Here is a 142,468-nt window from a genome sequence, read left to right as displayed (position 1 = left end):
CAGAGTCGAATTACTAGTGAGGTTAACGTTAGTCTTAAACATCGTTCAGGTTAATTTTTAATTTTTAAAATTTTCAGATTTCTCGATAATATTACAAATATATTATTACATGTGGAATATTAAAAAGCAAATTAATAAAAAAATTATGTAAAAATTGAAATTTTAAATTTTAAAAAATATAAAAATTTATCATGATTTAGTTAAAGAATGTAAACTAAATCTAAAATATACACATAATGTAAGACTAGTTTAATATTTTTTTATTAATGTACTTATATATTTTTTGTTAATATAATATTTATATTTAACAAAAATTATATCATTTATATAAAAATAATTACCCATCAAATCCTTAATTAAACTACCCACGGTAACTTCTCACCATTGGAAAAACTATTCACATTTTAAAAATATTTTCAAAATATAAAATTTATTGCCAAGAACACTGGAAACTGTAATATGTAAATTGTAATATTACAGTGTGGATACGACCAGGGTTTAGGCTGTGTAATAATATACATTACTGGATATTATGTCTATAATCAGCCTAGATGGGCTTTTTTGTTTGAGGTTTTATGGCTCAAATTAGATGACCAGGCAAAAATCTAAAAATACCCAATAGAGGACTGAACCTTTATAAGTATTATAAACTTAGACTGCCCAGTAAAGGAACCAAGACATTCCATTAAACCTGTACACAACACTGATTGAATCATCAAGTGAAAAATACCTAAAAATAACAGTTACCCAGAATGGGACAAACAGTAAACAACAAATTATATATATACAATACTATGGTTTAGCTTTATGTGTGCAAAATGAAAGCACAATGATTACCAAATGGAAGACTATAATCGCTAAGAATTTACCCATATAAAGTGAAAAAAGAAAAATAGTAATTTACAATGTGTTTCACCATTTTTCAATACACCCATGGTGCACTCTCGAGTTTCATCAACAGGCATCCCCATATACCATAAGTCAAAAGTCGTCTACCAACAAAGTTGTTTTTTTGATGTTGTTCAACTAATAGAAAACAAGAAGGAGACCAACCCTGTTTTTTCAAGCTTAGAAAGCCCTAAAAGCAGAATCATTCTTCCATCCAATATCAAGTCTAAACAACCTTTGAATCAAAGTTCTCGCCAATCCGATTGCACCAACACAAATAAGGTTTGTCTAAATGACCTTTAGATCAACGTTTTCCCCAATCCAATTGCACCAACAAAGGAAAAAAACATGTTTTCAATATCAAATCTCGACAACACTTGAAGCAGACTCAATCCTCTAAGATGAAGTTGGATTCAAGCTATCTTCAAACATATTTGCAAGATAAAGTATCGACAACCATTAAAGTAAATATCATGTAACACCCCTATATCCGACCTGACTACTAAGTCGAATATAGGAATGACACATTTGAGCACTGAAGTAATTCTGGCTAAATTCAATTATTTGAACCCTTTTCTGGTCATATTTTAACCCTACAAACATGTTTGTAACATATTTTCAGTGTAAAACTTAAATCCAAGTGAAGCTTTTCATATATTTACAATTTAATCATTGTTTTAAATTAATTTATCACAACATACTTCTTAATTCAATTTTTTTTCTTGGTATCACTCAACCTTTCTTTTATCATTTTCTCACTTTACCAGAAAAATCAATTATACATCATTCAGTTTAATACTACTTTTATATTATATTGATTGGGAAAAGATTGTATGAAACAGTGACGCCACGTCATCTGTATCCCTTTCCAATAGTTTTATGCCACATCAGTACTCTTATCCTGAATTTCAGGATTTTATCCTGAAAAAAATCAAATTCAAATTAAAATACTAAAATTCAGGATAAAATTCTAAAATTCAGGATAAGAATACTAATATGGCATAAAACTATTGGAAAGGGATACAGATGACGTGGCGTCACTGTTTCATACAATCCTTTTAGGGGTGTTACACGTCATCGATTCAAGATCAAGTCTAGAATACCCTTGAATCCAAATCAAATCAAATTCTCAAGCGAGCATCTCTCCAAATCCAGTTTCAAGATTAAATCTTGACAACCCTTGACGCAAACTACATCTTTTTAAATCAATTCTAGACGATCCTTAAATCAAAGCACTTTTAAAAAAAATAATGAAAAGAGTTTTTTTTTATAATCAATAAATCTAGACATTGTAACTTCTTTTCAAAATTTATAAATAAATTAGATGTAAATTTTTGTTTAAGTAAATAATCCACTTGAAATTGGTAAGTGCATATACTTTTTACTTTACAATATTTTTAGATTACTATAAACTCTTTTTAACAAGATAAAAATTTTCAAAAGCAACAGTAATAACCTAGGACTCCTATGAATTCAAGCCCGTTAACTTATATATCTCCGTTTTGACCCCTGTTTGATTTGGAGGGCATAGCTGATTCATCTCCCACACTGTTAACATTGGTTGCTTCGAATCCAACCAAAGAGTAAGTCAAAATTGAAATGATTATAAATACAAAAGTGGTGGTGGATTGAATTAAAACATGGTTTAGTGGGTGCAACTGTATATTGAACCATAATTGCCTTTGCTGTTATTGACAGTTAAATGTCAAGACTGGATAATCTGCTGAGGCATTTCCACGTTGTATCATAGAAAACTATACAATAAAACTTTGAAAAGCTGTTGTGTTTGTACTTTGCAGTCAACTGGTGGTCATATTATTACATTGCGCTCTCACACGTTTACACGTTTTTCGTGATAAACGTTGTTTCAACTAATTATCTTTTAATCACTTTTAATCCCCCAATTAAAACCCAATTTAACTCTTCAAAAGATAACATTATATTTTTTTATATTTTTTTTGTCCGTTTTACTGTACATAAATAACATTAGTTGAAAGTTAATTATAATTAACTTCACTTTTATGTTTGGAAAGATTAAATATATAATCAACCCTTGAATGAAAATAATAAAGGGAATTTTTTTTTTAGGAAGGCATGAATAATAGATTTTTTTTTTTGGTTTGATGTAGTAATGGTCAAATTTTAGTTTTGGTATTTAAATTTGAAATTTTATTTTTAAATTTAATTTTTATACTATAATTTTTGACATATTTTAATATCTTAAATTTTGTAATGTTATTAGTTAATCCAAATATTTTATACTTACTAACATGAATTTTTAAAATTGTTAACATTTATTTTTTTATACAATACCTATAACTATTTATAATTAGGGTTGCAATTGAGTTGAGTTGTGCCCGAATACTACCAAGCTTAAGCTCAAGCTTGACTTGAAATTTGGAGCTTGATAAGTTTGTTTACCAATTTTTGTGCTCAAGCTCAACTCAATAATTAAGCTTAGTGTTAATAATATATTAAAGAAAATAACATGATTTAATAATATAAAAATAAGAAAAGTTTAATAACGTTGCGTGTTGTTCAAGTCAAGTATTATTAAGCTTGAATTTGACTCGATCAATAGCTCAATAATTATCGAATTGAGTTCAAATTTTTTTAGACGAACTTGAGTAGCTTGTGAGCATCAGTGTCTCATTTTCATTTTTATTCATAACCTCTATCCAATCCTTACGTCAATTTTTTGTTACATAATTATCAAATGAGTTTTTTTATTAATTATGATAATGCATTTAACAAAAATATTTAAAGTTGTTAAAATTTTGACTTAAATTTTAAATTAATTAAAGAGATTAAATTCTTGAAAAATAAAGAAAATAGGTATTAAAATAAAATGTAAAAAATATAAAAATTTAAATTTTTACGAGAAAAAATAATTATCCCAACATAAAAGTGAGTCGAGGACCACTCTAATGTGTGTGGATATATATATATATATGCATTAATATTTCTTGAAAAACTATATTTTAATATTACAAGAATGTTTGACAAATTTGATAAGTATTTATGTTATTTGACAAATGGTAATTAAAGCTTGGAGAAGTCAACGGGCAATAACTTGAATGTTGAAACTTGCATGGCCACTATTATTAAGGGTTTTTTTTTAAATGTGGAGAATATAGGTTACGAAATTAAGAAATTATAAGTTTAAAATATAAAAAAAGAAGACTTATAAATTTATTGAATTTTCATCTCTTAAAAATAATTAAGTTAAACTTCAAATTTATTGAGACTTTTAATTAAAACACCACATCGTAGAATAAAGTTGAAAATTTTAGCTAGGTTATGTTAATAAAGAGATTGAAATTATGATGAAATTTAATCATCTATTTATATATTAATAATAAAATTCCATTTCTCAGTTCGTGATGGTTACTCTTTCTTATTGTGATTATCCTTTTACATTCAATTTCTACAATCATTACATCATCAAGAGATTTTGTAAGCTCAGCTTGCCGTCATTTAAATGGAATTATAGTTAATTAATTACTTAAATTAGCAGTGAATCCGCAAAGTAATGTTTAATTGATATACCTTTCATTTCTGTTTTATAATTTATAAAAATTAAATTTTTTCCAGATTTACAATTATTTCTTTCAATAATATCATCTTAAAAACAGAAGCAACATATTATATTATTAAATCAATTAAATATAAATTCTAGCTTTATGACAGACTTTTTGAAATAAGATGTAAGAAATTCTAAGATTTTGGAATAGGAAAGTTGTGGTTATCATTTAGAATTAAACAAATAAAAAGTAAACAATAAACTTGACTTTCCCATACGCTAAAGGTCAAGGTCGGCCGAAACCTAGTAAAAGGCCAAGGTCGTATATTCTTCAAGGTCGGTCAAACCCTAGAAAAGGTCGAGGTCGTGTTTGGGAACATACATATAAGTCCTTAATCACAACCCAAAATAGCATTTTTAATTGTAATTATAAAGCACCATTGAGAATAAATTTATTATTCCAAACATTTTGTATTTTAAATGTAAACTCTATCTACAAGATGAGGTTTGATTCTTGGATAATCTCTACTATTTTTTTTTCTTATTATGTAAAAGGGATAAATTTATCACCATATTATAGGTGAATAATGAAATTTATCACTATATTTTATTTTAAATGATACTTGCTATTATACTTTGAGGATTAGTTAAATTTATCACTACATTATATGCGTGTTCAAGTTTGTAAACTTAGTCAACATAGGTCATGCAATCTAAATGTGTCGATGCACATGCCACGATTGCATGTGCGCATGGATAACGAAGTGCTTGAAATCTCCTACAGTGGTAGGGAATTTGTCTCAAGTCTTTGCGATATGCTCCATCGATAACTCCACAGTCGGCTCTATAGGACTGCTTCACTTGGAATACTCCATCTATATCTCCAGGTAATTTGTCTCAACTCATTGAGTTCGCAATTTCTACATTTTCCCCAATATCTTTCAGCATCGACGTGCGCCAAATGTGGCTACCCTTTATATGTCCTATGTATGTCTGAACCCGCTTTGAAAACAAGCTTGCTAATCGAAAATACGTTTCCTTAACCACCGAGGTTACCGGCAAATGATGCGTCCCCTTCAGTATAGAATTAATGCATTCCTCTGGGTTCGTGGTCATGTGTTTTTATCGTAGTCCTCCATCATACGACTGTGTCCACTACTCTTTCGGTACCCCATTGAAGTACTCCGTACCCAATCAGTTTACAACCCGTAGTCTCTCAAACATTTCATGGAATCGATGTTGGACGAGCTCGTACCCTATCGATGACAAACATTATTGCATTCAAGAAAAGTGTCCCAAATGTGAAAATAGAACGTCGATAATGTCAATAAATTGCAAAGAAAAAGAGAAAAATAGAACACTCTAAATTTTAAGTGGAAACTCTTTCAGGAAAAAACCACGGGTAGAAGACAAGAAAATTCACTATGTCAAATTTGAATGATACAAAAGGAGAGAAAATTACGTCTATTTATAGGTTAGAAAATCTTATTCTAATAAAAGTCAAATAGATGTAATGCAGTAATATTAAAACACCTTATTCTAATCAACATCAAATAGAAGAAGTAAACTTCTATACGGATCTTACCTCTTAGATTCTCTTATCTTGTCACTTGTATTTGTTTTATCAGGAATTTGAGTTATACAACTTCTAATACCAAATGTGTATGTTAAACTATTATACATGAAAGAAATACTATGCACAATGTACTCATGTTATGCTGTTAAAGGATGAAGCATAACTGGGGCCGTAGTTGATGCCACTAATGCGGACATGACAACGAGTTTCTCCTCGATAGAGTAGCATGCTTTATAAAACCCATACATAAATGTGAGGAAGGAAAATGCAAGGAGATTTCCATTATAATCAAGTAATTCATGTTGTCCATCTCCACCGAAGGCGGTGACCTTGTTAGTATAACCTGTTACACCCCAATTCTATCACATATTATAATAATGGGGTCATCACCTTCAGTGGTAATAGATAAGACACATTACTTGATTATACTGAAACATCATAGTGTTTTTCATCCTCCTATTTGTGTATGAGTTGTACAAAAAATACTCTTCTGATGAGAAGAAATCGTTGTTGTGTCTGCATAACCTTGAAAACATAGCCTTTGTAAACTTAAAGCTCTAGTTACAATTCAACCTGATACCGTATACTCATATGGCAAATGAAATTTGTAGGTCACCTAGCTCCATGGCACCACCGTAAATTCAAACATTCCTTAAAACTATAATCATGTTCATCTAAAACACAGACAAAAATAAATCTACAAACTTCTAATTTTCAATCACAAGAAAAAATAATAATTTTTATCTAAGTGAAAGCGTACCCTATATGACACTTTTTCCTTTCTTTCTCCAAAAACAACATAAATTAATAAATTTTAAAATTTTCAACTTACTTTCTCAATTGTTTTTTTTAGCATATTTATAAAAATTAACTATATATATATTTCATTATGATAAGAAAGATCACTTTAAAAAAATGGCAAATATTTTTCCAATCAAAGCCGTAGTGCACAAAATGTTACATCATCTTACAAGATTAAGGGATGAAGATAATGACGTTGCTAAGGCTATTTATGGTTGGTGGAAGATGTGGGTAAATCTTGTTATATTCATTCATTCAAGAAATTAACATTTATAAATGGAAGCCACGAGTGTTTCCACATCTCTAAGGTATTTAATTTGTTTTCATTCATTGAGGGCGTCTGGTGGTTTCTTATTGCATCTTTTAAGGAAATTTTATGCTGTCCCATTTTTCTCCAAAATAATTTTGTATTTTCAGTTGAAATATACTTAATTTTTAATTATTTAATATTGATTGTAATTAAAGGAAAGTAAGATTTTTGGTATTTAAATGCGAGAAAAATATCCACTTTGTTGAAGGTTGGAGTTTTATATTTTAACTGTGTTGAGAATTCTACCACTTGAAGTCTAGTAATAATATTTTCACTCATTAATAATGATGGAGCATCTATTACAACTACATTCAATTTTGCATAGATTTGGGTTAAACTTCCCCAGTTAATTGAGCTAGAAAATTTGTTTTACACCAAAATCTGAATAAAATATAATGAAAATCGCACTAAATGGATAGGATTCCAGTATATAATTCTAGATGGCATAATTGTTTACCTTTAAAAGCAATTAAATTATAATATCATTAAGATTAGACAATAATTAAACTCGTTGGCACTCACACGCTTGTACAGTAAAAACAAGCAAATTAAAAAATGTCACCTCAAGCGGCAGTAAATGTGGCTCAACTCCACCCAGCTTGAAAAAAGGAAATTATAATCTACTCCACAATATTGCATTCTCAAATAATAAATGTGTCTGCTACAATATTGTTCAATAAATATATATATATAAATTCCTGGAAAACTCTGGGAAAATTCTAAGAAACCAGAAAAATGGGTAATGGGAGATGAATCATGCATGAGAACGCACTCAAATTTCGCTTTCTCCTCTTTATATTTGTTGTTTAATGTGTTTCCATTTGAATTGGGGGAGGCAACGAGCAATGATTGAGGCATTTGAAATGATAGTTGAAAAATGAATGTTTGAAAGAGTAAAAAAGAGCATATACACCAAACTCATCTACTTTTTTAAATTAAAATGAAGCTTGAGTTTGAAGGTTGGAGGTGTAGAATGTAAGACTTTATTCTCTCTCCAATGTCCATTCATGTGTTGCACAATATCACTCATCTGAAGCAGGTGAAGCCTTGTGCCATTGATAACTGAGGGAGGTCTCATATGGAAAAGTTTATTATGTGGAGGCGAGGCTCCGATTTATATTTTTTCATTTATGTCCTCCTTTGTTTAGCATGTAAATCCTTTTAGTGTTGATGCAATTAATTAATAAAATAATTAAAAGAATATTTGGCATGTGTGGAGTTTTTTTCATTGAATAATAACTAAAAAAAAAACATTAATTTCAATATAATTACAAAATCTGTTAGTAAGATAAGACAAAAAATCTTTCCTTCTCAAAATAAATCGGATCCTACCACTTTACATGTTAAATAAACAATTTAAAGTGGGTTGTTCTTGAATTATTATAATCACGTATGAGGAATTAATCAGATTAAGTTTTGTCTAGTTGGGAAATCAAACAAAACCCTTGTCCTTCGATATATATGTTTTTAACAGTAATGTCCATTTCGGTTGGCTAATGAATTTCAATAAATGGATGCTGTTTGTAAATGTAGTATTGAGAGATGAAAAAAAATCCCGAGTTTTGTTTATGTGTTTCTGGGGTTAAAATATTATTTAAGGAAGATGAAATAGGTTTTAATGTTTTTCTCAACAAAATTTATTATTAGTTTACGTCGATGGCTTGTAGTAGTTAATTTTGATACAATGTTTATTTCTACTCATAATTTTTTTCCAAATTTTTGTATTGAATAAATCTTGTTAATTACACAACTTTCTACTTCCCTTCCCGACTCATTACCATCCTTAGAAAACTTCAAATTTGAATTGACATAATCTATATCATCTATATATATACAGACAATCTAGCAAAGCCAGCAACTATAACTTTAGTTAGCATCTCATTGTCCAGTGATTAGCAAATTGAATGATGGAACTCCATCTAAAAGACTCCTCATTAAACAAGGAATTGGATGTTTTGGAAGTTATTGGAAATGATTCACTTTCATAAATCTTGATTAAACATGGATAGACATGTCGAGTGACTGAGTGAGATGATGAAGTTGGGTTCTTAAAAGAAAAAGATTGTTTGAAAAAAAATGAAATTGTCATTGGATCAAATATTCGGATGTAAAATATGATACCGTTGGTGCATGAATGATTTTTTATATTTATGTTTCTGTTTTTTATCCTACTTCACCAAATCTTGCATTGTCTAAATTTTGTAGCCCAATTGATCGAATTTCCTCATTTACAAATTTAATTCCTATATATAAAATAAACCAATTAATATATTTGAAGATCAAATTTATCATATATTAAAATCATTTAAAACAAATGTAGTTTTATTTAGGTAAAATATAATCACAATGTAAATTTAACCCTTAATGTTTATATCTTTTGTCAATTAGACCTTTATTCTTTTTTTTAGCTGTATTTGATCATTAGTCTTTTAAAAAAAGTCAAATCGCATTTTATAAATATCTGTTTGAATAGCACGGAGCAATTAAATGAAAATGCAATTACTCTCCTATTAATTATACTCTCTCATAATTATAAAGAATTATAATTTCTTATATGTGTTTGGCTGACAAAATGTAATCACATTGTAATTTCTTATGTTATGTTTAGTAGTACAAATTGTAATTACACAATTATATAATTTATATTTTTAAAAATATTAATTACAATAAAAATTATTAGCACAATAAAAAAAATCATCATATGCATTATGATTGTCCAACAAAGTAGTTGATAATACGATTAATAATAAAAATAAACATCATATAAAATTTTGTCTAATTGTTCTAGTGTTTCATATTTGTTGCGTTATTCCCTTTTTAATGTTTAATATAAACTCTTTTTCATCAAATGTTGGTCCTTGATTGATTTCATCATTATTTGATTTTTAACCTGTATCATTAAGATTATTAATATCTTTTTTCTTCCATGTACTCTTCGAAGTATGGATAATCCCAAATCTACCTATGAATGAAGTTATGAAGTATGTAGTACGATCCAACCTTTTTCTATGTTATACTAAGATGGTGTTATTAATATGGGAAATATTTTTTTATAACAACAAATTTCATCTGAACTATATTTCAAATATTTAAATGTCTCTAGTACTTGTGTCTAGCTCAATTCTTTCAAATAGTATTATACCTCACAATATGATGAAAAAAAAATTTTGTATTTGCATAATTAACATCTACCATATAATATTTGAGTTTACGGTTTATAACTTTAATCATAGAAATTTATATAAAATTAATTTGAAAAATTATACTATGTTATAACCCTTTTTGCAAAAAATAAATTAATTAAAAGATAATATAAAATTTATAATATATATATAACCTTTATAAAAAAGTTTTATAAAGTGTTGAATAACTTTCATAACATTTCTTATGAATAATATAATTTTTTTTCATAACTTTATAAAGTTATTCTTTCTACCAATAAGTTATGATAAAAAACATAACATTTTTTTTTTACGAATCAGTATATTATTTTTTATAATATATAGCATAGACACATTAATAAGTTATGTCCGTACTTTTTTGTCATAACTTTTTATAAATAAATATATTATAACAACATGTAACTAATATTTTATAATAAACTTTGGGTTATAACTTTAAAAATTTAAGATTTAAATAATATTTTTTATTAGAATTTTATAAAGTACATATAAATAATTGTTTTAATATTTTTTAAAGATTTATAATATAATAAATCTTTGGTCATAAAAATCCAGCACTCATATGTGTTTAGGTTTGTAATATAAAAAAAATTATAACTTAAACTTGTATAAAAAATATTTTTTTTAAAATTAAATTTGAGTGTAATTACATGTTTTCATGTTCTAATTGAACATTTTCCCTTTTTTATTGTTCTCAAAAGAGATTTTTTTTATCAAACATTTACGGATCTATTCACACGATCTTATAAAAAGAACAAGAGAACTTTCTCGACCAATCCCTTTATCCCTCGTTCTTTGAGAATTTGAAAGATCCTTTCCAAGTTTGAATTTGTTTATTCTGTAATTGGGTTATTCTAATTTATTTATTTATTTATTATTTTTATTATTTCGTAATTATTTCAATGCTCACCTCCTAAGAATTAGAAAGTGTAATTCAATGGGACCCATCAATTAAGATAGATATCCAAACATGCCATCCTTAAGTAAATAAAAACAATTACTAAGTGACTTTGCAAACATTACTTAAACGAAAATATAGGCTAAAATATTCTTTTAATGATGTTGGCATAGCAACCTTCGTGGCATGCCACATGTATATCTTATTAACATGACATTATTTATCTTAAATTCTATATTATTATAGTAATATTGGATAATATATTAATAAAATAAAGAGTTTGGTTTTAATACACTAGTAAATAAAAAAAAATTAATTATCACGCATTCCACCTCTGTTTAGTTTGTGGAGTAAAATTTTCCAAATAAGTTGTTTATATTTTAACAAATTAGCCAATTAAATAGGATAAAGAATCTAAATTAAAGATAAAAATTTGTAATTAAGGAAAGTAGTAATCAGATAAACTATAACCAAAGAGAGAGAGGAGTGTTATCAGCTTTGAAGTTTAATTCATATAAGACGACTATACTCGAAAGACGTCCCCTCAATAAAGTCTTTTATCCAAAGCTTTTTATTTCGTCAAATTTGCGTCGCTGATCTCCACTAGGTTGCCACAATTTTGTTTGGAAGCTTAGATTACTTGTATATAAAGGCAACCACCCCATTTCTCTTTTTCCCTTATCCCACATTCTCTTAGCCCTTGCTTCTTGATTAGATATGGCGAATCCCAGTCGGCAGGCGGTGAATTTCGCAGCCCCAAGAGGGTTTGCCACTGCTTTCAAAGCTGATTGTAAAGAAACTTTCTTCCCCGATGATCCTTTCCATGAGATGAAACATGAAAAACCTTTGAATAAACTCAAGAAAACAATCCAATACTTTATCCCATTGTTTGAATGGTTGCCTAATTATAATCTACGTTTGTTTAGATATGATTTGCTCGCTGGTATTACCATTACCAGTCTTGCAATCCCTCAAGGGATTAGCTATGCTAAACTCGCCAATATTCCTCCAATTTACGGCCTCTGTAAGCATAAATATTACTACTATTTTCTTTCTCAGTTTCATTAGAAAAAAAGCTTGGTTTATTGGTTATTAATGGTGCAGATTCAAGCTTTATACCGCCTTTTGTTTACGCCATTTTCGGGAGTTCAAAACACCTTGCTGTAGGAACAGTGGCGGCATGTTCATTGCTTCTATCAGAAACCGTTGGAGCTAAAGCATCACCCCAAGACGATCCCACATTGTATCTGCACTTAATTTTCACTGCCACTTTCTTCACTGGAATTTTCCAGACTGCTTTGGGTTTCTTAAGGTTAAATGATGATCATAAACAGTAGTATTTGATTTGATTTATTTTAATTTCTTCTCCATTTTTAACCTTTTTTCATGGGGTTGTTTCAGGCTGGGAATTTTGGTTGATTTCTTATCACATTCTACCATCACTGGTTTCATGGGAGGGACTGCGATAATCATCTGCCTACAACAATTGAAAGGAATATTTGGTTTAGTACATTTCACTACTCATACTGATGTGGTTTCGGTCCTTGGTGCAGTTTTCCGCCGTAGGAACGAGGTCCGTGATCTGGGAAAACATTAACTTACTCAGCAACTAATTACAGCATTATTTACTGCTTAAAATTCTGATTTTATAAACTGATAAATGAGCAGTGGAGGTGGGAAAGTGCTGTTGTTGGTATTATCTTCCTTGCTTTCCTCCAATTCACTCGATACCTGGTAAGGAAAATTATTCGATATAGTTGTTTCCTTTTTTGTATTTCACTAATATGGAAAAATATACTGATAAAATCTCTTAGATAATCACATCATTAATGCTATATCATAAACCATTAATAGGAAATCGGTAACCTTCATGCCAACCGTATTTCCTATTAAAATGCGTAATATCATAATCTGAAGAAAGAATATCGGTTCGTAATCTTATTATCTTATCCATTCCCTAATAAATTATTTATTTATTTTAAATGCGTTCCAAATGAATTCACAAAACAAATAATTATTTAAGCTAATAATCTCCTTTACATCAATAATAATCCATATTGATTTAAAAACAAAAACTACCCTCCTTCCTTACTTTCTTTCTTCTTTTAGCTCCCTCTGCCTATTGCTAAAGATGTTGACATGTATTTTCAGAGACAAAAAAGGCCAAAACTATTCTGGGTGTCAGCTATTGCTCCCATGGTCGTTGTTGTGGTTGGTTGTCTTTTTGCATTCTTTGCCCATGCAGAGAAACATGGAATCCAAATCGTAAGCTCATTTGTAATAATTAGTTTTATTTTGTTAACCACGGTTTGATCTTTCTAATTATAGGGTAATCATTTATGTTTGGGGTTTCAGGTTGGTGAGTTGAAGAAGGGATTAAATCCCCCCTCAATTCAATATTTGAACTTCGATCCCCAATATCTTCCTGTAACTGTGCGTGCTGGTCTTATCACAGGACTTATTGCAATGGCTGTAAGAATCCCAACCCTTTTGTTATCATTTTTCTTTTATATATATAGGTGTGAAAATCATATAATGAAAATGAAACTTCCAGGAAGGGATAGCAATAGGACGAAGCTTTGCCATCATGAAAAGTGAACAGACTGATGGGAACAAGGAAATGATAGCTTTTGGTTTCATGAATATTATCGGATCTTTCACTTCATGCTACTTGACAACAGGTATATATATATACTTCTTCATGCTACTATTTATGAAGAATATTCTGATATATTCTTTTTAATATTTGAATTTGCAGGACCATTTTCAAAAACGGCAGTGAATTTCAATGCTGGGTGTAGGACAGCAATGTCCAATGTCGTAATGGGATTTTGCATGATGTTAACACTCCTTTTCTTAGCTCCTCTCTTCAGATACACACCTCTGGTTGCTTTATCCGCCATTATCATGTCTGCAATGCTTGGATTAATCAATTATGATGAAATGATTCACCTCTTTAAAGTCGATAAATTCGACTTCGTCATCTGCATGGCTGCTTTCCTTGGTGTCAGCTTCATCAGTATGGATGTCGGCCTCATGCTTTCGGTAAAAAATTCCCTCCAAAAAAATATATACAGTCATGTTCTTTTAACTGTGTCTGAAATAGTATTGTATTATTTTATTTTCAGGTAGGACTTGCTTTACTCAGAGCATTATTGTACGTGGCAAGGCCAGCAGCCTGCAAACTTGGCAAAATCCCAAACTCAAGTTTATATCGTGACGCAGAGCAGTACCCTGGCTCAACTCCCATACAAGGAGCCCTAGTTCTTCAACTTGGTTCTCCTATTTATTTTGCAAACTCCACCTACATAAGAGAAAGGTTCACATTTATTTATCTTCATTGAAAAAAAAAATGATAAATTCCATCAAAACCCAGAAAAAAAAATGGTAAATTTCTTTTTTGAACAGGGTTCTTAGGTACATAAAGGAGGAACAGGGTGTTTCAGATTCTAAAACTGATATCATTGAGCATCTTTTATTAGATCTGTCAGGTAATTAATAATCATGTTTTTCCTCACGACCAAAATAATTAATAATATATGTAAAAACAAAATCTAGGTATCAGATATCAGTAACCATCAATCATATCCATGTTTTTATCAGTAACCATTTTGTTTTTTTTGCAGGAGTTTCATCCATTGACATGACAGGCATTGAAACATTTCTTGAGTTACGTAGAATTCTGGACTCGAAGGGTATCAAGGTAAAAAACTTAAAACATGCTTACGTAATGGTTTTTAGACGTATGAAAGAAAATTAAAAGGAAATCTGTGTGTGGTTATTGCAGTTAAGCATTGTGAACCCTAGGATTGAAGTTCTGGAGAAAATGACGTTAGCGAAATTCACAGACGCCATTGGAAAAGAATCTTTCTACTTGTCTATTGAAGATGCAGTGCAAAATTGTCGGTTTTCACTTCATTCTAGCAAAACGACGATGGAAGAATCCTTAAACGACCAAAATGTTGTTTAAAAGATACTGGTTAGTATTTAATATATATTATATGTAACTAAAAGGTGCTAATGTGGTTATCTATGTTGTTAGATTATATAGAAGGGTAGGATGTCCATGAGATAATCCTTCATATGTTGGATAAATGTTATCGATTTTGTATCACCCTTCTCTTCAGCTTGTAATTTTATCGTAATTTTGAATTGGAGGATGAAGCTCATGTGCCTGTACCAAGCCCAAACATTACCCAGTTTTTCGTTTTCCTTTTTTAAATAATCATAGTTAACGATATTATTATGCCATTAAAATAATGGGATTTTTCAATTTGAGAGAATTTATCAAAGGTTTCATCTGTCACCGTCGATGGTGGTTAAATTAATAAATGTAATTAGATATATTAAATTTGTTATATGATTAGATTAAGATATATTATTTTTAAAATGCTATTTATGAATATTATATGAATATATAGTATTAATAATATATTTTGTAATAATATATTTTTGGAAATAGAAGGATTTCTATTTCGTTAAAATTGAAATATTTTTAAATTTTAAAAAAATAATTAAATGAAATGAGATGAAATAAATTTTCTATAGGATCTAATAAGAATATGATCGAATCTTAGTATGTCCAATTACGTTTATTATGAAAGAATTTTATGGATAAACTTACATGGAATTATAAATTGTTGAGGATAAGATAACAATTTGCCCATCACCTCGCGTGCAAGCCATGGTGTTTGAACAGCTAGAATAAGAATAGCTATTAATATCAGAAGATCAGGAAACTAAGAAGACATACATGTGCATATATATTTATTTATTAATTCCTAACTCACTCACTCGAGGAGAACACTCTGAGCTGAAGATATATTTACTAGCAGCAATATGTGGAAATGGAGAATTTGATAAAGGAACACTGAACCATGCAAGAGGGAGGACGAAGGATATGACTGTCATGTCAAAATGGAAGCTCTTTACAAATCCAGACAAGTGAGGAATTCATCAGGTGTGGTTGTAAAAAAACTTGGGTCTGCGTTGGAGGACATCAATAGGAGAACGCAACACAATATTGAATGTTGAACCGCTTAAAAGGGACAAGAACATAATTTTCAGTGTCTAAGTATAAATTGTCTCAATTTGTGTAGTGTTTAGTATCATTTATTACTGCTTAAGAAGATGAGGGGAAAAAATGATGATATCTTGAACTAAATTCAGACAAATCCTTGGAAAAGATCGAAGCTGATCAGAAATTAGTGATGTAATTAATTAACATGGTTATTAATTACCTTAGAAAGCCAAGTGTTGAAAAAACTTTTCTACTTACTACGGAGCTTGTAAAATCAAATATTATTTCCTATGAAGGCTGGTTTTAGTGATTATCAAATATGATGGACGACTAATGTTTCTGTTTGAAAACTCTGATGATACAAGTTACCAATGAAAAAGAGAAAGTGATGGAGGTGAGTATCGATTTGTCTTAGTTTGGCGGAGAGAAGATGAAGGGAAGGAGCAAGGATGCTGTGTGAGAGAATTAGGAGAAGTAGAAGGAAATGATGGAGGAATGAGAGATCCTCATACTCTAATGCATCCAGGCTAATATAGTGGATTACCCCTTATCTTATAGTACTATGCAATATATAGCACAAAGATCTACATGGTTGTAAAAACTAATTAGATGTCGATGTGGATGTCATTACAGGTTAATTGTCGCCATGGTGTGAATTATATTGTCTTATTAGTGTCATAAGTTGTTTTACTCTGATACTTTTATTTTTAAGATTGTACTAAATAATTAAATTTAAATGACTCTAACAAGAGATACACCATGGACAGCTGACATACTAATCCGATAAAAAATCCCTAAACTTATGAAAGTAAATTACAAACCGTACTCGAACTTACTATGTGTCCTATCTTATTAGGGGTATAACAATCCATATATGTCACAGATTTCATTGAAATTGTAAGAGATTAGTCTCCATAAAGTTCACTAAGCACGTTTATGTTGAGGCAATATTGCCAGGCCCAAGATGTGATGACTACCATTCAATTGAAACCCATATTAGCGTTAAGGCCCAAAAGGTTCATCTACATATCAGTTAGCCATGCCCCACAAATAAAACACATGAGGTAAGTCAAAAACAGTAGATTATTTTCCATTAATTTTTTTTTACTCCGAGTTAAGCATTCAAGCGTGGTCCGAGCAAATGTATCGACACCAAATTATGTTAATTAAGCCATTCATGCAAAAATAAATAAAAAGATGCTAAAGCCCTATTGTTGTTAAACACCCATCAATCATGATCAAGTTGTCAATGGCCAAAATAGTAACACAAAGAACATGGCAGGGAGCTACACTTTCATGACACATCCTGAAAACCCTGCAATTTGGACCATTTCACAAGGTTTATAAAAAGACAGACACAAAAGAAAACCCCTCTAGTATCTATCTATCTGTATGAAATTTATTTATTCCATTTTGAGAATTGGGTTAGGAAACGTGTTTGGTTTCGAGTTTTGATTAAACGACTCGAGAAGAAACTACACACCCTGTCAGCCTCCTACTTCCAAATATAAATTATATAAAAAAACTTTTAAAGCTGATATGGCAATGACTTGTATCTGCCACATCACCAACTAATCCAACGGAATATTCCAGTTGTCATGCACTAATTTTCATAGGCCACCAACAAAAAAAAAGTATTCTAAAACTTTCTAAAATTTAATTGCCTCAAGCCCATAATTTAGCTGCTTCACTTGAATCACATGAATTCCAAGTTACTAATGTTTTCACATGTTGAATCATGCGTTACAACCGACCGATGTCACCTAAAAATCGATATTATATTTGTGGTTGGTAGATGGGTTGAACTTATGGTTCATCGCTAATCTAAATACTATATTTTGATATTTAGATAATTGGTCCCTTTGTAGTGGACAGTGGAGCCATGATCTGGTGACCCAATTCTGATCAACGTCCATATGAAAACTAACACACACACATATATATATGTGTATATATATAAAGAAAGCTGACCTACTTTACAGCATGCTCGACCTGAAAATTCTTAACTGGTGCCATGAGAGCCCTGTGCCCTCTTCTAGGTGGGACCTATATCCACTGTGTCAGCTTATTATCATGTAGCTTTCTATTAACATCTTACAAATTGACTTCACATTTAGGTTTGGTTCGAGCCTTTTCCTTTCATGTTTGTTGTTCTTTATTTATATGTTATTCATGAGTGTAGGTTGTGATAAATACGTACATGCATGTTCCTTAATTCCCTTTTCTTTTGACAATATTGTGATAAACAACTGTTTTTAGTGAAGCAATTATCTTCAAAAAAAAAAAAGTTGCCAATCATGACTAATCATTTGATATTCTCTTTGTTAAGCATGATTTGAATAAAGAACGAAACAATGACCGAAAATAAGTGTATAAGATAAAATATTTCAATCACAAGAATTTTTTAACATCTTTTTTCATGTTGTTTCAAGATAAATATTGTGTTATTACACCAGTGACTTGATTGAGGACTATTAATACATTTAAAAACATTGCGGGTTATGATTGCGAAGTTTGCAGGTGCTGGTTTAACTGCGAATCTAACTTTTTGTAATGGTTAGGTTGAACCTTGAATGGTAGAGGACTTTTTGTTCTCACTTGCCGACAGCTTTACAGATAAATATAGGGAAAAACAAACAGTTTTCAGTTTCTGCGAAACTTATTTTCTTCCCTCTCAAAATTCATGCTTCTATTCCAATTGTCATTCATAAATATTAATAGCATCTTTTCGAATATAACCCATTATATATATATTGTTCAACGTTGTATTTTGGGTGAAATTTAGCCAATGCCATCAAAGTTTAGCAAGTTAAACCTACATTATGAACATAAAAACTTTAAGAAAATATTAGTGTGGTGAAAATAACATATCGAGCAAGCACTGTAAATACTGTTTAAGTGCATTGATGTTATATCTTTTTTTTTTTTGGGGGGGGTGATATTGAAAGATTGGAGCCCTTATCTTCCTACCATCCGAACAGAGTTTTGGTGAGATAATATTTTGATTCATGGATGGTCACATATATGCTGTGAGATCTGATGATATTTTCGTTGTAGGGACTTCAAAATATTTTATGGTTGATTCATTGATAGTATCAAAATCAATACAACCACTGGTTATATCATCCACCAATCACCTAAATTAGATGGGTATTTGTTAGACATGGTAGTAGGTTGAGCCGAATTGAATCAATGTAAAATTTTAGATTTATTTTCTAGATTTGGATATGGTATGTTCATATTAAATTTTTTATATAAAAATAAATTTAAAATATATAATACATCAAATATACTAAAAATATTAAAATAAATATTCCTAGCAAATCGAAAATACATCAAAATTTTTTTATACTTATATAGCACTAAAATAGTTACAATTTAGCAATCAAACGTCTCTAAAATAGTAGCAAAACTAATAATAAAACAATAGTTATACAATATCAAACAATAACAACCATATAATAGCAAAATAATAGCAAAATGTCAGCAAAACAACGGTAAACAATAGTGAAAATTTTAGGCAAATTTGGGTCAGGGTAAAAAATCTTACCGATACTCGACCCATTTAGAAAACAAGTCTTATTTTTGTCCAAGCTCATTTTTTACTCTATATTTTTGGCCAAACCCTACTACTTTTTGGATAGGCCTTTAAGCCTAGATAGGTAGCCCGACCAATGATCAGGTAGTCTTTGCCTCCTCCTCAGTAACAATATAATGAAGTCTCCTATACTATGAATCAGATTGCATTTTATTTCCCTATTCAAAAAAATGGACAAATTAACCCCTATACATTAGATTTAAGAGAAAACTGATTTTTTTGTTAAAATTTTCATCTATTTTTGCTGTTAAAAACTGATCCGTGTATGTCAGAATGAGGTGCACATCATATGTCACTATCTAATTATTTCATTAATCACACCAATTTTTAACGATACTTATAGAAAAAATTTTAGCAGAAAAAATTAATTTGATTTTCAATCTAATATACAAAAACTAATTTACCCTTTTTAACTTACAAGGACAAAATACAATTCGATTTTTAATACAATACTTTCAAATTACATTTACTTTTCTTTTCTCTAATTTAAAAAATAAAGCCATACAATAATTGGTAGATAAATACAAAGGACTAAAACATAGGGTTTAATAATTTTATTTAATCTACTCAGATTATGTTTGGAAAACGTTGATAATATTTGAAATCGTCCAACGGTCAGTGACAACATTTGTATCTAATATCAGTTTGATTATTACATAAAAAGGAGGGAAGGGGGCAATTATGTAGATCCAATGGTTACCAAGTTGTTATCGATAAGATGAGAGAAAGCAAAGAGATGGTGATGGGGATTTGGGATGAAGTTATTGGTTTCAACGGGACCACATGGGAGGCTCGCTGTCTTATGTCTGCCTTATGATTGGGTAATCAATACTTTCGATTTCTGTTTTCCAATTAATAAACCTAATTTATTTTCATAAATAATGTCATAATCCAATAAAATTAACCAAACTTAATAAGAGATATTTAGGATTTTTTTTATTGAAATAATATTTACTCAAATAACAACAAAATTATAAAATTTAATAAAACTAGATGACTAACGTTGTTGGACTTCGATTGTAAATATCTTTAACTTAAGTTATAATCAAAATACTAAAATTTTACACTTTTATTAAAATTTCAAATCGTCATTTTTTTAATTATTCCCTAAATTAATAATAAATATCATAATTTAAGAGGAAATATTATAAATAAATATAAAAATTAGGCACTTATCAACTCATAGTGTGATTTAAAAATAATTCATATAACAAATTTATAAAAGTTAAAATAAACATCAAATGTGGCTTAAGTTCAAGTGATAAATATTAAATTTATGCATGAATATTGGTTCAAATTGTAATTTGATACAATTATACACTTAAAACTTTAGTTGTTTTTTGAATCGTACACATTTAAAAAAATAAATACAAACATTCATTTTTTATATTAAATTAATATAATTGTTTTTGTACGTAATATATGAATATAAAATTGTGCTAATTTAATAATGTTGTTAATAATTTTTAAAAATTAAACTAAATTAAAAAATTATATATAAAATCGCACAAAATCAAAATTCATGTATAACATTACTCATTAGAATAAAATTTTAAATTCAATTTATATTATACATATGTATTTATTTATATGAAAATATAAAAAAAATACTACCCACCAAATAATATTTATTACTCTTTAAAAATAAAAAATCATAATTAAATCAGTATAAATATATAGATGATGGAAAAAAAATACAACTTAACCGCATTTTCACGGCACTGATGCGAGGAAGCCTCATTGTCAAATTTGTCGTAAGTTTAGGTTAATTGGTACACGTGTGTGATAGGCCCACCACAAAGAGAATGTATTCCCTATTTATTTATTTTGCTCATTTTTCCCCTTTTTTTATTTAAAATAATTATTTTGCTACCGACAAAATGTAAATTAACAACAAAAGATGTAATAAATGATAAATTAAAGCAGAATTTGACTCCGGATTTTGCGTGCATATTCTTAACCTTAATTAATTAACTAAAGTACCCCTCTATTTTCTTTGTTCTATATTGACTTTTGACTATTTATTTGTTTAGTGTTGATTTGTAGTTGCTTCTCTCTCTCTCTCTCTTCTTCATTGCAACTTTGTCAAGTCAAGGTCTTCTTTCTTTTTACCTAATTTTACGCATATTAATTCATTAAAAAAAAAGAAGAAGAAGATTAATGTTGTTGCAAAACATGTCCTTTACGTTACATGCCTTGAGCTAGAAAACAAACAAATAGAGAAGGGCTTTAATCAAAGTTGAGTTTAATTTTCTAGCTTCACTGTAAAATTCCACCTTGCCAGCTATTGTTTTCTTATGCACTTGTCAATTTTGTTTTCAAAAATTTCAATTTTCGTATAGATAATGAGTAATTAGGGTTAATTTAACTATTAGGATTCGCTAAAACTTTAATCACTCATCCTTTTCATGAAATTATCATGTGGATAATCAAGAGTATTCAATGTTTTATCACACATTCATAATGTGGAAAAAAAAGAAAAAAAAATGTATGTAAAAAATATAGATTCATTTTAAAGGAGTATATTAAAATAAATTGTAAATTTTTAAAAGGAATTAAAAAAATGATAGATTTTTTTTTGTTATATATAATGACTATTTTTATCTAAAACCTTCAATATTCATTGAATTCACATCCTCTTAATTTTTACAATAATAATAATAGTTTTTTCAATAAGATAATATATTTTTATGGTATAATCATAAATATTAAAATTATACATGAATTTTTGTCCAATTTGTAATATTAATTGTATATAAAATTTGATTTTGTGTAATTTTATACATGAAATCTTAATTTAATTTTTACAAAACTACTAATAACATTATCAGCAGAGCAGTATCTTACATTCATATATTGCATACACAAATTTCAATATGAAAATAAATTGATGTATTTATATAATTGGGCACAATACAATTGAATCAAAATTAAATTTTTATGTGTATATCTAAATTAAAATTTCACGTGACAAATTACATAAATTAAAGTTTGTATATCAAATTACACATTAAACTTTAATGTGTAATTTTTATATTTATTCCTTTTCTTAATTAAAGTGGTTATTTCAAGTTGTGATTTAAGTTTTTTATATGAAACATGAAAAAGATGAAACACCTTAACAACATTTACATTTGTTGTTTTTTTTAATATTTTATAATTTATTAACATCGACTAACTCCTCATATCACTTCACTACAATAAATTTTTAACGTCATAATTGTACACTACAAAACGTAATTTTGAAAGAAAAATACTATTTATGTAATATACATTATATCGTTGAACGAAAATATATTATATTAATAAATATATACACTTATTTCAATAAATGATTATTTGAAGTGATAATATAGATTTCTATTTAAATTTGTTGGTTTACATTCAACCTCAAATAATGTGTTTTTAAGGTGATTTTCAAATAATATTTTTCATTGTTTTATTTAAAATATTACATAAATATATCAAAAGACTAACATTTTTAATATTAATATTAATTACTTTTTTTAGTCAAAAACATTAATTATTAAAGTAAACATATTTTAATAATTTTACAACTAATTTGATATCAAGTTAATTTATTGACACCAACTCAATTAACCATTTTATATTTAGTATAGATAAGTCATATATCAACTATAGAGTATCGTTTTGGTACCGCATGTACTAGCTAGAGTGCTCCTTTCCAGTAGTAAATAGGAACAATAAACTTTAAGTTCCATTTCGATGCAAATTTTGGCCAGAACTGGCTATACCAATGCATATTGATTAATTTCTTCTTTACCACTTTAACCAAAATTATATTTTTTATATTTAATTTTATTATTTGATATTTGTAAATATTTTTTTAAACACATATATCAAGTGTTTTTTAAAATATCAATAATCCTAAAACGACATATTAAAATAATTAATTTCGATATTTATCAATACGAGTAAAACAATGATACGACCACCAATATAATATTAACTATTTTTGCAAATATAATCACGAAGTAAAAGCATTATTGTCCAAGTAAAAATCCTTGACATAACAAAGTGGCCTTCACACGACACGTGTTGTATTATTAAGAAGAATAGGTAAAGCATTGCCGGCTGGCATTTGTAACGGTCTATAGGGGTTTCGCTATCTTACGTGTCAATAAAGAGTCCCACACGGTCTTCTGCTAACCTGTACCAGCCGTTTATATGCTCAAGTTGTTATTATTCTCCTGGCTTTGATAATTATACTGTTTTAGAACAAAAAGATGGAATTGACTGTTTCTTTCCTCCTTTAAATAAAAATAAAGAAAAATTTAAAAAAATTCGGAGGAAAATGAAAGAGAACAATACTACAAAAAGAAAAAAAAAACAGAAAGAAAGATAACGATCGGGAACTTCTGCTTTTGTTTATAGTCACCAAATACAATTTGACTTTTCTTTTCTTTTTTTCTCCGGTGATTATTTTAATAAGAATCAAATAAGTATAATTCAATGTTGGCAACCCCATCAATGAATTGCAAACACGATGCGTTATTTATTTTTTGAGTATTTAATAATTTCTATATTATTTTTTTATATTTTTAAAATGAATTATAAATTCTATTATTGCAGTTTCGTATTTTATTTCTTTTATTATGTTTTGTTGTTTTTCTGTATTACTTGTATTTTAAATTCTACCTATTCCTACCAAAATGATTGCTTCTCAGTTCTCACTTCCCACTGACTTTTAATAAGTTAGAAAAACATGTTTGATTCTAATGCTTTTATTATTATTTTTTTTATGAATTTGATGTTCTGTTGCCGCTAATTAAAAAAAGTTTAAAGAAAAAATCAAAAAGCATTTGAGGTTGGATGTAGTGTTAAGTATAATGAAAAGATGTATTGTATTTTTAGAGAAAGAAATCCAAATTAATATTATTGAAAATAATAATTGTAGACCTTAAAATTATTAATTTTTATAAATTACAACGAAAAAAATATTTTAATTATAAAAAAATTCTACATAATTCGAAAAGACAATTTAAAAACATGATTTATACTTAAATATTCAATTGAAACTGTAAATAACTTTTATGGTTTGCTTTTTATATAAAAATTATATATAAGTTTTGAGTTATTATATACCCATAGTTTGTGAAATAACACATAAAACCGAAAGAAGAAGAGAAACTTTTTATGTCTTTTAAACATTATTGTGATATACAATTGTTAAAAACAAAATGTGTAAAATCCAGAATTCTTTTTCCCCTTAAGTTATCATGTTTTCCCGGTAGATGTTTATGAAGCCGGCCAGATAATTAGAAAACAAAAACTATATATTTGAGATAAAGATTGCTAAAAGTTACTAATTGTCTTATATAATAAACAAAATAAATCATGTTAGTAGTGAACTAGTTATAAAAAAATTATAAAATAGTCATTGTTAATTAATTTCTTTAGGTTATTTAATTATGAAAATTTACAAAGGTCTCTTAATTATTTAATTTTATTTGTTTTAATTATTTAAATTATACAATGCGTAAATAATGAGAGTTGAAATTTTTAGAATCAATATTAAATTGATACAATATATAAATGTTGAGAGTCAAATTTATTATTGTGTCAATTTTAAAAACTGTCACCATTATCTAATTATTTATAAAAAATTAAATTAACAAAAACAATTACGAGTGAGTAATATAAAACTAATATGAAAGAAGACCCTTTGGGGGGGGGGATTTGGGCAAACGATGGGCTCAAACAATCTAAAAAATGTGCGTATATGTTTTGTTTTTGAAATTCGAAGTTTCTACAAGCAACCGCGGTTTAGACAAATTACTAGTCGACGGCCAGCGGCAAATGTCCTAATTGGTGGAAGCGATTGGTGTTGATGCGAGGTAATCCGATACCAAGTAAATAAATTAATAAAGGCGATCATGCGGTAGCGTGTGCTGTGCAACTGCATACGCGGGAACGCGGGGAAAAGGGGGGACCCTCATATATCTCTTTCGAGCCCGCGCTGCAAAACGTGACGCGTGGGTCCCTTATAAGGGCCAAGCCGCTCCCTTTGATTGATGTCGTTTTCTTTTGCGTTGAGACACTTGATGTGGGCTTAAAATGGGGGGGACCACGTAAAAAGAAGGGGTAGTTTTGTAACTTTATGGTCATCATCATCAAGCATGATGGGGACGAGTAACATGCATAGATCTTTCCATTAAGTTTCTAAACACATCATAAAACATCGTTAAAAAGAGGTGCTTTATGTCTTGTAATCAATTCTAGTATGAATGTTAACGAATGTCATAAATTATTTGCTTACTCTTAATGCATTTCATTGTTCATTGTCTTTAATACCCTTCTCCTACCATTTCTTTTTCATTATTACAAAAACTAAAAGCAAACAATAAAGTCATATTACCATTTGCCCAATAAAGAAAAATTATTCTGTCCTACAATGATTTAGCATTCGTTAAATTATTTTTAAATCGTATTAAAATATTATTTGATTTTTTTTATTTCCTTTAAAAAAAGTAAACTTTTCTATCCATACTTTAATTTCTAACAATTTTCAATAAGAAAAGAAAGAGGAACTGAAATTATTTTAATCACCAACAAAATATTATTTAGTATACTTCCCATCATCTTCCCCCTATTCTAAGTTAAAAAGTGTTAAAGCCACCGAATACTGGCGGGCTGGAGAAACTGAACCAACATAAAGTCTAAATTTATTGCTCATGAAAAGTGAAAAAGTCACCAAACGATAATATATTAAAATTTGCATAATTAAAAATATTTTATTCCACACTTGTTATGTGTGTGAACTTTTTGTATGTAAAAAAACAATTGAAGTTTTGTCTCATATAGTGAAGTTGAGTTTTGAAAATTATGGCATTTTAGGTTTAAGTTTATTTTTATTGATTTACGTGAAAAGATAAAAAAATATTATTATATTTGTTATTTTGTAAAAAAATCAATTTTTTATTTTTTTTAGTTGAATTTGTATTTGATTGATTGGTGACATAAATTTGATCAACACTTAAATATAGTATATATTATTATTGGTAAAAAACTCCTCCAATTCTTTTTAATTTTGAAATTTAGTAAATTTATTAAAAAAAAGTTGGATGGATTTGATTCCTGTCAATCTCAAAAGTAAACACTTAAGGATAATTAATTATGGCGTTAATATTTTCCGTTATTTGTACATGATTATAATTAGTATAATAATAAATTTAGCCTTTGATGTTTGCATATTATTATACCAATAAAAAACATATACAGTTGATTGGGGAAACATTAATGCTTTAATTAATTGTTCTTAGTTACCGTGAATCCATGTGAAGTTGGTAGGTGCCCTGGCTCCTTTAAAATGAAAAATTTTCATTTAGGTCCTTTAAAATTTTAAATTTATAATGGTAAATTATACTTTGATCCCTCTAAAAATGATAAAAATTTGATTTAATTATTTAAAAATTATAAAGATATAGACTATTAAAATGATAAATTTAAATTTTTACTATCATAAAAATATATAATTTAATTTTGATCCCCTCAAAAATTTTCTAGTTTCGTCCTTAATTACTCACTTTAAAAATTGAGAATAATTAAATTGCTTTGATTATTTTGATAGCGACAAAATTATTTGTTTTTGAAATTGAAAGAGATTGAAAAAATATTTAGATGTTAATTATTTTATAAAAAATAGGAAGAGATAATTTTTAAAAAATGAAATAGAAATAAATATAAACAAAGGTAATTTGATGGAGCGTTAGTGGTATTTAATTTAGTGCGTGAGTTGACAACATAAAAGAAGCAAAACAACCCCATCACCAAGCTTAAAAACTTGGATTGAAACCATTGATTTCCCACCACCAAAATTTATGTTCCCAATCACTCGTGATATTTTCACTTTAATCTTGTGATATCAACAACCCACCCCACCCCACCCCATGTCTCTCTGGTCAACCTTTCGTCGGAACTTTGGCTCCTTCATCGACACGCTTTTGCGTTTTGGGTAAAATTTGCCTTAAATTAATTGTACGAGTTTATTCTTTTAATTTAAGCTTATTAGAGCTTGAAATGGAGTATGGGCTTTAATTAAGAATAAAGTCAGCCTTGCAAACGAGTTAATAAGAACGAAAATTAGGGGGATGATAATGACAGAATTTGGTGGGCTTTGAGCTGTGATTTAGTTGTCTTTTTGGTGAATTATTATTTCTTTTTTTCTTCTCCTCCTTTTTATTATTGTTTTTTTCCTTTCTCTTACACAAGCACATGCCCTACAATTCCTACTAGAAAAACACCCTTTCATCCCTTTGTCTCTTTTTCTTCTCCTTTTTATTATTGTTATTTTCATTTCTCTCACACAAGCACATGCCCTACAATTCCTACTAGAAAAACACCCTTTCATCCCCTTGTCTCTCTCCTCAAACCCCCCAAAATCCATATCTCTTCCCTTGGATCTCAAAGTGAACCCACATTTTTCACTCAAAGCTTTTTTGAAGCTTTTAGAGGGTGAGAATTCTAGAGCCAAAACCAAACAAAACACACAAAAAAAAGTGGCATTTTTTGAATCAAATGTCTCATGTGAGATGAAGAAGAAGAGTAATATCATCAACTTCCATTCTTTTCATCTCTCACTTCTCTTTTTGTTCGCCCTCTTCTGTTCGTCGGAGCAGCATTCCATTACTAGTCATGGAGGTCTTACGGACAAGGAAGTTTCATACATCAAGCAACGCCAGCTCCTCTATTACAGAGATGAGTTCGGCGATAGAGGCGAAAAGGTCACTGTCGACCCATCTCTTGTGTTTGAAAACCCAAGGCAGAGAAATGCTTACATAGCTTTACAAGCTTTGAAACAAGCAATACTATCCGACCCTTACAATCTCACTGGTGACTGGGTTGGATCTAGTGTTTGTAATTACACTGGGGTGTTCTGTGCTCGTGCACTTGATAACAAGAGAATCAATACTGTTGCTGGCATTGATCTAAACCATGGTGATATTGCTGGGTACTTGCCGGAAGAGCTTGGTTTACTTACTGATCTTGCATTGTTCCACATCAACTCTAATCGTTTTTGTGGTACTGTTCCACACAAGTTTATCAAGCTCAAGAGACTGTTCGAGTTGGATCTTAGCAACAACAGGTTTGCTGGTAAGTTCCCTGAAGTGGTTCTCAAGCTGCCTTCACTTAAATTCTTGGATTTGAGGTTCAATGAGTTTGAAGGGACCGTACCAAAAGAACTGTTCGACAAGGACTTGGATGCCATTTTCATCAACCACAATCGCTTCAGGTTTAACCTTCCGGACAACTTTGGTAACTCTCCAGTTTCTGTTATTGTGTTGGCTAACAACAAGTTCCATGGATGTGTGCCGTCGAGTCTTGGTAACATGACGGGTCTTGAAGAAATCATTATGATGAACAATGGGTTGAGATCTTGTTTGCCTGAAGAAGTGGGTAATCTTAAGAACTTGACTGTTTTTGATGTTAGCTTTAATGAGTTGATGGGTCCTTTGCCGGACCAAATTGGGGAACTGGTGAGCCTTGAGCAGCTGAATGTGGCTCATAATATGTTGTCTGGAAAAATTCCGGCCAGTGTTTGTCAATTACCCAAGTTGCAGAACTTCACATTCTCGTACAATTTCTTCACTGGAGAGCCGCCGGTTTGCTTGAACTTACGTGCATTTGATGATAGAAGAAATTGCTTGCCTGCAAGACCTTTACAAAGAAGCGCGGCGCAGTGTAAGTCTTTCTTGTCTAGGCCAGTGGACTGCAATTCATTTAAATGTGCTCCTTTTGTTCCTTCTTTGCCTTCCCCTCCTCCGCCGTCTCCGCCAATTCCGGTCCCTTCTCCCCCTGTTGCTTTGCCACCACCATCACTACCACCATCTCCACCCCTTGTATCCTCTCCGCCTCCCCTCCTTCACTCCCACCACCCGTTTATTCTCCCCCTCCCCCTCCACCACCAGTTTATTCACCTCCCCCACCACCTCTCTCGCCTCCTCCTCCTTCGCCTCCGCCACCACCACCGCCTATTTACTCTCCACCTCCTCCACCACCATCACCTCCACCGCCCTCACCACCACCTCCTTCACCCCCACCCCACCCCCTACATATCCATCACCTCCACCTCCTTCACCCCCACCCCTACATATCCATCACCTCCACCGCCTTCACCCCCGCCACCTACTTATCCGTTACCACCGCCCCTTCACCCTCACCACCTGCGCCAATATATTGTGTGAGGTCCCCACCTCCACCACCAAATTCACCACCTCCACCCCCTCTATTGTTCTCCCCGCCGCCACCAGTTCCTTACTACTATAACTCTCCTCCACCACCACATCATTCACCCCCACCGCCACATCATTCACCCCCACCCCCACCACATTCTCCACCACCGCCTCCCCACTCCCCTCCACCAATTTATCCATATTTATCACCACCGTCGCCGCCACCCCCTGTTTATTACCCACCTCCTTCGGTTCACTCTCCACCTCCACCTTCACCTCCACCATGTATAGAACTTCCTCCACCGCCACCACCACCATGCGTAGAGTATTCGCCACCACCACCATCCCCATCGCCACCTCCCCCAATTCATTACAAGCCGCCCCCATCACCTTCACCACCGCCACCCTTTGTAACATATTCCTCACCACCACCACCACCACCGCCTCCAGTTATTTACCATTCGCCTCCACCACCACCCGTTGTAACATATTCCTCACCACCACCACCACCACCTTCAGTTATTTACCATTCACCTCCACCACCACCCGTTGTAACATATTCCTCACCACCACCACCACCACCTTCAGTTATTTACCATTCACCTCCACCACCACCACTGTCACCCCCTCCAGCTCCTGTGTATGAGGGACCATTGCCACCAATAATTGGAGTGTCATACGCTTCACCTCCTCCGCCACCTTTCTATTGATTCTTTTGAGAAATTTCCTCCTCTCATAACCTTCTTCACAAACCACAAAAGGCAAAAAAAAAAAATGTTCACAAAATTGTATTTGGCTATCATCACGGCTTCTTTTTCTTATTCTTTGCATTTCATTATCTCCAAAAAAAACAACTCTTCTTTCTTCTTGGGGAGCAATTCTCATCGCTCATTGAAGAGATTCTAACCAAAAAAAAAAAAAGTCTACCATAGGTTTGACCGCTTCAATGAATGTTATTGAAGATGGTGGAAAGAAGAGAGAGAGAGTTTGAAAGAGGAGAATTCTATATTTAGTAGAAAATTGTTATGGGTATTTGGAGTTGTGAAATAAAAATGGCATGGACAAAGAGATTAGGTTGCAGAGAATGTTGTATGTATAGAGATGAAAATTTCAGAACCATAATTTTCCAGGCTTACAATGGCAGCCGCCGGCGCCGCTGCTACTGCTGCTAGTTTGTGGCTTTTTATTGTTATTATTCTCTTCTATTTTCTTTTTCTGTTTTACTATCATACTTTTGTTTTTTTTTGGGGGGGTATAATTCGATGAACTTGTATTTGATTATTTTCCAGAATTCAGTCATTCCTTTATGTTCACCATTTATTCTTCATTGTATTTGATTGTTTTGGTTTATCATTTCCCCTCGATGGCATCTTACTTAACATGTTTGTTAGTGGATTCTGAGTTTAAGATTAGAATCTTAATTTTGAAGAAACCCTTTCCTGTTTCTTGGAAACACTTTATAATTTCCAGCATTTTAGCATTATCATAAGTAGATACAGCAATCCTGGTAAAAATATTGGGAAATTTCATGGGAGGCGGCAGGTGGTAACTAAGATCTTTCGTAGGACTGCAATGGGGCCTAGCCATTGAAGTTGCCCCCACCTACTCTACTTTAATTTGGGTGGTGGGATTCAATCCGTGATCAACTTTTTTATGATTTGATTAATATTTGTTGGGATTTAGTCCCATGTGCACCCCCCTAATGGTGGGTTTGATTTGAAATTTGGAGTTTCAAAACCAGATTTCTTCACGCTCACACTTTTCTCTTTTTAACAACCCATCGGAACATGGAAAAAATTGAAATTGTTCAACACTCCCGATATGCCATGATTGGTGCCTGGTGCTGTGTTGACTGTTAGTCCATCTTGTTCTTCTCTGGATTTTACTAGAAAAAACATTTTCAACCATCCCCACTATGTATTGCCTTATCTTCCTTAGACCCCATTGTTGTATGGTTGAGCTGAGTCCCCATGGAATGCGAGCACCATGAAGTTCAATGATATACCAATCAAAATAATTGTCAAACGCATTTTTTCCAACCAGTTTGCTTCAACCATGGCCATCATTGCCATTTTGTCAAGCCCAACATTAGCACAAACACCAGTTACATTGCCAAAGTCCCTTTCTGCATGTTTGGGCAGCAAAAAGAAAGCGTTTTGTTTCCATTCTTATCAAAGTCTTTTTCTTTGGAAGAAAAAAACAACATTGCTAAACTGCTGTCTGGCACTGACAAGACTTGGGAGCATGTGATATATATGAATCACCGTAACTGTTTATTTTCTTTTGTCACCCTTTTTAAGATAAAGAGAGGGTGGTGTTGGCCCTGTATTAGTCTAATTAAAACCAACACAAACACAACTCTACGCCGCTCTAACTCGGAATTTTGGCTTTTTTGTTTTCAAATTTCAACCGCTAAAACAAACCCCATTTAATAAAGAAAGATGCCCACTTTTTCAACCTTTCACTACTGCTGTTTGACCTCGCATCTGTATATTATATTAGACTAAATTATACCTTACAAGCAGTTAATCCAAACTGAAATAAGAAGTGAGATGATACACACATGGAATGATTTAAATCATAATACCGGAGCATAATGGAGACTTAGGGGTTATAGTTCCCTCTAAAATGAAGGGGAAATTTTGTACCTGCTACTGGAATAAAATTAAAAAAAGAGGGAATGGAATATTTCAACAAAGAAGAGCCGGCTGTTGGATAATAGCATGATTAAGTACATCATAACATGACTATACTAAAATAATAAAACCAGCTTAATCTTCCACATATTGACACAAAGACAAAAAAATAATTAAAACACAACGTGAAATGAAAAAAAAATATACAAAATTAAATGCTTGAACATTTATATGAATGTAATTGGCATTCAAAATTTCTTGAGGCAGCCAATTTTTAAGCTTAAATTATAGAAATTTAAAAGGTAAGGCAACAAAGGTAATTGGCATTGAATGATAAGGATGCAAGTATATCCAACCAATAATAGTAATAACTGGGTCCTATTAAAGTTGATAGTCACATGGGGCACAACAGAAAGCTAATGTAAAACTTGAATGCCTCCAAAATATTAATTCTCAAAAAAAATTGGACACTAATTATCATTTAATTGGGGGGAGGACAGGCTGTTATTAGCTCACATATATTAATGACAAAAGATTATAGAAGTCAATGTTATTTGCTTATGAAAAAAATAACCAACACCCCCAATGATAAGTTTTGTTAGAAACAAACCAATACATAACTAGATGCCACTTAAGAAATGCAGATAATTAAAGAGGATTTATATCCCTGTGAGAATCTAGAATATTAGTTGATTATTGTGACCTCAACCCCTTTCATGTGGGGATTTCACACGCAATGGTTTTTTTAGTATTAAATTGATGTGATTATTGATTGGATTGGGTTGCTGCCTTTTTAATGCAACCTTAATCATATAATTTGATTGTCATTTGTACATTTACGTGGCATATGAATTATTATAACACATTCATGTTAATGGTGAGGACATTTAGCTTTGGGTGTTAGGTAGCCATTGATGAATGAAACCATTGTCAATAATTTCCATCACTGAGCGTTAGGTGGTAATAACTACGCAGTGTCTTCTCTGCCATTAAATGTCGATAATGGAATACAATCCTATGTATAATGCGCTAATTCGTATTTTAAGTGAATTTTGGAGGAGTAAAGTCAAATCATTCGAATTTCGTTAATAATTAAATTATGTATTTTTATTAGGGTAAAATTATAAATTTTTTTATGTTAATAGTTTATATCTTTATAAATTTTAAAAAATTAAATCAATTCTTTATTATTTTTGAGACGGTCAAAATATAATATTATCTTTACTAATTTAAAATTTTATAAATTATAAAGAACATAAATTAAAAATTTTTCATTTTAAGAGTGTCCGGCCCAGCCCATACATCCTCCCTTGTATATATATTCCTTTCAAAATGTATATTAATCAATTAATTTGAGAATAAATTTTATATAATATTTAAAAAGTAAATATATCATCATATTAATATTTGATACATTAATAATGTATTTTTTATTCCACAAGTAATCTGAAAAATATTGTTATGTATTTTTTTTAAACAATTCTCTTATAAGATACTTGTTAACCGCTTGACCCTGTTTATGAAATCCAAAACTTCAATCACAATGTACTAAATAATATTCCATTGATATTTATTACTTTAAAAGAATTTCATATTATTGGGGTTTAGATCAACTGGCATTATTGTAAATTGTAATAACCAGCTTAATTCTAATTTGAGGGTCATGGGCAATAGAAAAAAATTGTATTGAATTTTTTATTTATTAATGGGCATAGATCATAAAAGCCTAAGATATCCACTTGGACATACAAAATGTTCTGATTTGGGCCCAAAAACTTATTTAGGAGTTGAGCTCAACTATTCAGCCCAATTTTAATGAAAAGGTTCAGGTTTTAAAGCTTCTTTTATTCAGTCAAAAGCAAAACCAGGCTACTCGGACAGGAGAACATGCATGACTTTTGATCTTTTAATTAAAATAAAAAAAGAAATTGCATTTTATCTCTTTCATTAATATAAAATTGGCTTTAGTTTTAAAATAATTTATAATTTTATTTCAAAAGTTTATCGTAAAAAATTATTATCTGAGGCCCAAAAAGTAAATTAACAATTAACTTATTACTTTCACTCTTAAAAAATTTAATATTTAACAAATATAAAATTTGAATATCAATATTTATAATTATTTCCTCTATCCCAAACTGAAAATTTTGATGAGATCCAACACGCTGGATTAAATTCATGATTTCAGTCTCGGGAATTCCATGCTCTTCGATCCCTGCTTTCTTTGTACATCTATCATTTGGTTCTCTCTCTCTCTATATATGAAAAACACACTAATTATGAGCAATAATTACAGATTTCATGAATAAGAAAGAAAAAAAAAAAGTGTTATTAGCCTTCAATTTTAAGCTGCAACGCCTCCTTGATTGACGTTATTTTAGTAACATTTAAACCCTCTTTCTTCCTTTCTATTAATTTGTTTTACTTTACTTCTCATTTTTTGGGGGGTTTAAGTGATTTTATTAATTGACAATTCGAAATTTATATTTAAACAAATGAAATTTAAATAAAAAATACTGGAAAAAAGAAAACATATAAATGCAAAAATTTATGAAATTATTCGATGCTTTTGTGAATTGAAATATTTCAAAATATTAAATCTTATCTTTTTTATTCTCTTTTATCTCTATCTCTATTCTCGACCATCGTCACCACATAAAATTTGGCTTTGTTTTTGACAGAATCTTAATTAATTTTCATATTGCTCTTTTAATTTCTTTTTGTCCATGCTATTATTAAAATTATTATTATTTAATTTGGTAGTTGAATTTTAATTCTTTTACATGCTATTTTGAGATTGTATCATATTATCATTTAAAATTTTTATTTTTAATTTTAGTAAAAATATATATTTTTTTTAAATTTTAGGTGGTAATGACATGACACAATTTCAGAGTGTCATACTATCATTCTTTAATTAAATTCAAGTTCAAGGCAAGGTTTTAGAATTAAATTGGTGGTTAAAAAGTGATCAGACTCGGATCATCAATTTTTGGTTCGACTGATGCTGTCCCATTCAATTGAATAAATTATTGAAAAAATTAAATTTTAAGAGAATTGATTCAAATTAGTCCAACTGATTGGACGATCAATTCATAGGTCAACTGAACCAAACCCCTTGTTTCAAACTTATACCTCAACCAGTTTTGGATCCAGTAGATTCAAATAACCAATAATACCGGATTAACAAACAATAATTCGATAATTAAATTGAGAAAATATCAAATTTCAAAATTAATAATAAGTATAACTTTACCCTAAGTTATGTAAATAAAAAATAAAAAATCTCTACAACAAATGAAATCTAAATCAAAACATAAAAGAACAGGACAAGCCTCGAATACTTAAAAGCAGCTGATCCGATAAAAAGAAAATAGCCAAGCATTTTTCTACGACATTCATTAATACTTGCGTACAAAACATAAGAGTTGACAAAGTGAATGTTATGGACAACATTAATTGTTTTGTCTCGTTGCACTTTTCGCATATAAGCCAGCTTCGTCTAAATCCATAATATTTTTTCTTTTTTTTTTTTAAAGGAAAAAGAATGTTCTTTTACATTCTGTTAGGTGTTATAGGGACGGTTCAATTTTGTATGGTCCAAAAATGAACTTCATGTGAGTGCAAATTTAATAAGGAAGATACTCTTTGAAACTGAAATAAAAAAGTTTTTATAAAAAAAGAACCCTATTCGAAGAATCTTTCATATTGCCGTATCATGAAGGATCCATGAAAACTATTTAATCTTTTTTTTAATTTGCTTTATTATTGCATATTGGACTATTGCTACTTTTTTCTTTCTTTTATTAAAAATCTAAATTATATTTATTTAATATATAATTTCGGTCCTTGAAAATATCATTAATAGCCTTCGAAACTAACACCCCCCCAAATCGTGTATTTTATTGCAGGAAGAAAGGATTCCATTAATTTGTACAAATCCCTAATTCATAAAAGATTTGTACGATACAAATATCTACATGCACTAAAAAGGTGGGTTGGACTTTAAAATTAGTTGAGTTTATAAATTGAATGCTATTCAATAAGTAGCATCATGTAGTTAATATAAGGGTCTTAGTATACGTATGATAATACCCAACTTATTTTTGTTAGTTTTCCAATATATAGGTTAAAAAAAAAAACCATCTTAACCTACTTCATGTGCTTCTGCTTTTTGTATATTTAATTTTTTATTTTTAAATATAAAAATGTAAATTTTATTGTTAATATAGTTAATTTTTTTTATAAGATTGAGATTCAGTGGATTTTTTTTTAAATTTTAAAATGTTACTGTAGCTACTTTAATAGTTAAACTTTACTGTGTTAACAAATTGATTTAAAATATAAAATGTAAAAACTAAAATGATTAAATTCCTAAAAATAAAAATAAAGGGACTAAATTTAAAATGTATGAAGAGTATATTCTAACATTTTTTAATACTTTCATAGAGAGGTAGTTGTATTTTATTAAATTCAATTATTTTTTTAGAATAATTTCAGTTATATTCTAAATGCAAAATAACTTTTAATATATTAGTATATAAATAACTACTAGTAGTGAATCGAGGAAAAAAACTCCACAAACGGATTTTAATCGATGTCATTTACTTTTTAGAGTATAATGAATCAATAATTAAATAATTAAAAGGACACTTACATCATTTTAAACTTATTTATGGGACTTTTTTTACTTCACTAACGAGTGGACAAATAATTACTCAATAAATAATCAATTAATTTAAGTGAGAAACCCTATAATTGTCCTAAATGAAAAAAAAAACTCTTTTTTTTTTAAAAATTAGGATATTTATACATAACCCAACGTGCAAATTTGTGAAAAAAAATCTAATAATTGCCATTTAAACAAGTTGGTGAAGAAGTAGTTACCTTCATAAATCTTATTAATTCTCTTATCTTTGATTATTATGTTCATGTACACCTAATTATGAATTCTTACATAGAGAAACAGTACAATGAAAATATTTATTGATACCTTCTCTTTTCTTTAGCTTGTTTTTTTTTTCTTTTAATGAGAAAATTATTATTAATCACGAGAAATTTCTCTTTATACGTTCATTAATATTTTTCTCTTTACGATAATTATAGATACTATTTAGATTTGACACCTTGACATCATTAAATAGTTATTTTTTTATTATTTTAAATCGTGTCTCAAAACATTCGTTATAATAAAATCTAGAAACACATTCATTAATTAAAAAAAAATTTGATTGACAATAGGTTCAATCATTACTTGCGGTGGGTGTCCGAAAAAATTATCATAAAAGTTACAAGACATGCTTCTCTAAAAGCTGATAAATATTTTATATATATATAAAAATATATTGAAAGTTGGTCATTCTTATTCAATGCTTCTCTAAAATTAATAAATCATTTTAATTGAATAAAATTTAGTCGAGGTTTATAACCAATAAAATCCACCTAATTTCTTTACTCGAAATAAACTAATCCCTTTGAATTACCCTTTTTCTCACCAAAGCAATAAGTTTTATAGATTTTTGTAAATTAATTAGATTTAAAGATTTCCTTTTTTTGTTTAAAATATGTGCAATAAAAATGGGCACAAAATTCTAGGTTAAGGGGTGTGCCAAATTTATATAGTTTTTCTTCCATTTGGTGTACAATTAAGCAAACAGACAAAAACAGGAAAATAAAAACAAAGATTTACTTGAACCAACAAAATGCCTTGTTCTTAAAGAACAAAGAAGGTTAACAGTTTTTTTCTCACCCAAGTTTTGCTTCTTTTTCTCGACAACCAAACAAAGAGAAATGAGATGGCATTTTTTGCACGATAATCCCCTACAGCATCATTTTATCTTAAGCGTGCATGCAAAATCTTTTGTGCCTTTGGAGTGAAAACATTAATCAATTTTCTTTTGCCATCTGCCCCCACTTTCTCTGCTCATGAGTGCTTCTTAAGCATTAGATCTCAGGCCGAAAGAAACACAGCCTTTGTCATTATTATATTATACACTAAAATTTAAAAAATTATAATATAAATGAAGATTTGATGATTTAGTTAATATAATATAAATTATATTTTTTTGGGTAAATAAAATGAGTGACTTTACAAGCTAGTTTATTTAATATAAAATGCTCTCTAACCATATTTATGATGTAATAAAACATGTGAATACGGAATAGTTAATTAAACAAAATAAATAGACATTTTCATAGTTCTCACAACTTTTTAATAAGTTAAAAAATTAAATTTAAAAAAAAAAGTAATATGTGAAATAAAGGTATGGAATAAGTTGAGGTGGTCAGTGGCATCATGATGTACTAATTAATGAATTTACATATTCCTTTTTTTAAAAATAAATTTACATATGTATTTTTATATTTTATAAAAAATTATAAAAATAAATTTAAAGTCTAAATAATTTCAAAAAAAATAACTAGGTAATTTGAACAGAAACTACACATTTTAAAATAGTAATTTTGTTATTTTAAATTTTAACCAAAATTAAATTAAAATTTCATATTATTTTTTATAAATATATTGTCCCTAATTTTTTTCGGCGTAGCATAATTTAGTATATTTTGAAAATATATAATAAATTTTAATTTCGTTTACATAAAGCTTACGGCGGGAAAAAGAAAAAATAAAAAGGAAAAAGGAAGCAAAAACTGGTAAAGCAATCCTCCCCCTCTCTCTCTTTCTTTATAGTTCCCTGAAGAACACACCATTTTAAAAGAGCCAAAAAAAGGGGAAAAAAAAAAGAAATCACAAAATATCTCTCTGTTTGCGTTTGCTTCTTCTTCCTCTGTTTTTTTTGTTTCCGGGAAACAGAGAGAGGAAGAGAGGCCTGCTTTGTTTTTGCTGCAACGATTCCATTTTGGATCTTAATGCTTTGTGCTGAATCGTTTTTGAGGTATACATTCATTTCTTCAAAGATTGCATTGCTCTGTAGTTTATGATTCTTATGTTTTAATGCTAGGTTGGTGTTTGATGAAAAATAAAACGATTTCAAAACACATGCAAATGGGACAATGTTTCAGATTCTGAAAGAAAATTGAGTTCCTTCATTTCATAACAATAATTTTCATTTATTTTCACTTAATATGTTAAACTTTGAGCAGCCTTGGCAGAAAATCATAGTAGTTGTTTTTGTACTTGAACTGGAAAACAAAACAAAACGATCAATACACAAAAACATAAATTGAGTGTTGTTAAATAGAAGATTACATGTTGATATCATTATATCCCTGTTTTAAACTGTTCAAATCAAATCACTTGATTAGGAAGTTTAGAATAGTCTCAAAGGGTCAAAACACTGTTTTTTCTTTCTGTTTCTTACTGCAGTTTTGTTTGAAAAAGGGCTGCTTACAATAGAAGAAAGAAATTCAAAGATTCCTTTACTCATCTGTTAATCCTTGCACGCTTTTTCATGCAGAAAAGAAATAAAAAAAATTGTTTTTGTTCATTTTCAGCAAATTAAAAAGAAAAAAAGTGATTCTTTACTGTTCTTGTGATGCTTGTCCTCATTGTTGCATGAACTCAAATCACTGCCAAAAATAATTTGATCCAATGGGTTTTAATCAAATTCTGATTGAAGAAAAAAAAGGTTCGAAACTTGCCGTGCATTGCACGCAATAATTGAGCTTCTTATTTGTTGTACTTGTAAGAGAAAGTTTGTTGTTTCAGATGAGAAATGGCTTTTCTTCGTGATCAGTTAGTTAGTTAAATTAATAGCTTAATCTTTTTTTATTATTTATTATAATCCTGTTTGCATCAATTTTAGGCTTTATTATAAAATATAAACCCAAATCATCAAAAGCCGAAATCCATTTTTCGTAAGCACAAATTTCGAAATCTTCACTTTTTTGACATTTAGGTGCTGGTAATCATGGATCCACCAAGTAAAAACAATGATTATATTAATGTTACTGTTATTTATTGTTTTTTTTTTGTGGGGGGGGGGTTGTTTCACTGTAGGTAACAAGATTTTCCAGTGAACTGGAATCATCTGCTTTCTGCTTTCTTGGAAACATATGAATCTGTAATGTGATGAAGAGTGGAAAGTTTTTGTGGGTTTGAAAGTGAAAATGGAGAGTGGTTTAGGAAGTAACCGCAACGAGAGGCATTGGATTTTCAAGGATGATTCCTGGTTTAGCCAGTTCAGGAATGGTTCCAATCCTTGGATGGCTAGATATGCCTATGCATTGATCTTCCTGGTTTCAAATTTGCTGGCCTGGGCTGTTCGGGATTATGGCCACAATGCCTTCCCTGAAATGGAAAGTAAGTTGCTTCTTTGCATTGCATCTACGTTGTTTGTTAAAATGATAAATGGATTACAAATACAATAAATGCTTTTTGTATTTACAATAAATGCATTCCATGACTTTCTGTTTTTAAGTTTAGAGCTCTATGATAATAATGTCGATAATGTTAATCAGCATGTATGTGGGAATGTGGTTTGCAGAGCTGAAGAATTGCCAAGGTGGCCGTGGCTGTTTGGGCGCCGAAGGAGTCCTACGTGTGAGCTTGGGATGTTTTGTATCCTCATGTCATAATGATAGATAGATACACACACATACTATTCCTTTGTTGATAATAGTGGCATTTAGAGCTCAACAGTTAGATGTAGAATGTCAAATACTAGAATGCTGAGGCGAAGGGCCTATTGGATTATTCCTTAATTGAATTATAGGCTTTCTGTTTTGTAATGTTTCTTTCAACTGCTGGCAACTCAAGGATGTACAATTGCAGAGATTCATGGCATTCCGGATGGTGGTCTGCAAAGATTGGCCTCTGGATTGCCTTGACAGTTACCTCCTTTTTGGTTCCTACTTTCATCGTACAAATATATGGTTCGTGTTCTTTTCTTCAACCCTCTTTCAATAATCAATCCTAGTACTTTAGCTCCATCTTTCATTTTGCTCTAATCAACATCAATGATCTGATATGTTGTGTTCTTTTCCTCCTTTTTCCTTGTGTTGCTGTTATTGGCAGGGGAGATTGCGCATTTTGGTGCCGGGTATGGGGTATTATAGATTCCTGTTATAAATTCCTCTATATAAACCATGTACAATCTTAATAGAATAGTCTGTTGAGGAAGTTGAAGATGTTTCCTATGTTACACTTCGTTCGATCTTATTTTCTGTTTGTCGTTTTCAGGGTCTTTCTCCTAGTTCAGCTCGTAAGCGTAATCAGTTTCATTACATGGCTGAATGATTGTTGTCAATCTGAGAAAACTGCAGAAAGATGGTAAGCCTCATCCGTTTGATAAACTCTTGGAAATTTGGTAAAATCATCTTACATTTCTTCAATGCTTTTAGAGAGTTGAAACCATTTTCATAACAGTCAAAACAATTTGGTCGTGTATCCCTCTTTGTCTTTGGTGATTAAAGACATTTCATTATTTACTCTTTGGTATGTATTTTGGTTTTAATGCTGCTAAAAATTTTACTTCTTTTCTGCAGCCACATCCATGTGATGTTACTTGCTACTGCTGCATATATTATATGCATATTTGGGATTATCATGATGTACATTTGGTATGCACCAGAACCATCCTGCCTCCTTAACATTTTCTTCATCACATGGACGCTGGTACTTCTGCAACTAATGACTAGTGCTTCCCTCCACCCAAAAGTATGTTCCAGTCACTCGTGTCACGTTCATTTCTTAAATTCTATAACACGTTTTTTTAATCGAATTCATGATTTTTTTTATTATCTTTTTTCCCTGAAACAGATCAATTCTGGCTTCTTAACTCCAGGGCTCATGGGGCTTTATGTGGTATTTATCTGTTGGTGTGCCATTAGAAGGTACGAATTTAAGCTTTTCAGATTTAAATTAATATGTTTTAGAGTGCATTCATTAACATTTCACGGTTACAAACTGCAACCGCTAAAACCGACCATCCCTTCGTATCCAGTCACCATCTTAAGAAAACTGAAAATATAACAGATTAACAATAATGAGATCAACAGTATTCTATCTATCTATTGCTAAGTCGAAGTAGATAAGTTCATAACTTCAACAATCGAATACACTGCTCTTTAAAGTCCTTTCAAGGTTGAGACGATCGCCATCTTTCCCTATCTATTTGATCAAATTTCAACTTTATTACAATTCTGTGATTGCAGTGAACCAGCAGGGGAAAGTTGCAACCGAAAGGCAGAGGCTTCAAACAAGACAGATTGGCTCACCATCATAGTAATATTTCTCTCTTTCAAAATCTATCGAGGGTTTTTGACCGAAGTACTGATGACTACTCATCTAACTTTTGCAGCTTGACCAGTTATGCTACATATAAGACTAATAATAATATCTTGTAAAGTTTACCAGGAGCATGATAATAACTCTCTTAATTCTTTCAGAGCTTTATCGTTGCCTTACTGGCTATGGTTATTGCTACTTTTTCTACCGGTATCGATTCTCAATGTTTTCAGGTTTGTTCTTCTGGATTCATAAATGTTTATTTGTTGTCTTTTTTTCCATGAGAATGTTATCTGACAACAGCTGCAGTTCAGTAAAAAGGAAGCCCGTACTGAAGATGCAGTACCATATGGTTACGGTTTCTTCCATTTCGTTTTTGCCACTGGAGCTATGTACTTCGCAATGCTATTGATTGGCTGGAATACTCATCATACTATTAAAAGGTACGTCTCCTCGTGCATTTGTAGTTTGATTTATATTGAATTTTGAATAAATGTTCACTAGAGCTGCAAATAGATGAATAAATGGGCACATATATATACATATATTCCAGGCAACATACTAAAGCATCGATTGAAAAATGATGTGTGCTCTATTGTACTTTTGCAGATGGACAATTGATGTTGGTTGGACCAGTACTTGGGTGAGAATAGTGAACGAATGGCTAGCCGTCTGTGTTTACTGTAAGTACTTAACTAGAACTAGACTTGTCCGGATTTGAGTATGTGTCATATACGAGTATATTCAACTTCTTTTAAAGTTCCTTTGCATATTTTAAATACCATGCCTTGTACTTGTATCCAAATATGTGTCGAGTAACGTAGATGTTGGCTCGAGTTTTGGATGCTTTAGTGATGATTAAAAGAGTAAGATGAATGTGGTTGCAGTGTGGATGCTGGTGGCTCCTGTTATATTGAAGTGGAGACAAACAAGTGAAAGTGCCTGAAAAAGCTTTTGGAAGGTGGTGTTCAAATGGGACATGACACTATAAAATTGAAGACAGGAAGGAATTGAAGCATATAACAGTAAGCATGGTTTAAAGTGGAGGAAGAGCCTGGGATCTAAATTAATGTCAATTTATTTTGCTCAAGAAATATTTGATGTTCAATTTGGTCCAAAAAGTTGGGGGGGAGGGGGTAGACTATTCAATATTAAAGTGAAAATCTGTTGACAATTGTTATTTGTAAATACGCAACTGATGAAAGATATTAACTTATCTTTCAAAAAAGAAGAAACAAAAAAGCTTCGGGCAATTACATTTTTGATAATGTTGGAAAAGTCAAAAAGCATATTTCCTTTGAATTTATTTTCTTTTAATTCAAAATTTGAGAAAAAGATATTCGTCTTTCTATTTCCATTCAATTTTATAAATAATTAAAATTATATAAAATTTGTAATTAAATTGGTGTAACATCAATTTAATAAAATTTTTAAAATATTAAGTACTCAAAATCATCAAAAATTCCAATTTAAAACATGTTAACCCAAAACATATCTTTCATATTTCATCATCAAACAAAAAAAATCACAAGCTTTCAAAACTGGCATAACTCAAAATATTCACCAAAATAAAAAATTCAAGCATGGGTTTACTAGTACTCGAAGCAACGATCTCAAAAACGTCAAAATTATCAAACTAACATCATATGTTTAACTTTGGTCGAATATACTACACAATTACTCACAAATTCAAACTAACATCATACATATGTTTGTATCACATATCAAATAATCACCTTACCTTATTTTCAAATAGGTAATCAACTATCACATACCTGGTCACTTAGCCCGATTTATACCTTCTTACCCAACTTATCTTTGCCCGTTGAACCATTCAAAATTGGATAGGACACTCGGATATTCACACATATAGTACAATGCCAATGTCTCAGACGTTGGTCGTACATGTAACCACATATTGATGCCACTGTCCCAGACAGGATCTTACTTGCACACATATATCGGAGTCACATATCGATGCCAACGTATAAAATGTGTCTTACTCGCACACATATATCGATGTCATGGTCTTACTCGCACATCACATATCGGAATCCTATGTCATGACATATGTATCCTAGCTATTCCTAAGGTTCATGCGGGACTTTCAGATGTCGTAACTCGATCGAAACGAAGTCGTAAACATAGTTTCCAAGCTTATCAATATTCGAATATTGCATATATAAATTAATATATTTCATTCCAGCATAAATAATTTGCATTTAATTAAAATTAAGTACACCTATTTGCTTATAAACTTACCTCGGACAACGGTAATTGGGACAAGACAACTAGTCGACAACTTTGGTTTTCCCTCGATCCAAATTTGATTTCTACATTTCTTGATCTAATTCAATACAAATTAAACTCATTCAAACATATTTTCATTCAATTTAGTCCAAAAACACATAAATGGGATAATTACCATTTTACCCCTGACATTTTACAGTTGTTACAATTTAGTCCCTATTGCACAAAACACAAAATATGCAAAATTTACACACACTTATGTTAGGCCGAATCTTACCCATATTCACACAAGTCCACATATTTTGTTTATTTCATATATTAGTCCCTCAAATTATTATTTTTGCAATTTAGTTAAACTTTACATTATTACTCATTTTTGTTCCTAAAAACTAACATCGCTACAAAAAATTTGATCAATCAAAATGCACCACATCATTGATAACATATAACAAATTGATTGGTGATGTGGCACATCGTTTTTTTAAGAGAAATTTTAAAAGTACACATAAAATTTGATCATGTAATTTTGTATATAATTTTTTTATCTAATTTGTAATGTTATTATTGATGTAATATCTTTTTAGGTTTAAATATTACATATATAAATAATTATATTTTTCAATGTAAAAATATAAAATGATATGTTTATTAAAATGTATAATTGAATCAAAATTAAAACTTCATGTATATAATTTCACCACATTAAAATCGATGTATCAAATTTTTTTATCTACAATTTTGAGCTTTATCACTTTTTTAACTCAAAAAAGATATTATATATTTTAAAAGCGTATATATAGTAATTTAATAAATTTATATTTGATTTACGGTAATCTAAAATGAATTAGGATTGACCACAGTAATATCACAAAGTAATTTTTTTCCCTCCTTGAAAAGACAAATTTCTCAAAATAATCTCAATATTAACTAATATATTACATTGCAAAAGTTACAAAATTTGACAATGGTTAACCAGGCTCATTCAGATACTGCAACATCATACAAACACTAATGAGGAGAAGGGATAAAAAAAAGCAAAAGGAGAAAAATGTCGCAATTTGTAGGCACGCAAAACACAGATCACTCGACGAAAACTGCAAAACGACATCGTATCTGCACCCAAAAGAAAAAGACCCTAAAAAAACAATCGGATCGCTCACTAGCTAGGTTTCTTTTTCTTTCTGTGTGTGAGCATCAAAAACTAAATCTGTTAAAGGGAACTTTTGGATCATTCGAAATAAAGCCCAAAACTTTACACCCAACAGTTTAATAGGTAGTATATATTGCAACAAGAAGATGCTGGGCTCAACCAGACTTGGGGTCCAGGATGGCATTGCTCGTTAGATTCGGCCGAACGGGTTGCCCCAACCAACAGAAGGGAAAGGCTGTGGGGTAGGTGCTGCTGAGAATCTACCACCCATCTGTTGATCGGTATTTACAAAACCAAACGATGCCTCATTGCCAATGCCCCCATTTTGATGGCTGCAGATACAAAGCAGTGAATATAACTTGAAGACATTGCCAGTAACCAAAGATCCAATAACTGAGAAATGGTATACCTGGAAGGTGGCAAGTTGCTAGGTAATTGTGCTCCTGGGTAAGGTGGCCGTGATGCATAGGGTAAAGACTGAGGTGGCATCCATGCTGACGATGGAGGACTGAGGTTAGAAGTGTGCACTAGACCAGGACGTGGCATAATTGGTAGAGCACCCTGTAAGGATGCCATTGAAGGGAACTGCACCACAACCAACACGAACTAAAAAAAGATAGCGAAAAACAATAAATATGCAAACTCATAGAAACAATAAACCCCCCCCCCCTTTCATTTTTTTTCTCTCTACCTCAATCAAAATTTAGAAATTTAAAATTATATCTCAAACAAACAGCATGCCAGCATTATAAACTCTTATCATGAAGTTACTACAGATTTCTCAAACCCAATAGGACCAACTCAGTCAGTGCCACAACAATGAGATGGTTTAAAAGAAATGAGTCACATACTGTTTGAGTTTGAACAGGAGGTCCTTCGCCACCAAGATCAAATGGGTTTACTGACCTTGATGACTGTGGAAAAGCAGTCATTGGCTGAAACTAAGTACATGCAGAACTGTAAGCGATTAATCAAATAACTAGACATGCAGTTAAAGTACAAAAGAACGAAATATAACGGTACCACTGCAGTATTATATTGCATTGTGAACCCCATCCCACGTGGTGGGCCAGTTTGCCATCCTTGTGCAGCTGCAGGGTAGGAAGGATAGGTTGCAGTAAATAGATCCTGCGAAGATCAAGAAGCCAACACTATAAGTAATCCCCACATCAAAACTACAGTGTCCTTGGTCTTTAATAGAGAAATTACCGCGGGTAATTCTTGTCTTCCACTTGCTTTTGCTTCCGAAGGAGGCTGTGATACAACAGTGGAAGTGACATCCGGGACAACTTTTGAGGCAACTTGAGGTGTTTGCGCAACAGCAGGTGCACTCAAAGGTCCCTGCGTATGCTGGGAAACAGCTAAATTCCATGGCTGCCAGAAAGGCACAACATGGAATTATTGAATTTGGTGAACAAATTGTCAATTATAAATTATTAATCTATAACTAAATAAATAAATAGAAAATACTTCCCACCTGATTGGCTGTAGCTCCAGCACCAAGTGGCACAAACTGATGTGTAGTAGATAGACTGTCAGCTGCAGAGAAAAAAGAAGTCTGTTGCTGCTGCATATTAGGCCATTGTCCAGCGTTATTAACACCATCCTGGGAACCACTGCTGACGGGCATTGTTGGTGTTAATCCAGGGGTAGCTGTAAAAGCACCTGTAGGAGGCACAGTTGAGAAATTGCTAACTACTGCAGTTGCAGGAGCAGTAGTACCAAAGGGTAATGCGTTGATCTGCCCTGTGAAGGCCACATTGGAATTACCACCAAGAGGTGCTACATTCACATTGCCCACAGGAGCAGCTACCTGATCACCAACACCGCTAGATGGTCCTGATAGGTGACCAGGTACAGATGTTGGAACTGACAACTGAGAAAGAACAGATTCCATGGTGTTCACACTTGGAGGAGCCTGAGAAACATTTGTCTGAGGGGCAAAATCAAAAGAGGCCCAATTATTTTCATTGGTAAATCTAGCTGGCTGCACAATGGATTGAGTCATGGTTGTCTGTTGAGTCTGAGGAACTGCAGAAGCTACTGGAGGTTCAGGATCAGCATCAAAGTTGATTAAGCTCCCAGTCGTTTCCAACTTGACTTCTGCTGGGTTCCCGCTGGTAGACCCCAAGCGGCTAGAAGATGCAGTTCTCTGCTAAAGAAAGAAAAAAAAAAGAAAACTACAGCAAGTCCAGTTCCTATTTCTTTACCCGCATAAAAGTTGAAAATAAAAAGAAAGACAGAAAACATCTTTTCTCATGCAATGAAGAGGAAAGGAAATAATTTTAACAAATGGTCCTGCAAAGCCCTAGATGGATGATTCTTTAACAGCAACGAAGTTTATTTATGTCGGTAACAATTGACACCCAAGTTATACCTATATTCCACTTAAATGGTACATTAATTCACACGAGCAAACTGCCACGGTATCATAACCAAATTGACCATAACTCAGAAGTTTGTCATTATCAATCACTAAGTCTAGAATAGTCATTTTCAACATAGGCTACCTATTGGTTATAATGAAAGGTTTCAATTAATGAAAATTAGATAGTATAGATAGAATTCCAACAGGAAAAAGTCAAGTCCACAAAAAGTTGGACAAATACTCCTACAACTATAGAAAGAAAGAAGAAAAAGTGAAGTTAAGAGGAAAAAGGGTGCGAAGTGGTTAATTGTGGTAAAAGAAATCCAGCCAAAAATATAGGGTTTTGCAATGTATTCAAAGGCATCATGCTAAGACATAAACAAATTACTTCTGAGAGAGAAGATGAAAAGCCATCTTTTTGCAGGATCTGAACAGCAGAAAAAACAAAGAAAAGATTTAAACCAAAACAAAACCCCAACCATAATGTTAAACTTTGTTACATAGCACATAGCAAAAACTACCTGTGCCTGAGGGCCATCACCGGTTCTTCCGCCATTTGTGTTCAGAGGGTCATTTATACGAAGGGGTATTACATTCTCACCCAAAATTTCTCTCATGGGACGTACTACTGGGGGACTGGATGACTCTAAATCTTTTTGTCGCTCAGGTGACCTCCCTTCCAACTTTGGATCTCCATTAGATATTTTACGATCTTCAAATTTCCCCCCATTACCAAATCTGTCTTCTCGACGCCAGTCATTCACAATCTCAGGACGAGAAGGACTTCTTACATATTCAGCACATTTTCGATTCTCTGGATTGTATCCAGGACTTTGCCTTTCATCATAACCATATCTGGAATTTCTGTCATCACTTGTTCCCCCCGGACTGGACCTTTCACTGTACCGGCGTTCGTGTGTATCTTCATATTGTGGACTTCTGGACCCTCCCTGATATCCATCTGTCCTCTTATTCTCAAAAAAGTCTTCCTTGTCACCCTGGATAATGCACAAATTCAGAAAATCATGATACAACACTTCTGTTGCAGATTCAATAATATCAGATTATCTAAAAGTTCCCTCCCCAGGAAACAGAACATACCGTATAATTTCATAATCTATCGTATCCCATCTCACAACTTTATAATTGATTCACATTCAATGGAAAATAAGAATATGGAAGGGCATTTTACCGTCTTTCCTCGTGGAGGCTTGTCATTGCTTCTCCCACCACTATACCTTCCATCCACATAGACATGCTTAATGAAGTCCCGAAGCCTCTCAACATTGCTGGTTACAAAATTTTGACTCAGAAACATTGTAACTAATGAAGGCACAGGACCTCAAAAGATTAGATATTTGAGAGATGACCTGCTCTTGGGAGGTGAATTACGCTGCGGATCCCACTCCTTAAAATAAATTTCTTTCGCATGCTGCAAGTATGCAAAAGGAACAAGAAAAGAGTGAAACTAGAACATCACACATGAAATAAATCTTTTCTTTTTTACTTTATCAGGGGAAGGGGTAGCAAGAGAACGCTTATGTCTACCTGATTTCCCCCTTCCTGAAGAGCACTAACTTCTTGAGAAGTAAATTTAGCCATGGATACTGATTTAACTCTGTGTGTGAACTCCCGGCTACAAAAAATTAAAACCAGGAGCCACTTTTAGTAAACCTAATGACTGTGGCTTCAAAGGCAATAAAATCTCAGATATAAACAAATGAGCAGCCAATATCTGAAGAGAACTTAATGTGAGAAAATGTGAACACTTACTGTATTCCACTACAGGTGGTGCAAATAAATGTCCAGAAATTTGTGCAGACATATTGAGGCCCCTGCTCAGCCAACAAGTTAGTAGTGACAAACAGAGAAAGTATATGCACTCCATAATTTACACATTAAAGGACATTACACTCAATTTAGCACAAGAAAGGTGTTGCAAAAAATATATTTCAACTGAGAAATTTCCAGAAGAAACATTTTAGGAGGATATTCAAACAAATAGTTTATGGAACAACCAAAACTTCCCAAAAGTTTTAAGAGTGAAAATTCTAAAAATTATAGAAACTTTAAGCAGGCTTTCACTAATCACAACTCATAAGTACTACTCTAAGCAGAACCTACTTCTGTTATTCCATCTCCTTTTCTTTCCACAAAATTCATGGTTTATTTTTCCATGTAGTAAGATATATATACATAAGTATCAATGATATACTCATCAACATCATTGTCGCAAACTTGTAATCAATTCAAAGCTATAAAAGCAAGTGTATCAAAAAGTAAATCCCAAAACCAGATACTTGATGAACAATTCGCATATAACAACACAATAATCCACCGTTCAAAGCAAGCTTCTCTGACTACAATCATGGAATCAAAACATAAAAAATAAAAATCAATAAAAAGAAGAGAAAAACATACCAAACTGTTGCAATTAATACATCTACGATTCTCAGGTTGTTTGAGAAGACCCCGAATAATTCGCTCATTTTTCTCGTCTTCCTTCACTCGACCCGCCATCACACCCTTTCTACATTTAAAAACAAAAGCAATGAATGAACTAGAAATTAAAAAGAAAAAAAGAGTCGACCGAAAACAAAACTTTCTTAAGTTAACATTCTTACCCTGCCAAGCAAAATTAAACAATCAAAACTCCTTATTCTTCCTTACGAAGCCAACATTTTTCCTGCTAATCAAACAGATTGGAAAAGAAAAAATTACAACGTACAAAAATTCAACTAACCAAAGGCAAAGGTCTGTACCATGAAACAGAGCAAATAGATAAAATACGGACGTCTTTGGAACCTTAGAAAAGTTGACCGAGAAAAAGAAAAAGAAAAGGAAACTTTGTTTGAAACTTTCGTCGAGAGGCCTTTTTTTAATCAATTAAATTCGATCCAACGCCAACAAAATCGTTACATAAGTGATAGGGAAATAAAAAAAAAGATTAAATATATAGAATCAAGAGAGAAAATTGCAGGTCGAGTGTTGATAACTACAGAGAGAAGCTTTGGTACAGCTCAGAAGAACTAAGAGCAAGAACCCAGCTTTTTTATTTTATTTTATTTTTCTTTAAATACGAAGAGAGAGAAACTTTTTCACCCTGTTTTCGGACAAAGAGAGGAGAGAGAAAAGGTTTTGTCCCCGTGCAGTTGCCCTTTTCCTTGACGGTTTTAGTCTACTTTTTGACCGTTAATAAGTTTATTTACTTAACTGCCACTCCCCTAATAAATAACGGAGTTATGATTTTCCTTTTTTTTTAAAAAAAAAATCATTTTATTGTCCACCGAACACATTAAATAGAAGAATACTCATGTTTTTTAAATTTAAAAATTAAGTTAATTAAAATTCAAAGATTATTTTTAATTATTAATAAAACTGATAAGTTACAAAGGTAGAACTTTCACTTTATCATATTTGATGCTTAAAAATCAAAATTGGTTTCTTGCAAATTTAACTAAATTCGGATATATTTCAATTAATTTTTTTATTGTAATTTAGATTTTTTTACACAATGCCTAGAGTTAAGTATAGTCTCTCTCAACTTATAAATTAGAAGATAATGCGTTTTAGTGCACTCAAACTTAGTCGTCTTGCATTAACAATAATACCCATAACAATCGAGCTAAGACTTAATCTGTAGTAAGTTATATTTTATATTGGTAAAATTTTATTTTGTAATTACTTGAATTTATATTTATATATGTAATTATATTGTTGTGTATAGTTGTATTAGTATACATTGTATTTGTAACAGAAAAAACTTAAAATAAAGGACCTGTGGAGAATATTATCAATTCTTAATTTTTATCTTCCCTTCAACGAATAGCTCAAGATTAATCTTTTCCCAAGCTCAGTTTTACTGATTATCGTATACTTGGTTCATCATCTTTGCTTTCTTCCTTGGAAATATCCGCTTGCCCCTAATTCTATTATCTTTGATAATCCCTTTCACGTAGAGCATGTTATCCCTTGAGCGGTTTCTCCTGAAGCTGATATCAAAATCATTATTCGATATCATAATTGATAGGGATAATTTTAAGGGAACAAGTAAAGGACTTGACTCCCTCAAAATGGAAAATTCACTTTTAATCCCTCACTAAAAATAATGAAATTATAAATCATTATAAGCACCAAAAAGTTTCTTGAATTCACTCTGATAATGGAGTTCGATTGTTGGTTCCTATTGGTCACACGACAAAAAACTTTGGGTTTAAAGGTGGTTTATCCCTTGAAAAATAGCTTAATATTTCCCGGCTTTTTGTTGAGCTTGATGCTTCTTCTGTTGTTTATTTCATGAAGAATTTGTACTGTGAAAAATTTGCTGCTTGACCGCAAGACTATATTGAGAAGCTTCCATTCGGATTTGTCTTATATTCCAAGAAATATTAAGGCGTTAGCAAAAATGGACAGCAATATTAGTAATAGTTGTGATTTTGATATTGATGATTGTATTGTTGCTTTTGTATGCCCAGATTGTATGTAATCCTTTGTTGAAGCCGATCTTAGCGGCTCCCCGATATACCATACTATCTTTTAATTTATGAAAACCCCTAAACTTTTCACTTGATTTTCATTCTTTACTACGGTTGGAAAAGAAAATGGTTAGATTCAACAACATTTTGGAGGAATGAATCTAGAAGATTTTTGGCTTTGGTTCTGAAAATGACAAAACTCCGGAGAAGTGAAAACAGAGCAGGAGAGCGAACCGGAGGAGGTAAACAAGCAACGACGATGATGAAATCGCATAAGGAAATAAGATGGCCTTTGCCCAATGCCCAGTGTTGAGAGAATTGGTTACGCTGACGGTTCAACAAATGCAGGTTGACGGTGTATATTAATTAAGCCTCCATTACAAAGTTTTCACTCAGCAGCTTTCTTTGACAGTTAGATCCTACTCCAATGATTAAGTTAAAAAGTAACCTATGAAGAGATTGTAATGTCGAGGCACAGCTCACAATAACATTCTAGTGTATGGAAAGTATATTATCTGTCAAACAAGTTGGCAAGTTGCAGTTTATCTTACAATCTTCATTCATTTTGAGTTTTCCTTCCATTTTACTATGCAACAACAAAAAACAAATTCCCCCCTACAATTCAACTGTCAAAGGTTTTTTTAAACGTACAAACTAGAATCAAATTAATATTAGTAAAAATAGAAATAATTTAAATTAAAACTAACATATCCCTTTAAATATTATATAGATAAATTATCATAAAGACTCTTGAACTAGGAGTCAGATTGTATTTTGCTCTATTTACTAAAAAATGAGCAATTTAATTATTGTACATTAGATAAAGAGCAAACTGATTATTTTGTTAAAAATCCTATCAATTTTACTGTTAAGTGCCAACGTGGTTGATAAAGCAATAAGGTACTGACACTTGGTGTGTTTTGTACCTTATGCTAACATGGAGGTAATTCAAACAAAATGAATGGAAGTTTTAACAAAATAAATGGATGAAATCTTTAATAAAAAGTGAAATGGATGGAACTTTTGACATGGAGAGACTAATTCAAGCAATCAAACAGTAATATGCCATCATTTAGCAATAAAAATGAATTGAATATTTATTAGAATGATTAATTTACTTTTTGATTTGATGTATAAAAATTAATTTACATATTTTTTAAATAAATAAAAACAAAATACAATCTAAATTTTAGTAAAAAATTTTCTATCATACTTTTACCTATATACTGTTATCATAATACAATTTATAATAATATAATAATTCAGAAATTCATTTCTGGACCTCTTATTTTAGTGTCACCCATCTTTTTGTATAATGGGCTTGTAAAGTAGTCATGTAGCCCTTTTTTTTTCAGCCTGTTTTTTTTTTCCTTTTTTTAAAGTAATAGAAATTATCTCCTGGCTTTTAGCAGATTCTTCAACTTATTTTTTGTAAAAAGTTTATAGGAAAAACAAGTAACATGATGAGATAGTTTTCTCTATAAATATAGGTGTGTATTATTGAGCAAATAAGGACCGTAGTATGACATTAGATACTGTGTGGTACGTGCTATACGAACATTGTAAAACATAACAAAATGTATATAACAGGCATCATTCATATTAAGCATACATGTATAACCAATGAAACAAGTTTACAATTATGGGTGGCAACGAATCTATCAAGTGGGTAATATTTAATAATGAATGTCAACCATGTGATAATTATATATATATAGAGAGAGAGAGAGATAGAATTAACTTCTGCTGCTTACTGTCGGTGGTCCTACTGCCTTTTAATTAACTCTTAAAAATGGAAGTAAGTTTTTGATGCACACCTTCGAATCTTGAAAACTTATCAACCGGCAAGTTGGATAATGTTTCATATAGGTGTCTCAATCAAGTATTACTAAATTATTATTGATTTAATTGTTTTTAAACATGCATGACCGTCCATAATATGGACAGTTGTAGAGAATGGGCAACGGAACTATTTAATCACATGGAATTAGGTAACCCTTTATGTATATATTAGCCTTATTAATTATTATATTTCAAGGTTTCTACATATTCAATGTTATTATTCTTTTCGGTTTTGAAGGCAGTGAACTGTTGTGAGCCATGCGCCCATGCTTCTTCTTAAACCTTATATTATGTTTATGTCCCCTTCATCCCACATACAAACTATAATGTCTCACCTTTTTATTATTATTAGGTAATATTGCTAATTTCTATGATGACATTGAAACAAGTTAATGCTTTGTATAAGTTTAGCTGGTAGAAACTGTCTTTAAAATATTTTGTATTTTTAAAAAGGTAAAATTAATTCGAATTTTAAAAACGATATTGTTAAGAAAAATAATCACTAGGGGTGTAGAAGGAGGTAGGTAGTGTCCTTAGCTCTATAAAAATGATAAAATTTACACTTTGACCTTCAAAAATTTATGATTCATCTCTACTCCTAAAATAGATTTTTAAATTTTGTTATTGATAGTCACAAACTTCGAACATACGAATTAAGAGTTATAAAATAAGAATGTTGTTATTGGAGCATAAAGGAAATATAACAATTATCAAATAGGAATGTTTGGCACAAAAGAATCAAGAGGCGATTCTTGCCCTTTAGCTTCGGCTATTAGCCAAGGAAATGGATTACTCCAATTTGCTGGTTGCCTCTTGTTGAATGCCTCCACATGAAAATTTGGTAAATCCAGCTTTGGTTTATTGCATGCCCAAAGGTCATGTGAGACTAACAAACATGAGTATGACTTCACCACTCAAATACTTTTTTATTTTATATAATATTTTTTAAATAATTCATCCCTTTCCTCCCACTAAAAGGAGTCATCATCACATGGACCAACCTGTTAGAGAAGCGTCCCATTAATCTTGTAGAAAATTTAAAATATCTATTGAAATATTCAATCATCCAATAATTCTATTCTCTTCTGAGCTCAGGGGGGCAGCAATAATTCAATGCCACTTGTTCCCATCTTCTCTATATTAATATTGAAAGAATGAAGATCAAGACAAGCTTGCCAACAACTTCAAACTCATTCACTGCTTTTGAATTATTACATCTATCCCATCTCATGTTATATCTTCAACATGAACAGTACTTTGATGGAATTAATTAAACTTGTTTAATGGTTTAATCTAATCAATCTCACCCTTAATCTCTCTCTCTCTCTCTCTCTCTCTACATGTATAAGAAAGGTAGTGAAGTAATATGAAGTAATGAATAGAAAAACTTGATTAGATATCTAGCCTATTCTTCAAATAATGCTTAAGGTAATGTGTCATGATCATCTAGCAAATGTACTTATGTACATTATACTAAAGTTGCTTATATTATCCAATCTTTTGGTTATAAAATTTTCTTCTTGTATATATATTTCTTAGCTACCATCCACATGCCATGCCTGGTTTAGATTGTTCTTAGCAATTTTCTTGAGCTGGTGACTATGACCCATGTTTTATATAGCTTTTCTCTATCCTTTTTTTATATCATGTGAAACTATATATCTTCTTTCAGTGTGTTTTTAAAGTTTCTTTCATGATAAAAAAGCAATAGTTCAAATGAAAGAGTGAAACCAACTCTCAGTTTCAAAAACCAACTGCAAATCTCACATGAACATTCCCTTTTCTTTTCATCCCACTCAATCTTTATGGTGTAGTGTATGTAAATTTTTTTAAGGTGTATGTTTATTGCTGTCTTTATTAGTAGCTCACCACCACATGACACATGCTGCTTGTGGTGATTAAAGATAAAGAGTACCCTTTTTGAGAACCTTTTTGACTAGTGCTATAACTAAACAAAAAAATTGGCACTTGAAGGTTCTTTTCTTCTTCAATAGCTTCATTAGGTTCTGTCTAGCTTTTGTTTTTCCCAAGAAAAATTTGACCTTTAGCTTCCTTCTGTGTCTCTCTCACATATATATTATATAGTGTTGGGGATTGTGAACATAGTTTCTTTTGATTGATTTTGTTCCTATAAGATAGACATTTTGCTTATGTATAACCATGTTTAAGTTCCCTAAGTGAGTGTCTTTGTTGTGTTAGAACATCTGGGAGCAATGGGGAAACTTAGTTTTAGCAAGATGTTGGATTGTTTATATTTGTCTTCAGGCTCTTGTTCTTGTTTCTGTATGAACACATTGGATGATGATGAGTTTGAAAAAACCCCATTGGTAACATCTGAAAAAACCCAGTTGTTGAGATTGAAAGATGTTGTGGCTGGCAATCAGACCTTGGCCTTTCAGCTTAAGCCTAAGGTAATGTGCATATATATACATATATATCTAAATGTTTGCTTTATTTTCTGAAAGAACATATAGTGAATGAAAAGCTTGAATAGCTAACGAGCTACTTTGATCGATTTGACCTTGTAGATGGTGGTACTAAGGGTATCCATGCATTGCCATGGCTGTGCAAGAAAAGTTGAAAAACACATTTCAAAGATGGATGGTAAGCAATCTCTTCTGATATCTCCATTTTCACTAAATATTCAAAAGCATGATAGCCGTATTCATCGACCCTTTTTAATCTTTTTTCCATCAATTTTAAGTATGTTTAGCTGGGAGAGAGCTAATTAGATTCCTTTTGGTTTTGTTTTGTTATTATTTATTATCATTACTGTAATGTAATTCCTGGCTGTACCATAAAAAAACAGGAGTGACCTCATACAAAGTAGATCTGGAAAACAAAAGGGTGGTTGTTATTGGTGATATAATCCCTTTTGAAGTGCTTGAGAGTGTCTCAAAGGTTAAAAATGCAGAGCTTTGGACATCTCCTTCTTGATATGGATGAACAATGAAGAAGAAGAATCTATTTCTGTACTATTGGAAGCCTTTATAACATATAGTACCTTATATTTGATAGACATGTCAAAGCTCTTGTTGGCCTGTGTAGAGCAGAGCAAAAGGAAGAACCCTATGCCATTATTCCTTATGGATATATGGAAATATAGTCCTTTTAATGTAAAAAAGAAAAGTTTAAAATTTGAGAGTATTTGCATCCTATATTCAATCAATATTGTGTAAGTTCATGCAGGTTATGTTTTGCAATTGCATTTTTTTTGCTAGCAGCAAAACAATGTTTGTAATTGTTACTATAATTTTCATGGTTGTATTTTGTGTTACTTTGGCTTTTCGTTTCTGTGTTGGAAAATGGCATGGATATAAACAAATAAAAGTGGGTATATTGCATTGTCCAGTGTTTTGAAATGTGGGTTTGTCCTAGTCATAGCAAGACATGACATGTGATGTTACGGTTGGATTAGTACAAAACCTAAGTTGGACCCATTTCTAATTTGATCCCAAACTTATATTACTCCTGCATGCAAAATTTTGAAAACGACAGCATTTCAACATACTCATTGGAAATTAAAAAACAAAAAAAGAAAGCGTGAACATGATAGGTGATAAAGCAATACTTTCTCATCTCAGATGTTCTGGTTAATGAATTGATGTTGAAGATGGGGGATGGGGTTGGGGTATAGAAGTAGTAAACCCCCACTGATATAATTTTTTAAAGAATTTATTAATGGATCCAAACTTATATCAAAATTTAACTCATTTTAACTTTTTAGGTATTGATAATAGACTTTTCCCAACCTTAAATTAAAAGATTTTAAGCATGATACCAATCAACCAAATTAAGATTTAAATAGGTAATGCTAGTAATGCATGTACTTACACAGATAAACATGATAATAATGTAAGCGTCAAAGCAGGAAATTTCTGTTTGTACTTTGTACTTCCAAAAGGAGGTTTCTATGGGAAAGAGAAATTCAGTGCCCTCTGCACCAAACGGAAAAGAAAAAAAAATCAAGCTCAAGATTATAGAGCTTGGGTATGTAGAAAACCCACGGAGAGGCCAAGGACTGACCTGACCGTCGTACAATAATCAATTTAGAGGTCTTTAATTGCAGCTTCTGCTGAGTGGTGGTGGTGGTGGCCGGACGTCAGTCCCTGTGGACACCCCTACATTATCTGACATAAGTTCTATGCTAATTAAGAGGGGCATGTATGGTTCGACACATCCAATAAGAAGTAGTAGTATATTTACATATTTCTTGGCCAATAAAAACTATTAATTAAAGATGGCTAAATTGCACCTAAGGTCACTAAACTATTAATAAATTCATGTTTTGGTCATTTAGCTTCAAAAGTTACAAAATGATTGTTGAACTATATGAAAGTTTTCATTTAAGTCACTGAGTTATTCCAATGTTTTTATTCAAGTCACTAATTTATTAATTTTTTTTAAAAAAAGTTTGACTAAGGAACTCTAAGTGACAATTCGATAATTGGTACAATGGACCTGTACTCATTGATGAGTAGAATAACATACTTTATATCCAATTCGATTTGACGGTCAATGTCAAATATCAGTGAAGAAAGTTGTTTAGGTTTTGTTTCATAGATTCGTGATATTCAATGGTGTTTTATAAAAAAAAAAGAATTGTAGAATAGAAGTGGAAGGAGAACTTTTGATTGGTGCAACGATTTTAATTGTCTAGTTACTTAAATGAAAACTTTTGAATATACTAATGACCATTTTATAACTTTTTGAAGTCGAGTGACTAAAACGTAAACTATTAGTAAGTTCAATGATATTGGGTGTAGTTTATCCTATAAATTATTAATTAAAGATTTAAACAGAACATTAGCGAGTTATGGGCCTCAAGAAACATGAAATTAGAGAAGATAATATGGGCTAGATTGAAGATCCAGTAATTGAGGAGTACGGCACCGTTTCGCCTTACCTCGTAAACACGACACCAAATTCCTATCTGCTGTCTTCTTCCCCATCGCGTTCTTCCTCTGAACCACAAACTAATACCTCCTTAAACATCATTTTAATACAATAAATATCAAATTAAAATATTTAAAAAAAGTGTGCAAAGCCGCAAAGGAAAACAAAACAAGGGGCGAAACCTTAATTCCATCAAAATAATTCAAAGGAAAATATCTGCAGAATCATAATGGAGAATTATCTCTTTCTGTTCTCGCTTGTTCTTCTCTTTGGTCTTTTACCCTTTTCCTCTCAAACCCCAAACCCTAAAAACCCCAATCCCAAACCTCCGCTCACCCAGGCACACACCGAGCTTATAAACTATGGTTTTCCGATCGGTCTTCTTCCGGCCTCGGTGACGAAGTACACTCTTAACCAAACATCCGGTAACTTCGCCATTGATCTCGGTGGCACGTGCAAGATCACGCTCCCGCCTGACAACTACCTGGCTACTTACTCGAAGCGGGTAACGGGGAAGATTGAAAACGGAAAGATAGCGGAACTCGATGGGATCAGGGTACGGGCTTTGTTCAAATGGTGGTCCATAACCGGGATTCGATCCAGCGGGGATAATTTGGTCTTTGAAGTTGGGATGGTTACGGCTAAATATCCTGCTAAGAACTTTGATGAAAGCCCTCTCTGTGAAGGCCGTCATTCGTCTTCTTAAAAAGCTAAAACCAAAGTGAAAAATAAAGGTTTGATATTTGAGCTTTGAAAGTTTTCCATGTTTCCTTTCTTTTAATTTGTTTGTTGGAAAAGCTTCTTAATAAAGTTTTACATGCTAATTGGTGCTTCTTTCTCAGTGCTATCTTCTTCTTGTTTTTTTTAATAATTTCTTTGAAAACGATATGTGACTGTTTTTAACATAGAAGTTTTTACAATGGGTTATAAGTTCTCTGCCAATTTAAATGGATTAGCTTTAACCTTGGATCATTGGTTTCATTGTCTAATTTGAGATTTGCTTGCTTCATGTTGAATATGTTTAAAATATATGGTATGTAGATGAAGCTTTCTTTAATCTAAGCTGTTGTCTATTGCTAAAATATAGTAATGATTAGACATCAAGAGTTGTTTGCTATGATGATTATTTTAATTTTTCTTTTCTGTCTGGGATTATGTTGTTCTTTGTCTCTTACTGCAACGGCAGTTTCTCATTTGGAAATTATTTTCCCGATCTTCTTAATATGCATAACTTAGTAATCTGAAAACTGTGGTGTACATTGCCTGCATTCTTGTATAGCCTATGTAACTCGGTTACGGGTATGTTGATTTGATTGCATGTTTTTCATGTATTTTGAGGTTAATATCTCCATACCCATCTCTTGATATGCACCCTCTACGGGTGTTGGACACAGGTACCTTTAAGAAAATTGAAGAGTAGATTAACATAGATTGTAGCCCTAGCTGATGCATTTAGATTAAGCGTATTTAGGCTTATAAATGCAAATACGAATATATATCTTGTTCAATAAGATTATCTGAAGTTTAGAATTGGTGTCACTTATTAAACGTCCCCGAAGGAGTACTTTGATTATAAAATGAAAGTGAAATTCGATTGAATTTCCAGTATCATTACTAATATTTTAATCTTAAACTTGACATTTGGGTCTAGTTTGAGACTTTGAAGAAGAGGTTTAGTTTGAGATTGATGTGGAAGTTATTGTGTACTTCTCTGGATCGTATTCAATACAGGACTATCAGCGCACTAACATAAATTAAGTTACATATGATTGTAAAAGGAGATATTTCTTATTTAGTATCCGGGCAGGTTCAAATTTTGATTGTTATGTGGTTGGCATATCTCGTTGGCCGACTTTGTTTGCGCTTCACTTGATTAAGCTTTGTCTTCAAAGATGCTAATATCAAAAAGTTAGATGTTTCAGAGCAAGGAGGATGAAACTATATGGTTTCATCTCTAACATAAGCTTTATCCTTTAAGATATTACCATGACATGCACACTGCACACAATAAAATTTCAATCCATGTTAAGAATCCATGCTTCATAGTGTTTTGCATCAATGTGCTAAAGATATCATCGAATGGATTTTGTTTTATTCGGGCTGATGGTTTGGCATATATATATTTATTTTGGAATTTGGCATGAAGTGCAAAATTACTGGTTTTAGTTACTTTTCAAGTTTTCATAACATACTAGTTTTCTGTTTCTTTCTTTCACAGGGCTTCTCAGTTTGCTGCAAGGATTAAGTTATTACGTACGTATTCTGTAATCGTAAGTATGTTTGTCTCGTCTAAGACTAAACAAGTCCTTTGTGATCTTCAGATGTTTGTTGGATCTAAGACTAAATCAATAGAACAATTAACGTTATCTTCCTGTGCATGTTTTTATTACCACGGATTTATGCACTAGTGCCGATCCCATCATTTACGGTGTCGTGTGGATGTTTCTTAAAGTTAAAACTAGGTCTGCAAAAATTCTCCCTTTCTCCAGCTGTTCATTTTTCTTTGCAACAGCTACCTTGTGCATGGTGTCAATGTGCATAAATATGTTAAAATTAAATTACGTTATGAATTGTGATGTAGCTGGCTGGGTTTTGGCAGCAAAATCAACAAATTCATTAATGTTGAATTTGCATGTCTTAACAAGTTGCCAGGACAAAAAAGGGATGGTAATAATTGATGGATATAAAAATAGATTGGAATGGAAGGGGAAGGGTGGTTGAATAGCTGGAAAGGAATGGATGTTATTTATAGCTGGCATGTGAGAAAAGAGGGTTAGAATCTGGAAATCATTGGTTGGGGAAACCGGTTTTAATAAATATTTACCCTATTTATTTATATATTTAAACTGAAGCATAAATGGAAAAATCTCAACTCCTAAGTTTAACAAATAATTTACCCACCATTCAAACATAAATTTCGAGGCTTGAATTTCTTAAAATTAAGTACAATCGATTGAGGTTAATGTTGAGCTTTATTTGAGATAGATAGTTCCAGAGTTGATTATTAATTAAAAATAAAAATTGGAAATTTCGAAATTAATTAAAAATATAAATTTGATATTTATCGTGGAAATGAAAAAAGAACTTTTGCTTGTAATTGTTGATTCATTACAATAGTTTTATTTTAAATCTTTTTTATGAAAAATGAGAGAATATTATTTTTCTGAAATATTTCTTTTAACTTATTTGATAGCTTGAGTTGGAGTAAATAATAATCAAACTGAATATGATTTTTATTTTTGAATTTGAACTAAAAAATTTATTTATTTTTCCAATCACCTTCGTTCATACTTAGTTTATCTATTCCTCTTTTCATAAAATAGTCGATGCTTTTCATGATGGAAATACTCGTTTTCAAACGTATATTACAAACATTTCTTATAAATACACATTTTTCATCTACTTGCTATAATCATCTCTTTTTTTACTACAAAGTTTTTCTTCAAATATGACAATTAGCATTAAACTCTGTAATCAAGACTCTTAATATAACTAAATTGAATGCAGAGCTACAAACTGTTGTTTACGTAAGTTATTCATTGTTCAACTAAAGTAAAACTGACAAATCACAAGTAGGGCATGTATATACATGTGCAAGTCTCTGTAGTTATTGATTTACTGCTTCTTTAGCAGAGTGGGGTCAGCGGTTTTCTGCTTCTTGTCTTCTTTTCCTTTTTCCCCTTCGGCAAAGCCATTTAGACTGCGAATTTGGGTGTCTATAAATCTAAGAACTTTATGTCTATCAAGATACAGCAAAATACACGCAGCTTAGCTGAAATTGCTGCGCAGTTGGGGGGCTAAGCTATATTGGCTTTTTGAACATTGACGGTCTTGCACACAAACAACACACACTGTAATATAGCAAAACAAACAGGCATGCTATGATTAGATTGTTATTACTTTAGCCATCATCGAATCTTTCATCGGAAATATGACCACAAATCTCCCTCCCCCCCCCCCAAAATATTCTCTTAAAATTTAAATCAATTGGGTTTTTTGAGTAATGCACCGAAATATAAATTCTTGTTGTTGAGGTTAGCAAACTAGAGTTTTCTCTTAAGACCAACAAAAAAGTGTCAATGTTTTTCAACAACATGAAATAAACAGATCCTTAGACTCGGTCTTACTTTGAAACTTCTCGATTCCCAACCACTTTACATTCCAAATAATCGGCGCAGAAAAATTAAAAATAAAGAATACTTTCAGAATCATGCTGTAATTGAGGTGATATTAGTCTAATTTACTGGGCGGGTTAATTAATTATCTGAAGACCTGAATTTTTATATTGAGATCCAAATTTTTCGGTCTTAGTTAATCTTAGATTTTAATAACGGTTATTGTATAAATCAGATAATTGCTCTTAAACTTAGGTATAAATTTTTTTATCCAAGTTAATCTATAAGCTTGACGATTATTCTCACATTAAATATAAATTTTAAAGTTTTAAATATAATATCAAATAAATCGAATGTGAATATAATTACCGAGTACACTTAACCTTTCCATTATTATTGCAAAGGAGCATAATGTTGCAAATAGAGTACTATTCATAGACAATTATCAAATTCATCTCCTATTTGACGTGGCAATTTTTTGTTGACTGATTTTTTTTTCGGCTGCATTGCTTTGAAGATTCCATTGCGACGTGTAGGGTTTTTATTTGCGTTCTAAATCATAGGAAGTTTCATTAAATTCATGATATCCCACTTTTCATAATTTATTTTAAATTTTTTTATCTATAAATTAATTAAGTGCTATACAAAATTTAATAAAAAATAAATTTCAATTTGAATAATTATAAAATTGATCTAAAATAAAACTGTAATATTTATGATCTGATAATCCAAACAGAAGAATCTAACACACGATTTCGAGATTTTACGTTTCCAGGATTCTTTTCTCTGAGCCCTACCGCATAGTATTTAATGGTTCAGTAATTAAAAATCAATTAACATTTAGTCAACAGTTTAATAACAAAATTGGTTAGCCATCATTTGATCCAACGGTCCTAAACGTCCAAAGATTTTTATTTGATCATTAATTTTTTTGCCAACAAACCCTATGAAAAATGCAACCAATCACGCGCCAAGCTGGTAACTGTTAAACCACGCATCAATCAAAAAAAGCAACAGTGTTTTAGCGTACTTTTTCTGCTCAAGCATAAGCCAACACTACTAAATACCAAACGAATAAAACGCGCTTTCTTTCGCGCGTGAATTCCGCTGAACTTTTTTACCTCCAAAGCGTTAGCAACTCGTACAAGCTTCTCTTATCTCTCTTCAAAATCCAACTCACAACGAAGAAGATACTTTCTCTTTCTCTCTGTTTGGATTCAAAGAAAAAAAAAGAGAGCTTTATTTTTTTTTCCTCTTCTATTTTTTTGGTGGGTTTTTTTTTGTTTGGCTTCGTTAAAACCCTAGGTTCCTCCCCATTATACGAAGGTATTAATTTTCCTCTTAAATTTGTTTTTCTCTTTTAATCGTTTTCTTTTTCTTTTTTTTTTGATTTTTTAAATTAAAATATGTTCAGATCCGTCCTTGTTTCATTTTGGCTCTTCTCTTCTTGACTTCCTTTCGGTTCTGTCGAACTACGGTCCTTTTTTTTTCTCGTACATTAACAGCTTGAAATTTACGCTCTTTTCTATATCCTACATTTGATTTTTCTTATTTTTGAATTATTATTCCGTTTTTATTTGTGTGTTTTTTCTTCTTTAGCTTATTCATGTCAAATTCACAGGCATTGGTGTCATTTTGTTTTTTAATAACTTTTTCTGCTTGGTATTTATTATTATTTACTTTTTCTCTCTTTTTTTCTATTAAATATTGCGTGATATAAAGCAATATTTTTTTTCTTTCTTATGTTGAATGGAGCTTGCAAATGTGGTGAAAATGTTTAAATCTTTTTGTTGGGTCTGGAAAGCTGGAAAGGGTTTCTTTTTTAGCACGGATGCTGTTTTAATGGTTAAAAAATGTAATTTTTGTTATTGGTGCGAAGTTTTTAATTGTCGATTTGCTATTTAGTGATGTATTTTCTTTTTCTATTCTTGTTTTCCTTTTGGGTTCATAGTAACCTGCATTGCAGAAACTGGAAAAAGAAGGATAAGATTTAAATAAAAAATGAAAATTTCTTCCACATGCAGACATGAGGAAAGCTTTTATTGCTTTTGTTTTGTTTATTTTTTTTCCTTATTTGGTTTCATTATTGTGGAAGGGTTTAGGGAATTAGTCTAGCATTGATGATAAGTAGTTTATGGTATGCTGAGTTCAACACTTCTAAATTTTGACAGGGGGAAGAGCTAAGCTTTGCGGGTTTCGGCATTTAAATTATGGATTTAGAAGATAAATACCTTGCTAAAGGTATGATCTTCATATTTGCTTTTTGTTCATCTTAATAGCTATCTGCTTTTATTGCTGTGTCTGTTTCTTATTGAATCCTTGATCTTAGAAGTGAATGTTTGTCCACGCAGAATAATGACATAGTTATGTCACTCTAGCTTCATGTTGTAATGGTATTGTTGTTTGAAGTACCGTGAACTTAATCGGGACATTGGGAAAAAAAAAGATACTTTCTATAACTTGGATGATTAGTAGATGGCTATATAACGTGCTTACAGGACTTTAATGAATCAAGGCTGATGAAATGTTTTATTTGCGAGGGAAATAATTCAGAATCATCATTAATATATATATGCAGTTTCCACCGTTCTCCCTGAATTCCTTCTCCTTTTTCATTTCTATTACTAGATCATTTAACATATTCTGCCATGGTTGTATGTTGCAGGTTGAATTATGGCTATGATTAATACACTCTACTCTTACAGTAAAATTAATTACTTAAACGATCAGTTAGAGCATGAACTACCACGTTCCATCATTTAATTATCCTGTTGAACCCTCTTTTTCTTGACATTTTTCTCTCATTAGGTTTTTGGTATATTGTATGATAAATGTACCTGTTCCTTCCATGTTGACTAAATTAATCTTGAACCTTTGTGTTGACAAATGCTTCTACATTCCCAGTAAGTTTCATGCTTTTGAGGGAAAAATATCCTGACTAATTTTAATGCCAAATCAGACTTTTAAATTGCCCTTTAAACAAGATACAGTAATGACATGGGTGGATGAATCAAACCAACCACAGACACATTGGTGATTGCTGGAGTAAGAAGGGTGGGTATAGATTTGGCTACATTTAGGTTCTTGCCACGTTGAGTTGGAGGATTTTCTTCCTGGTAATTCCATGAAAATAACTTACTCACCTTTCTTTTTTATTTAATTTAAAGTTTGAAGGTATGCATTTTTACCAGGACCTTAATGTCGTCACTTGTTTTTACTAGTAATCTGCTTAAATCTTTCTCTATTATTCTATTTTTGGTTGAATGTTCTCAAACCGTTAATTGGGTATATTCGTCATCTATCAGGTTACTAATTCGACTCGATCAATAGTTTGAGCCATTGACATTTTGCATATGGATCTTTATATGACCTGATCCAGTCCAATAAAAACCCAGTCCAAATAGATATTTTTTCTTTGTGGAGTATAAAGACATAAGGGATTCTTTGAAACCCTAACTATTTTGAACAACTTAACTCGTGCTGCGCCGCGAGCCTCTGCTGCAGCCTCTTTGCTGGATACTCTTTCAGTGTTAAGGTTTTATAACTTTTTTCTTTTTCTCATTCCTTCCATAATATAGAAGGATCTGCTGTCTATCAGGTATCTGCTGGTGCCTGATTATTTTCATTTGGATTGAAAATTTTGTATATAATAGAATTAGCTTTTATAGTAACTCTTTTTGTTGTAACAGACCGGTGCATGTTGCTGCCTTTTTTTTTTCAACTTTAAGAGATGTGATTTCTTTTTTTGTTGGATTCTTTTCCTTGATAAGGCACACTTTCTCTTTTCATGATTTTTATTATTTTATACATTATTCTAAATATTACTAAATAGAAGGAACATCTAGCTCACTTGGATGCTATCAAATATTCCTATTTAAAGTTGTTTCTGTTCTTTTTTTTTTCTTTCTTTTGTTGCATTGCAACATCATATGATCTTCGAGATCTGATATGTTCCAGATGCTTGCAGATAATTTTAGTTTGATTTGTAAAATTTGTTCAATAAATATTTTGAGAAGATGGACCAGACAGGATTTTCTTTTTCCTACATCTTCCTTTCTCCCTTAATTTTTGGGTGGAAGTTGGATGCATTGCAAATCATCAACTGATCTTGGATGCTAATCCTTAATGAAAATTGTAGTAACACATGAACGTTCAGCAGCCTAATGTGGGTTGATTCCTTTTTTGTTATTGTTCCTTTCTTTTCTAGCCATTATAGTAGCCTAATTATCAATATTGCACAACATTGTTTAGATATGGTATTCTTTTCTCATTTTTTTTTCCTCAATATTTTTGATGCATCCCTATTAAAATCTTGCAGTTTAATTTCCTTTCAATCAAGATATTTTCCTTTTGAGAACCTATTGGCAGCTATAAATAGTGAATTTAGATAATGAGTTTGGATACCAACTTCTATCGCAACTTTTTCCAATAATTCAGAAGTTCTCTGAAGGGCTGAGTTTTGAGAGATACACATATTGAGGGGTTGAGATAGATTCAAGTAGTATGTGTAGCCAAAATGATTGCCATACATCTCGGACAACTTGGTATTGAGAAAAAGGGCTCATGAATGGGGTTTGCAGGAAGAAAAATGTTATGTTTCATGCCTGTTGGCACAGAACACCGATCCATGACGTGATTTATCCCCAATATTAGTTGACTTTTTGTCCTGAATACTGTCTTTGGAATTTTCAGGATGTAATATCTTTTTTTCCTCATTTTAAATATTTGGTTTTAGTTCTTACCAAGTATCTTGTACCCTACCGAAGAATTTCTCATTTATCTTTTCTCTGTGCAGTTTCTGGCATACAAAGTCTTTCTTCCAGTGTGCAAAGTACTCCAGAGAAAAATGGCCATTCAGATGATGCTTCGAGAAGTCCAGAACTCCTGCAAGAATTCCTGAAATCTGGTCCAAGAAAGGAGCTTCTTCGAACCTGTTTTCATAAAGAGAAGAAAAGTTCAGCTTCTTCAAAGAGCAAAATGTCTGAAGTTGTAAAGTCGGGTAACAAGATCATCAAAAAGCCTGACTTGAGAAAGGTCTCATCCACTGCCAACAGTCAGTCTTCTGCTAGGAAGCAAAACAGAAAGGGGGAGAACCCAATAAGGGTGCTCCCAGCTACTGAGCAGTCTTCAGACCATGGATTTTCTAGCTCATGGATATGTAAAAATTCTGCTTGCAGAGCTATTCTTTCCATAGATGACACATTTTGTAAGAGATGCTCCTGTTGTATCTGTCACTTATTTGATGACAACAAGGACCCAAGTCTTTGGTTGGTATGTTCCTCTGAATCTGGTGAGGGAGATTATTGTGGGTTGTCATGCCATATTGAATGTGCTCTTCAACGTGAGAAGGTGGGGGTTGTTGATCTTGGACAATTGATGCAACTAGATGGTAGCTATTGTTGTGCTTCTTGTGGTAAAGTTTCAGGTATACTCGGGTAAGTAATTGACTTGCAGTTCATGCCTCATTCTGCTTGCTGTTTTGTTCTCTTCCAAACCTTAAAAACTGCTGTTTTTATCTGCCAAAGCTGTTATTTCTCTATATCTGGAAAATGATTGCAATGTGATGAATCAGGTTTCAGAGAAAATTTTAAACTGTTATCTCTCTATATCTGGTTTAGGTTTTTTATCTTTGGCTGATAGAATTGATGTCATTTACTTGCTCCTGGCAGATCTTGGAAGAAGCAGCTAATGATAGCTAGGGAAGCTCGCCGCCTGGATGTACTTTGTTATAGGATATACTTGAGTTACAGGCTCCTATATAAGACTTCTCGCTTTACAGAACTGCACGAGTTTGTGAAAGATGCAAAGGCCAAACTAGAAACAGAAGTGGGGCCTGTAAATGGAGTTTCTGCTAAAATGGCTCGGGGAATAGTGAGCTGGCTTTCTGTTGCTGGTGACATACAGAAACTATGCTCACTTGCAATTGAAAAAGCAAATGAATGGCTGGTGACCATGTCTAATACTAACCCAAAGTGCCAAGGTTAGGATAACAATGACTTCTTTTATTTCTTATTGGTTATTTAAAGTTAGTAAAATGAGAAACTCTTTTTCTCCTTTTTTGGGCAGATTCACGTCCTGCTGCTTGCAGGTTTCTATTTGAAGAATTGACATCATCATCTGTTGTAATTATTCTAATTGAACTGTCCACTGCATCATCTGATGATATTAAGGGCTATAAGCTCTGGTATTTCAAGAGTAGAGATGAGACACATACAAAAGAACCTAGTTCCGTCTTTCCAAGAACTCAGAGAAGGATTTTGATATCTAATTTGCAGCCCTGTACTGAGTACACGTTTCGAATTGTTTCTTACACTGAAGCGGGTGATTTGGGCCATTCTGAGGCTAAATGTTTCACCAAGAGTGTAGAGATAATTTACAAGAATCCTACTTCAGCAGCTGTGATGTGTCAGAAGAATGTGAATCACCTTACTGAAGGAAGTTCGAAGGAGCTCACGGCAGTTGGTTCTTCTGGATTTAAAGTTCGAGACCTTGGGAAAATCCTGCGTCTTGCTTTAGCTCAAGAGCAAGGCTGCTTTGAAGGATTTTGCAGTGCCGATATAGAAAAATGCTGTGGAGCAATAAAAAATATTAAGCCTGAAACTCGAGAAGAGCATCATATGCCATCTGTTTCACGTGGACTTGACTTAAATGTTGTCTCAGTACCTGATCTAAATGAAGAACTAACTCCTCCATTCGAATCCTCGAGGGATGAAGATAATGGTTGCACTTTAGAGCTGGCTGTGGAGGCAGATGACGATGCTGCTTCGCTTGAAATAGAGAAGAACAGGCTAGCAAGATCACATGGTAGTGGAGATTCCCAGACCTGGACTAATGGGGCAACAGGGGAAGTGCCTGCTGTTGATTCCCATACCGAGTTGTGCAGGAAAAGAGCAGCAAACTCAAATGAAGAGACACATGACTGTGATAGTACTCTTATAAATGGCTCGCCATTCCGAATCACCAATGATTCAGGTTCCTTGGATGAGAATTTCGAGTACTGTGTTAAGGTAATCAGATCACTAGAATGCGAGGGTCATATCAACCAGGAATTCAGACTGAAATTACTAACATGGTTTAGCTTGAGGTCAACAGAGCAAGAACGCAGGGTGGTCAACACATTCATTCAAACACTGATTGATGATCCGAGTAGCTTGGCAGGGCAGTTAGTTGACTCATTTTCAGATATCATATCTAGCAAGAGGCCTCGAAATGGATTTTGTAGTAAGCTATGGCACTAAATTAGTGCATGCCATTCTAAAACAAGAATGTCAATTTGCTTCATGATTATTCTTTTCTCTTGCGATACACTTTCCCCCTGATTGTTTCACCAACCTTTTTACAGGCATTTTTCAGTTTTACCTAATCACTTTCTGAAGGTGGGTCTTTGTATTTGGTTCCACAGGGGCCTTGCCCTTGGAGTACGTACGTCAGATTTCATCTTTGTAGAAGGCAACTTTCATTTCCTAAAACATCCTAATTACTTTTGAAGCAGTAGACATTTTAAGCATGGATAAAAATATATATGTATTTATATGGATGCTTTTGATAATGCCTTCTGAAATTCAATGAAGGGTATATGAATTAATCTTGAATTTTATTCAGTTACATATTTGTTCTCCAATTTTATTAGAAATTTGGTTGTTCCTAGTGTATGCTTTGCATCCAAGATGTATATGAGCACCTATCGGGTCTTGATACTTGTGAAAATGCCTCTTTTAAAGGAGGTTTTTTTTGTTCAAACCATGTAAACCACATATCAGGATACCGTTCTTGAGGGGGCTGATGAGTGACCGAATGTAACTCAGCTTTTGGGGTTTCGTAGTTTATTGAAGTCAACGAAAATGATATTGAAGTCAACGAAAATGAATTGAATGCATTAAAGAAAAATACAGGTTTGTCCAAATGTATGTAACTGTGAAGGCCCTTTTATTAACAGTTGAAGTTGCATAAGGATCAGTTTGTTTTTTATTTAGTATACAATTTTTTTTATGTAAAAAATTCTAACTAAACAAAATACCTAAGCCTAAAAATCAGCTAACCTACGGTTCCGATATTTTACTAAATTAATTTTGAGATAAAAAGTAAAATGCAATTCGATTATTCTATCCTACTTTTACCCAAAAAGTAAAACCAGGTGGGCAATCTTTTTCCAAATCTTGTTTCCCAGACCAGTTATGGGCCATGGGGCGTGGGAGTCAACAACTGGAAACGTTGTCGTTTTGGTCCAGAAAGATGAGATTTTGAACCATTAATTTTTATTATCATTCGAACAACTGAAATGTGAGGCTCACAACGGCCGACCATTAACTTCTTATGCTTTCTTTTTGTTAACACTGAAAAAAAGAGAAGTTCCCTTCCCAGTATTTCTCTACAATGCAACTTCTCCACGCTCCATCTTGGCCACATCTCTCCTTTCAAACTTCAGACCGAAATTCAAAAGGAGGTACTTTTTTTTTTCCTTTTTTAAACCATAAGCTTCATGCTGGCAACAACTATCGAAACTAGTTTCAGTTTTTACTTAAAACTCTCTGTTTCTTTATTGTAGGATTGCTTTCACTTGAGAAATGTCTTCAACTGTCAACTGCCAATTGTTCCTTTCAGCCTCAAAAGCTGGAAAGGTCGATATGGGTATCGCATAAAAGAAACTTTTTTAGCTTCTGTGCAACAAAAGCTACCTCAGTTGAAGGTAATGATACTCCGTTTTATTATCCAAAGCTAAACCCAGGAACAGGAAAGCTAAAACTTCCTCCTTTTCCTTTATTATGAAAAAACCTAACATGAATAGTGCATTTCTTTTTAAGCCGGGGGATTCTTCAAGTTGAAAACATTGGCGGGAAGCATGATTATCTATTTGGTTTTTCTTAATTTTTGGAATGACTTTAAAATGGATGATATTGGTTTTTTGCTTAATGTTTTTGTGTTTATATTTCTTATGTTTTGGGTCTTTTTACTATTCGTTTTCTGGAAAATTATACTATATCCTATATTTGTGTTTGTATTTCTTGTAAAGCTTGAATGTCTTCATGCAGGGCATGCTTAATTTGGTCTCTGAATTACAGTGAAATAATTACTTTAATAAATAAAATATTTATGTAAAGCTTTACTCTTATCGGTGTCTACCATCCTTTGCAGTTATATAAACATATCCTATCAGGTTAGGAAATAGGGACTGATCTAGTAATTTTGTTGCAATTTTTGCTGTTATTGCTTGAACAAGGAAACCCTTGCAACCCCTTTTCTTTTATGGTCTAGGACTTGGGAGTAACATTATTGTTTAAGGTGTTCTCTGGATTTTGTTTTAAGTCATCTAAACTTTTATTTGGTTGATGGCAGCTGGTTCTTCAGCAGCATCAAGTGGAACAGCTGAAGGTGATGTATTAAAAGCCTTGTCTCAAATCATTGATCCAGACTTTGGAACAGATATTGTCACCTGTGGTTTTGTGAAAGATCTGCTCATTGATGAAGCTTCAGGAGAGGTCACTTAGAAATATGTTTGAAGATTTCCGTAAAATACCCTAAAAAGACTTGGAAAAAAACACACCTGCTAAAATTAGTTTCAATTTCACATTTCAGGTTTCCTTCCGTTTGGAGCTTACAACACCAGCATGTCCAATCAAGGACATGGTAAATCACATAATCACCACTGTTTGATCAACAACTGACGTATATTTGGAAGGGTAGACTTTTATTTCATATGTTCACTTAAAACTAACTAGTAAAATCTATGGTACTCTTTTGAAACATAAAACTTATTTAGGCTAGGTGGTTGTTGATTTTGGTATTATCCTTTTCTTGCTTGTACATTGTGCATATTGTTCTTTACGGACATGCCTGCAGTGTGCAGACTATTTTTGGGTAATGCATCTTCAATGAACTATGTTGTTATGTCTACCACCACATGCATTTGCAAATGGAAATATATGTCTTTGGGACAGTATTGAAATGGCAAGTCTAACGAGATTTTCATTGCATGACAGTTTGAGCAGCAAGCAAATGAAGTGGTGGCTAGGCTTCCATGGGTGAAGAAGGTCGCTGTGACCATGTCAGCACAACCAGCCAAACCTATTTTTGCCGGAGATCTTCCAGCAGGTTTGCGGAGAATTTCAAATATTGTAGCGGTTTCAAGTTGCAAGGTAAATGTTTCAGAACCATTTGGTTATTGTCTGTCTGAATTTATTGGTATACAAATATGTTTGTATCTGTTGTGACCTTGCTAAAATGAGTAATGTTGAATGCATTGTTTATTTTTCTCATAACTCCTGTTTGTCAAAAACTCTGTAGGGAGGTGTAGGAAAATCAACGGTTGCTGTAAATCTTGCGTATACTTTGGCTGGAATGGGAGCCAGAGTAGGTGTTTTTGATGCTGATGTTTATGGACCAAGTTTACCAACAATGGTCTCCCCTGAAAATCGATTGCTAGAGATGGTAGTTTTCAGAGTTGAAATTTATTTTTCATGCACATAGGTAATATTCTGAAATCTGACTCTTTAAAATCTTACGATAGAACCCAGAAAAGAGAACAATCATCCCAACAGATTATTTAGGAGTCAAGTTGGTATCCTTTGGATTTGCTGGACAAGGTCGTGCAATAATGCGAGGTCCAATGGTTTCAGGGGTCATCGATCAACTTCTGACAACTTCAGAGTGGTATGGTCTATGGTGTTCTATTAAATATGCTATTTGAGATCATTTCGAAGCATTGATGAATCCATAACTTTATGATTGTCTTTTTCTTTTTTTGTGCATTGCTATGATCTTCTACATTGTAGGGGAGAGCTTGATTATCTTGTTATTGACATGCCTCCGGGAACTGGTGATATCCAGCTTACTCTATGCCAGGTTCTTTTCTATGATCTTCTTTCCTGCCCCCTAATAGAATCTTCTATATAGTTCTACTATTTTTCTTCTTTTTATAGAAGAAAATTTTAAGGATTAGCATATTGCCATGCACATCGTGCCCTAGTGGACATATATATAGCTTAAAATTATATATAGACACATATATATAGACATATATATATTGACATATATGGCTTGCAGGATCGCCCTTTTCCCTGTCATTAAAGTTGTTGCTTGTACTGCAATTCATCGTCTTTTCTTAAAGTCAGTGCTTTGATGTTTAATGTTGCTTAAAATGAATGTCAGGTAGTGCCTTTGACAGCGGCTGTTATTGTTACCACCCCTCAAAAGCTAGCATTTATTGATGTTGCCAAAGGAGTTCGCATGTTTTCCAAACTTAAGGTTTCCCCTTTATCTTTACAACCTAACCATACTTTACAAATAAGCTGATGTATATCAGACAAAGATTCTCTTTTTATGCCATACAATCGCCTAACTTCAAATCAATTTATACTCTCTACCTGCTTTTAGTTATCACTTGGTCTAACCTTTTTTTGTGCTTCATATTTTCAAATACGTCTTGCTGGGTAAAACATATAGGTACCATGTGTTGCTGTGGTTGAAAATATGAGTCACTTTGATGCGGATGGCAAACGCTACTACCCGTTTGGTCGAGGTTCAGGCTCTCAGGCATGTTATATTTTCCCGAAGTTAACTTTCATGCCTAATAGATAGTGTAGTGATTTATAGTGTTCACACTCCGCTAATTATTCGTAAATCTTTTATGCGCAAAATAAAAATTGTGTAACCGAGCATTTTACTGGATTTGCAGGTTGTCCAGCAGTTTGGGATCCCTCATCTTTTTGATCTTCCCATTAGACCAACCGTATGTCCGATGATTTATGTTTGTGCTTATATAGTAAAGTGTATTTTTCCATTGCGTTATTGCAAACTCAAGAGTACTCCATTAGAATGTTTGTATGTGCTGAAAATCCTACCCAAGTTTATGCTTTATTACATTTAATTTTTGCAGCTTTCTGCTTCTGGTGATAGTGGAACACCTGAAGTGGTGGCTGATCCTCAAGGTGAAGTTGCCCAGACGTTTCAGAACCTTGGAGTATGTGTTGTGCAACAGTGTGCCAAGATTCGCCAGCAAGGTACTTACATTGTCTTTTGTTTGCCCGATACTTAATCCTTTTCAAGTTGCCATTGATAATATAAAAATGCTTTTTTTTTTTCCTTTTATATCCTCTTTGGTTTTAGTATCAACAGCAGTTACATATGACAAATCCATCAAGGCCATAAGAGTTAAGGTACCGGATTCAGAGGAAGAATTCCTTCTGCATCCTGCAACAGTAAGACGGAATGACCACTCTGCCCAAAGTGTGGTAAGTATGTTTTTCTTACTAGTTAATGGATTTTATTTAAATCTTTCTAGTTGAAGAAACGATAGCCTCAGCAAGTCCTCCACGTGGTGGAACTTAGCTGTCGACAGAAGTTTCAACTTTAACTATTGTTTCATCCTTTTTTTTTTCTGTTCAATCTTTCTTTTTCTTGATTTAAAACAGGATGAGTGGACCGGAGAGCAAAAGCTGCAGTACGGTGACATTCCAGAAGATATTGAACCTGAAGAAATTCGACCTATGGGAAACTATGCTGTGTCAATTACGTGGCCAGATGGATTTAGCCAGGTGATACTTAACTTGCTCCTGTCTTTCTTTTGCATTGGATGACTATGATTTTTTTTACAGTTCTACAGAGTGATAGATGCTATTATAAGTCAAGAAATTGTCTAACCTAATGCTAACATTAAGATAACTGAGAGGTTCGTGAAAATTTGCAATTGAAACAACGGAGTAAGCCAGTATTGGAACTACACTTCCATGCTTTTTGCTTAACCTCCAGCATTATCAGTCTACTAATAAAACGGATTGGCCAGTAACTTCTGCATGCTAGACTCAGGGTGAGTAACAAATACGGTTATGCTTAATATTTTCATATACTCAAAGGGTGGACAAGATTACTATAAAAAAACGAAAGAGTTGGCGTAACATAGTCTGCTGACATGCACTTAGCTACCCATGAAAATCACATATAGCAGGATCTGATTGCATATACACCAATATGAACTTTTTTAATTTCTTTATCATCACACAGATCGCTCCCTATGATCAGCTCCAGATGATAGAGCGTTTAGTCGATGTTCCTCAACCGACAGCCGTCCAATCATGATGATAAGTTTCCTCTTTTCATTTGTGGCCTATTCAGATCGATATCATGATTCCACCGAACAATGAATATCACGCATTTCTACTACAAAATCTGTTGGAGTCAAATGAAACTAAAGGGAGTTCAGGACATTACTTGAAGCACAGTAACCTCAATTTCAAGACCAGAGCTTCTATGTATATCTAGGCATATGCATGTATGTATTAGACTGTAAACTCTTTCAGATGTAATTTTTCTCAAGAACTCTACGCAAAGCTTCAAGAAGCTTCACTTTACAACAAAAATTCTGGTATCTTGGAGAAACCATATATCAGATTTACTAAAAAAGAAAATTTGCATCATTCAACATACCAAACAAAATTAACAGTAGGGTTAAAATCTTAAATTAGAGCGAGAAAATGGTAACAATAAAATTATCCCTCAATTCTTTTCTTTTTTTTGGTTTAATACTAAATTAAAAATTGAAGAAAATAGTAAAAATGTGAATAAGTACCAGAAGCAGTTAAAATTTTAAACTAAATAAAGGAAGAAGAAAAGTAATGGCTGGTGGTTACTTGGTCTTAAATCATTTGAAAATGGAATCTCTCAAAAGTCAATTTTGCATGCTTTTTCGTATTTTCAAATTTTAATTTTGATACAAACCTTTATCAGATTACGGGAAGTTATATATTTATTTTCCAACCATAAAAAAATTATTTTTTAATTGTAAATATGAATTTGAAAAATTAATTTTCAAAGTAACTGGCTGCTCAATCATTTTCAGCCTCCCCACCTTTCCCATTACTAATTTCACTTTATCGTTTCTCAATCATCTTAACCATGCCATCCTTGAAAACCTCTCAGGCATGCATAACAAAGTTTTATTGCTTTATTTTTCAACCTTCTACCCTTCTAACTATTATATATAAAATGCACTGTGTATATTGAAGTCAGCATCTTCAAGGACCGTCTCCTATGAATAAAAATAAATCCCGAACTTATCTATTTTGCTTATTCTTTCCTCAAAATCACATATATGGATAAGAAATTAATAAATAAAAAATCAAATTATTTTTATTAATTTTTAAGACTTGTGAGATCCAATTCTATTATTATATAATTAAGATAGACTGATTCATTAAAACCTCGTTTTTAATATACATGAGGCAAAGGAAATCAGCTTTACTCTCTTCTTTTTTTTTCCAGAACTCATAATTAGCTTTACGACTTTTATAATGTTTGATTGATTATTAGACCAAAAAATCTACGTTGATTTTTTATTTTATTTTTTTGAGATAAGTCTATGTTCAACTGATGTGCCCTTTTACCTAATATCATTTGAAGGATATACTCTCAAAAAAAAAATTGAAGGATATAGATAGTCATAATGTCCAAGATTTCAGTTTATTCCTTGTTTGTTTTTTTCCCAAATCTTTGAATTTCACAATTTCATTTTCAAACAATAAAGAATCTTGAGTCGAATTTAAGTAAGTAACCAAATGGTCTTAATGATTAAAATGCATTTATTTTTTATTGAAAATTGTTACATTATATTTCTTTAATACCTCAGCTCAAAAATGATTTTTTTTCGCTTAATTTTTACTATAAAATATATATATTTTTTAAAAATTTATTTCTATTCGTCTAAGTTTGTAATTTACATTTTGTTATAAAAATAAATTATAATATTTTAAAATTTAAGAACAGATTAAAAATAATTTGAGACAGTTTAGTGCGATTAACCGTTTGAGTATCCAAAAGTCTTTTAACAAGGTTTTCTTGAACAAGATACCAACGGCAAAAAGTTGTCCTTTTAGTGTTCTTTTTTTTTTTTATAACTAAACTACGCCCTATAAACCGAAACTCAGATCAGCAGCAGACAGCACCGAAAAAACAAGCTTCAGCTTCAGCTCCCTGTCTCTCTTCTCTGTCAATATCTGCCAAATATGTCGAAGCTATAAATGAGTCTTCAAGCAGCCATGAACGCAAGAATAATTGGGTCGGGGAGTGAGACCATGGTTCTTGCACATGGCTTCGGAGGAGACCAATCTCTCTGGGACAAAATCCTTCCTTACTTGACAAAACATTACCAGGTTCTCCTTTTTGACTGGCTCTTTTCTGGAGCTGTCAATGATCCCAACCTCTATGATCCTTTGGATACTCTTCCTTTGATGCCTTCGCTGATGACTTAATAGCGCTTATGAATGAACTTCACCTGACATCCTCAGTCTTTATCGGCCATTCCATGTCTGGTATGATCGGCTGCATTGCTTCCATTAAAAGACCTCAACTTTTTAGCAGGCTCATTCTTGTCGGAGCTTCTCCTTGGTATTTCTCTTCTTTTCTTTACTTTCCTGAAACAAACAAAAAAATCTAGAAAAAAAAAACTGCTCCTTCTTTAAATCTTTAGTTTCTATTTCTAATGCAACTAAATTGATTAACACAGGTACATTAATACAGGTGATTACGAGGGTGGATTAGAGGGTGCAACAATTGACAACATGATCACAAGCATAGAATCAGACTACGAGAATTGGACATTAAGTTTCGTTAAGCTTCTTGTTGACAATAATGATCCCCTCTCCATCGAACACTATTTAAGATGCTTGAAGAGTATGAACCCAGAATTTGTGGTCCCATTAGCTAAAATAGTATTTTGTAGCGACGAAAGGGAAACTCTGGAGAAGGTTACGACACCATGCACCATAATTCAGACCACAAATGACCTTGTGGTGCCGGAGTCTGTTGCATACTACATGCAGAAGAAGATCAAAGGGGAAACAACTGTGGAGATTGTCAAGGCTGATAGGCATCTTCCTCAGTTGACTGCACATCTTGAGTTGGTTCATGTGTTGGGTCGAGTTTTAGACTTTGAAATTTGATCATATAAGAAGATAAAATCAGAAATGGCTATCTATGTGAATGTATATGCGTGAAAGAGAAAATATATCCAAGAAGAATTTTTAAACTATGTAGTCTGTACCCTTTAGGGTTTTTTTTTATTGTAATTTAAAATTTTATTTAGAAAAATAATCTAACTTTTTATTATTAGGAAAAATTAGTCCCACAAATGTTTTCGACACATTAAACGGTACCAACTGAATTTTAAAAAAATGAACTTAAATGTGATCTATTTAGTGAAATCGTTATTTCGTATGGTAGTTTAACCAGATTTCACAGCTTGTGATTTAGAAAAAGAAAATTACACACGCTTTAAATGTAGGTCTCGTATTTTGGTGCAAAAAGAAGCTAAATTCACGAGTTGGTTTTATTAATATTATTATTATCGATTTCAAAGGTTTATCATAGCAAAATCGTGTGAATTGCATCTTAAGGTTTAGTGTTGAATTAAATTGAGAAAAAAATTTTGAATTAATTGAGTTGATAAGTCTTATTTTATTATCTTAACTCGATTTAAATATTTTCCGAAATGAGTCAAGTGAAATGAAATTTAAGTCGAGTCAAGTCAAGTCAAGTAAAATTGTTCAAGTTAAATTAAAAAGTTAAACATGTCAAATTAAAATCTGCTTACAATATAATTAGCATATAAATTTGAAACCATATATATTTGAAAACTTTTTCAAAGTAAAATAAGGAAAAAAAATAATTTAGTATAATAAACTTCAATCGTTAATTAACTTATTTAAGTCTTAAAATTATTATTTTAGAAAATTCTAAATTTTTAAAATTTTTATATGTTCTTTACTTTTTAAAAATTTTATAATTGTTTAGAAACCACAAATTTTGAAATTTTTATAAATATTTTGAATTTTAAAAATTATTTTGTATTTTTTGTTGAAAGAGATCAATTTACTCATTTTCAAAACTGATAGGGGCCAAAGGGGTATTTTCACCAATCTACTATTCGAATTGTAAAATTCAACTCGACTCGAAACTCGAATTACCTATTCAAATTGACTTGAAGAAAGCAAATAACTCGATTTAATTAACTCGAAATTTATTTTTCAATTTTTTTTAAATTGATTCGAGTTTTTCTCACCTCTATTATCACTAGTCAAATCTCTCTTTTAAAAAAAATATATCATATGTCACAGGTATAATAAACCTATCATCTAACATGATCACTTTTGGAGAGAGAGAATAATACCCTAATTTTCTAAACAATCAAAAAATCTGCAATAATTATTTTTATGATAAACCCACAATTATAGAATAAAAATAAAATAAAGTTGTGAGATATTTTTGACATGGTAGCCCTTAATATATATACATATATATCGCTTTTATCACATTGATTTTTTTTATTACTTCTACTCTCAATTGTTAAATTTTAGTTAAATTGTAATTTTTTATAAATGGAAAAGGTGATTGAACTATTAAAATTTTAGTAGCATTAATATGGTAGACTGCATAAAAATTCAAGTAATTATTTTTAAAAACTTTTAAGAGCTTTTCAAATGATATTTTGATTTTTTTACTATTTTTTACATATCTTTTTGAATTTTATAAATCACACACTAATTGTCACTTAAATTTTTATGTTAGTGCCATTAAAATTTTAATAGTATAATTTGCCTTTTTCATCTAAAGAAATGGAATTAGATTAAATTTTAAAAAATAACATCAATGTAAAAAAAAGGTCACTAGAAAAACGCACCCAGTTATCGTCTTTTAAGATAATTAAGGTCCTAATTTTAGTTATTTGCCTTTGAATGTGTATGTTAATTTTAGTTGTTTTATTATTTATTTAATATTTATAGTGTTAATATAGTATTATATTAAAATTTAGTTGAAAAAATTTAACGTTTGGATACATAATTAAGTAAAAAGAACTAAATTATAAAAGTTACAAAAAATTAATCATTATAAGTTTATTTGTATTAAACAGACGTAAAAACATGAAATAATGGCTTTATATGGTAAATCCATTTATTTTAAATATGTTCTTTTCACTTTGCAAAACCGTTTCACCCATTATTGGCAAACCAAAGCTTCGGCCAAAGTTTGTTTTTTTTTACGATAGATTTATAAACTTGATAGTTAAATAAAATTATTTCGTAAAGTAATTTTAATTAATTTTTAAATTTAAGGATTAAATGGTTAAAATACTAATATTATATAAAATTTTTTGTGAAAATATTATAAATATGAGCTGTAGAGAGATTATAGAAAATTCGACTAGCATGATTTGAAATTATTTAAGTTGAATTTAAAATATTTGATTAATATTTTAATCAGCTTTTTCCATCTAAAAGACTAGATTTTAAAAATTAAAAGTCAAAATTATTTAAAAAAATAAAGAAAAAAAGGTCACAAGAAAAAAGAACCCAGTCGTCGTCTGATACGATAATTAAGGTTCTAATTTTAGTTATTTGTCTTTTAATGTTTGTCTATTAGTTTTGCACTATTTATCCTTTTTGGATTTAATATTATTTTATTTTAACTATATTAATTAGTAATTTAGATATCTTGTTTTTAAATTGGATGTGGTTGATTTTTATTAATTTGGACTAAAGAATTGAATCGAGCTTAATTTTTTTTAAATTAAATTTAAATAATTTACTAATATTAATATCTTATTTATATTTTTATTATATTTAATTTCTAAAAGAATGTGAAAAGAAGAAAAAAAAAACCTTCAAAAAAGTCTATAACTTTGCAACAACTTTCTATATCATCATATTGTATAATTCTCGAGCATTTAGGAAAGTTATCTCATAAATTGTAGAGATTTTTAAAATTTTATAAACAATTTTAGAATTTAACATGTATAATAAAAAATTAAAATTTATATTTATAAACAAATAAAATACTTATTACATTTTTAATAATGATTGTGAATTCTAAAAACACGAATTATAAATCAAATAATTATTTTTATTTTTATATTTTAAGGTTTATCGTAGATAAAGTGAAAAGTCAATGAGAAATGTGAATAAGGTCCCAATGGACCCAATCGCATTAAAGTAAATCAAACAACTAGTTTTATAAGAAATGTGTTGCACACAAATTCAGTGGGTCTAATTTATAATTAAACTAGACCAAGTGAGATCCAATCATGTTATATAACAAACCTAGCTTGATTCATTAAAACCAATCAAGTAATAATTAAACCACTCCCTAGTTCGGTGCCTATAAGTATCACCAGCAACAGACATCACCGACTCTCTTCTCTGGCCAAACATGTCGATGCTACAAACGAGTCTTAAAGCAGCCATGAACGCAAGAGTAATTGGGTCGGGGAGTGAGACCATGATTCTTGCACATGGGTTCGGAGGAGACCAATCTCTCTGGGACAAAATCCTTCCTTACTTGACAAAACATTATCATGTTCTCCTTTTTGACTGGCTTTGTTCTGGAACTGTCAAAGATCCCAACCTCTATGATCCTTTGAAATACACCTCCTTTGATGCCTTTGCTGATGACTTAATAGCCCTTATGGATGAACTCCACTTGACTTCCTCAGTCTTTGTTGGCCATTCTATGTCTGGTATGATCGGATGTATTGCTTCCATTAAAAGACCTCAACTTTTTAGCAAACTCATACTTGTCGGATCTTCTCCTAGGTATTTGTTCTTCTTTTTCTTTATTTTTTCTGAAAAAAAAAGCTTTATATGCAACATATATGGTCACGAATTTTCTTTATTGACAATGAACAATTTGAATAACTTTGCCTAATTCGATTTTCTTTCCATGATTTCCGTCAGCTGTTTTGTATACTTTCAATCATCTTTTCGGCATATTCTTCTCTGTGAATAAATGGATTTTCTGAATATTTTTCTTTTTTTTTTCAGAAAAAGAAGAAGAAATTTATGTTCTTTTCAAATCAGAATAACAATAAATGTGTACTGATAAATCTGGGTCCGCTTGTCCCATGTGTTTTCGTGCTTCAAAATTCTCCCACTTGTTAAATTATATTATCGGAAAAATATCTAGTCTATACCTAAATTTGAGGTAGTTTTACATTATTTTATAATATAAATAATATTTTAATAATTTAACTATTATATTTTAGATATAAATATATTAAATCAATTTAAAAATTTATATGTATGATAAATATAAATATATTGTTAAATTTAACAGTTAAATTATTAAAATAGAAATCATATATAAAATTACATAAATGTGTAAAATTATTTAAAATTTATTACGGTATAAAGAACCCTTTTGCATAAATTTTAGTTTGGTATATGTATAAAATTAATTTTAATTAGATAAATATAATTATTTATGTATTTTGTTAAAATTAATTCAAAATTAAAATTTTATTCCTCTAATGCTATTAAATTAATAAACACAGGTACATTACTACAAATGATTACGAAGGAGGATTTGATGGTGCAGCAATTGACAACATGATGTCAAGCATAGAATCAGATTACGAGCATTGGACATCAAGTTTTGCTAAGCTTCTTGTGGACAATAATGATCCCCTCTCCATCGAACACTACTTTAAATGCCTGAAGAGTATGAACCCAGAATTTGTGCTCCCATTAGCCAAAGCAATATTTCGCAGCGATGAAAGGGAAACTCTGGAGAAGGTTACCACTCCATGCACCATTGTTCAGGTAAAAAATGACCTTGTGGTGCCAAATTCTGTTGCATACTACATGCAGAAGAAGATCAAAGGGGAAGCAACTGTGGAATTTATTAATGCTGATAGGCATTATCCTCAGTTGACTGCACCTCTTGAGTTCATTCATGTGCTGAGTCGAGTTTTAGGCTTTGAAATTTGAAAACACATGTACCTTATTTTTAAGTTTTATATAGTTAAAAAATAAAACAAATTGATGCATTTAGTAACGTTATGATGCATCAGTTGGGTAGAGTTTTAGATAATCATCTGATCTTTTATGATAAGTAACGTTGTAATGTTTGTTCAAGTTGCTGTTATTATTCTTACTATTATTATTTAGTTTTGCAACTTTCCCATTTCCCTTAAAAAGACTAATTAGGAAGCAAGAGATCTGGTCTTGAGTAGGACGTGGCGGATTTTCATAAATTTGCATAAAAATGAATATATTCATATTATTTTTAAATTTATTAAGTGTGTTTAATTTTTTCCCATTTTTCTGTAACACTTAATAATTATATTTTTAATATTTTATATAATATGAAAATTGAGTGATTGTTTTAGTAAGTATAAATTTTATATACGGAAAACATTAATTTATTCATAATTTTAAAAAATTAAATAAATATTATTCAATCTTGATGATATAATAATAAACTTTGTCTATACATTGTGACTCTGGCTATCTTTCTTTTTTTCCAACTTCAAATATAACCATTTGAGTATGAACAAAAAAAAAACCTTATCTTATGGCATTATAAAAAAAAATTCATAAAAAAAAAGGCAAACAAAATGAGCTAGTGATTCTGAATTTATAAAAAGCAATGAAACGACACTTTAATCAGGACATTTTTTATTACTATTGAAATAAATTTATAATAGACAATTTTTTTTGTCAAAATAAAACATTTCATAAATTAAAATAAATTAGGATACAAAATATAGGTACATAAACATCAACCTTTAACAGTGATTCAATACAATAAAAAAATTCATACAGTTACACATAAAATCTTTACTACAAAAAAGTATTAGCGTTTTGTTGTTGAAAACTGGATACTAATTTAAACCCCAAAAAAAAAGACCTTATTTAAGCTAATCCTTTTATTCTACGAACCCAAACTTAACTCATACATCAAGCGGTTTTCGAACTTTCAAATACAACTCAAAACCCGGCCCTTCTACCAATTTTCCTACTCATACTAATAATTGTTGCTGTTGGGAAGGCCCTTTAGAGTCTGCACTATTTCGTTTGTGGGCTCTACATGAGCCGGAGCGGCTGGCCCCGCCTCCACAAGGGAAACAGACGACAAAAACCGCTGCCCATATTAGAAATATTTACGCCCACCTACCGCTTTGAAGATAAGGTGGGTCCCAAATTGGGTGATATTTTCTAATCAAATTTCAATTCCACAGCAGCCGAAAGCAAAAAAAGAAGATTACATAAAGTCTAGAAGCGGTTTGATCACTGAATTGAACTGGGTATCCAGATATGTAAATATAGTTATGATACATAAATATATCAAAATTTCTACCCAAAATAACATAGATTTTGATAGTCAATTCAACAGTGAGTTCAGCTCTACTTTCTTTCTTTATATAAAATTTATATTCTTATTCCCAGCTAGTTGTTTAGGCCGCCACGGAAAACACGTGCAAAATGACGACAAGAATGCCACGTAGGGGGATAGACGGTGATCGAATGTGGTGGGGGCGGCATCTGATCTGGTTCCTTCATTACACTTTGAAATTGAATTTGTTCCCATCTCTTCCCTAGATTCTTTTATGAAAAGAAAAGTAAGATGGAAGTTTCTGCCAAACCTCTGTTTTGGCTTCTTCTTTTTTAAAAAAAATCTTTTTTGGTGAAATTTTTTAAATAATATTTATTAATAATGTTTTGAACAAAAGTTAATAATTAGTTTTTTTTAATTATTTATGATTTAAACTGATGTTATCTTTAAAGAAAGATTATTTTAAGCTAAGTAAGCTAAATTCCTTTCTATGATACCTATAACGAAATTCGCCACTTCATCTATTGTCGGTTATATCGCCCAAGTATTCTTTTGACCATGACAAATGCTACTCATAGAAATTTATCATTTTGTCCACTTTTTTTTCTTTTTCTTTTTAATAGTGTTATCTTCTTATATTATGCAATAAAAGAAAAACTTTAGATCGGTGATCTTAATTTTTAGTTCAACTTTTCCCCATACTTCGTCTAAAAAATTCCATATAGAAAGTCCAGGATAATGATTTTTTTTGTTAATCAAACTATTTAAACAAAATAATTATTAACAATAATATATTCTTAAATATTAAAAAATCATTTCATAAAGATCCTTTTCTTAATATTATTTAATTGTTAATTTGATATGTCAATCAAATTATTTAAATAAATAAATATTAAAAAAAATTATCAAGGCTACCTTCCCCACTTCATCCGAAAAATAAAATAATATTTGCCAATTTCTTAAAAAACACGGAGGGCAACAATGTCATACCAAAAAAAAAAGGAGGTTAGCTTCCAGGAATTGACTAGTACACGTAATCTAAAATAAAAAACGTGGGGGCCACTATCTTCAAACGTTTATATAAAGCTTCAAGCAGTCATTTGAATTCGTTCGCCAAGGCAGAGGAAGAATCATCAACATCAAAAACAATCCTGTGTCATAAGCTTCGCCTTCAGAATCCGCCATGTCTAATGCTACTTGCTTTTTTTCAAGCACCAAATCCAATCCTTGTCTCAGGTCTCAAAAACCTCGGCAGCCTAGTTTCGGGAATCGTTGTTTGTTGATGGCAAAGCAACAGAAAACAAGGTTTTACATCCTGGGACGTTGTGTCTCCATGCTTTTGTGTTGGCACGATCATTCTATTTCGGATTGAGTTTTGGGATATCCGCTGGATTTTGGAAAACAGGATTCTCAGATTCTGTTCGAAAGAGGAGACGGAGGAATTTGAAGAAAAGAAAAGAGAATCAAGCGCTGGAAAACGGGATTAGCCGTAGGCATAGAATTTAGGAATTTGGGATGGGGTTTGGTTAAGGATTCAGGTGCAAATCAATCATTTGTATGCCAATACCGGAGGAGAAACAATGTGTAAATAACAATTTTTGCTTCTTCCTATTTGTTTTCTTTTTCTTTTTCGTATAATTAGTGCGGTACATTAGGATTAAATCAGTAAAATTAATAAACGATTAAGACTATTACTTCGAATATAATATCTATACTACTTATAAAATAAAAAATTTCAAAAAATTACCGATAGAAATATTTAACAACGGGAAATAAAGTGTAACACCCCCTAATCCCAAACCGTTACCGGAACGAGGTTATGAGGCATTACCGGACATATCAAAAAACTTACGAATAATTTACAATTAATATAACTTTCAGAGTATAATATAATAATTAAGTCCCTATCTTGAACTCTCGAAGTTCAAACACGTATTAAAAGTAGAACGGGACTTGTTCGAGTATTCCAAATTTTTTTATAAAAATTTTGGCAGCATTTCTGCTTATTTTTACCTAAACCTCCTGCAAATTCAAACCAAAACAACCAACACCAATATTTCACATTCATATACTAATATTTATATTATTAACAAAATTTTAATTTAATAACTATTATAGCATCATTCAAAATTGATTAAAAACTTCATTCATTTAACAACTTGATGTTAATGTATCAAAATATCATGTACTTTCCTTACCATTTCATTTAACCATCTAAATTTTATAATTCATCATTCACTACCCAAAGTAATATACATATTCAAGTGACTAAATAACACCTATGTACATGCCACCTTTACCCAAAAGAAAAATATAAATCACCAAGTTTGTGTTGGAGTCGGGATTGTTCTGGATGCTGAGCCGGGACACTTGACTTCTACTAACCTGCGCACGAAAACAACCGTACGCTGAGTATGGATATACTCAGTGGTATTACTATAATCCAAGACTATTTAACATTAATAAATTACAAACATCAATCATTTACTCTATTAACAAATAACCTCATTTTCAAATTTTCATTTCAATTATTTACCCTATTAACAAAGCTCAGACTATGACAAATACGCGGATTTCCACCCAAACACACCAGAATATCCAACCCAAACACACCCGGAATATTGTAAATCCTTCATAACACACCGGTATAATATATCCTCCCAAACACACCAATAAGGCATTAAATGCCTATTCGGATAAACCGAAGTATATAATAACAGAAACATCTTCTCGGCCGAACTACAATCTCTTCATCACAAATCCAATGGCATGCCATTTGTATCGAATCTAGTCCGACGAGTTAATAGGGTATTATTTTACTTTTTCTAATTTCAATTTCACATACTTACCTCAAGTCTTATTTACCATACATAACAATTAAAATTTCAGCAATCAATAATAATTAAAATTCGAATTATAGTAATACACACCGTAATTCTCCCGTTTTAGTCCTCGATGACTTTCTCCTTTCCTTTCGATGCTGATGCTTTAGGTTCTTTGTTGGCTACGAAAATAATAATTTATAATCATCAATACAACATTATTCAATTTAATTCATGAGCCTAAACTTGCAAATTTAACCATTTTTAATGTATATATATAATTTCACCATTAAGCTGTCTACTTGAGTCATTGTTACTAAATTATTTATATATTGAGCTACGAAACTCCAAATTAATATCCGTAAATTTTTCTTAAAACTAGACTCATATATCTTCTAACCATAAAATTTCCAGAATTTTTGGTCTAGCCATTTAGTACAGTTTATTCGTTAAATACTCCCCTATTATTTCATTTGACAGTTCTGACCTCTCTCTACTAAAAATAAATTATCTCATTGTACAGAACTCGAATAAGGTTCTTGTTTATTTATTTTGAAACTAGATTCATTAAGGAGTCCACATATATAAATTACACTCCATAATAATTTTTGTACAATTTTTAATGATTTTACAAAGTTAAAACAGGGCATCTCGAAATCACCCCGAACCAGTATTACAAAATTTCAAATATATCTTGATTCATCAATTAATTGCTTACACTGTTTCTACTATAAGAAACTAGACTCAATAAGCTTTAATTCCATATTTTGTTCATCCTCTAGTTCAATTTATAAAATTTTTAGTGAATTTTCAAAGTCAGACCATTGCTACTTCCCAAAACTGTTTTGATGTAAAATGTTAATAACCAAATTTATAACACCAATTCACAACTTGTTCCTATTCAAATTTCATTTAAACTCAAATTTAACTATTAAATTTTCAACATATTTTCTTAATTCCGAATTTTCCTCAATTTAGTCCCTAAAACACAAAACTTATAGCTTACTTTGCAATTCAATCCTTATATCTACTCTAACTTGAATTTCATTCAATTAAACCCCTATTTCATCATTTTATTCAACATGAACTTTGTTTAAAAACCTAAGAACTTCCAAACTAACAACTTAATTTCATCAAAAACTTGTTTTAAGACTTATAAAATATCAAAATTATGAGAAAAGGACTTGATTGAGCTTACCAATTAACTCCAAGCTTCATAAACCCTATTTCCTCTTTTCTTTCTTCTTTCTCCCCTGTTTCTTTTCTGTTTTCGTTTTCATGTCCTTTTCTTTTTAACTTATTTGTTTCTTTTATATATATAATAATATAATATAATATAATATAATATAATATACTTAATTATTAAATAAATATATATTTTTTTAATCAATAAAATCTTTGATATTTTCCACGTTAAACCGCCTCAGCTATAAGAAATGGTTTAATTTCCTCTTAAGTCCTTGTAATTTTTCTTTAATCTATAATTAAACTTTTACCCTTACTCAATTTAATCCTTTTTACTAATTACTCTCAATTAAGCTAAATTTACTTAATTAAAACCTAATTAAACACACTACTAGACTCATAAATATTTTTAATAATTATTTTCGAACTTATTTCACTAAGACGGAGGCCCGATAACACACTTTTCTGGTGCCCACGGATTTTGGGTCGTTCCATAAAGAGAAAAGGAAGGTGGTGATTCCAGGACCAGTTTACTTACATTAGGCGAAAAGCTGCAGGTTAAAAGTGGAGAGAGAGGATGAGAGGAGGAAGGAAATAAATGGGAACCCTTTGGGTTTTCTTGGAGGAGAAGAGATTCTTGTTGCTCATGCTTTGGTGTACGTATAAGAGAATACCTCTTATTTGATAATGTCACTTACCTTAAGAGATAATACAATTGGTAGACTTTTGTATGCTCTGTTAGATGGTAAGGACTTAGAGATCAATTGTCGCAATGTGTAATGCTATATGGTTTTATTTTGATATTTTCATTATTCAGACTGTACGAAGTTGTTTCTTAGTGGTCTCTCAATGATCCCCACAAAAGATATGTAGTAGATGACCTCTAAAGTGGCTCCAAGATGGTTTTAGAGAAATTTGTAAAAGGTTGTTTACAAATAATTTTAGACGAATAACCATCACAAAGTGTATCTAATAAAATATTCGACGGGTCATTACCAGGTTATTCCATATTTAATCATGTGTCATTATTAAAGTAAAAGTTAAGCAAATATTATAATTTTTTAAAATTTAAATAATTTAAATCACAAATAAATAAAAAAAATCTTAACAGTTAGATGCAGAGTGAAGTTGAAAGTCAATTATAAGGTGGAGTCAAAATTTCACGCAACTAGCAAGCATGGTTTTCTCGACAAGGGCAGCTCGCAATCTGGTTCATTGATAACCTCAATTGCTGCTTTATTTTCTCCATCACCGAAAGAAAGATTATGGTTGAAATTGGATAGGATTTTATGCTAAATTCGGTAGTTAAATGCGCATGCTAAGATTTTCCTTGTTGCTATTACAGATTCCACTTAGACTTCAGGTATCATATCTAACAGTAAGCATGTTGAACTTAAAGGCGTCTGGCTGGGTGTCTATCCCATAAAATATTTTGAGAAGAATTAATATTTTAATCTTTAAACTTTACCATTTATCAAGCTTTTTTTGTTTGTTTAAATTAAAACATAGATTCCATCCAAGTATGAACTTTTATAAACGGCATTAAGAATGGATGATGGTGCACAATGAGCGAATTTAAAGAAATTATAAAATTTATAAAAGTATTTTAAAATATACTCAAGTGTTTACACTCTTGTAGTGCATATTTTTTTATTTATAAAAGTTTCATCTTCTACTTTTTAAATTTATTTTTTATATTATTAAATTTATAAATAATAATTTAATGTTATCGGAATCACATCAATTAATCGATTGAATTAAAAATCAATTAGTCCAACCATCCAATTGGTATATATATAATTGAGATTTCATAAAATCACTGTGAGCATCTCAAAACTAAAACCGGAAAAAATTGAATATAAAATTAAATGAGCTTCTTGTTATTTGAACCAAAACTTGAAAAATTGAATGTAAAATCAAATCAACTTGTTACGTGATTTGGGTTTTCTTACCCCTGTTTCATTCGCTGCAAATCTTCCTCTTCGATGACAAAAAAATGGCGTAAAACTATATTTAACAACTTGGGTGTGCAATATTTTGACTTAAATCATTTCGAGGGTTAAGGACAACCATGATGAAGAAAAAAAAAGATTTTTTCTTCATTACCTTTTATTATTGGTAGAAGGCATGTGGCCTGTTTGCTGTCTGCTACGCTCATGCAACGATTCGTGGGCCTTTTAAGCTTGGCTTCATTGGATCTAGAGTTGGGCCAATAGCCGTTGTTTTCTTTCGCTTTGGGTTAGGCTTAGCTTGTCCATCTTTTTGCTTTGGGTTGGGCCTTTTAAGTTTCCCGCTTGAAAAAACAACTTCGTTAAAGTAACACGATATATGGTTGTTAGAATCGGACTAAGGGCTAGTTTGGCAATGCTTTTGAAAAGTACTGTGAAAAAATGCTTTTGAAAAGTTTGGTTTAAATTTTGAGTATTTAGCATTATTGTCAAAAAGTACTTTTGAAAAATAATCTGTCTATTTTATATATATTATTATCAAGTAACAAATATGTATTTAAATAATATTTAAATTAGTTAATATTATTGTATTTTAGTAAAAATATTTAAAAAATTATTATAACTTGTCGTTAATATTTTAATATATGAAATATAATTTTAAATATTTATAACTAATAAATATTAATTATTTATAAAATTTAATTAGAATTTATAAACTATATTTTAAATATTTAAATATAATCATTAAATATTTGTAATTAGTATTTTAAAAAATATTTTTTATTTTTAATTAATGATTTTAATACATTTGTAATTAAACACCAAGAAAAAGAAGAAGAGAAAGTATTATGTTATTGGAATAGTGAAAGAGTAATATAGCACTAATTTGAGAGAGGAAAAGTTAAAAATTTTACTTTTTTCTTTTTAAAAGTGTTTTTGAAAAGAACTTTTGAAAAGGTTAAAAATTTCACTCAAAAACAAATTGTTTAACACAATTTTTCTTTCAAAAGTGCTTTTGGAGCCAGAAATATTTTTTTAACCACTACAGAACATACCCTAAATTAATTAGTTGAATAAAAATCTATAATCCAGATTGAACTAGTACAAAATCAATTTGATTGGATAAAAATTTTGTTAGAAAACCATTTGGACAGTTAGAAAATTGATGGAGCAATCATGGATTTTAAATATGAATCATAAGATAGACATGGATAACATAAAAAAATAATTTTATTATTATAATTTATAAAATATTTTTATGTTTGTATTATTATTTACTTGTGTTTTTTTCCCTAATTTTTCAAATTTTCATGGTATGATTGCTTCATGTTCATGATAAGAAAACCAAATTAATAAATATGTGCATATTTTAAAATATTTAAATTTAATAAGTAAATTTTTAAGAATTAGTATCCTCGCCTCCTCGGTGATTTCTTTTGCTTTGGGACTTGAGTTAGCTTGTCTCTTCGTTTGGATTGGGTCAGTTATTGGTTTCCACCTTGAATTGCTATTACTAACTCTTTTTCATGGGTGAAAGTTTCTGCTTGAAAAAAAAAATCGTTAAAATGATACTTCACAGTCCCGATTAAAAGAAAGTTTAGTGGGTTAATTATTAGTAAATTTTTTATTAATTATCTAATTATGAATAGTTATAAATGATGAGTTAATTATTAATATTTTTTCTTTTATGATTACCTAAATATGTAAAATTATAAAATAATTATTCAACTATTTATTTTTTTCTTTTTTGGTCATTAATTGACCAACTATGGCGACTTTTAAAATTACCATAATAGTAACTTTAACATTTACATTATGTCAATTTAGTTTTATTTTTGAAAAATTTAACCCTCAACATTTACATTTCATGTACTTTGATCATTTTTGTAGTTTTACTTTTATTTATAATTCTTTTACCTTTTTGTTCGAAGGTACCTCAAAAGTTAAAAAAATTATCAACTAAATTTGATTGAAAATATATAAAAAATTAACTCTCAATATCACAAAGAAAAATAAAATTGTAAAAAAAAGATCAAATTATATTATGTGTAAATTTTAAGGGTTAAAAATTTTTAGAATAAGAGTAACTTAACATAATTTATAAATATTGAGATCAAAGTTGCTATCATACTAATTTTAAAAACTATCATCTTTTATCATTTGATGACAAAAATAAAATAAAATAAAATAGTTAGGTGACTCTTATATAATTTTTTTGTTATTAAATAAAAAAACTAATAATTGATTGATTATTAGTAGAATTTACCCTAATTTTAAATAGTAAATTTTGAACATTTAATGAACAGATAGGATCTCAAGTCGCTAGCAACAATGAAGTCACGTGCTAAGCCATGATATGCTTTTAATACTCGGCACTCTAGTAACCCTTTTAGCCTAGTTCCCTTCTTCTATAAAACTTCAACAAGGACGTGAAGTTAATAAATTAAAAGTTAGATTGTATTTTTTTTTAAATAGATAAAGTAAATTTTCTAGGTTAGACTAGTAAATATATTTTTTATTAAAAATTTTATTTATTTTTACTTTTAAAAATTAATTTTTGTATGTTAATATAAGGTACACATAGTATTATTCTATTTTTTATGCCAGTTTTTAACCGTAAAATTAAATGAAAGTTTTAATAAAAATAATCAATTTACTATTGGATCTAACATATAATAGCTAATTTAACTATTTTTTGAATAATAGAAGTAAAATGTAATTTAACTATTACTATAAGGATTTCCCTGTCACTTTTTCCAAAAAGAAGAAAAATCCAGAGATGGATGCGTAACGGTCGGGTACAGCTTTCAGCTTTGTCACGGGACCCGGTCCCACCTGAATTCAAACAATAGAAAAAAAACAAAATAATAATATTAGCGGGCTTTTAAATTTGAATCTAGTAACTCGTAACGGTTGAATCCCCCTCCTTTCATCTTCTTTACTCTCCCCTTCCCCTTCCTCTTCCCCCACCATCCCTCCCACCCTAGCTATGGCTTCGCTTAACCCAGAAATCCTCCTAAAGCTTCTCCAATCCATGAATTCGCCGACGCGCGTCACTGGTGACCACCGCTCGGCTCTCCTCCAAGTAATTGGTATTGTCCCTGCTCTCGCTGGCTCCGACCTATGGCCCAACCATGGCTTCTACGTTCAACTCTCCGATTCCCTCAACTCCACCTACGTCTCTCTCTCTGAGCGCGACACGGATTTGATCCTCTCAAACCGGCTCCAGCTAGGTCAGTTCGTTTACGTTGACCGCTTCCATTTTGACTCTCCCGTGCCACGTGTCTCCGGCATCCGTCCCATTGCAGGTCGCCACCCTTTCGTTGGTTCTCCTGACCCTCTCATTGCCCGCATTTCATCTTCCAAAAGGGAATTCGTTATACAACCCGTTTCCGAATCCGAGTACTCCGTGGATCCGATTGCGGTTTACTTGTCTAATAAGAAGTTGGATCAACAGCAGATTTCAACCGAGAATAAGGATACGAAAACTGAGAAGTCCAGAGCAAGGCAGCCTCTCGCTCCGAGAGATAATGTGAAAGTTAATGAAAATTCGGAACACGAACCCAAGGTTCCAGAAAAGCCTCCGCAAAGATTTTCGTCACCGGCCACCGCCAAACGTTCTGGTTCAGCTGTTAAGAAGATCAATGCGGCGGTTGTGGAAAGAGATCCATCTCCGGCGGGGAAGGGAAAGAGATCTGCATCTCCGGTACCGTCAAAATGCGTGGTACCGAGCTTGGTTGCAGCTAAGGAAGATAATAGGAAAGTGGCGAGAGAGCCAGCTATTATAGTACCGTCGAGGTATAGGCAACCTTCGCCTAACGGAAGGAAGCAAGCATCACCAGGTGCTCGTAGAGCATCGCTTTCTCCAGGGAGGAGGTTGTCTGGGGTATTGAAGGTCTCGCCGGCTGTTGGGGATTCGAAGAAGAAGATGGCAACGATTGTTGCTGGGATTTCGAAGGTGTCCGAAGCTCTGGTGGGGTCGGCAAAGAGTAGTAGGAAAGGCTGGGATGACCAGCTGGAGAAAGATTCAGGGGAACACAAGGAGAAAGCTTCTGTCAAGTCCAAGCCGGATCTGCAAGCAATCTTGCGGACTCAGGTAAATAATTTTTCTTAATTTGCTAGCTTTGAGTAATAAATCACCAAATCCCAAAAAGAAAAACAAATTTGGGGCTTATTTGAAGTTGATATGCAATTTAAGTTTGGGAGAATTTTGTTGTTCTCATTTCAACTGATAATATCCCACGGTAGGCTTTTAAGAACGAAATTTTATATAATAGAATCTGAGTTATATGTGCAATTCTGAATCTAGTTAATTTCTGGATTTTTGAAATGATTATTTTCTCTTCAGGCGGCCATTTCAAGACGTTTAAGTGATGTACATAGTCAAAAATCCAATGATGAAAATTCTTCTAGCAATGAGAAAACGAAAGCTAGCTCACCTGAAGATGGTTCGGCCCCAGAGAAAGCAACATCTGCGAATGGGGCGGCAGGAGTCACCATTCATGAAAAGAAATGGACCGATGGCAGTGTTGCATGGGTTACCATTTCTGCTGACCTTGCAAAGCTTGGAAAGGTATGGGGTAGTGTCGAAATTATCAAGAAGCTAATCAAGCTCCTCTTTTTAACTTTTTAAATAACTAAATTAATGTGTTGTGCTTTTCTGTTCTCTACCTGTTTATCATAGTGCTTTACTGCTTTTGCTTTATTAGAATTTCTTATTTAAGTTGCTGTGTTTTCTTAATTTATCTTCTAGTCTAAATTGACAAAAGTTTTGTGATGCATTTCTCATGATTTTAACTTTATTTATTTCGTTTTTAATGTTGGGTGGATAAGACCAATTCACTACCCAACGTCGCAGTGTATTGAATTTTCATTGTAAACGTATAGCTAACATGCCATGATTGTGTACAAGAACTAGGATCACCATTTATGACTTATGAGTGCTTATCACCATCATTGAAACTAAAAAGTAGAAAATGTCCAATTTTTATTATAACTAGACTATTTTTGCCCTAAGGGTTAAATTTAAAATTTATGCAAGTAATGTCCCTTGAGGATTGCAATGCTGACATTATGAACTTATAAACTTTGGAGTATATACTAGATACAGCTCTGCCGTATGCATTTTATCATTGTGGAATGCTGATATGCTCAACAATCAACGTTAATGATAAACAAATCAAAACAATTATTCCAATGATTGACAGGGATCTTAACAGAAACAAAATATTCTGTTATCTGAAATATTGATTTGTAATGTAGCTGACATTGATTAAACCTTGTCCTAATGCAGGAGGCTATGCAGAGGAGAATTCTTGCCTCCAAAGCTGCAGCAGAGGCATTGGAAGAGGCCATTGCTACAGAGTCAGTTGTCAGGAATTTAAGGTTAGGGTCCATGTTAACATGCATATGAACTAGTGCCTATTACGTGTTGCAATGTTTTAGCATGTAAATGAATGATGTGACAAATATTTTGTTCTGCACCTAATTTTGTGCCCCCTTTACTTTTCCAGCATGTTTTCTGAACTCTCCTATAAATCAAAGGCTGGGAATCCGTTGCCTACAATCGACAAATTTTTATCGATTTATAATGATGTTGTGAAGTACACTGGGATTGCTGAGACTGTTGCAACTAGCAACAGTTCTAACACAGACAATGCCTCCAAATCTTCTTCTCTATGGGTTGAAGTTGCATTGGCTACTGATCTTGAGATACTCTCCCTTCTAACCCCACAAAACAATGAATCTCCATCAGCTCTGCAGAAAAGTTTGTCCAAAACCCAACTCAAAACTAGTTCATTGCCACAGCTGGAACCTATTGCTACAATATGGACCAGTGGTCAAGGAATGAAAGAGACGGTGCAATTTGCATTGAACTTGAAATCCGAGATGGAAATTTGGTTTCTTCGCTTCATCGAGGAATCATTGGATGCTGGTTTCCGGATGCTCGGTGAGTGTGCAGCATCAAGTGGTGGTAGCAAAGCATTACCATTGGACTGTGGCTCCATTGCAGGCGTTTTATCACAGTTAAAGCGGGTCAATGATTGGTTAGACCAGGCAGTTTCAAAAGGGGATGAACCGTTGATAGACAAAGTTGAGAAGTTGAAGAGGAAAATCTATGGGTTTGTCATTCAACATGTTGGAAGCACTTTTGATAATTGCTCCAATATTTCTTCATCATCTTGATTTATTGGTCTTTTTTCGTTTTTCCTTTTTTTTTTAAAACTAGAATGTTCATCTGTTTGTATTACTTCAGTTTCTGGATAAAGTTGATCCGCGTGGTAATTCAGACATGTATTTCGGTACATCAAAATTCATATTGTAGCTGTTGTCTACATTTGTTCAGTTGGTTTTTTGTCTTTTTCTCACTTGAAGCTTCGGTGGTGAAAAAGGTCTTTTTCTTAACCTTGAATTTTAAGATATTTAGTTGATTTTTTAATTATAAAGGTTAACTCTATTACAATTTGGACTTACTTGATTTTTTTTAATAATACAAGGGCTAAATTGATCCACTCAATAATAAAGGGACTAATTTGACCCAGTCTTTGTAATGCAGGGACCTCCTGGGCATTTTAACCTAAGCTAATAACATAATAGATTTTCAAACCGGAGCAGGAAAAGAGATGAAAATGTTTTTGGGCTAAGACCCGACCCAACCGCAATAGAATTATTTTGGCTGTCTATTCTCCAAGCTGTTCCTCCCTTCTCCTTTTCTGTTTCAATCCAATTTAATTTCTTCTTTTCTCTCATTTTCATTGTCCTTTTAATCAACATTTCTTGATCAAAGATTAATTTTGAAGCTCAAACTTCGACGCGATAGGAGTCCGATCTCTTCTTCTTCTTCTTCTTCTTCTTTCTTTTAATGTGAATTTAAATTTATTCTTTTTAGGAATTATATAATTGATGTGAAAACAGAGAAAATAAATTGGCGGGAGTGGCAGATCTCGAGAATTCTGTTAGAAGCTAGGGGCATATCAGTCACTGCATTACCTCGGCGCCCCTTGTGGGACTCTGGGACTTCCTCCACCCTGACAGTGCTCCTCCTCTCCACTACATCGACTCCGTGACAATCCATCCCTTACTTTCGACCCGACCCACTTCCTCCATGGACCAACACCATTCCTCAATCACCGCACCTTCTCCCCAGGAAGAGCCCGAGTACCTTGCCCGTTATTTCGTTATCAAGCACTCCTGGCGCGGTCGGTATAAGCGAATCCTTTGCATTTCTAACGTCGCGATCATCACATTTGATCCCTCGACTTTGTCCGTAACGAATTCATACGATGCCTCGAGGGATTTCGAAACCGCCATGCCAATTATCTCGAGGGATGAGAATTCTACTGAGTTTAATATGAGCGTCAGGACCGATGGAAAAGGGAAATTTAAGGCGACAAAGTTTTCGTCGCGGTATCGCTCGAGTATTTTAACCGAATTGCACAGAATTAGTTGGAATCGGATGGCACCAGTGGCGGAGTTTCCGGTGTTGCTTCTACGGGGACACCATGCCGAATGGATCCTCTTAGTAAGCTCTGCTGGATTTAGTATAGCGCTTTCATTTGTTTATTGACTTCATAAAGTTCTAAAATTTGAATTCTAATCAAATTAGTTACTAATTTAATGAATTTGGCTCTCCTCAGCTTTGTTGTTAAAATGTAATTGCGGTTCTTTTAGCTTTTCTATTTCGGCATTGTAAAACTAGAAGAGAATCAATTTTCTCCAATAAAGGCAGAATGATGCAAAGATAAAAAGGAAGCTGATTAAACTTTAAAGAATTGAATAAGTTGAGATTTATTTAAATTAATTAGTTGTTTATTTTAATTTTTAGTAATTCGTTGTTTAAGGTTTAGTCTAAAACTGCTTATGTCATTTTAGTTTAGGGTAGCTTTAGAGTATTAGGAATTATTGGGACTTGAGTCATTGACATTTTGATAGTGGGAGAATGGAGATATTAAGATTCAAGGCTTGTATTAGAAAGAAAAAAAAAAGAAGAGAAAGAATCGAGAAATTGAGATTTGACTACTGAATTTGAGATCCGAGATTTTGGTAATTGAGATGTGGTTGTTTCTGAGAATGTGCTTGAAATCAACTGGTTGTAGATCAAGTGTATTTCAAAATAGCAGAATGCACAGGTTGATTTGTAACTGTCTGGGTTCTCTAATTACCTCGAATTTATGTATTGAATTGCCTGTCCAAGATTCTAATACCTGATTGTCTGTTCAGAAATTGAAGGTCACATATGTTGGGGTTGAACTTATTGATTTAAAATCTGGAGATCCTCGATGGTGCTTAGATTTTAGAGACATGTCTTCCCCTGCCATTGTTCTACTCGCGGCGGATGCTTATGGGAAGAAAAGCATTGATCATGGTGGTTTCATTCTTTGCCCTTTATATGGAAGGAAATCTAAAGCTTTTCAAGCGGCTTCAGGGACCACAAATTCTGCTATAATTTCAAGTCTGGTACTAATGATCTCTTTAATGTACTTTCATCAATTTCTTTTGCCTTGTTGCATTTGAAACTTGAAAGAATGAAGGGAGATGGATCTTGAATTAGTAAAGATATAGGTTATAAAACTCAGCATGGCTTTCTTGATTACTTTCAGAGTCATGGATTTGGTAGTTAGAAGATATTGAGATAAATTATGTGATTAAATGTAACAAGAAAGAAAATTGATTAATTAGTGAAAATTGAACTTTTATGACAAAAAGGGACTAAATTGAAAAGTTATGAAAGCTTATAAAAAAACATTTGATAATTTAAGAATGTAGTAGATAATGTAACATCCCGGTGGTTTGACCTGATGTTCGGGTCGGGTATGGGGTGTTATAGTGAACAAAGCCTTATCAGTTTGGAAAATGTCTTACGGAAAAAAATTTGGTTAGACATTATACAGGAATAAGGGAGTAATTTTATGCTGATTGGAAAACCTTTTACGTTGACCATCCTATTTTACATGAAACAAACATCGGAAAAGGCTGAAAATATTTCCCGTAAAAGCTTTTACATTGAAACAAACAGAGCCTAAATATTGGATGTCAATTGTCAAATGCCTTAATGATTTAGGAATTTGAAATTCAGCTGCTTATACCTTCTCAAATACATTGGTGCATTGAGTTTACTAGTTTTCAGGTAATTTTTACGTCTACCCCTCACTATTTATATAAGAAACCAAATCTGAACCCATTCTCCAAAATTCAGGTTTCCATCCATAGCGCTTTGTGTTTCCAATGTTTGTGGATTTCTCCCTGTCCAACAAAGTTGATCCATCTTGGATAGTATATGCTTACCCCTCTAGTTCATAGCTTAACATATATTTTACATTGATAATTAATTATTAAACATAATTTTGCAGACTAAAACTGCTAAATCAATGGTTGGAGTGTCACTTTCTATAGACAAGTCACAATCTCTCACTGCAACAGAGTATATAAAGCAAAGAGGTAATTTAATAAAAGAACTTCCTTTTTGTTTTCAGTTTTCAACTTCCTCTTTATCCTCGTTTTGCTGCTTGTCTTTCTTGGATGTAATTCTTTTGGTCTTTTGTTCATTAATATGCAAATATAAATAAATAAAATGCAGCCAAAGAGGCTGTTGGAGCAGCAGAAACCCCTTGCGGAGGTTGGTATGTGACAAGATTGCGTTCTGCTGCTCATGGAACTTTGAATGTTCCTGGATTGAGTTTCAGTGTTGGTCCAAAAGGAGGACTAGGAGAGCATGGGGATGCTGTCTCTCGTCAACTCATCCTCACAAAGGCCTCCCTTGTTGAAAGGCGGCCATATAATTATGAAGTAAGCTAACGACCTTCATCCACTAATAAAAATTTAGATTTGGCATATCACACTTGTTGAGTAGCTGCTAAATACTTGGTGCATAACTTGCTTTAGGAGTTGAATTGTGTTTTTTGTGTAACACTTAATTGACTTCAGCCATTGCTCCAATTGGGCTTATAATTGAAAATTGCCCTTGAAATGGGGCTGCCTGAATGCTAGATATGGCCATCCTTGCTAATATTTTAAAGCCGAAGTGTGTGGTAACTGTCTCTTAATTATTTCAACAATAATTCAAGTTATTTATGTGGGAAAATGTTGTTGCTGAAGTACCGCTTTTATAAATTTAAAATGTAGGAATGAAATGGTCTATTTATGGTTTTATACTTCATTTAGAACAGAGGATGCATCTTCATGTGAGAGTTTACTACTTACATTTCATGTAACAATAAAAGCATGACTGTTAGTTCAACACATAAGAGGATTGAGGCAAGTTTTAGATTGTGCACGACCTAGGTGGGTAATGTTAAAGGCTTAATCATTTTTGAGGAATTTTCTGACAGAATTTATCAAATACTGAGAATCTTCCTTAGATGTGTGCAGGCTGTTATTGTTCGTCCTTTATCGTCAGTGAGCTGTCTTGTTCGATTTGCAGAGGAGCCCCAGATGTTTGCAATTGAATTCAATGATGGGTGCCCTATCCATGTGAGAATAAGTTTTTCTTTTGAAAACTTAATTGTCTACCGTATGCAATTAATATGTATTCTGGGACTTGCAGGTCTATGCAAGCACCTCACGAGATAACTTACTGGCTGCAATTCGTGATGTGTTGCAAATAGAAGTAGGTACAGGGTTTCTTTTCTTTACGTATCATACTTGCTCTTCTTGTCTATGCATGTAAGTTCTATTATTGCTTGATAAATTAAATTGTTAATTTGGTTTGGTTGACCTTTGACTTATCCAGCGTCAGTGTGCTGTACCTGTTTTACCAAGGTTGACAATGCCTGGTCATTGCATTGATCCACCTTGTGGGAGAGCTACTTTGCAATTTGGGCAACAATTCGCTCTTGCTGATATGGAAAGTGCATCCATGCATTTGAAACACTTGGCCGCTGCTGCCAAAGATGCTGTTTCTGAAGGTGGTTCCATTCCTGGTTCAAGAGCTAAGCTATGGCGTAGAATAAGGGAGTTTAATGCATGCATTCCATATAGCGGAGTGCCTCCTAATATTGAAGTACCTGAGGTGGCTATGATGGCCTTGATTACAATGCTTCCAGCAACACCAAATCTTCCTCCGGAGTCCTCTCCCTTGCCTCCTCCTTCACCTAAAGCAGCTGCAACAGTGGTGGGCTTTGTTGCTTGTTTACGTAGATTGTTAGCTTCCAAAAGTGCTGCTTCTCATGTTATGTCTTTTCCTGCTGCTGTTGGAAGAATAATGGGCTTACTTAGACATGGATCTCAGGGTGTAGCTGCTGAAGCAGCAGGGCTTGTTGCAGCACTCATTGGAGGTGGTCCTAGGGATACAAATCTTCTAACAGATTCTAAAGGGGAGCAACATGCCACAATTATGCATACTAAGTCTGTACTGTTCTCTCAGTCTGGTTATGTAAGTATCCTTGTCAACAGATTGAAACCAATGTCTGTGTCGCCTTTACTGTCCATGACTATTGTTGAAGTTCTGGAGGCTATGATATGTGATCCACATGGTGAAACTACCCAGTACACAGTTTTTGTTGAGCTGTTGCGCCAAGTAGCTGGTTTGAAGCGCCGTTTATTTGCTATGTTTGGCCATCCTGCAGAAGGTGTCAGGGAAACAGTTGCTGTGATAATGCGTACTATTGCAGAAGAAGATGCAATTGCTGCTGAGTCAATGCGAGAGGCTGCTTTACGTGATGGTGCTCTATTGAGGCATTTATTACATGCATTTTTCCTTTTTGATGGTGAGCGTCGTGAGGTTAGTCGACAGCTTGTTGCTTTATGGGCAGATTCCTACCAACCAGCTCTAGAGTTATTGTCTAGAGTTTTGCCTCCAGGACTCGTTGCTTATTTGCACACACGTTCTGATGGAGTACTTGAAGATTCAATTCAAGAAGGAACATTGACCAGCAAAAGACAGAGTCGCTTACTTCAGCAGAGGAGGGGTCGTACAGGGCAGGGGATTACATCACAAGAGCAACCTTTCCCTTCTGTTAATAGTTTTGAAGCTGGTGATGCTGTGAGGCAGATGAATGCTGGTTACCAGAAATCTACCATAGACCCTAATGCCGGTCAAGTTTCAAACCAATCTTCTTCTGCTTACTCTGTGGAAAGTTTGACAACTGATGCTTACTCCACAGGAATTTCTCAAAATGGCCATTTGGTTATGGCAGCTTCCACTGATGTCCCATCAACAAATGTGCATGGAGCATCAGAAATAAATGCTTCATATGCAGTTGATTCTGACAGCAATGTAGTTGGGTCACATAACACTGGTCTTCCAACACCTGCTCAGGTTGTTGTGGAGAACACACCTGTTGGTTCTGGTCGCCTACTTTGTAATTGGCCTGAATTCTGGCGGGCTTTTAACCTTGATCATAACCGTGCAGATTTGATCTGGAATGAGCGTACTAGGCAAGAGCTGAGGGAGGCTTTGCAAGCTGAGGCTCACAAGTTGGATGTTGAGAAGGGGCGCACTGAAGATATTGTTCCTGGATGTGCTACAGTCGAGACTATGAGTGACCAAGATAGTATTCTGAGGATCTCTTGGAACTATTCTGAGTTCTCGATCAGTTATCCTAGTTTGTCGAAGGAGGTTTGTGTTGGTCAGTATTATCTCCGTTTGTTGCTTGAGAGTGGTAGCAGTGACAGGGCACAGGATTTTCCACTTCGTGATCCTGTTGCTTTCTTCAGAGCACTCTATCACCGGTTTTTATGTGATGCTGACATAGGCCTTACAGTAGGTGGTGCTGTACCGGATGAACTGGGTTCATCTGATGATTGGTGTGATGTGGGAAGGTTAGATGGTTTGGAGGAGGTGGAGGCTCTTCAGTTAGGGAGCTTTGTGCAAGGGCTATGTCAATTGTGTATGAACACCATTGCAATACAATAGGCCCTTTTGAAGGGACTGCACATATTACAGTTCTCTTGGACAGAACAGATGATAGAACTTTGAGACACCGTCTACTTCTTCTTTTGAAGGTATCTTTACTAAAGTATTTAGGTTTGATACTGATACATATTTCAAACAGTAAGAGTTTCTATTTAAAATTGTGATAAGAGCCAAGAGATGGAGTGGGCTTGAACTTTGTCAAAAATTTATTTGGTTTTAACTCCTGATAAATTTCAAACTAATAGCAGCTCTGTGTTTACATACGGGCAGGTTTTGATGATGGTTTTAGCTAATGTGGAATCTTGCGTTTTGGTGGGAGGGTGCGTACTAGCCGTTGATTTGCTAACAGTGGTTCATGAAGCTTCGGAGAGGACTGCCATCCCTTTGCAATCAAATTTGATAGCTGCTACTGCTTTTATGGAGCCACTAAAGGAATGGATGTATTCTGACAAAGATGGTGAAGAGGTTGGACCTTTGGAGAAGGATGCTATCAGAAGGTTGTGGTCAAAGAAAGCTATTGATTGGACAACAAGGTGTTGGGCTTCTGGGATGGTAGACTGGAAGAGGTTACGAGATATTCGTGAGCTTCGTTGGGCACTATCTGGTCGGGTTCCCGTCCTTATGCCAACTCAGGTATTTTCTCTCAATGTCATGCTGATCTGCACTATATTACTTGCAGAACTGCTTTTGTATCATGCATAAACATTGATAACTTTGGGCGATTAATGAGTTGAACTCTTCTTATCATTCAATCTCTGCTTGTTAATACTTGAAAATCTGGATTTCTTCATATGATTGTGATTGCCTATTGAGTTTTTTGTTCCGTTTTTGGACATACTTTGCGCAATTTGGTATACTGAATCATGTTTGGGTTTCATCATCTCTAGTTTAAAGAACTTAGCGTCTGAAATTTTGTATTGGACTCATCTAAGGCATTGTTAAAGAGGCAATACTTATCTGTTTCTTGCATTTCATTTCCCAAGTGATGTATCTTTGAGCACAGCTTAATGGTTTGGGAACATTGGAAAAGCATGATCAAACAAATTTTGTGGCACAAACAAACTGTTAAGCAGTATCATCCCACATCCATTAAGTGTTGGTTTTCCTGTGGTCTTATAATCACAGACATCTCTAAAGGTCCAACCTTACCTTTACCCTTTCTTGATGGCTTCTAATTGACAATCCTATTTGCAGGTAGGAGAGGCTGCACTGTCTGTGTTACATAGCATGGTTTCTGCACATTCAGACTTAGATGATGCTGGTGAGATGGTCACCCCTACTCCAAGGGTAAAAAGGATTCTGTCAAGTCCTCGTTGCATTCCACATATAGCCCAGGTGCCATTTTACTTGATAATTTAGTCGTGCCTTGCTGATATTGCAAATAGTTGCACAATGACATTTTAAGTTTTTTTGGCAAAGATTTTTAGTAGTCGCTGTTGTTAATAAATAGTACTACAGTCTACCTCTGAAGTTTTTTACTTGTAAAGTTGTGTCTATTCTTTTTCCTTGAAAGGCTATGCTGTCTGGGGAGCCAAGTATTGTTGAGGCTGCTGCTGCGTTGCTGAAGGCTATTGTTACCAGAAATCCAAAGGCCATGATGCGTCTGTATAGCACAGGTGCATTTTATTTTGCCCTGGCATACGCTGGATCCAACCTCTCTTCTATTGCACAACTCTTCTCAGTAACCCATTTACTTCAAGCTTTTCATGGTGGAGAAGAAGCTGCAGTTTCCTCTTCATTACCCCTTGCTAAACGTAGTGTATTAGGTGGACTTCTGCCTGAATCTCTACTGTATGTTTTAGAGCGTAGTGGCCCTCTTGCATTTGCTGCAGCAATGGTTTCCGACTCTGATACTCCTGAGATCATTTGGACACATAAAATGCGAGCAGAAAATCTGATTTGTCAGGTGACTCATTCTTTTAATTTGCTATAGTGATTTGCTAGAGCAGAAATAATTTTTCTAAAATTATATTAAGCTTACTCTGCACTTTCACATCCAGAAATTACGCTGACAGGTGGAGCTAGGAACTTTTTAGGTGCCCATATGAAATTTAAGTACATAAGCGTATAGAGAGTGAAAAATTAGATAGCTTGATGCCTTATTTGATCAATTTTCACATCAATTGTTTATAATATTAAAGAAATAGCATTAGCAGGTTTATAATTTATTGAGAAATTTTCAATTAGGTGTCTGAAGAATATTATAATCTTAGGAACTGAAGTGTAACAACTGGATGAGATGATATATAATGATTTTTGTCTTTTTCCTGAATTCTTTCTGTGGCTGTCTTTATCTGTGTGTGTGTGTGTGTGTGTGTGTGTTTAAGAGAGAGAGAGAGACAGATATCCTTTTTTTCCCAAGGAGTTAATCCTTCTCCTTTGCAGCTTATGGTTTTCTGAACACAGAAACCTTATTGTGTTCAGAAATATATAAATAGATGAGTGGAAACTACTTAGTCAAACTATAGCTAGAAGATAATATCCCCTGAGGCCAATTAGTTAGGATAAAGTTGCACTTCTACTTACTACTACTAGTTGGGAAACCTGCATTTGATGCTTTTTTTATTTCTTTCCGAAGGTTTTGCAGCATCTTAGTGATTTTCCCCAGCAGCTGTCACAACACTGTCATTCTTTATATGATTATGCTCCTATGCCACCAGTTACTTATCCAGAGCTTAGAGATGAAATGTGGTGTCACCGTTATTATCTTCGAAATTTATGTGATGAGATCCGTTTTCCAAGTTGGCCAATTGTTGAGCATGTAGAGTTTCTACAGTCCTTGCTAGTAATGTGGCGAGAAGAGTTGACACGGAAACCAATGGATCTTTCTGAGGAAGAAGCTTGCAAAATCTTAGAGATTACCTTGGGCGATGTATCCAGTGATGTTGCTGCTCAGAAGTATTCTCACAAGGTGACGGAAGAGATATCTACCATATCCAAACAAATTGAAAACATTGATGAAGAGACGCTTAAGAGACAGTATAGGAAACTTGCAATGAAATACCATCCTGACAAAAACCCTGAAGGGAGGGAGAAATTTCTTGCTGTACAGAGGGCTTATGAACGAATTCAGGTAGATGTTTGGTCTTGAGATCAGTGCGTACTAACTTGCATGAAATAAATTTGAATAATTTATCCTCAAACGCTCTTTGGTTTCCAAAATGAGTTACCATATCTTTTCTCTTTATATAGGCCACTATGCAAGGTTTGCAAGGTCCCCAGCCTTGGAGGTTATTGCTTTTGTTGAAAGGACAATGCATCTTGTACAGACGATATGGAGATGTACTGGTACCATTTAAATATGCTGGTTATCCCATGTTGCTCAGTGCAGTAACTGTTGACAAAGAAGATAACAATTTTCTTTCCTCCGAGAGAGCACCTCTTCTTGTCACGGCATCAGAGCTTGTTTGGCTTACGTAGATCCTCTTCTTACAAATACATACTTCTGTAACTTTGGTTTTAGTAGTTAAATTTGACTTAGAGATTTCATCTCTTTGCATGTTTTTTATTTTAATGTTAGGTGTGCATCTTCCTCATTGAATGGTGAAGAACTTGTTAGAGATGGTGGGATAAAACTTCTAGCGACACTTCTCTCTCGTTGCATGTGTGTAGTTCAACCGACTACTACTGCAAATGAACCATCTGCTATCATCGTTACCAATGTGATACGAACCTTTTCTGTTCTGAGTCAGTTTGAGACTGCTAGGGTTGAGATGCTTGAGCTTTCTGGACTTGTTAAGGACATAGTGCACTGCACTGAACTTGAGCTTGTGCCTGCAGCTCTTGATGCGTCCCTCCAGACTGTTGCTCATGTTTCTGTGTCCTCTGATTTGCAAGATGCCTTCATAAAGGCTGGAGTGCTATGGTAAATTGGCTCATTTTTACTATCCAATCCTTGTTTGTATCATGAATTTCATGCATGTTTGGAACACTGTTAGTCAAATTTTCTGTGGCCATATTTTAGCATGGCTAATATTTAATCTATTCTTAGTCTTTTATGTAGCTAACCTATTCAAAAAAATTTCTTTTCATCTGCTGTGAAACTCCGTTTAGGCGTTCCATTATATATATAGCTGCCTTTTTATTACTATTGTCTTTTGCTTGAAGTCAAGTACACTGAAAAGTTCAGGAACATTCTCTTCAATGTAAAATATTATAGGCCTTTTGTTCTTTTGTGGATGAACATTTAATATTTAGGCTATTTATTCATCTTTTTGGTGCCATTAGTTTCTTTATGCATTTCTATTATAATAAACTTATTAGAATTTTGCTTCTTTTTTCCTGCTTCGTCCTCATATTTTTTACATTTTCTACTGGCTATGGAAGAAAATGACATAGTGGAAGCTGAGTTTCAGATAACTGCTTTTACCTTTATCAGTTTGGTTTTATTGCTGTTGAAGCTGTTATTCTTTACAGTTCTACTTGTATGTTAACAAGTTTCAGATTTGATATTAAATTGTTTGGAAATCATATATATTAAGTCTGCAACCTTATTACTTGATTAATCTCTTTTTCTGTTAATGTGGTTTCTTTAGGTACCTTTTGCCATTGTTGCTTCAGTATGACTCAACTGCAGAGGATTCTGATACATCAGAGTCGCATGGTGTTGGTGCTCGTGTTCAAATTGCAAAAAACATGCATGCTATACGCGCATCTCAGGCTTTATCTAGGCTTAGTGGGTTGTGCAGTGACGAGAGCTCAACACCTTATAATGCACCTGTTGTCAATGCGCTCAGAGCTTTACTAACTCCAAAACTTGCCAGTATGTTGAGAGATCAAGTACCAAAAGACCTACTGTCCAAGTTGAACTCAAACTTGGAGTCACCAGAGGTAAACAATGTGCTTTTATGTTGTCTCATCTTAGTTACCTTGATATTCTTAGTCTCATAAATTCTTTATCATAGATCATCTGGAACTCTTCAACTCGAGCAGAACTGCTTAAATTTGTGGATCAGCAACGTGCTAGCCTGGGTCCAGACGGTTCATATGACCTGAAAGATTCTCATATCTTTGGCTATGAAGCGCTATCAAAGGAACTTTTTGTTGGCAATGTTTATTTGAGGGTTTATAATAATCAACCTGACTTGGAGATCAGTGAACCAGAAGCATTCTGTGTGGCTTTGATTGGTTTTATAGCTTTTCTAGTTCACAATGTTCGGGAAACACTTAATATCAACATCTCATCCCCTAAGTCTGATGAACATCAGAGTGCCACAACTGGTACATCAGTAAACGAGCAGCAAGTTCCTGATGACTCTATGGCCACATCTGATGTGAAAGATAAGGAAGCAAATCTGATGATTAAGAACCTTCAATTTGGACTTAAGTCACTTAAGGTAATTTGTTATCTTGTGTGTTCTAGGTTATAAAGAATTTAATATTTCTGACAACTTTTTTCTTTCTCAGAACTTGCTGAGCACGCATTCAAATTTGACTTCCATATTTTCTACTAAAGAGAAGCTATTGCCAATTTTTGAATGCTTTTCTGTACCTGCTGCTCCAGACAGAAACATTCCTCAGCTTTGCCTGAAGATTCTCTCTCTCTTGACTGCATATGCTCCTTCCTTGGAGGCCATGGTTGCAGACGGGTCTAATCTTCTTCTTTTGCTGCAAATGCTCCACTCTGCCCCGGCTTGCAGAGAAGGGGCACTTCATGTTCTCTATGCTTTGGCAAGCACGCCTGAACTTGCTTGGGCAGCTGCCAAGCATGGTGGTATTGTTTACATTCTTGCACTTCTCTTGCCTTTACAAGGTAATGATGTCTTCCCCACTTTTTCAATTCTTTTCTTTTAGAAGAACCATCTTACTGATGTTAGAAATGGATATGTGCAGAAGAAATACCCTTGCAGCAAAGAGCGGCGGCAGCCTCTTTATTGGGTAAGCTTGTTGCGCAGCCAATGCATGGACCTAGAGTTGCCATAACATTAGCAAGGTTTTTTCCGGATGGCCTAGTATCAATCATAAGGGATGGGCCTGGTGAAGCTGTTGTGTCTGCCCTTGAGCGGAATACAGAAACACCAGAACTCGTATGGACACCTGCAATGGCAGCTTCTTTGTCTGCACAAATTGCTACTATGGTATCAAATCTATACCATGAACAAACAAAAGGCCGTGTCATTGACTGGGATGTACCTGAGCAACCTTCTTCGCAGCAGGAGATGAGAGATGAACCACAGGTATTATGTGACATATTCTTTATCTAATTTTCTATTTGTTATTTGCTGGTGAACTAATTTCACAATCGATGCAGGTTGGTGGGATCTATGTCAGGTTATTCCTTAAAGATCCCAAATTCCCTCTTAGAAATCCCAAGAGATTCCTGGAAGGGCTTCTGGACCAGTACTTGTCTTCTATTGCTGCCACGCATTATGAGTCACAATCTGTGGACTCTGGGCTTCCTTTGCTTCTTTCTGCTGCTTTGGTTTCATTATTGCGAGTGCACCCTGCACTTGCAGACCATGTTGGTTATCTTGGGTATGTGCCCAAACTTGTTGCTGCTGTGGCTTTTGAAGGAAAACGAGAAACTATGTCATTAGGTGAGATGAAAGATGGCAATAGTATGGAAGGCCTAGCATATGAACCTGATGAGCAACCTGCACAAACTCCACAAGAACTTGTGCGACTTAGTTGTTTGCGGGTTCTGCATCAGCTTGCTGCCAGTACAATATGTGCTGAAGCCATGGCTGCAACAAGTGTTGGAACACCTCAAGTACATGTTCTAACAGCTGCCTATGTATTATGTTCTTTTTGTTTTTGTTGCCTCTAAACTCCTTTTAGTTTCATGCATTCGTCATTGTAATTGGTTACACTGGTATTATGGTGTTTCCTTGTTCTTTAATCTGCTTTGAAAATCCTTTTACGGGCAAGGAGGTTGGGTTGTTTAGCTTGTGTACTAATATTCTGTCTTTGAAATTTTCTATGCTCCTATTTACCCAATAAAATGTTTTTGCAGGTTGTTCCACTTCTAATGAAAGCTATAGGATGGCAAGGGGGAAGCATTCTAGCGCTGGAAACACTAAAACGTCTTGTTGGTGCTGGTAATCGAGCTAGGGATGCACTTGTTGCACAAGGACTTAAGTAAGTAATGTGAATAAAAGCTAAAAGTACACGCACAAAAACGCATAATCTTCTCTTAGTAGAAGAAATTTCTAAGAATTCCAACATTTTACTGACAAACCTTCTTGATGACTTCTATTTTTGGTTCATATATTAATATGTACTGGATGATCGTAGATTTGCTTAGGTGTAGGAGGTTCATATCGTGTTATCATTCAAACTCTGTTCTGTTGTTTATGATGTTACAAATCTTAAATAATGCAGGGTTGGTCTGGTTGAAGTTCTTCTGGGACTTCTTGATTGGAGAGCTGGAGGAAGAAGTGGATTTTGCTCTCAGATGAAATGGAGTGAATCGGAAGCATCTATTGGCAGGGTGCTTGCAATTGAGGTTAGACTACAGTCATTCTTGGCTTTCACTTCACCTACGACCGATTCTAGCTTACCATCAATGCTATTGTTATGTTTTTAAATTTGTTGACACAGGTTTTGCATGCATTTGCAACTGAAGGGGCTCATTGGGTTAAAGTCCGTGAGATATTGAATTCGTCTAATGTAAGTCCTCAAAAATGCTTTCTACATATAATGAGTTTTATGAACCTCTAAAAATGGACATTTTATCGACAGTTTCAAGGCGTTTCTCGTCTATTATTCGTTCACTCATAGTGTATGCATATCTCCTCTCTTAGCTGTTATTCATTATTCCATCCGTCCTGCAGGTTTGGAGTGCTTACAAAGATCAAAAACACGACCTTTTCCTTCCTTCAAATGCTCAATCTGCTGCAGCTGGAATTGCTGGTCTAATTGAGAATCCTTCATCTAGACTCACTTACGCCCTCACTGCCCCATCGCAAACTTCACAGGCAAGATCACCGGCTTCAAAGGTTTCTGATTTAAACGGAAGTGAGGATCAGCTTTAATAGTTGAAGGCTTAACATGACACATTTGTATAGTTGATTGTACAGTTAAATTTCACCCCGCTGTCTCAACCAAAGTGATGCTTGCAATATTCGTTGTTAAAATTATAGATGATATATTTTGAGGAGAGGAAGCATTCATTTTTTCCCCTTATAAAGAAAAAATTCAGTTGTTATAAATGATTGAGATGATTTACTTCTGTGTGTTCATCATAACTGCTGATTATTGCTCTGTTTTGGCTCATAAAATTAATCTAATACCTTCCTCAAGGGTCAAATGATTGTTTTAAGTAAAAGTTGTTTTTAATGTTGTATTTTGTGGTTACCAACATTAACCTAACTGTCTTTTATAATTTAATGTATGTAGCATTTCATAATTTGAAAATATTCCCTCATGATTACCTATTTTTGCTTCTAAATCTAATAGAATGCACCCAACTTCTCTTCTAATCCAATGCGTAGCGTATCCGGCTAAAATAGGTTACGCAACGCTGTGCTGAAGCCTCCTTTTCTTACTTTTTGTTATTTTATTTTATGAATTAGTACAACGTACATTCATAATCGATGTAAAATAAATAACATTGAAGGATTTGAAAAAGAAATAATATTAAATTTTTTTCTTTCGGATTTTAGGTTTAGGTTTTTGGGTTTTAGATTTAAGGTTTTGGATTTAAAGTTTTGTATTTTTTTATGGTTAATGATTATAATTAATATTTATTTTTTAACAAGATAAATTTATTGACATTTTTTTAATCCTTTAATGTTTTTGTATTATACAAGTGATGATGTGTTATCTTTTTATTGATTGATGGTGCATGAAATTTATGTACCAATGGTACATTAAATATTTTTTAATAAATTATTGAAATTTAAGTTTAAATTTTATAGATATTTTAAAGTTGATATATAAACCACATGAATTAAATTACGAGTTTTACTATTTTTTTAAACTATATTTAAAAGAGATGCCCGACCAAGTTGAACCACAGTCCGATTTCGTTTCCTTTCATTATCCAAGCTACGGTTGGCTGCAAACTCATTAATTGTTTAAGAATATTAAAACATTTTAAAATATTTGTGATGATTTTAGCATTTTTATATCAAATGATAATTTATAAATAGGATTTAAATGGGGAGAAGCATCCCATTTCTTTATTTTTACATTTTAAAATTTAGAATTTTTTTCTCTCGGGTTTATTTTTAACATTAATTTTATTTTAAAATATAGTTTTTAAGTCAATTAATTAAATACTGGTCACATCCTTAAATCTTGACAGAATTTAAGTTTAAGAATTAAAATGGATCCAGTTGTTAAGTTAGAGAGAAAAAGAGTACAAGTACCAAAGTAGATCTAATTATCAAGTTTAGGAGTAAAAAATTATGTTATCTCTATTATTTATTATACTGTTGGTGAAATTTAAAAACTTCACAAATGGTATTGGAATCGACAAATATCTCTTAAGTATATATTTTAAGTATAATTATTTGATACACTACCTGTGAAGTTAATTAGACTATGCAAGCAGATTGAGAGTGTGACAAGTGTCATATTTATTTATATAATTAAAAATTTATTTTTTTACTGCACTTTATAATATACTTGCCAACCTCTCAACTCATTTATAGAGTTTTTAAAAAAACTCCACAAATACCAATCGAATCTTAGCTCGATTGGCATTGGTATTATTGCCGGTGCAAGAGGACGTGAGTTTTAGTGCACTAAAGTGCATTATTCTCCTATTTAAGGGTTGGGAAGGGACTATAAATAATTTTAGATATTAAATAAGAAATAGCACATATGATGTTTCTCTCTGTTTAAATGTTAAATGGAATAAAAACAGCACATATGATACTTTAAATAACAATTTTTAATTTATTCAGTAATTATTGTTGAAAACTACTTGGATTCCGCAATGTTACATTTTGTCTAGTTTTAAATTTTCTCATTAACAGGACTAGATCGAAAACTGGTTGATATAACGATTCGAACAAAGGGTTAAACCGATTGATTTGAAAACTATTTAAAATTGGTAAAAATTGAAAATAAAAAAATCAATAGTTGAACAAGTTAAGTCAAATTAATAAATTTTTGATGAATTTTTAATTTTTTGTTAATTATTGTTGGTCTTGCAATCGAACTAGTTGAATTAGGAACTGGTGGTTTGATCTGTTTAACAACCGATCTAGTTATTAAAACACTAAGGGAGTGTTTGGTTCGCTAAATGAAACATTACGACCCATAATGTTACTTTTTAGAATGTGATTACGGTGTTTGGATTTCAACATTCCAACCATCCTATAAAATCACATTACGGCCATCCTGTAATATAGGGTATAATCTCATTATGGCCCATTCTTTAAGTAATCTTAGATTACGAGCGTAATGTTAAATTTTGGACCAATTTGTATTTTGTTTTTATTATTCTAATCAATTTAGGCTTTTTTCTTAAATAAAGTTTAAGATTAATTAAAAACATTTATTTTCTTAATAGTGAACCCGTAAATATCATACCCTACAATTATAATCACTAGTACGATTCCCTTGCTTCATAGTACAAATTTGAAGGTTTAAATATATTTTAATCCTATTTATAGTTTTAGAAATTTAGACATTCTATCTGTTGGATTTAAAATTTTAAATTTTCTTATTAAAGTCACTGATGTGACATTTTAAAATTTTAAAAATTCACTTGGTAATCATGGAATAATAAAAATAACTTTGAAAATGTTTATATGACTTTTTTTTTTTAAATATTCATTCGAACTCATTATAATAAAATGATTTTTTTGTTGAAATATTATTCTTATGAAAAATTGATGTCAACAATTTTATTGAAATAGTAAAAAATATTAAATATTTAGACTAATTAATGATATTATAAGTAGAAATATCAAATTATGTCAAAAAATAAAGTATATAGATTAAATCTCAAGTTTCAATATAGTATAAGACTAAAACTGAAATTTGATCATTGTCTTATAATGTAAAAAAAAAATACAGCAAGGTAAACCTAAAAGAAATATAAAGCTACTTATTTGTCTCTAAGATCCTTACAGCATTCAAATTATATATGACCATGTAATACATTAATAAAAAAATTTAATGATATTAACTATTTGGACTAATTAATAACAATATAAGAATACAAGGATTAAATTACATTAAAAATTAAAGTGTAGCGGTTAAATTTTAAATTTAAGCATAATAAAGGGACCAGAATTGAAATTTAATCTTTTTTTCTAAAACTGCAAAAAAGAAAGGATAAGACGTACACAAACCTAAAAGAAATAAGAAACCATTTTTAAATTATATGAAAAGTTAATAATATTAACAGTTTGGATTAATGTATAACATTATAAAAATATAGGGATCAATTTATGTTAAAAATTAAAGTATAGAAATTAAATCTTAAATTTAGATATATTAGATGAAACAAAACTAAAATTTAATCATTTTGGTAAAATTAAAAAAAATGAAAGAAAGAAAGGGACGATTGTTTGGGTGTACCACATGTACATGTAAGGGTGAGCAAAATCCGATTCGATTTGAAAAAATTGATAAAAAATTCAAATTTGAATTAAATAGTTTGAGTTATTTGAGTTAATCAAGATATTCTGATCAACTCGGATAAAAAATTAAAATTTTCAGTTTAACTTAAATATGAATTACACAATTTGAGTTATCCGAAAATCTGAATAAAAAAAAAGAAAACTACTTCATTTTTATAAATGTTTACTCATTAAGTTAAAAGGCAAAACCATTATATTGTTTATATAGTTAAATAATCTTATACTTCATCTACTAGTTAAATAATCGGTTCATGGAAACGTAACATTGAAAATAAATAATAAGATTCTTTAACTCGACCCGAAATTGTTTGACTCAATTCTATTTAATTCAAAAAAAAAATTCAAATTGAGTTTGATTTCTAAAATAGAATTTGTTAAATTTTTTTACTCAATTAAACTCAATTTGATCGAAGACTCATCTCTAACCACATGTAGGCAGAAGGAACCAATATAAAAAATAGAAACAAAATTGTATAAATTTAAATATAAATATTAAATCTTAATTGTAGGGAAAAGATAAAAAATAATATTTGACCATTCTCATATAAAATGCAAAAAATAAAATAAAATAAAAGACTTTACATGAAAAGTATTTTCGTTTTAATAGTTATATAGATTATAATTTATTTATTAATTATATTTATTATCATCATAATTGTAATTGTGATTGGTGCTGTAATCACTGTTTATAATTTATTATAAATATGATTTATAAATTTATTTCAACATAATATATTTATTTATTAATATATAAATCATAATAAAAATAAGAATTGTAATAATTTATTATAATTTTATGGAAATTGAGACTAATAAATATTAAAGGAACTAAACTAGTTAATAAAAAAGTTCTACAATAGGGACAATTGAGTAAAATGTGTTTCTAAATAATCTTATATTTCGTCAACCAAACATCTGAATCTTATTCTAGCAAAATGAATCAAACAAACTAATTTCACATTCACTCGTAATCTTACATTCTTTTAATCTTATTATAAAACGTAATCTAAGATTTGACGAACCAAATACTATTAAATGAAAGTTTTATATAAATTTTTAAATTTTTAAGTAAAAACGTGGTACGATTTTAAAATATTAAATTTTTATATATTTTAAGTTTATTTTTATAAAAAAATATATTTATTAAGTTTAAGTGCGAAAAAGAAAAAAAAAATTATAAGTTGTTGTAATAATGTTAGATTCCAAGAATTAATAGAAGTTTGTTTTCTGCGCTGTGTCACAATTAATTACATTAAATGGGGTGTGATATTTGATGATGAAGAAAAGCAGTATAATTATATGAGTTGTGTTTTTGTGTAACCCCAGCACCTCATTTATTACTGTTTAAGTCCTTTTCATTTTCTTAAAAGTAAGAATTGGCACGCCGCATGCCCACCCATCCCCATCCCCTTCTTCCTTCTTTTAAATTAAACCTGTCTTTTTTCCTTAATTCAACCTTTATCAATATTTTAAAAGCTTTTGAATTTCAAAATTCAACAAAAGCTCCGCCTCAAAGATACATACTCACCCCAATTTTACTATTAATACCCTAAATGGCGTACTGTACACTCCATCTTATCAACGACCTTTGTTTTTTCCTTTTTAACTTTTGCAGTCTAATTGTAAAATGGGTAAATTTCAATCAAGGTCACCTAACTATCAGTAAATTTACGTTTTGATCATTTAATTTTAAAAAAGTTATAAAATCATCACTGAATTATTTGAAAATTTTTATTTAAGTCATTAGAATGTTAAGTTTTTCATTTTAAGAAAAAAATCTAGTCAGCGAGCTCTAAGTGGGGAGTTGACAATCAGTACAATAGATCAATATCCATCTACGAGTAGAAGAATATAGTTTAAATTAAAGTTGATCTTACAGTTAGTTTGGGGATTAAAGAAGAAAATTATTTGAATTTTGGTTTATAAATTCGTAAGAAAAAAGACATTAACCATTGAAGAGAAGGTTATTGAGAGCTTTCCATTTATGCAGGCGGTGGGAATAGAAAATGCCATACAATAACAATTTTAATAAATTTAACAATCCACTGACTTAAATAAAAATTTTCAAATAGTTTAATAACTATTTTGTAAGACACAGAAAAATAAAAAATAAAACCTAATTCAACTTACATATATACTAGTCTACGAGTCTAATTCATTCTCTTATTTCGAATCAATATATTACTCGATTATTGATCTCATCAACTAATCCATTTTAATTTTAACAATTATTTTCTTAATGCAAAATGGAGCAATAAAATTAAAAAAAACCCTAATTTTAATTCATGGTTGTTCCTCAATAATGTCGTAAAAAGGAACATAATAATAGAGCCTCATCTGAAACTGTGGAACTTTTCTTGTACAATTTGTCACTGTTTGTTGCGTTACTATCACTTTCAAAGTAAACTTTTTATTTTTTTGTTTTTAGTGGTAAATGCTTACTGCGCCTATTACCCTACTCCCCACCCCCTTTATTCTTTTGCCAAAGAGTAAAGCTTACGAAATTAACAGTGTCACCCTCTTTTTTCTTATGTGACGTCCACATTTCATTGTGGTACAATTACGGTACACATTTATTTTCATTGAAATATTATTATGTTCTAAATACGGATACAAAAAGGCAAACTAAAAATAGAAATGAAGATAATGAAATGATTAAGAATTTTAAGTCTTTGTTTTTTATTTACTAAAATAATTGTTATAATTAAAACTAAAAAAAAAAACATTTTTATATGTTTAACTATGAAAGTAAGAGGACAAATTTGCAAGTTGGTGCATGTACCTTCCTAGGATTCCATGGTCGAAAATGTCAAAAGAAAAATTATTATGCTTCCTTTTCTTTTTCCGATTTTAATTTATGAGTAAACTAGATGTTTATTTTATTATTAGAAAAGTAAATTAAAAAAATCAAAAAATAATTTTAACTCTTTTATAGAGTTAAAAAAATCAATCAGTAAATTAAAAAATTAATTTGAATCAAATTATATTTTGACTTAATTTAAAATAAATTTTATTTAAAAAATAAAAATAAATATTTTAAATAAACTAATTTTTTTTATAGAAATTTTGAAAATTTACCATAATGTCTAAAAATTTATTTTGACATTAATATAAAAAATTGTGATTGAAATCGAATTATCCTAAATAATTAAAAAAGAGTTAATTGAACAGAACCGAAACACTAATCAAAGAATCAAATAAAAACTTAAAAGAAGACCACTAAATGATGAAAGGTGATTAAAGTTTTCAAAGTTTTACCATAAAGTATTAGAAAAAAAAATTAGGAAAAGGTAAGAACAATTAATCAACGAGTTAAGTATAATTGTGTTAAACAACAGGGCCCAAGCTTAATCATTAATTATTATTATTAATGATCCCATTCGTTAATAGAAAAAATAAAACAAAATTTTACCATATGTTCTTGGTGGGATGACCAGTGAAATTCAATTTTCTCAGAAAATGCCACACCTTTCATTCTCTTCAATCGAGGAACCCAACTGTTCATCTTTCATGGAGATCCAAAACCATGAATTTACTCTATTTTCATCTCTTTCAAACTCAAACTCCAACCCCGTTTCTTCCATGTCCCTGAAACTAATGAAAAAGCCAAATGCTGTCTTTATTTAAACTCTAAACCATTTTCAGATTTCTCCTTTTTTTCACTTCCTTCTTTCTTTTCTTGGGGTTTTTTTGCCCTTTCCAACTCTAACCCAAATCTTTGACTGCTCAACAAATACAGGTTTTTATTTTTATTTTTTCATTTTCTCTTATATGTCTTTATTATTCTTGGCTAACTGCATGATAGTTAATTTATTTGTCCTTTTGGGTCAAAATGTTTACCTAAATTTATGTACTTGATGATGACATTTTTATTGTGTGTTGCTGCTATCTGCCTTATGGTAGTTTATATTGTTAGTTAAACATAAATGAGATCTGGGTTCTTTTCCATTTTTCATAAGCTTGTGATTTTTTGTGCTGGATCTTTGAGTGATTTACTTTATTTTTCCCAGATCTGAAGTTTATGTTTGCTTGTACTGTAATGAAAACGAAATTCTCCATTTTCTTCTTTAACAGTTAGTTCATCACAATATTTCTGCTGTTAGGCTCCTTGTATGGAACTTAGGTTTTTTTTTTTTTCTAGTTTTATGGTATTAAAGTGAGTGCTTTAGCTTGATTTATTTGCCCCCCTCTGAAGAATAATGCTGGTGGCTGTTGCAACACTGTGACTTGGGGGTAATTGCTTCACTGAAATTTCTTTATGTATTCATATTTTTTCCCCATTAGTTTCTATGGCCGAAAGCTGAATTTTAGCATTTGATAATTGTTAGATACTCTTAATTTAGATCTGAAAATTTCAATGTTTACGCTTTTAAGAAGAAACGATGTTCATGAACTAGTTAGAGAATTTAGCTTCTTTAGTGTCAAGAACATAAACTAATTCTCACAGAAGATTAGTTTAATTTTAAGCATGGCTGTATATTGATTATTGTTATGAAACTGTTGGATTCTTTAATGTTTCCTGTTTTCTGTTCTAGCATATTTGCGCTGTTCCTATATTGCTTACGATCTAGAACTTTAATGTGATTCAGGCAGTTTGTGCTGCTGGAAATCGCTTTGTTGCCATCATGCTCAAGCAAATTCTAAGCAAACTCCCACGGAAGTCGCAAAAATCCGATTCTTTAGATTCAGCTGGACTTGATTCTGGCAATCATACTTCGAACTCGAGCAATGGAGTTCAATGTACGAATATTGGGAATAGTATAACAAGTCGACTAAGTGTTGTTAAACGGGTGTCATCAGCTGTTTTTCCTGCTAGTATCATGGCTGGAGTGGAGGCAGTTGAGCCGAATCTATCATTCAAGGATGTTTCAAATCCGCAGAAGCAGAACTTGTTTATCAGTAAATTGAACCTGTGTTGTGAGGTTTCTGATTTCAGCGATCCCGAAAAGGCTTCTTCTGAGCAAGATCTTAAACGCCAAACATTGATAGAACTTGTCGATTTTGTTTCTTCGGGGTCTGCAAAGTTCAATGAACCAGCAGTGGCTGCAATGTGTAAAATGTGTGCCCTTAATCTGTTCAGAGTTTTTCCACCTAAATATCGCTCTAATACCTCCAGCGGTGAAGCAGAAGATGACGAACCGATATTTGACCCTGCCTGGTCCAGTTTGCAACTTGTGTATGATCTACTTCTTCGGTTTATCAGCTATAGTTCTCTCGATGCAAAGGTGGCAAAAAAGCATGTAGATCATTCTTTTATTTTGAAATTACTTGACCTTTTCGAGTCTGAGGACCCTCGGGAAAGAGACTGTTTGAAAACAATTCTGCATAGAATTTACGGGAAATTCATGGTACACAGGCCCTTTGTGAGAAAAGCTGTTAGCAATATCATCTATCGATTTATTTTTGAAACCGAAAGGCATAATGGTATTGCTGAGCTCTTAGAGATTTTTGGAAGTATTATTAGTGGGTTTGCTATACCATTGAAGGAAGAGCACAAGATGTTCCTGTGTAGAGCTCTTATACCGCTACACAAACCAAAGTCCATCGGTGTTTATCATCAGCAATTAACTTACTGTGTTGTACAGTTTGTAGATAAGGATCAAAAGTTAGCTAATAATGTGATTAAGGGACTGTTAAAGTACTGGCCAATTACTAATAGCCAGAAGGAATTGATGTTTATAAGCGAATTAGAAGAGATTTTGGAGATGACTAACATGGTCGAGTTCCAAAAGATCATGGTTCCCGTGTTTCGGCGTATTGCATGCTGCCTAAATAGCTCCCATTACCAGGTAAAACTTCTTCATTTAATCACTTATGTCAGGATTGTGTGTTTGGTGTTGATTAAGAACCTCGTATCGTTAAATGGTGATCATTAATGAGCTCCAAGTTACCTGATTGTGAAGAATGTTTATCGACTAAACAAACAATTAAACGATGATGGATGTTGTGGTCAAATTGAAACATGATATTGTTTTTCACCTTCCTTTTTTCTTTTTCAGGTGGCCGAACGAGCTCACTTGTTGTGGAACAACGAGCACATCCTCAATCTCATTACGCATAACCGTCACGTGATTTTCCCTCTCATCTTTCCGTCCCTTGAATGGAATTCCCAGAATCATTGGAATCAAGCAGTGCTTAACCTGACACAGAACATAAGAAAGATGTTCTGCGAGATGGATGAAGAGCTTCTGCTCGCCTGTCAGCGCAAGTTGGAGGAAGAAAACTCCCAATTGATCGAAGCAGCTGAGAAGCGGAAACTAGCGTGGGAACACCTGGAAACCACTGCCGCTGCTTTCAAACCTGCAGCTACTAACAATGTCCCTCCTGTAAAACCAGCCACACCGCTTGTCGCCTGTTGATTGGCAAAAGATAGATATATGCATATAGTATATATATAAATAGCCTGCTCAGATTGCAGTGTTGGATGTTGGTTTCTTGAATACGATGGCCGAAGTTGTGATTCAGTAGGGTTTGTATGTCATTACCAAAAATAGAAGGGGGTTTGTATTTTGTATCTAAAAGCTGAAATTGCTGTACTGAAAATTACTAGTGGTACTACATTACTGTTGCCTGGAAAGGTTGAGAGTCATTGATGAATGATGAGTTGTTGGGTTGCAAGTCTATTATATGTATAAATTATTGTGGGGTATGTATTTTTGTACGTGCTTTTTGTCTGTACAATTTATATGCGTAGTGTGCTTCCATAAACAAAATGACTGACAGCAATGCAAAGTTCACTTCACCAACGCCGCCTTCATTGCTTTATATCCCATGTTTCAGCAATTTGGAAATGATGCAACTCAAACCTATCTCTTTAAATTCATATTCCCAATCATGGTATTTAGAAACAACAAATTTTATCAATAACTTTAACATTAGTAATACAATAATCACTATGTTAATCTCACGACAACAATTCAATTGATAAATTTTAATATTAATTTAATTAGATTATGATTCACTCGTAATAAGTGAGTGAATAAACAAAATTATATAATTAAAAGATAAAAGAAAATACTTGCATTACTTTAATTATTATTATATTATATTATATTTATTTTCTTTAAATACATTAATCAAATTGATGTACCTTAAAATGTGCGATATTAATTTAAATGGAGGCTTCGAAATAAGTATATAACATGGTCCTAACCATTTTACTAATCAAATTGACATCTTGGGGCTAGGAGGAGTACAATGTTTTTGCGCTTAAGGGCTAGCTAGGCTTGTTTTTGGGCTTTTAGTTTATGATAAGGAACTGGTTCTCACAAATTTTACTTTAAGTAACGACTGGTCTTGCTGTAATCATCTCAGCATTAGCCACTGGCTCACCACCACTTATCTCTGTGGTGCACGCTTGCACTTATTATTGCCACAATATGTTGGAAACAAAACAAAATAAAGCTCAACCACGTGCGTCAACAACCATCCAAAACCTACCCGTCATGGAAACCATAGAGTTGTGCATTCGAATTTGATTTTATATAATTATTTTGAAATTTTAAATTCATTTATTATAATATTTTAAGTAAATCATTTTAAAATAAATGTAAATATATTCGCAAGAGAAAAATAGATCAAAGTCAGTTTTGTATTAATTAGGAGTGAGTAAAACTCAATTGGCTCGAAATTTTTTTTTTTAAATTTATAGTTAATCAAATCAAATTATTCGATTTTTGTTGAATCAACTCAAATAAGTAATTCGAGTTTAAAGTTTGAGTTGAACTGAATTTTACAATTCAAATAAACTAAGTAATCCAAATAACTCAAATAACATATTGGTATAAACACACATTTGGCCCCTGTCAATTTTGAAAATGAGCAAATTAATTTATCTCTCAACAAAAATTACAAAAAAAGAATTAAATTAAAAAAATATATAAAAATTCTAAAATTTATAGTAAATTAATGATTCAACTTTATCATACTAAAGTATTTTTTTCTCTTATTTTGCTTTGAAAGAGTTTATATATAGTTTCAAATTTATGTGTTCTAATATGGAGTTAGTTATATCATAACAAGATTTTAATTTGATATGTTTAACTTTTTTTAATTTAACTCGACTTGATTGGAAAAAAATTTAATTGAATTAGGAGACAAAATGAAACTCATCAACTCGAAATTTTTTTACTCGATTCAATCAAACATTCAGCCCTAATATTAATAATATATATTATCTACAATAGATAACGAATAAATTAAATAGTAGCTAGTAAATATCCAATTTCAAATCGTCCATTATTACCTCTACCAGTGAACCAATGGCGCTCTTAAAAAGTGGAAACCCAAGACAAAACGCAACCGTTAGTAATTGGAACTGTAAGTTTGATATTTGGGCCACTACTGACTTGTCCAGATTCAGATAAATAAGCCTACACATTAACTGCTTTCTTCCACACACTGCTATATTCTCATTGCTGCTTTGCATTTTCCTCCTCCACCTTTCCTTAGCTTTGCATTTTCCGACGAGAAAAAAAGCAATAAAATGTCACTGTGGCACCATATCCGGAGCCGCCATGAGGAAAAAGGCGTTATCTACGCCGTGTATGTGCAAATTTCCCCTATATATATATTTGGCATTTAAATATTTTTTTAACGATTATATAAGGTTGGATTATAATAATAACACTAATGTTGTCTTGTGGATGCAGCTTGTTTACATGTTGTTGCTGTTTCTGCTGCTACGAGACTTTAGAGTTTATATTGGAGAATGGGATACATTTCGTGCCTTTCCTTTAAGCTAATGTTTTAATTTCCACTCTCATCATCACTTGCTCTTGTTTCGGGGAATTAGATCACCCCATCTTAATTATTGTAAAATAATGCAAGTGTTATCCACCAATCACTTGCTCTTGTTTCGGGGAATTAGATCACCCCATCTTAATTATTGTAAAATAATGCAAGTGTTATCCACCAATAACATCTGCAGTTTAGTTTGCTGCTAAAACTTATTTATTCCATGGGGCATGCATGAATATATATTATAATATATATACATGTCATGAGTATTGTTTATCATAAAAAATTAATTTGTCAGTTTTATCATCATCGCTTTATTTTTTCATGCTGTAATCTTGTATTGGTGTGATATCCCAATGGTTGATATTTCTCTCTTCTAATAATTTAATCCATCCAAGAATATATTATTAATATTTAAGATCAAATATAAAAGTGTTGAGGGGAGTTGGATTTCGGACCCTCAATAGAAGATATTGCCACACTTGAATCGTGTCTTGGTCGATGGTTAGTGTAGATACAACTAAGAGTATAAGAACCTCTCACTAAGACAATATCTTTTATTGAGAATGCGAGATATAATTTCCCTCAACAAAAACTAACAAATATTACAAAAGCTACGTGACATTATAAAATATATATATATACCTTCCGAGATGAAGTAAAGAATCATATTTTTTCTACCAAAAAAAATCATATTCTACATTTATCTGATTAATTAATATAAATTGAAAACTTAAATTAAAATTAGAATTATTACATAGAGGTGGAGTGTCAAGTCTCAACTAACATAATCATATTACTAAAATTAATTCATTATTTTTTCATCTTTTTAAAAAAATTATTATTAATTATCACACTTTAAATATGTAATATTCATTTATCAAATGTAAGAATTAAATTATAAATGATAATTAAACGTGTACTAAATAATAATAGGTAAAAAAATTATCAAAAAGGTTAACCGATATGAAAAATCTACTCTATATGGTTTTGGGATTCCCTATATCAAACTACCATAGCATGGCAAGGCCATGTTGTAATTGGTATGGTCCGAATATTGGAGCAATGGAGGTGATGGCCATGGGATAAGTCTCAACCTGCAATGATATTATTTTCATATCCACTTTAGAAAAAAAGTAATGGTAGTTGAGACTCTTGGAGTCATATATTTTAATTTTTTTTATATTCATTTCAGCAAAATTCTCTGTTTGGGCAGTACCCAATACCAATCAAAAGTAACATGTTGGATCGGGCCATACCTAATATCATCCCGAAGTAAAACGTTAAATATGAATAAAAATAATTTCTAGCGACAAAAATAAAATATAATCCAAAATAAAATATACTAATGATCAAATCAAATATCTATCTATATACCAACAAGTGGTTAGAATTTAGGTGTAATGATAAAGTACGTTGCATTTTTAAGGGAAAAATGTAGATTCGAACATTAAGAATAACATTATTGAGAGAAACAACCATAAACCTCGAATATAAATATTAAAATAAAAATACTTATCTATATACAATCCAATATGCCATTTCACCTATTCATTTACATTTTAATGAATGTTTCTGTATTTTCAATTTCGTATAAGCTGGAATTATGTGTATACTTCTAATTTGCGCTTTTTTTTCTACAAATGAGAGAAAAACATTATTTGACAAATACGGAATTTATATATTATAAAGGTTAATATCATAATTTCATATATACTGAATTTCGTTTTTCAAGAATTTTAAATTTTTTTATGTTTGAATTGTTTTGGTTTAACACATAATTTAATATTGGAGTTTGACTTTTTTTTATGTGGTATTTGTATTATATTTTTTTAATGTAGTACTTGTATTTGACAAAAGTTATATAGTTTTGTACTTGAACATAAAATGTTGTTAACTTTTTAGTGTTTAGTTTGGGTTTTAAAGTTTATTTGATAAAAATTCTTAGTTAATTAATAACATTAGTAACTAACTTTCATCAAATCAATCCTAAAACTTGGATTAAATCACATCCACCCGATTGTATTTGACAAATTAAACGCAAAATTAAACAAATTCACAACTAGCACTAAATTTGCTTTATTGACAGAATCATGAAAAATTTAAACTTAGTAATATTGACAATTAACTTTCATCAAATCAACCTTAAAAACTCGAATTAAAAAAATAATAACGTTACCTTTAAGTACCAAAATATATAATTTTGTCAAATTAAAATAACACATTAAAAAGAATTTCAAACTTAAATACTAATTAATATATTAAACCAATTATTTATAATTAAAAAAAAACTGAGATGAATATTCATATTCATGTATTGATGTCTATCCAAATTTATGAAAATAATTGAAGCACTAAGGCATTAAAGGCTCTCACCAAAAGAAAACGACACATAATTGTAGTTGCAAGTAGGATAGGTCCACTAAATTAAAGATCAGTAAATAGTATTTGCCAATGCGTTGAACATTACAGATTTACCTATCTCCTAGCCATAATGGAATTCAATATTATGACTCTCGAGGAAAAAGGTGTAATTAATCCCAAAATTAAACCCCTTGATCTTATTGTGATTAATTTTTCTTTTAAATAATATGATCACCATTGAATGACTATGTACCGGCCGCTGATATGGTTGGTCTTAATGCTGATTGGGATTGGGAGATCGTTCCTCCCCATAACATCCTGTCTGTCACTGAAAGCATGTTGCTTCCTCCTGCTGATGCTGGTGTAGGCAAACTTTCTTGGACTTGGTCAAACAGTGGTCGTTTCTCTGTCTCGGAAACCTATAAAGCTATCAACCAAGATCAATGGGATGTTGAAGTTGCGAACTGGGACCTGACAGATTACTGACCAATGGTGAGCATTTGCGTCGTGTAATGACTGAGGAAAGCCACTGCATTAGGTGTGGGGCTGCCAATGAAAGTAGTTTACACTATGCTAGAGATTGCTCCTTTGCCAAAGGCCTTTAGATCTTGCTCATTCCGATTGAAGTACGTACTTCCTTCTTCTCAATGTCTTTGCATGAGTGGCTGTTATGGAATCTGAAAAATGCTGGTGGACTATCTGTTGAGGGCGTCTCTTGGCCCTCGTTGTTTCCAATCGTCATTTGGTCCCTTTGGAAGAATAGAGATGATGTCATTTTCAGTGGATCTCGTAGTAGTATTATCGAGGTTGTTAAAAGGAGTTTTTCCTGGGCTAAGAGCGTTCAGCATGATTCTGTCAAGAGGAATGCTACTCTAACATTCAATCATAACAGTTGCAGGTGTCCCCCCAAGGTCGGCTGGATCAAAATTAATTCAGATGGCTCGGTTCATGATAGCAATCAGGCCTCTGCAATTGGAGGAGTGTTGCGGGATGCAAATGGGGACTGGATAATTGGATAATGAAGAAGCTTGGTACGGCTTCTATCTTCCAAGCTGGATAAAGGTTACAAGAAGGTCGAAGCCGAAAATGATAATGCGCTCCTGATTAACATTATTTGTAGTGGCTATGCTGGAACTCATGGTCTTTCTGAAATCAGAGGAATCAAGGAATTCTGTTCTAAAGAATGGCAATTGAGCTTTCATCACATTAATCGTCATCGAAACTCGGTTGCTGATATCATGGCCAAGCTTGGCAGAACTACCTGGAGAAACATGCATCTTCACTGCTCCACCGACTTCGGCTGGTGGTGCTGTTGCCTTCGACAAGCAATTTGCAACAAATTCTTCTGTCACTAGGAGCCCTGCTGTTGTATAGGCTTTGTTAAGCCTCTTTTATTACCCCCCCACCCAAAAAAAAAAAAAATTGTTTAACACTATAAAAGTTCAAAATTAGAAGAAAAGTATTATCGAACAAATATACAAATAAATTTGAACAATTTATTAAATAAAATTGTACGAGTACTTAATTTCCCCCCTTAATAATAATGAATTCAAAAAAAAAAAGTGAGCTGAAGTTAAGAATGCAGTACCAAAATATCATTATTTTCAAGGAGAAAGCAGGTAACAAGAAACTCAAGTTTTAGGCTTTGATCATATAAATATAGGTTATATTATATAGTTGTTTAATTAGGTGGGTCTAAAATTGTTACAAATTAAATGAATGTTTTCCCGACACCTAATTCAAAGTCCCAATTTGTGGTTGAATATGATGGTCTCTTCTTTAATTTAATTTGTCATTTTATTACTAATAGAAAATAGTTACTATCATTTATAGTTTCTTTAATATTTATGGTTGTGAAGTTATTTAACAAGTCAACTGATATTAATATATTCAATAAATTTATTAAAATTCAAAATAAAAAAATTAAAGAATAAAATATGAGTATTTATGTCTTAAATTTTTAAAAAGACTATCCATAGTAAAATAGCTTATATTTTTTTTCAAAGTTCGATTAAAAATTTAAAATTTAATCCAATATTTTCTTTAAAAAAATAATTATTTTATTTTTTAAATTTTAAAATTCTAATCAAACTATTAATAAAATAACAATATTAATAGTTTAAATTGAAATTTAAGATATGAAAAGTAAATGAATTAAATTTATCAAAATAAAAAATATACAGACTAAAATATAAGTTCGTCAATAACTGATGCTATATTTTAGTAATTTCAATTTTCCTATCGTTAAATAATTTCTTTTTATTTTGTCGGCTATGCAATATACTATTAATTTCATTTATTAAATCAATAAATCTCTCTTGCCATATACCATGCAAATTGCATACAAGTATATGATATTTTATTTTAGAAAAGAAAGAAAATAAGGGGTTCGTTACAATTCACAAAACATGCCCTTGTCTTGCTCTGCCGCTGCCGGTGATTCGTGTTCTTCACTTTTAGAAACATCAGACATTGATTCTCAGCCCACTCGCAGCTCTATTAATCATAAACCCGATCCCCGCATCCTCATCACGCGTGTAGCCCAAATTTCATAGGTTAAAATATGTAATAAGTCTCTGCATTTTTTTTAAATTTAAAATTTAGTTCTTATATTTTTATTTTTGAGAATTTAATTTTTTTTTTTAAATTTTAAAAATTCAAATTTAATTGTTAATATTATTAATTTTTTTAATAAATTCAGGTTTATTAAAATATTTTTATTTTTTAATTTTAAAATATAACACTAATAAATTTAAATAAAAAACAACAATATTAACCATTGGACCTGAATCTTAAAAATTAGAAAGTATAAAGACTAAATTTTTAAAATTTTAAAAGTTACAGGGACTTATAACATATTTTAACCTTACATATTTCACAATCTAAGAGTGATTACAGTGTACGCGACTCGAGAGGTTGCCCCCGCCACTTTTATATTCTTTTCCCGCGGCTATTAATGATAACGTACCGAACGGATGCAACAGAAAGTTCAACGACGTAAGCATTTCTACAATTACGTTAGCCGAAAACAGAGCCCACAATTTTACAAAAAAAAAACCCGCCATAAATGCAATTGCAAAGCTCAACCACCTATTTTGAAGACCATAATCTCTACTTACAAAAGCACTCTCAGCCACATTTCTAAATCTCACAATTGAACTCTCTTTTTTTCTTTGTTTCTTTAATCTCTCTAAGGTTTGGTTTTCTTTTTCTTTTTCTTTTTTTTTCTTTTGTTGTTTAGATCTTTGAACGGAGGCAATGTGGAACTCGGCGGAGAATGTGTTCTCCAGGTCGGCTTCGTTCAGGGAGGAAGATGATGAGGAGGAGGCACTGAGGTGGGCGGCGCTGGAGAGGTTGCCAACTTACGCTCGAGTTCGAAGGGGAATCTTTAGGAACATGGTTGGCGACTCCAAAGAAGTGGATGTGAGCGAGCTCGAGTTAACCGATCAAAGGCTTTTACTCGAACGGCTCGTTAAATCTGCCGAGGATGATCCTGAACAGTTCTTTGATCGTATGAGGAAACGAATCGAGGCGTAATGCTGGATTTACTTACTTTTTCTTTTTCTTTTTTTTTTTTTTGTGTGTGTGTGTGTGTGTGTGTGTGTGTGGTTCAGTGTTCTGTTAAGTTTAAAAGAAAGAACAAAGAGAACAACTCTTTGCTGTTTTTTATATTGACAAGAATGGCAAATCAAACGTTAGTTTGACCGTACGGTTTAATTAGCTAAGCTAAGTTAATAGAATCTATGAAACAATGCTAATAGCATCTATGAATTAATCTTTTGACTTAAAAACAATTAATGTATCATACTAATACCTTCCACTAATTACAAGCAAAAGCTTGTTTTTGAACTTTAGCGACGAAATTTTGTTCTAAAGTGACATCGGTCGCCCTTTTTGTTGGCTTCAGTCAAGTGAACTTTATGATTATATTTTTAAAAAATTTATTGATTCATCAAATACTAACATTTGTGATCGTTTTTAAAAGTAAAACTTAAATAATTTAAACCTTTATATTATATTTTTCATTTTCTGGAAAAATATTGCATTTCTTTTCTAAGTTGAGATTGTTTTCTATTGTTTTCTCGCCTCGGTGCTAACAGTTGCTTAAATATTGCTCTGGTTATTTGTGGTGTCACAGAGTAGATTTGAAATTCCCGAAGATTGAGGTTCGGTTTCAGAATCTGATTGTTGAATCTTTTGTTCATGTTGGGAGCAGAGCATTGCCAACAATCCCCAATTTTATCTTTAATATGGCAGAGGTAAAATCTTAAACCATTAACCGACTTTGGGATATAAAGCTATTTACGGCCATGCTCATTTTAATTTCTAGTTATTAAAAAAATGTGGTTTTCAGGCATTTTTGAGACAATTGCGTATGTATCAAGGAAGGAGAAGTAAGTTAACTATATTAGACGATTGTAGTGGGATTGTAAGGCCTTCAAGGTGTGTTTGAATGCGTTGCTACTTATTGTTACATATGGATTCATAATGTTGAGGTGCAGAACTGTTAATTACTACATATTTTGGCAGATTAACGCTACTATTAGGTCCTCCGAGTTCTGGAAAGACAACGTTGCTGTTGGCTCTGGCTGGACGCCTTGGAACTCATTTGCAGGTATTTAGATGCTTGGAAGATTGTGTTTATGTCAATACTCTTTCTTGTTGTTCTTTATATTTTATCGCTTTGAAGATGTCAGGGGAAGTTACATATAATGGACATGGGCTAAAGGAATTCGTTCCTCCGAGGACATCTGCTTATGTGAGCCAACAGGACTGGCATGTGGCAGAAATGACCGTGAAGGAAACACTTGAATTTGCAGGACGGTGTCAAGGTGTTGGATCTAAATATGGTAAGCATTGAGAAATCAACTTTACATCCATAAGTCGCAATTCCATGTCGCTTACTTATGTCTGCTTGCAAAAGACATGCTTGTGGAACTTGCAAGAAGAGAAAAGAATGCTGGGATAAAACCTGATGAAGATCTTGATATCTTTATGAAGGTAGGTGAGATGGATGTGTTTCCCGCATTTCTTGGGTAGTTATGTTTTCATTTTAGTATATCTTTATGGCTAAGAGTTATTAACGACACAACTTCCTGTTTCTAGTCACTAGCTTTGGGGGGAAACGAGACAAGCCTCGTGGTTGAATACATCATGAAGGTATTTTCAAGATGTTGGTTACTCCTTGATGCATGTGCCACTGCACTTAATATACTTTTCAAGGCCTTAAGTGACACATTTTTCTTACCAACTGCACTTCAACAAGACCTAAGTTTCACTGATTCTTCTGAGGCACTAAAATTCATCTGACAAAGATTTTAGGGTTGGATCTATGTGCCGACACATTGGTGGGAGATGAAATGCTTAAAGGGATATCCGGTGGCCAGAAAAAGCGGCTTACAACAGGTTTATGATTTGTTGTGTACTAAGGAGCTATTTGTATGTGTGTTTTATTCAAAGAAGGAGCTATTTGGTTTCATTCATGCTGATTTGGCGGAACTGTTATTTCAGGTGAATTACTAGTTGGGCCAGCCAGGGTGTTGTTCATGGATGAAATTTCGAATGGGCTTGATAGTTCTACTACGTATCAAATTATTAAATACTTGAGACATTCAACCTGTGCACTCGATGGGACTACTGTGATTTCTCTGCTTCAACCAGCCCCTGAAACTTACCAGTTGTTTGATGATGTTATACTTTTATGTGAGGGCCAGATTGTATACCAGGGGCCTCGCGGGGAGGCCCTTGATTTCTTTGCTTTTATGGGATTTAAGTGTCCGGAAAGAAAGAATGTGGCAGACTTCTTGCAAGAGGTATGGGGCTAGAGCTTGATTTTTAGACATACAATCTATATGGTATTCTATTTGCTCAAGTTTTCTGTGCACAGGTTTTGTCGAAAAAGGATCAACAACAGTATTGGTCTCTTCCTTTCCAGCCTTATCGGTACATTACTCCAGGAAAATTTTCTGAAGCTTTCCGATCCTATCAAACTGGGAAGAATTTGTACGAGGAACTAAGCATTCCATTTGATAAGCGTTACAGCCATCCAGCAGCACTGTCAACTTCTCGCTATGGAGTGAAGAAGAATGAACTTCTTAAAACCAACTTTAACTGGCAGATGCTACTGATGAAACGGAATTCATTTATCTATGTTTTCAAATTTATTCAGGTAAGTGTTAAAACTTCACGATTTAAAACACTAGCACACTCCTAATGATTTGGTTAACCTTATTCTCTTTCTATCCTCCTGTCATAACAACTCATTTCACAGTTCCACTGAGATTTAATATGATTTTTAGTTTTTTCTTTCCTTGTCCAGCTTTTTATTGTTGCATTAATCACAATGAGCGTGTTTATGCGGACTGTGCTGCATCACAATACAATCGATGATGGAGGATTGTATCTAGGGGCACTTTACTTTTCCATGGTCATTATTCTTTTCAATGGATTCACGGAGGTTTCAATGTTGGTGGCCAAACTTCCTGTTCTTTATAAGCACAGGGATTTGCATTTCTATCCAACTTGGGCTTATACGCTGCCTTCTTGGCTGCTAAGTATTCCAACTTCCCTCTACGAGTCTGGTTTCTGGGTGGCAATTTCATACTACGTAATTGGTTATGATCCTAACTTCACCAGGTAAAGTTGCTTTCGATGATTTTTGCATGTATTGCGGCAGTTTTGAGATTCAATCTTCACTTTAATTCTAAACCTTGCAGATTTCTTCGGCAGTTCTTGTTATATTTCTGTCTGCACCAGATGTCTATAGCTCTTTTTCGTGTGATAGGCTCCTTGGGCAGAAATATGATAGTTGCCAACACCTTTGGATCTTTTGCTATGTTGGTGGTCATGGCTCTTGGAGGCTATATCATTTCAAGAGGTTAGACAAACATGCTCGCCATTTTCTATAATTGCTATATGATTACTTATTCTTCTTCAATCTGACAGATCATATCCCTAGCTGGTGGATCTGGGGTTATTGGGTTTCTCCTTTGATGTATGCTCAAAATGCAGCCTCTGTCAATGAATTCCTTGGAAATTCTTGGAATAAGGTAACATCAATAAATATTTATTATTGCATTAATTATTTTGGTGCTGTGGAATATTCTGTTAATCTGTCATCATGCAGCAATACTAATGATGTCTGGAGAAGAATAAAATCAGCAGCAATAACTGCTGAATGATTGTTGATAGTTAGCATAAACATGCTAAGTTTGCACTTTTATTTTGTGATTAATGGGCGAGTTAGAGAAGTACTTTCCATTTCCTTTTAGCAACATTGTAGTTTTTCTTTTTTATGCTTTTTAACTTCATGAGCAAGCATGCCTAAGCTTGTGACAATGTCTCTGAGCAATCTATCTGTCTATTTAGTTAGACTTATGCTTAGTAGCTTGATATTTGTGTCTCACCCTTATTGGGCTCCTGGTTCTTCCATTTGTGAAATGTGAATCATGTTCTCTGAATGTGAGATGATTTAAGTTGGAATTTGGCTTTAATTTTATGTTGAAGCTTGAAACTCAGCGTACTTAATTTCCATTTTTACAGAGAGCTGGAAACTACACTAACTTCTCACTGGGTGAGGCATTGTTGAGAGCACGCAGCTATTTTCCAGAGAGCTACTGGTATTGGATTGGTGTTGGTGCTTTGCTTGGATATACAGTTTTGCTCAATATTCTATTTACATTCTTTCTAGCTAACCTTAACCGTAAGCCATCTCATTCCTATTGAAATTTGTCCATCATGAATTTCCTTTCCAAGGAAAACATATATGATATCTGGTGTAAATCTAATCAATTTTATGCCTTTGTCATTTATTATAGCTCTGGGGAAGCAACAGGCAGTTTTCTCCAAGGAAGAGCTGCAAGAGAGAGACAATAGAAGGAAGGGTGAAAATGTAACTGAGCTGAGACATTATTTGCAATATTCAAGCTCAGTAAATGGTGAGCAAAAGACATTTCCGATCTTTAGCCTTTTTTTCTTTTATGCTGCCAAATGTTTCAATCTTTTTATTCAACTGCTGGGCAGGAAAATATTTTAAGCACAGAGGCATGGTTCTCCCATTTCAACCACTTTCTATGTCTTTCAGCAATATAAATTACTTTGTGGAGATCCCTGTGGTATAGTATATTGTCCTATTTCCCTATGCTAATTATTTTATAGAAATATGTTGATGAGTTAACTTTTTGTCTATTTGTTTTTCCAGGAGTTGAAGCAACAAGGTATAACTGAAGACAGATTGCAGTTGTTGGTTGATGTTACTGGAGCATTTAGACCTAGTGTACTTACAGCTTTGGTTGGTGTCAGTGGTGCTGGTAAAACTACACTCATGGACGTTTTAGCTGGTCGGAAAACTGGAGGGGTCATAGAAGGGAGCATAAATATATCTGGTTATCCGAAAAGGCAAGAGACTTTTGCAAGAATTTCAGGTTATTGCGAGCAGAATGATATTCATTCTCCTTGTTTGACCATTCTGGAATCACTTCTGTTCTCTGCTTGGCTTCGATTGCCATCGGATGTTGACTTGGAGATACAAAGGGTAATTGAAATATGTCTTTATTTATGCTTGTATAGTACTATTTGACATCATGGTGTACCATATTGACTTATTTTGGGATGGATTCTCAGGCATTTGTTGAGGAGGTGATGGAACTTGTGGAGCTCACTCCATTAAGTGGGGCATTGGTTGGGCTGCCAGGTGTTGATGGCTTGTCCACTGAACAGCGGAAAAGGTTAACTATTGCTGTTGAACTTGTCGCCAACCCATCTATAGTCTTCATGGATGAGCCTACAACGGGATTGGATGCTAGATCTGCTGCCATCGTGATGAGGACTGTGAGAAATATTGTGAACACCGGACGAACAATTGTGTGCACTATCCATCAGCCCAGCATAGACATTTTTGAATCCTTTGACGAGGTCTTTTTCTCACTTTGAGAATTTGTTTTACAGATGATCTTACACCCAAATATATGCACAAAAATTCCATTTGGATCCCATCTTCGTTCAGCTTCTCATTTAATCTATGATGGCAGCTTTTATTTATGAAACGTGGAGGAGAGCTCATATATGCTGGTCCACTAGGCCCCAACTCTAGCGAACTCATAAAGTATTTTGAGGTCAGATTCTGTATGTTTAGCTACTAGAATATGTATTTCATATGGTCTAGTGAACTATGAACTTGGCCACTGGCCCAGAAAAGAGAGTAGAACTTGTCCTTACTCCTGCTGATCTATATTTTGGTTTTCTAGGTAGTTGAAGGAGTGCCTAAGATCAGACCTGGCTACAATCCTGCTGCTTGGATGCTTGAGGTTACTTCTACAGCTGAAGAAAACCGTTTGGGTTTGGACTTTGCAGACATTTATCGAAGATCTAATCTATTTCAGTAGGAATACTTTTGACTCGCTTACAATTAGGTTTTATTTAATTCTAAACAATATCTTTCAAAATCTTTTTTTTTTTTTTGTAACTTCATCTTCTTGCTTTCTTTCAGACGCAACAGGGAGTTGATTGAAAATCTGAGCAAGCCAAGTAGTAATTCAAAAGAATTGAACTTTCCATCCAAGTATTCCCAGTCATTTTTTGAACAGTTTTTAACTTGTCTTTGGAAGCAAAATCTATCTTATTGGCGAAACCCCCAATACACAGCAGTTAAATTCTTCTACACCGTTGTCATTTCGTTGATGCTTGGAACAATATGCTGGAAATTCGGTTCACAAAGGTTTTCTAGTTATCTTCTAAATATTATTTCAAACCAATAAAGTAAAGAATCTGTGTTGTTTTATGTGCTTATTTTGTTCCTCTGTGTTTCCCTTACAGGGAGAGCCAGCAAGATTTGTTCAATGCAATGGGGTCGATGTATGCGGCAGTCCTCTTCATTGGTATTACAAATGCAACTGCTGTTCAACCTGTTGTGTCCATTGAGAGATTCGTTTCATACAGAGAAAGAGCCGCGGGAATGTATTCAGGCCTAGCCTTTGCATTTGCCCAGGTCTACCTTCTATTTTCAGCATTCCACACAAATAGAAGATGCATATTCCCTCTACTTTTTCTACAGAAATGAGCTGATTCATTCCGTTTGCTTCGCAGGTTGCTATCGAGTTCCCTTATGTATTTGCACAGTCGGTAATTTATTGTTCGATATTCTACTCTATGGCCTCATTTGAGTGGACTGCTTTGAAATTCATTTGGTACATATTCTTTATGTACTCAACTCTGTTATACTTCACCTTCTATGGAATGATGACTACTGCTGTCACACCAAATCACAATGTGGCTGCTATCATCGCGGCTCCGTTTTATATGCTTTGGAACCTTTTTAGCGGCTTTATGATTCCCCACAAGGTAATAAAGCAGCTGCTTTCTTCACTCTTCATCTCGCCTAACTGCTATGTGTTCTTGTTTTCTGTCTTGCTCCGATTGTGTTATTTTTTGTTGTACTTATATCCAGCATCCTCTTAGACAATATTCAGATATGGGTATGAAAGATCCAACATATAGGTATGTATTTAGATTGACATAGCATGCATCCCTAAAGAATTCATTAGCATTCAAGTGGATCTGAAAGATATTGTATAAACAACGCAAATTGGTTATGGACATCACTGATTTTCATGGAGACAAATCTTGTTGGGCCGTGAGTCTCACTATGTGTGGAAAACCCACTTTGCCCTTTAATGAAAAGGTGGGGGCAACATTTTACACGTTAGAATGTTGGGAAAAGTGAGAGGCGGCACACTCAAAAAGGAAAGTAGTTTCGATCAACTGTTCAATCGGGGGTTCATCCATGATCCACTCTTAGCTTCTTTTCCTTCTTACTTGGGATCACTTGTTGGTTTTTTTAGAGTTATATGCTCATTATAATAATTGTGATCTTTTAGCATGACCTTTTAGTGGAGTCTCAATTCAATTCTTGCGAATTTTAAACTTTGCTTTAAAGGGAGGTTTTCCAGGTAAAAAAATTGTGTCAGTGTGTTTATCATAATTGCACACTTACGTTTAATGAGAAAGAAAGAACATCAGTTTTGCTTCCACGGTTTTTCAGTAATTTGGTTTCTTCCCATAAAATATTATCAACATTTACAAGAAGGGGATGGAGGTAGATGAGGCTCGCTCCATTGCCATCCCTAAATAACTATAGGCTTCCATCAAACTCATCCCATCATTTTCCAGTTGCAGATTTTAGAATGTACTGATATAAACATATTATTCAATTTTGGAGAACCTTTTAAATCACATTCATGTTTTTATTTGTAATAACCCAGTTGTGTAAATTTGTCAGAGAATTCCCATTTGGTGGAGATGGTATTACTGGGCAAATCCCATAGCGTGGAGTTTGTACGGCCTCGTGGTTTCACAATACGCTGATGATGAAAGGGCGGTGAAATTATCAGATGGAGTGCACTCAATGCCTACAAGACAGTTACTGGAACAAGTGTTCGGGTATCGCCACGATTTCTTGGTAATAGCTGCTGTAATGGTAGCCTTTTTCCTCATCTTCTTCGGAGTGATTTTCGCTTTTGCAATAAAAGTCTTCAACTTCCAGAGGAGATAACAATCTGTGTGCCCAACAATAAACTTGTCCTAACTATGCAAATGGAGAATGCAATAAAATCTGTAGATACTGAAAATATATAATTTATATATTTTTTATTGTTTTGAACGATAATAATAATAGCTATAGTCTTGGATTTATACTATTACTAGGATGTATTGATACCAGATAAATCTATATACTTTATTAGATCAATAAATCTATATACTTTATTAGTGAAGTGAATAAAAATCAATATTAAATTATTTGAAATTTTATCAAATAATTGAGAATTGAAAGATTAATTATTTGCAAGAAGACATAAAATCACAAGGTGTAAAACCTCGAGTCGTGAACTGTGTGACAAGTCAAAGCAACAAATAAATAATCAGATCGAATTTTCCGAATAAATTATTTATTGAAGTACTATTTTAGACTTTTCCAAAAAGTAAAAAATCAAAAACTCTTGTCTAGGCCATTTTCGGCTGAATTTGGTTTTAAGGTATTCAAGCGTTAAACCCAATAGACTAGCCTTTCAAAGTTTGGGCCCAAAAGAGCAACACAATTACCTTTTCAGCTTAATTATAGAATGAAGAAGGGTAGGTCATTAATAACATTGGTTTGCTTTATCACAATTCACAACCAGATTTGGTATCATGGTATATGATACTTCTAATACCCTATTACAAGAAACAAAAAAGTGTGTAAAAGATATAATAAGAAAATGATACTAAAAACTAAGGAGGCTTTTGTTGAAATAATAAAATTGAGGTTGTAAATACTTTATTTTTTTAGGTTCAAGTCTCAATATGTTAGTATTTTTTTAATTTATTTTGAGTTAATTTTTTTATAGATTTTGTAATATAAGTTTTTCTCTAATTAAATTTGTGTTTGATGAAATCGTGACACGTTGAAATGAAAAATAAAAAGAATAAAAAGAAACGTCTTACATTCACGGAAATATACAATTTATTATATTGTTAATATTTAGTTTATAATATATATAAGTCTCACTGATTTGAGAGAATCAAGGAAGAATATCATAGCAGTCTCTAATACATCATACCACAATATTTAGAATTGATCATTAGATTTATAACATTAAGAAGTTTGGTAAGGTAGGGAAAACATGAAGACACCAAATGGGGAATATGAAGACGAAAGTCCCCACGTGTTTAGTTGTCACCCAAGATATGAGTGGGCATAAAGTAAACACCAAAATGGTCAGCACCAAGACTGGCTAATTTGCAATATAATCCTTGCCAGCCCTTTCGTTCACTTGACGTATCAATTCAAATCTCATATTGATCAAAATGCTAAGATTTTGAGGTAATTATGTAATTCAACATGCAACTTAATTACATCCCTAACCACATGCATGTGTCACGGACCGCAGTTCAAAGCCCGTGACAAGCGCACCAAATGCATCCAATGGAGGTCTGTTGCTCAGATGGGGATCATTTGGCCTACGAGAACTGGCCCGATTCAAAGAGCTGTTGGACAGGCCTGTCACATTGAAGCCTGATGGGCCCGATAATGAAGATAGGACTAAGTAGTCTTAGAAGTTCTAATTGTACACAACTTCTAATTCTGTAAAGTTAGAGTCCTAATTGAATACAGCTTTTAATTGTAGCCATCGGTTTTGGGGGAGCTCAACTATAAATAGAGAGCCTCCCCCTCATTTGTACTGACTCTTGAATTGTTTCATTATTCTTTGTGAATAAGAATTGAGAGCATTTACTCAAACTTTTTCTCTCAAGCGTTCTTGCTTTTGTTCATCTTTCAAAGATCGTTCTTAATTCGTTCTTCCGCTGTTCTTCGTGAAAACTTTAAGGGAATTCTGTTGAATCCTTTATTGTTGCGAGTTAAGCTGACTTAGGCATTTTTACGGTTGAATCCATTATCGGTGGAAGTTAGGCTGACTTAGGCGTTTTTAAGCCAAGAAACTGCCTAAGGCCGCACGGATGGGTGGGAAAACTCCAGGTCCGTGACAAGTGGTATCCGAGCCAAGGTTTGAACCAAGTAATATTCGAGTTGTTGGTTCAAAGGCACCGTTGGGATGTCGAAAGAAGAGTTTGAGCAAAGGTGGGCGAGGAAGTCTTTGAGGGAGACAATATCGGCAGTAGAGGAACGTGTGGGTAAACTCGAGGGATCCATGGCGGATGTAAAGGAGGCACTCGATGGGGTCGAGGATCGCATAACAAACTGGGAGGAGCAGTCCAGAGACTATGTAAAGATGTCTCTTGATTCCACCATGGACAAGGTAAACGAGTTGTTTAATTCACACAGGGATAAGCTGTCGGAAAGGAATGATGCTCTCGAGGCCATGATGATGGCTTTGAAGGAGGAAACAATGGCCACGACGAAGGCTTTGAGCACAAGAATAGAGGAGCTCGAGGGAGAGCTGTCCTTGTGTCAAGCAGCCGTGGGGAAAGGAGTGGCAAATGCAGCACTCAGTAATGAGGATGTCCCAAAGCCGAAAGAGTTTGTGGGGACAAGGTCTGCATGTGATGTGGACAATTTCTTGTGGAGGATGGAAAACTACTTCCGTGCCAAAGGCATCATGGAGGATGCGGTTAAGGTAAACACTGCTTCAATGTTTCTTACTGACATTGCGCTTTTATGGTGGCGAGGTAGGACCACAGATAAAAGGCAAGGTGAGATTGGGACGTGGCAAGAGTTCCAATGCGAGTTGAAGGGACAGTTTTACCCAGAATTTGCCGAGGAAGAAGTTCGGGCAAAGTTGCAAGAGATAATGCAACGGGGCACAGTGAGGGAGTATGTTCAAGAGTTCAAGGAACTCATGCTCCAAATTTCAGATGTGACCGATGAAGAAGCATTGCTTGCTTTTCAAAAGGGATTGAAGCCGTGGGTCAGACAGGAGGTGGAACAAAGAGGTGTCCAAAAACTGTCGGAAGCCATGACGGTAGTTGAGTCCGTGGTGAAGCTTGGTCTAGGGAAAGACAAGCTTGGGTCTTCCAAGTCCGATGGAAGGGGCGTATGTGAAATGGATCACAAGGAAGATAGAGTTAATGGCAATGACAACGGCGACAATGGTGGTAATGGGAAACCACGAGTTGGGAAGAAGAAACCCAAGAGGAAAAGGGACAAGCTAAAATGCTTTCTCTGCGACGGTCCACACATGTTGAAAAAATGTTTGAAGAAATCCGCGCTTAAGGAGAAGCCGGTGGGTAAGGCCTTGGTACTTGGTTCGAGCGCAAGGGGTGTCGAAGCCAAGGAGGCCAAAAGCGAGAAGAAGCCAGTGGAGTGCTTCTTGTGTCATGGTCCGCATAGGTTGCGGAAGTGTCCGAAGAAGTTTGTCATCGAGGGGAACGATGGAGCAGACAATGAGCCCAAGAAGCTTGGTTCGACCAAGGGAAAAGCCAAAGCCAAGAGGGCAAAGAGGAGCAAAAAGAAGCAAGTTAAGTGCTTCTTGTGCCGTGGTCCGCATGAGTTGCGGAACTGTCCAAAGCAAGCCGGAGTC

The 142,468-nt window shown here is 32.6% G+C and overlaps 12 protein-coding genes, 1 long non-coding RNA gene and 3 pseudogenes across 46 annotated transcripts in view; 15 read left to right on the top strand and 1 right to left on the bottom strand.

Annotated features, from left to right (window-relative positions):
• Window positions 1–108, top strand: part of LOC107942292 (ARF guanine-nucleotide exchange factor GNL2) — a 4,614-nt gene extending 4,506 nt beyond the window's left edge. Inside the window, exon 2 of the mRNA XM_016875920.2 lies at window positions 1–108. This exon is cut by the window's left edge and continues 3,086 nt beyond it. The gene's annotated coding sequence lies outside the window, so the exon portion shown is untranslated.
• An 11,719-nt stretch (window positions 109–11,827) lies between these two features.
• On the top strand, window positions 11,828–15,342 carry LOC107942289 (probable sulfate transporter 3.5). Its single transcript, XM_041112821.1, has 12 exons — window positions 11,828–12,202; window positions 12,283–12,490; window positions 12,580–12,751; window positions 12,847–12,912; window positions 13,330–13,443; window positions 13,534–13,650; window positions 13,733–13,859; window positions 13,937–14,223; window positions 14,307–14,497; window positions 14,587–14,669; window positions 14,805–14,881; window positions 14,966–15,342. Exons 1-12 carry the CDS (start codon window positions 11,896–11,898, stop codon window positions 15,146–15,148), a joined length of 1,932 nt encoding a protein of 643 aa, XP_040968755.1. The 5' UTR covers window positions 11,828–11,895; the 3' UTR covers window positions 15,149–15,342.
• Window positions 15,343–28,009: 12,667 nt separating this feature from the next.
• LOC107902835 (leucine-rich repeat extensin-like protein 4) lies at window positions 28,010–31,302 on the top strand (annotated as a pseudogene). Its single transcript, XR_005926914.1, has one exon. The product of XR_005926914.1 is annotated as a leucine-rich repeat extensin-like protein 4 (transcript).
• A 7,961-nt stretch (window positions 31,303–39,263) lies between these two features.
• On the top strand, window positions 39,264–44,116 carry LOC107942285 (probable serine incorporator). Of its 4 annotated transcripts, none has more exons than XM_041112815.1 (13): window positions 39,264–39,521; window positions 40,586–40,888; window positions 41,073–41,146; window positions 41,301–41,460; window positions 41,603–41,627; window positions 41,768–41,857; window positions 42,073–42,244; window positions 42,347–42,420; window positions 42,742–42,811; window positions 42,976–43,047; window positions 43,118–43,257; window positions 43,424–43,497; window positions 43,702–44,116. In XM_041112815.1, the coding sequence occupies exons 2-13, from the start codon at window positions 40,696–40,698 to the stop codon at window positions 43,758–43,760; spliced, it is 1,203 nt and encodes a 400-aa protein (XP_040968749.1). In that variant the 5' UTR covers window positions 39,264–39,521; window positions 40,586–40,695; the 3' UTR covers window positions 43,761–44,116. The 4 variants fall into 4 exon arrangements, with proteins under 4 accessions (XP_040968749.1, XP_040968750.1, XP_040968751.1 ...); XM_041112816.1 differs by having other exon boundaries at window positions 39,265–39,521; window positions 43,124–43,257; XM_041112817.1 differs by lacking the exons at window positions 43,424–43,497; window positions 43,702–44,116 and having other exon boundaries at window positions 39,265–39,521; window positions 43,129–43,257.
• A 1,860-nt stretch (window positions 44,117–45,976) lies between these two features.
• On the bottom strand, window positions 45,977–51,714 carry LOC107942296 (probable ADP-ribosylation factor GTPase-activating protein AGD14). 25 transcript variants are annotated; one of them, XM_016875929.2, is made up of 14 exons: window positions 51,345–51,670; window positions 51,207–51,271; window positions 51,004–51,112; window positions 50,356–50,417; window positions 50,131–50,218; window positions 49,953–50,014; window positions 49,775–49,871; window positions 49,104–49,580; window positions 47,692–48,369; window positions 47,424–47,588; window positions 47,238–47,342; window positions 47,066–47,155; window positions 46,624–46,820; window positions 45,977–46,546 (listed from the first exon to the last, which is right to left on the bottom strand). In XM_016875929.2, the coding sequence occupies exons 3-14, from the start codon at window positions 51,100–51,102 to the stop codon at window positions 46,405–46,407; spliced, it is 2,262 nt and encodes a 753-aa protein (XP_016731418.2). In that variant the 5' UTR covers window positions 51,103–51,112; window positions 51,207–51,271; window positions 51,345–51,670; the 3' UTR covers window positions 45,977–46,404. The 25 variants fall into 25 exon arrangements, with proteins under 25 accessions (XP_016731418.2, XP_040968739.1, XP_016731417.2 ...); XM_041112805.1 differs by having other exon boundaries at window positions 51,004–51,108; XM_016875928.2 differs by having other exon boundaries at window positions 51,207–51,268.
• A 4,680-nt stretch (window positions 51,715–56,394) lies between these two features.
• On the top strand, window positions 56,395–58,176 carry LOC107942287 (protein SODIUM POTASSIUM ROOT DEFECTIVE 2). The gene is made up of 3 exons (XM_016875916.2): window positions 56,395–57,310; window positions 57,428–57,503; window positions 57,709–58,176. The coding sequence occupies exons 1-3, from the start codon at window positions 57,113–57,115 to the stop codon at window positions 57,834–57,836; spliced, it is 402 nt and encodes a 133-aa protein (XP_016731405.1). The 5' UTR covers window positions 56,395–57,112; the 3' UTR covers window positions 57,837–58,176.
• A 1,487-nt stretch (window positions 58,177–59,663) lies between these two features.
• On the top strand, window positions 59,664–62,161 carry LOC107942299 (uncharacterized). Its single transcript, XM_016875944.2, has 2 exons — window positions 59,664–60,529; window positions 62,014–62,161. Exon 1 carries the CDS (start codon window positions 60,025–60,027, stop codon window positions 60,499–60,501), a length of 477 nt encoding a protein of 158 aa, XP_016731433.2. The 5' UTR covers window positions 59,664–60,024; the 3' UTR covers window positions 60,502–60,529; window positions 62,014–62,161.
• Window positions 62,162–65,008: 2,847 nt separating this feature from the next.
• On the top strand, window positions 65,009–71,502 carry LOC107942294 (VIN3-like protein 1). 4 transcript variants are annotated; one of them, XM_041112803.1, is made up of 6 exons: window positions 65,057–65,236; window positions 65,862–65,941; window positions 66,082–66,151; window positions 68,706–69,345; window positions 69,580–69,890; window positions 69,977–71,502. In XM_041112803.1, exons 3-6 carry the CDS (start codon window positions 66,121–66,123, stop codon window positions 71,146–71,148), a joined length of 2,154 nt encoding a protein of 717 aa, XP_040968737.1. In that variant the 5' UTR covers window positions 65,057–65,236; window positions 65,862–65,941; window positions 66,082–66,120; the 3' UTR covers window positions 71,149–71,502. The 4 variants fall into 4 exon arrangements, with proteins under 4 accessions (XP_016731410.2, XP_040968737.1, XP_040968738.1 ...); XM_016875921.2 differs by lacking the exon at window positions 65,862–65,941 and having other exon boundaries at window positions 65,009–65,236; XM_041112804.1 differs by lacking the exons at window positions 65,057–65,236; window positions 65,862–65,941 and adding an exon at window positions 66,870–67,026 and having other exon boundaries at window positions 66,080–66,151.
• Window positions 71,503–72,182: 680 nt separating this feature from the next.
• On the top strand, window positions 72,183–77,262 carry LOC107942284 (fe-S cluster assembly factor HCF101, chloroplastic). The gene is made up of 15 exons (XM_016875912.2): window positions 72,183–72,353; window positions 72,456–72,596; window positions 73,244–73,386; window positions 73,484–73,534; window positions 73,888–74,043; window positions 74,192–74,335; window positions 74,415–74,557; window positions 74,680–74,749; window positions 75,056–75,151; window positions 75,350–75,439; window positions 75,582–75,635; window positions 75,783–75,906; window positions 76,013–76,137; window positions 76,318–76,440; window positions 76,907–77,262. The coding sequence occupies exons 1-15, from the start codon at window positions 72,284–72,286 to the stop codon at window positions 76,979–76,981; spliced, it is 1,605 nt and encodes a 534-aa protein (XP_016731401.1). The 5' UTR covers window positions 72,183–72,283; the 3' UTR covers window positions 76,982–77,262.
• Window positions 77,263–78,804: 1,542 nt separating this feature from the next.
• Window positions 78,805–79,909, top strand: LOC107942293 (strigolactone esterase D14-like; annotated as a pseudogene).
• A 3,030-nt stretch (window positions 79,910–82,939) lies between these two features.
• On the top strand, window positions 82,940–84,804 carry LOC107907234 (strigolactone esterase D14). The gene is made up of 2 exons (XM_016834515.2): window positions 82,940–83,484; window positions 84,222–84,804. The coding sequence occupies exons 1-2, from the start codon at window positions 83,102–83,104 to the stop codon at window positions 84,655–84,657; spliced, it is 819 nt and encodes a 272-aa protein (XP_016690004.1). The 5' UTR covers window positions 82,940–83,101; the 3' UTR covers window positions 84,658–84,804.
• Window positions 84,805–94,839: 10,035 nt separating this feature from the next.
• LOC107907236 (uncharacterized) lies at window positions 94,840–98,306 on the top strand. Its single transcript, XM_016834517.2, has 4 exons — window positions 94,840–96,057; window positions 96,310–96,534; window positions 97,255–97,346; window positions 97,475–98,306. The coding sequence occupies exons 1-4, from the start codon at window positions 94,951–94,953 to the stop codon at window positions 98,145–98,147; spliced, it is 2,097 nt and encodes a 698-aa protein (XP_016690006.2). The 5' UTR covers window positions 94,840–94,950; the 3' UTR covers window positions 98,148–98,306.
• Window positions 98,307–98,427: 121 nt separating this feature from the next.
• Window positions 98,428–112,964, top strand: LOC107907239 (dnaJ homolog subfamily C GRV2-like; annotated as a pseudogene).
• A 6,792-nt stretch (window positions 112,965–119,756) lies between these two features.
• On the top strand, window positions 119,757–123,015 carry LOC107907237 (serine/threonine protein phosphatase 2A 57 kDa regulatory subunit B' kappa isoform). Of its 2 annotated transcripts, none has more exons than XM_016834519.2 (3): window positions 119,757–120,093; window positions 120,944–122,143; window positions 122,354–123,015. In XM_016834519.2, exons 2-3 carry the CDS (start codon window positions 120,980–120,982, stop codon window positions 122,711–122,713), a joined length of 1,524 nt encoding a protein of 507 aa, XP_016690008.2. In that variant the 5' UTR covers window positions 119,757–120,093; window positions 120,944–120,979; the 3' UTR covers window positions 122,714–123,015. The 2 variants fall into 2 exon arrangements, with proteins under 2 accessions (XP_016690008.2, XP_016690007.2); XM_016834518.2 differs by lacking the exon at window positions 119,757–120,093 and adding an exon at window positions 120,160–120,587.
• Window positions 123,016–124,622: 1,607 nt separating this feature from the next.
• On the top strand, window positions 124,623–125,283 carry LOC107907240 (uncharacterized). Its single transcript, XR_001686861.2, has 2 exons — window positions 124,623–124,898; window positions 125,006–125,283. It is a non-coding gene; the product is annotated as an uncharacterized lncRNA (long non-coding RNA).
• A 5,170-nt stretch (window positions 125,284–130,453) lies between these two features.
• LOC107907235 (ABC transporter G family member 32) lies at window positions 130,454–139,150 on the top strand. 2 transcript variants are annotated; one of them, XM_016834516.2, is made up of 24 exons: window positions 130,454–130,990; window positions 131,596–131,716; window positions 131,812–131,900; window positions 131,988–132,072; window positions 132,148–132,307; window positions 132,382–132,458; window positions 132,564–132,617; window positions 132,773–132,863; window positions 132,969–133,270; window positions 133,345–133,626; window positions 133,777–134,093; window positions 134,174–134,334; window positions 134,403–134,506; window positions 135,000–135,159; window positions 135,275–135,394; window positions 135,480–135,571; window positions 135,658–135,990; window positions 136,080–136,370; window positions 136,487–136,570; window positions 136,703–136,836; window positions 136,945–137,172; window positions 137,271–137,442; window positions 137,541–137,795; window positions 138,733–139,150. In XM_016834516.2, exons 1-24 carry the CDS (start codon window positions 130,716–130,718, stop codon window positions 139,003–139,005), a joined length of 4,260 nt encoding a protein of 1,419 aa, XP_016690005.2. In that variant the 5' UTR covers window positions 130,454–130,715; the 3' UTR covers window positions 139,006–139,150. The 2 variants fall into 2 exon arrangements, with proteins under 2 accessions (XP_016690005.2, XP_040968736.1); XM_041112802.1 differs by lacking the exons at window positions 130,454–130,990; window positions 131,596–131,716; window positions 131,812–131,900 and having other exon boundaries at window positions 131,994–132,072; window positions 132,155–132,307.
• The last annotated feature ends 3,318 nt before the right edge of the window (window positions 139,151–142,468 follow it).

This window comes from Gossypium hirsutum, chromosome A05, assembly GCF_007990345.1.
Source record: "Gossypium hirsutum isolate 1008001.06 chromosome A05, Gossypium_hirsutum_v2.1, whole genome shotgun sequence".
Taxonomy (NCBI): Eukaryota; Viridiplantae; Streptophyta; class Magnoliopsida; order Malvales; family Malvaceae; genus Gossypium; species Gossypium hirsutum.
Note: the sequence above shows the minus strand (reverse complement) of the source record. Positions and strands in the feature narration are given on the sequence as shown.

What these genes read in the sequence shown, in the direction of transcription:
- LOC107942289 (XM_041112821.1), top strand. Translation starts at nt 11,896, where the DNA reads ATGGCGAATCCCAGTCGGCAGGCGGTGAATTTCGCAGCCCCAAGAGGG. An exon ending in TTTTCCGCCGTAGGAACGAG is followed by an intron (nt 12,752 to 12,846) that starts GTCCGTGATCTG and finishes ATAAATGAGCAG; the next exon opens with TGGAGGTGGGAAAGTGCTGT. An exon ending in TCTTTTATTAGATCTGTCAG is followed by an intron (nt 14,670 to 14,804) that starts GTAATTAATAAT and finishes TTTTTTTTGCAG; the next exon opens with GAGTTTCATCCATTGACATG.
- LOC107942285 (XM_041112815.1), top strand. Translation starts at nt 40,696, where the DNA reads ATGGAGAGTGGTTTAGGAAGTAACCGCAACGAGAGGCATTGGATTTTC. An exon ending in GTGCTTCCCTCCACCCAAAA is followed by an intron (nt 42,245 to 42,346) that starts GTATGTTCCAGT and finishes TCCCTGAAACAG; the next exon opens with ATCAATTCTGGCTTCTTAAC. An exon ending in GCTAGCCGTCTGTGTTTACT is followed by an intron (nt 43,498 to 43,701) that starts GTAAGTACTTAA and finishes ATGTGGTTGCAG; the next exon opens with TGTGGATGCTGGTGGCTCCT.
- LOC107942296 (XM_016875926.2), bottom strand. Translation starts at nt 51,102, where the DNA reads ATGGCGGGTCGAGTGAAGGAAGACGAGAAAAATGAGCGAATTATTCGG. An exon ending in AGCCTCCACGAGGAAAGACG is followed by an intron (nt 49,581 to 49,774) that starts GTAAAATGCCCT and finishes TGCATTATCCAG; the next exon opens with GGTGACAAGGAAGACTTTTT. An exon ending in CTGGAGCTACAGCCAATCAG is followed by an intron (nt 47,589 to 47,691) that starts GTGGGAAGTATT and finishes CCTTTCTGGCAG; the next exon opens with CCATGGAATTTAGCTGTTTC.
- LOC107942287 (XM_016875916.2), top strand. Translation starts at nt 57,113, where the DNA reads ATGGGGAAACTTAGTTTTAGCAAGATGTTGGATTGTTTATATTTGTCT. An exon ending in CCTTTCAGCTTAAGCCTAAG is followed by an intron (nt 57,311 to 57,427) that starts GTAATGTGCATA and finishes TTGACCTTGTAG; the next exon opens with ATGGTGGTACTAAGGGTATC. An exon ending in ACACATTTCAAAGATGGATG is followed by an intron (nt 57,504 to 57,708) that starts GTAAGCAATCTC and finishes ATAAAAAAACAG; the next exon opens with GAGTGACCTCATACAAAGTA.
- LOC107942299 (XM_016875944.2), top strand. Translation starts at nt 60,025, where the DNA reads ATGGAGAATTATCTCTTTCTGTTCTCGCTTGTTCTTCTCTTTGGTCTT.
- LOC107942294 (XM_016875921.2), top strand. Translation starts at nt 66,121, where the DNA reads ATGGATTTAGAAGATAAATACCTTGCTAAAG. An exon ending in AAAGTTTCAGGTATACTCGG is followed by an intron (nt 69,346 to 69,579) that starts GTAAGTAATTGA and finishes TGCTCCTGGCAG; the next exon opens with ATCTTGGAAGAAGCAGCTAA. An exon ending in TACTAACCCAAAGTGCCAAG is followed by an intron (nt 69,891 to 69,976) that starts GTTAGGATAACA and finishes TTTTTTGGGCAG; the next exon opens with ATTCACGTCCTGCTGCTTGC.
- LOC107942284 (XM_016875912.2), top strand. Translation starts at nt 72,284, where the DNA reads ATGCAACTTCTCCACGCTCCATCTTGGCCACATCTCTCCTTTCAAACT. An exon ending in TTGATGAAGCTTCAGGAGAG is followed by an intron (nt 73,387 to 73,483) that starts GTCACTTAGAAA and finishes TTCACATTTCAG; the next exon opens with GTTTCCTTCCGTTTGGAGCT. An exon ending in TAGCGGTTTCAAGTTGCAAG is followed by an intron (nt 74,044 to 74,191) that starts GTAAATGTTTCA and finishes AAAACTCTGTAG; the next exon opens with GGAGGTGTAGGAAAATCAAC.
- LOC107907234 (XM_016834515.2), top strand. Translation starts at nt 83,102, where the DNA reads ATGTCGATGCTACAAACGAGTCTTAAAGCAGCCATGAACGCAAGAGTA. An exon ending in CTTGTCGGATCTTCTCCTAG is followed by an intron (nt 83,485 to 84,221) that starts GTATTTGTTCTT and finishes TAATAAACACAG; the next exon opens with GTACATTACTACAAATGATT.
- LOC107907236 (XM_016834517.2), top strand. Translation starts at nt 94,951, where the DNA reads ATGGCTTCGCTTAACCCAGAAATCCTCCTAAAGCTTCTCCAATCCATG. An exon ending in ACCTTGCAAAGCTTGGAAAG is followed by an intron (nt 96,535 to 97,254) that starts GTATGGGGTAGT and finishes GTCCTAATGCAG; the next exon opens with GAGGCTATGCAGAGGAGAAT. An exon ending in TCAGTTGTCAGGAATTTAAG is followed by an intron (nt 97,347 to 97,474) that starts GTTAGGGTCCAT and finishes TTACTTTTCCAG; the next exon opens with CATGTTTTCTGAACTCTCCT.
- LOC107907237 (XM_016834519.2), top strand. Translation starts at nt 120,980, where the DNA reads ATGCTCAAGCAAATTCTAAGCAAACTCCCACGGAAGTCGCAAAAATCC. An exon ending in TAAATAGCTCCCATTACCAG is followed by an intron (nt 122,144 to 122,353) that starts GTAAAACTTCTT and finishes TTTCTTTTTCAG; the next exon opens with GTGGCCGAACGAGCTCACTT.
- LOC107907235 (XM_016834516.2), top strand. Translation starts at nt 130,716, where the DNA reads ATGTGGAACTCGGCGGAGAATGTGTTCTCCAGGTCGGCTTCGTTCAGG. An exon ending in ATGTTTTCAAATTTATTCAG is followed by an intron (nt 133,627 to 133,776) that starts GTAAGTGTTAAA and finishes TTCCTTGTCCAG; the next exon opens with CTTTTTATTGTTGCATTAAT. An exon ending in ATATTCAAGCTCAGTAAATG is followed by an intron (nt 135,395 to 135,479) that starts GTGAGCAAAAGA and finishes ACTGCTGGGCAG; the next exon opens with GAAAATATTTTAAGCACAGA.